We start from the raw sequence: 121,968 nt of genomic DNA, 5'->3' as shown, positions 1-121,968 counted from the left end.
AGCTCACTTTCGCTGTAAGGGGGGACCCTGCAGACTCTGATGTAAGGGAGAACTCTGGGGACTCTAACATAATTCCCACATCCTCTGGGGACCCTGATTTTAGGGGAAACACTGGCTTCTGTTGTAGGGGAAGGGGAACTCTGATGTAAGGAGTGCTCTGAAAACCCTGATTTGACTTAGTGTACTCACTCAGAGGCAGGAGAGAGAAGAGGGGAGACTTCAGTCACAGACAGGGATGGATGGTGAGCTCACTCACCCCTTGGCAGTCAGCATCTCTAATCCAGATGTATCTGAGGCTGCTGGATTCAAATTTCTGGACCAAACTTTCCTTTTCTGAGGCGCAGCGCCAGGGATTGTGGGCAGATACAGAGGGGTAGGGGTGGGGGGAAGAGGTGCAGGTCGAGCCCTCTCTCCTCTCCCATCTGTGTGTGTGTTTGGGGGGGGGGGGGGTTGTAAGTGTTGGCTTTGGGCAGTGTGAAAGAGTGTAACAGACACTCTTAGCTTAGACAACTGCAGCCAGCAACCCTGCTGGGAAGCCATAGTCCAGTCTATATAATGTGTCTGGGTTTCAGGCGGTCTGAACCCCGAACAAATGATTCCAACCTCGAACTGTCCGGGTGAATCCTGGACAGGTGCCAACCTTATCCGGGTCTCGCTGCTCCGGCGCTGTGATTCACCAGAGCCGTGATGACATCACTCCTGCGCATGCGCAGGGAGCAGACACGAGCGGCATATCGCCGTGATCTGCGGCCTGCTCAGTGCGCCTGTGCGCCGCTGTCTTTTTGTAAATATCTCCTAAACCGTATAGGTTTAGGAGATATTTCTTGGACCTACAAGTAAGCCTTAATCTAGGCTTACCTGTAGGTCAAAGTGGTTTGTAAGGGTTTACAACCACTTTAAATGTAGAATAGTGTTGTTCTGCTAGAAACTCAATTTAAATGTATATTCACTAATAAACTTCAGCAAATAAATACAGTACATGAAAAAAAATAAACACTAACACCATACAGCGCTATGATAAAAAAATGTGCAAATAAAAAGAAATATATCAAAAAAGGTCACTCTCAATAGTGAAACTAATGAATATAAAAAGGTATAGCATGAATAAATCAACTTCATGTAAACACTCGCCAACCCACAAGACACATATGAGGTGAAACAAATATTCAGCAAATAATATAATGCATCAAATTGAAAATCAATCAATCAATAATGATGACACTTGTGTAATCGATTCCATGAGCATGTACCATTTGGAGTGAGCTTTTAAATCTGGTACCTGTGGGGAAGTGGAGTGTTAGGGTTAATGCTTTGATGCTGATGCTGTTGAGAGCATGTCGACCTGTTATATGGACCAGAGGATAAGGTGAGCATGCCTGATGGTGGTGGTGGAACACGGTGGTGCCTATTACTGTAAATTCACTGGCATTTCTGAATGAGGATCTGCTTGGTGAAGTGGGACTAGTTCACATTATTGTACTCTGAATTAGTGGAGTGGACTTATTTTTTTATATGTGTTTGCCCCTCTGCTTCCATATATTTAAATGTGTTAGCTGGGTGGCGGGTATTTTATTTTTTACATTTTTTATTTTTTGCACGCTTCATCATTATAGATTGATTTATCGTGCATATGATGCATTATATTATTTGCTGAATATTTGTTTCATTTTATATGTGTGTCTTGTGGGTGTGCACTGGTCCAAATCATTTGGTGGAGGGGGGATTATGGTGTTGGGTTGTTTTTCAGGGGTTGTGCTTGGCCCCTTAGTTCCAGTGAAGGGAACTCTTAAAGCGGAGGTCCATCCTAAAGTGGACCTTCTGCTCATTGGAACACTCCCCCCCTCCGGCGCTACAATTGCCACCTTTCAGGGGGGAGGGGGGTGCAGGTACCTGCACAGTACAGGTATCTGCACCCACTTCCGGCGTAGATTCTGCAGAAGCCACGCCCCTTTCCGCAGAATCTACGCCCCTTTCCGAAGGTCCCCCGCTGCCTGCTGGGAAACACACGGATCCCAGAGACAGTGGGGACCATCCTTATTGCGCAGCGCGACTCGCGCATGCGCAGTAGGGAACCGGGAAATGAAGCCGAAAGGCTCCACTTCCTGATTCCCATACCCAAGATGGCGGCGGCAGCACCCGAGAGACGATCGAGAGATCGGCTTCGGGTGTCGACATCGCGGGCGCACTGGGCGGGTAAGTGTCATTATTTTAAAAGTCAGCAGCTGCAGTATTTGTAGCTGCTGGCTTTTTAAAAAAAAAAAAACGGCGGACTCCCGCTTTAAGGTGTTATCATACTGAGATATTTTGGACACTTTCATTCTCCCAACTAAGGATGAGCTCAGGCGTGTTTGCATGGTCCACGTGTAGAGCCCGCCAGGAAGTCGGCTCAACGCTGCGCTAATCACAGGCAGTGAGACATTTCCAGATGTGCGACTGCAGAGATCAGGTAATGTCTTACTGCCTGTGATTAGCACAGCGCTGCGCCGACTTCCTGGCCGGCTCTGCATGTGGACCGTGTGAACATGCCTGAGCTCACCTCTACTCCCAACTTTGTGGGAACAGTTTGGGGATGGCCCCTTCCTGTTTCAACCTGACTGCGCACCAGTGCAAAAAGCAAGGTCAATAAAGATGTGAGTGAGGGAGTTTGGGGTGGAGGAACTTGACTGGCCATCACAGAGTCCTGTCCTAAACCAAACAGAACACCTTTGGGATGAATTGGAGCGGAGACCATGAGCCAGGGCTTCTCATCCAACATTAGTGCCTGACCTCACAAATGCGATTCTGGAAGAATGGTCAAACATTTCCACAGACACTCCTAAAACTTTGTGGACAGACTTCCCAGAAGAGTTGAAGCTGTTATAACTGCAAAGGGTGGACCAACTCAATATTGAACCCTATGGACTAAGACTGGGATTCCATTAAAGTTCATGTGTGTGTAAAGGCAGGTAGGTGCCCCAATACTTTTCACAATATAGTGTAGTTTACAATGGACACAGGTCCATCCAGTTCGACCTATGTGTATGATTTTTGTATTTTATACCAATCCATACAGCCCTGTATATTCTGCTTCCTGAGGAAGATATCTAAAGTTCTTTGAAGCTGTCAACACTTTCAGAAAGTACCACATCCTGGGGGAAGGAGCTCTACATTTATACTGCTCTAACAGCAAAGAACTCTTCCCACAATCTAAGGTTAAAGTGTTACTAAATCCAGTAATATGAAAATAGTTCATCTGCCACCCCCACGTCTCCCCTGTCCTGGAAATTTTGGCCGTATGCAGAGCACACAGCCAAATCTCCCGTTTCCCATAATAATAACATTTCCATCTTAATGATATAATACTTTAGCTTACCTTCCAACCCACTCATCCAAGTATTCAGACATCACCCGCATTCCTACATCCTCATCTCAGCCTGGCTGGCTGCTTCTCCACTAGGCCCCTCTGGTTCCCCATTAAAGAGACATCACCAGCATTCTTACATTCTCCAATCGGCCAGCATGTGTGACCACTCTGAGCTGAACAAATCTTTTATTTACATTTCAACAGGAAGCCACGCCCTGGAGGGTTTGCCTCCGACAGCTAAACACCTCCTACAAAGCTTGTGACCTCACAGCAGCAACATAGGATGTGAACGACCATATAAGGACAATACAAAGCAATACAATACAGAAGAAAGTGGTGTCTTCACAGACAGTCAATAGAATCAATCACAGACATGTATACATTCAAATAGTCAGTGACGCAAACTGACTAAATGCTTTCAATGATGCGAACCATACAAAACCAATGAACGATGACTACAATTCCGTTGATAGAAATTCTTAATATACATTGTTCCAGAGAACAATGTATACCTGGATTATTCTACACCTCCTTGTGGATGGAAGGTTATCCACAGATGCACGCTGCGATCTCCACATGTGGTGATCAGACACTGCAGAGACAATGAGCGCTCATCCGCCTACAACCAATCCTTGCAGAGCAAGCATATGCCCCTAGACGATCCTCTGTATAATGTACAGGGGCCCTTTCGCTGGCAGACATACCCCCACTCCGAAAACACCTCTTTCCAATCCCAGGAAGTTGTGTACAAATCAAAAAGAGGGGGAAAACACTGCGCTCCCTATATAAGTGACAAAAAATTTGGATATAACACAAAACAGCAGCTAACATACAAACAAACTAAGTCAAAATAACGAATGATAACAAACAATGTAGCGCTATAATGTAAAAAAATGTAAAAAACCTAGACATAAATCGCTAAATGATCTGGTAGTGAAATCAAACTTAAAAGGTCAGCACACATATCACATGTTGTGCAGTCTAGTAAGGAATACAGAAAATGTGCTACAGTGAACTAACAATATGAGCATAAAAAAGTCCAACTATGACAAAATAATGTGAAACGTGAGTCCAGATATTTCGTTGGTATGAACTATGTATAGCCTTCCGTTCACAGCCAGAAAATATTATAGAAAACGGTGAATACCCTTACCAAAAATGGTGGACACAAACTACTATATAGTTTGATTTCACTACCAGATCATTTAGTGATTTATGTCTAGGTTTTTTAATTTTTTTTACATTATAGCGCTACATTGTTTGTTATCATTCGTTAATCCCAGGAAGTTATCCACTACCTAACGGATCTCAACCAGTGTCAGTCTGCCCCAGTCAGCTCTTTTAGAGTGGGTTGGGGGAGAATGAACACAGGGGGGCTCTTATGACAATACATATAAAAATACATATAAAATTTTCCACAACACCCCTCAGTGCCCACGGCTTATAAATCTTTTTAGAATAAAATGTTGTCACTATACCTTTTTGTTTGTTCTGTGTGCCATGGTTACATCATAAACTGCACAGTTTTTTGAGAGTTCAGGTGGGTGAAGATTTTCCCTGCAGCCCGTAGACACGCCCACATGTGTGATGCCCATTTCATGTGACCTGGCTAACTCTGAGAGCAAGAAACTGTTCTCTCCAGCATAAAAGCCACAACTGAACATGTGCAGGTTGGCTATTCCCTATGTGTTAGTTAGCTTTCCCCAGATAGACATTGCAGGGGGGGGAGGATCTGTGCATACAGGAGAAAACAGCCTTTTTGCTATAATAAATATCCCCCAAAAATATATTAAAAAAATGTATTTCTTATTTTAGTATGTATTCTTCTACATATTTTTGGTAAAAAAATTGCAATAAGTGTTTATTGATTGGTTTGCGCAAAAGTTATAGTGTCTACAAAATAGGGGATAGTTTTATGGCATTTTTATAAATATTTTTATATTTTTTTACCAGTAATGGTGGCGATCAGCGATTTTATTAATTCTTTTTTTTTTTATTGTGAATGAGACATTATTGCAGACACAGACAATTTTGACACATTTTTGGGACCATTGGTATTAATACAGCGATCAATACTATAAAACTGCATTGGTTACTTTAAAAATGTCACTGGCAGTGAAGGGGTTAACCACTAGGGGGCGCAGAGGGGTTAAGTGTGTCCTGGGGCGTTTTTCTAACTGTCTGGGGGATGAGCTGTGTGTGACACGACACTGATCGCTGCTCGCGATGACAAGGAGCAGACGATCAGTGTCCTGTCACTAGGTAGAACGGGGTGAAGCTGTTTACATCGGCATCTTCCCGTTCTGCAGCTCAGTGACCCCCTGGCACGGTTGCAGAGCTCGCGCCAGGTGCGCGTGCGCATGCACGGAGGGAAATTCAAAGTAACGTACGGGTACATTACTTTGCCCAGCCGTGCCATTCAGCCGACGTATATATGCTGACAACAGTCAGCAAGTGGTTAATATTGTTGAGAACCAACCATCAGAAATTCATAGGTTAAAACAGTGCTTGAAAGTGATAGGAAAAACACAAAATTGTGGTAAGGTGTGAAGAGCGAGTCAAAACAGGCACGAAAAACAAAATTTTATAATTCCTATAGTGTTCGGATGGGATCTGGTCAGAAGAGATGACAGGCCTTCACCGCACCACGTGACACCGTTCCCCTCAAATGAAACGCTCACCAAATGGATCTAATAACACAGCTTTGTATGTAAAGATGGATGGTGGGCAAGCAGCAACCACACTTCCTTTAATCCCTATCTGTACTCATAAAGGGTTAGTGCATCACTCCCGACATATAGGATTTCCACTTAATGGCTCATCGCTGGAAAAATGGCTTGTGACATAAGGAAACAAAAACAATCCTCATAGCGTGAACCTGTTTTAAAATTTTATTTCCAGCCAACAGAACCCCCCTGTTTAAGAATTATGGCCCATACACACGATTGGATTTTCCAACAACAAATGTTGGATGTGAGCTTGTTGGTGGAAAGTCCGACCGTCTTTATGATCCATCGTACGTTTGTTGTCAGACAACAAATGTTGGCTAGCAGGTTCTCAAATTTTCCGCCAACAAATTTTTGTTGTCGGACTTTCCAATCGTGTATACACAAGTCCGTCACACAAAAGTCCACACCTGCTCGGAACCAAGTAGGAGCCAGAAGCCCTCGGTCTTGTAAAACTGTCATTTGTAATGGAGATATCATGTACGTCACTACGTTCGTAATTGTTGGCCAACATTCGTGTGACCGTGTGTATGCAAGACAAGTTGGAGCCAACAACCTTTGAACAAAAATTCACGGTTTTGTTGTCGGAAAGTCTGATCATGTGTACGGGGCATAAGACTTGCAAAATGTCAAAAATAAACAAGCATTTCATGGTATAACCAACTGGTCTGTACAGCAAAGACCAATACTCTCTCACCGTTCCAGAAATATTATGTCTACAGTGATTCCTGGTTTGAGATCGTATCTGGGGATATGCTGGATGGTTCCTCAGTAAAATCTTGCAGGGAGACATTTTAAGACAGGAAGGATATACTACACTCCATAGATGGGGAAACAGAGAGAGAACTCATAGTGAAATAATGTTTGGCATCAATTATCAAGCGCATTCAGTGCACAACTTACAGGATTTTGGGCAAAAACAGGTATCAGTAAAAAATCATCTGAGTTCGCCGCTGAATGCCGTGTGTTCCACCGAGACGGAAATTTGCGTCATCCTTGCGTACCCTTCCTGTCTTAAAACGTCTACCTGGAAGATTTTACTGAGGAACCATCCAGCATATCCCCAGATCATTGGATCAATGCCTTTTTGATCCCAGACTGCGAAGTTGAGGATCCAATCATTTTGGTGAGCGGGGACACCAAAGGGGGAGCCGCTTCGCTGATTCAAAAGTTTTGGAGCATCGTTACACTTTTCACGGAAGCACCTGAGCACTTTCAGATTTTATGTTTTTATTAGGATGTATTGTATATTGCTTGATAAAGGCTGCTAGTGATGTTTTCTTTTTTTTTATTCATATTTCACTATTTGAGTTAACTCTCCAGAATGAGTTTTTGAATTGGATATATTGGTTTGTGCTCTGGCATACATTATTAACTGTGGGACCTTATATAGACAGGTGTGTGCTTTCCAAATCATGTCCATTCAATTGAATTTACCACAGGTGGACTCCAATCAAGTTGTAGAAACATCTCAAGGATGATCAGTGTGTGTGTGTTTTTTTTTTTTCTTTTTTCTTTCCAAACTTCTTGTTTAGTAATGCTAAAGGATTGATTATTTTAATTATCTGTGTCCACCAAACAGCCCGTTTGCCGAACAATTTGGGGTGTTCGCGGCAAATTCAAAAAGCCACGGAACACCCTGTAAAAGTCTATGGGAGAAATCTAACGTGCTAATTTAAAAGGCTTATATGCAAGTTATTGTCATAAAAAGTGTCCAGGGACCTGGTTCCTGCCTCAGGGGACATGTATCAATGAAAAAAAAAGTTTTGAAAACTGACGTTTTTTCAGGAGAAGTGATTTTAATAATGCTTAAAGTGAAACAATAAAAGTGTAATATTCCTTTAAATTTCGTACCTGTGCGGTGTGTATAGTATGCCTGTAAAGGAGCGTATGTTTCCCGTGGAACTGTCCCTGCACAAAGTTTTATTTCTTCAGGAAAAAAAGTTTAAAAGCACTCACGGCTATAATGAATTGTCGGGTCCCCGTAATACAGAGAAGAGTCATTAAAAGTCATTGATATAAAAAATTTAAAAAAAGACCCTTCAGGTCTGGTATGGATTTTAAGGGGAACTCTATGGAAAATTTTAAAAAAATGGCATGGAGTTCCCCCCAAAAATCCATACCAGACCCAGGGGGGATGAGAGAGCGCCCCCCTGAACAGTACCAGGCCACATGCCCTCAACATTGGGAGGATGCTTTGGGGGTCTGTGACCCCTCAAAGCACCCTGTCCCCATGTTGATGGGGACAAGGGCCTCATCCCCACAACCCTGGCCGGTGGTTGTGGGGGTCTGCGAGTGGGGGGCTTATCAGAATCTGGAAGCTCCCTTTAACAAGGGGACCCCCAGATCCCGCCCTCCCCTGTTTGAAATGGTAATGGGTACATTGTACCCCTACCTTTTCACAAAGAAAGTGTAAAAAATTGTTAAACACACACACACCATTGGGATAAGTCCTTTATTAAAAAAAAAAAAAAAATCCAGCAGTGGTAATCCACTCTTGGTATCCTGCGATGGCTGATCTCTTCTCCGGGGTCCAGCGATGGGAGATCTCTCCCCGATGATGTCCAGCGCAGCACATCCTATCTCCACCGGAGACACTGCGGGAATCCCAGCAGCCTGACAGGTCTTAGCTGAGGAAGACGGGGCCACCCGTCACCTGACCCCGCCCCCCTCTGTCCCAAGGTGAAACCCAGACTTCCCCAGTGATGTGCAGGTGACCCCGCCCCCCTCTGATGTAATGCAGGTTTCCGTTACATCAGAGGGGGCGGGATCACCCACACGTCACTGGGGAAGCCCGGGTTTTCCCTTGCGTCAGACCCCCAAAGCATCCTCCCAATGTTGAGGGCATGTGGCCTGGTACGGTTCAGGAGAGGGGGCGCTCTCTCGTTTCCCCCCACCCCTTTCTTTTCCTGCAGCCTGCCAGGTTGCATGCTCGGATAAAGGGTCTGGTATGGATTTTTGGGGGAACCCTACGCATTTTTTTTTTATCCATGACCTTCAATGACTGTTCTCTATATTCATTATAGCCGCGAGTGATTTTAAATGAATTTTTTTCCTGCAGAAAATACACTTTGCACAGGGACAGTTCTAAGCACAGGAAACATGCACCCCTTTACAGGCATACTATACACACCCCCCCCCAGGTACGAAATTTAAAGGAATATTACACTTTTATTGTTTCACTTTAAGCATTATTAAAATCACTGTTCCTGAAAAAAAATGACTGTTTTTAAAAAAAAATTTTTTGCATTGATACATGTCCCCTGGGGCAGGACCCAGGTCCCCAAACACTTTTTAGGACATTAACTTGCATATTAGCCTTTAAAATTAGCACTTTTGATTTTGAACGTTCGAGTCCCATAGACTTTAATAGACTTTAATAGGGTTCTAAAGTCCACTCAAATTTTAGGTCTGTTTGCAGGTTCTGGTGCGAACTGAACCGAGGGGGGGGGGGGGGGGGTGTTTGGCTCATCCTTAATCTCTTGACATTTTCCACATTTTGTCATGTTACAACCAAAAACATAAATGTGTTTTATTAGGATTTTATATGATAGACCAACACAAGTGGCACATAATTGTGAAGTAAAAGAAAAATGATAAATGGCCTTCAACATTTTGTACAAATATGTGAAAAGTGTGGTGTGCATTTGTATTCAGCCCCCCTCAGTCAATACTTTGTAGAACATCCTTTCAATGCAATTACAGCTGCAAATCTTTTTGGGGATGTCTCTACCAGCTTTGCACATCTAGAGAGTGAAATGTTTGCCCATTCTTCTGTGCAAAATATCTCAAGCTCTGTCAGATTGGATGGAGAGCGTCTGTGAACAGCAATTTTCAAGTCTTGCCACAGATTCTCAATTGGATTTAGGTCTGGCTCTGGACTTTGACTGGGCCATTCTAACACATGAAAATGCTTTGATCTAAACCATTTCAGTGTAGCGTTGGCTGTACGTTTAGGGTCGTTGTCCTGCTGGAAGGTGAACCCCCACCCCAGTCTCAATTCTTTTGCAGACTTATAACTGTTTTTCTTCTAAGATTGCCCTGTAATTGGCTCCATCCCGTTTCCATGTCCCTGCTGAAGAAAAGCATCCCCACAACATGATGCTGCCACCACTATGTTTCCCGTGGGGATGGTGTGATGTGCAGTTTGGGATATTGTTTGCCGCCACACATAGCGTTTTGCTTTTAGCCCAAAAAAGTTCAATTTTGGTCTCATTTGACCAGAGCACCTTCTTCCACGTGTTTGGCATCTTACAAATTGCAAACGGGACTTCTTATGGCTTTCTTCCAACAATGATATTCTTCTGCCGCGTACACGCGATCGGACATTCCGACAACAAAATCCATGGGATTTTTTCCGATGGATGTTGGCTCAAACTTGTCTTGCATACACATGGTCACATAATGTTGTCGGAAATTCCGAACATCAAGAACGCGGTGTCGTACGACAAGCCGAGAAAATTTAAGTTCAATAGCCAATGGGGCCCTTCTGCTTGATTCCGAGCATGCGTAGAACTTTGTGCGTCGTAATTGTGTACACACGATCGGAATTTCAGACAACGGATTTTGTTGGAAAAATTTGAGATCCAGATCTCAAATTTTGTACGTTGGAAATTCTGATAGAGACAACACATGGTCAAAATTTACGACAAAAAGCTCCCATCGAACATTTTCCGTCAAAAAACCGACCGTGTGTATGGTCACACTGGGGCACTGGGTGCACTGGCGGTAAATCGCCGTTATTTTTAGCGGTGCTTTACAGTCAATTTTGTGGCCCTATTCGGGCGCTATGGGGGCCGAATAGTGCCACGATTGGAATTCTATTCTATTCTGAATAAGCACGAATTGTTCATATGAAATGTGTCAGTGTGTTCCTGTCTTTTGTCTGGCACGGTGACAATACAGAATTTTAAAGGCTCTAATTCTGTTGTGGTGTGCGGCCATCCCTTTCCCTTTACTTGTAGATACATAAGTGTGTGTGTGTGTGTGTGTGTGTGTGTTGGTTTTTTTTTTGTTTTTTTTTGTTTTTTTTTAACTTTGCAAAGATTTCAAACAAACTTATTTCACATTGGCATTATGGGGTATTGTTTGTATAATTTTGAGGAAAATAATGATACAGTTTGGAATAAGGCTGTAACAGCAAAATGTGGAAAAATGGAAGCGCTGTGAATATTTTCTGGATGCAGTGTACTATAGTTTGTAGACTATAACTTTCACACAGCCTAAATAATATACACTGATTTGATAAATTGATTTGGGTTATTTTTACCAAAGAAATGTAGCAGATAACATTTTTGGGCGAAATTTGATGAACGATTATATGTTTGTAGTGTTATAACAGAAACAAAAAAAAAACAAAAAAACTTTTTTCAGTATTTTTTTTTTTTTCATTTATATAGCAAACAAAAAACCCAGTAGTGATTAAATACCACCAAAAGGAATCTCTATTTGTGTGAAAAAAAAGCAAACATTTTTATTTGTATAGTGATGAATGACTGCGCAGTTGCCAGTTAAAGTACACAGTGCTGAATTGCAAAAAAATTGCATAAAAATGCCCTGGTCATGAAGGTGGTAAAACCTTCCAGTGGTCAAGTGATTAATTAGGTTGCATTTTTAATGAATTATTTGTAAATTTCAGCAGATCCAAGTAGACGTTTTGCCTTTAGCACAGTGCATTAGGATGAATACATTTAATTGTACAATAAATCTAAAACTGCGTACACACGATCGGAATTTTGGCCGGAAAAAGTTCCGATGGTTTCCTCAACGGCATTCCGACGGGATTTCGCTCAAGCTGTCTTGCATACACATGGTCACACCAAATTCCGGCCATCAAGAATGTGGTGGCGTACGACGGGACTAGAAAATAAGTTCAATAGCTTCCGTCTCGTAGTTAAATCTGAGAATGCATGAGTTTTTGCGTGTTGGAAGTGCATACACACAAACGCATTTTCGAATAGGAACTTTTTCCGACCGAAAAATTGAGAACATGCTCTCAATCTTTTGCTGGCTGAAATTCGACCAGCAGAAGTCCAATGGAGCATACACATGATCACATTTTCCGACCAAAAGCTCTCATCGGTCTTTTGCTGGCCAAATTTCCGATCATGTGTACACGGCATAATACAGACATTTACAGGACCATAAAATCTTTTTAAATTGGTTCATTTAGGTCATGGGTGAAACTTATGGACTAGTTCTATAAAACAGGACAAGGGGCAAAGTGCTAAGTCCAATAGTCATAATAACTAACTTTAATCCCTGTCGTTCTTTTCTGGCTTCAGTAAACTGCAGTATAATTACTGTGGATTCACTGTATCACTGAGGAAGCCTATGTCCCATTAATGCTGTCTGATAACAGATATCTTTTTTTTTCATGTGATTTGAGGATAGTACAACCGATGCCATCAGTTTAACAGCCGTCCAATTCTTTGTTTATGGAAATAAAGGTAAAGCATTCAACTCAAATGATTACTTGTACGACCTTAACCTTTGTATTACATAATCATTTTTCCTGACTCATCTGTAGATTACTTTATGTTAGGTTATAGAATGCATAAAAACACAGCAAAAAGTTTACAAAAGTATACAGCTGGTGGAAAGAATTTTCTAAGGATGTAAATGTGAAGGTGGAACAATAAATATTGTCACTATGAATAATGCAAAATCCAACAAATCGGTCTGATCCACCTCTGCAATAGTAAGGGCTCCGATGACACAATAGCGAACGTGGTCTAATATCATGGAGGTGAGCTATGAGTTATCCCGTCGGAATAAACTCTGAAGGTTTTTCCGACTGAGTTCCGATGGAATTTCACTGAAACTGTCTTGTGTACACATGATCACACCAAATTCCAACCGTCAAGAACGCGGTGACGTACAACGGGACTAGAAAAAGTAAGTTCAATAGCCAGTAGCCAATATCTTCCGTCTCGTACTTGCTTCGGAGCATGTGTCGTTTTTAGTTAGTCGGAACAGCATACTGACGAGCGGTTTTCCCGTTGGGAATTGGTTCCGTCAGAAATATTTAGAACATGTTCCATTTCTAGGTCCGTCAGAATTTCCGTCAAACTCCGATGAGGCATATGCACGATCGGAAAATATACGATGAAAAGCTCCCGTCTGACCTTTTCTGTCGGACATTCCGCTCGTGTGTACATGGCATAACAAAATCATCAATTATTATGTTTTAAATCAGTGGGTATAAAAACAGAGATAACCTCCTTGGCGCTGAGCGAATGCAAATATGTGACCTCTCGGTGGCTGGGCCTCGGCGCATATTTGTGTGCAATAACATCAATAGAGCTGTGCCAGGAGTGCGCGCCCTGTACGCTCCCAGCACAGTAACCGGCAGCTAACTGAAAGCTCCTGTTTGCTTCTTGCGAGTGAGAGCTTTCCAATCACGTGATGGCTTTAAGGGATTAAATGTGACAGAGGCAGCATCCAAAAAATTTTTTTGATAACCCAAATTTCGGTATCAATGATCTTCCACTATTTATCACCCTGATCAAGATGTGCTGAGTGAACCTCTTGTCAACCAGCCGTCGTCATTATACTTCGGCAGGTCGGCTCTCCTCTGCAAACTGTCGTAGGTATATGTCGGTCTGTGCAGGGAGGCTAGCGCGCGTGCACGCGAGTCCCGTGGACATGTCCGCGAGTGACCCGCGATCGTGGTGTACAGAGGGAGAACTGGGGAAAAAAATGCAATTCCCTGTTCTGCCTAGTGACATGTCAAATCTTCTGTTCTCAGTGATTGGGAACAGCGATCTCTGTCATGTCCCAGTGAGCCCACCCCCCCTACAATTAAAGCACATCCAGAGAACAGTTAACCCCTGGATCGCCCCTAGTGTTAACTTCTTCCCTGCCAGTGACATTTATACAGGAATCAGTAGCTATTTTTAGCACTGAACACTGTATAAATGTCAATGGTCCCAAAAAAGTGTCCAATCTGTCTGCCACAATGTCGCAGTCCCACTATTGATGATTGATTGGTGCTCACCTCCATTACTAGTAAAAAAATAAATAAATAAAAGTGCCATATATCTAGTCCCTATTTTGTAGACGTTACACTTTTTTCGCAAACCAACCAATATACGCTTATTGCATTTTTTATTTTATTTTTTATTTACTTTTTTTTTTTAATTGGGGTATTTATTATAGTAAAAAATTTTAAAAAATTGACGGTCATTTTTTGTTTATAGCGCAAAAAATAAAAAAATCACAGATGTGATCAAATACTACCAAAATAAAGCTCTTTGTGGGGAAAAAAAGGACCTCAATTTTGTTTGGGTACAGCGTCGCACGACAATTGTCAGTTAAAGCAACGCAGTGCAATATTGCAAAAAATGGCCTGGTCATTAAGGGGGCAAATCCTACAGGGTCTGAAGTGAAACTATAGGCAAAACTTTTATTTCCTTTTGGATAGAGTAAGGAAGGAGGTTTTTTTTTTGCCATCTGTGTACCATTGGAGGAATTTCCCTTCACTTCCTGTCCTACAGCCAAAAAGGAAATCCCTGTAAATTCAGGGAATTCCTTGGCGACCCCCAGGTTTATTTGATCTTTACCAATGCACAAGGTTATTTAAAAATAACAATTGTGTCCCTTTAGTCAGAAGATTTTGTTCACTGTATTTTGGGGTAAATGTCTGGAGACGTGGGACTTGTGGGAAGTTGCTTTGGGAAAAAAACTACAGGAAAACCTCTTCCTTCTTTTTTTTTTACTTTTTTCTATATGTATTACCAATTAAATCAAGGAAATAAAATGTATGTATCTTAAATACGTAATAAATGAAAACCATGTGTCCAAAAAGTTTTAAAAGTATAACATTAGTGTAGACTACAAAAGGTGAAATGTGTAAAGGTAAAAAATAAAGAAAGACATGCCCAAAACGAAAAAAGGAAGGTTGAGCATAGATTAATCCCACAGCACCACCCAGCGGCAGAACCACCGAAACACCTAATTATAAGAGAGATGGTTGTTGTACTTCTGTCTATATAAATAGCTTTTGCTTTATGTATGCTGAATTCTCATTTAACAAGGTGTAAATTTCTGGACCAGTGATTCTCAACTAGGGTTCTGTGGAACCCTAGGGATCCTCCAGAGGTTGCTAGGGGTTCCTTCAGCATTGGGCCATTTCTGCCTCTCAGATAGTGATGGACGAACTTCCGACGGGACGTTTCGCGAACGCGGACCGCGAACGAGGCCGACCGTTCGCGAAACCGAACGTTCGCGGCGGGCCCCATTGACTTCAATGGGAGGCGAACTTCGCAAACCTTTAGGTCAAATTTGCAGCCACAAGATAATTATTAGCTGGGCAAACATAGTCCCACCACATGGCCAATGACATAACACATGTATGAGGTGAATTTGGGATCGATAACTACAAGCATTCTTTTTTTATATGGGAAATTGTTCTGACAATTCAGGACTGTGGAGCGCATGAAGGCAATGGAGGAGAGGGAAGGTCAGGGACCAGGGTAGGCAAAGAAGAGGGTGCAGGAGATGATCACCAGCAGCATGACATACAGCAATGACACATGCACCGTGATAGAGGCATCTGACAACAGCACCGTGATAGAGGGCACTGACATCAGCAGCGTGACATAAAGCATTAACACCAGCACCGTGACATACAGCATTGACAGCAACACCGTGATAGAGAGCACTGACATCAGCAGCGTGACATAAATCACTCACATCAGCACCGTGATATACAGCACTGACAGCAGCACCGTGATAGCGAGCACTGACATCAGAAGCGTGACATACAGCAATGACACCTGCACCGTGAAAGAGTCATCTGACAACAGCACCGCGATAGAGGGCACTGACATCAGCAGCGTGACATAAAGCATTAACACCAGCACTGTGACATACAGCATTGACAGCAACACCGTGATAGAGAGCACTGACATCAGCAGCGTTAAATACAGCACTGACATCAGCACCGTGATATACAGCACTGACAGCAGCACCATGATAGAGAGCACTGACATCAGAAGCGTGACATACAGCACTGACATCAGCACTGTGATATACAGCACTGACAGCAGCACCGTGACAGAGAGCACTGACATCAGCAGCATGACATTAGGCACTCACACCAGCACCGTGATATACAGCACTGACAGCAGCACCGTAAGCAGCCCCAGGAGGAAGTCAGCACAGCACAGGGATGGTGTGATCCCCTCATAATAAGAACCCCCAGGAGGAAGTCAGCACAGCACAGGGATGGTGTGATCCCCTCATAATAAGCAGGCCCAGGAGAAACTCAGCACAGCACAGGGATGGTGTGATCCCCTCATAATAAGCAGGCCCAGGAGAAACTCAGCACAGGACAGGGATGGTGTGATCCCCTCATAATAAGAACCCCCAGGACGAAGTCAGCACAGCACAGGGATGGTGTGATCCCCTCATAATAAGCAGGCCCAGGAGTAAGTCAGCACAGCACAGGGATGGTGTGATCCCCTCATAATAAGCAGGCCCAGGAGAAACTCAGCAGGGCCCGCACAGCACAGGGATGGTGTGATCCCCTCATAATAAGAACCCCCAGGAGGAAGTCAGCACAGCACAGGGATGGTGTGATCCCCTCATAATAAGCAGGCTCAGGAGAAACTCAGCACAGCACAGGCATGGTGTGATCCCCTCATAATAAGAACCCCCAGGAGGAAGTCAGCACAGCACAGGGATGGTGTGATCCCCTCATAATAAGCAGGCCCAGGAGTAAGTCAGCACAGCACAGGGATGGTGTGATCCCCTCATAATAAGCAGGCCCAGGAGAAACTCAGCACAGCACAGGGATGGTGTGATCCCCTCATAATAAGAACCCCCAGGAGGAAGTCAGCACAGCACAGGGATGGTGTGATCCCCTCATAATAAGCAGGCCCAGGAGTAAGTCAGCACAGCACAGGGATGGTGTGATCCCCTCATAATAAGCAGGCCCAGGAGAAACTCAGCACAGCACAGGGATGGTGTGATCCCCTCATAATAAGAACCCCCAGGAGGAAGTCAGCACAGCACAGGGATGGTGTGATCCCCTCATAATAAGAACCCCCAGGAGGAAGTCAGCACAGCACAGGGATGGTGTGATCCCCTCATAATAAGCAGGCCCAGGAGAAACTAAGCACAGCACAGGGATGGTGTGATTCCCCTCATAATAAGAACCCCAAGGAGGAAGTCAGCACAGCACAGGGATGGTGTGATCCCCTCATAAGCAGCCCCAGTAGAAATATGACACCGCTCAACCTCTTCAAAGAGGAGGGTAGGGGCATATAGTACGGTGTGCTTTTTTGGGACAAGGAAGTGAGCCAAATGAAGAAAGAAGGTCTGTGTGCTTGATTAAAAAAATAGTTTATAGACATATACATGGTCTACTGGTCACATGTGTTGAATTCCTCCGAGATCCATGCCTCATTCATTTTTAGAAATGTGAGGTAGTTAACACTGTCGTGAGCTAGGCTAGGCGAGTACGCTTATCGGTCACGATCCCCCCTGCTGCGCTGAACGTCCTTTCGGACAGGACACTGGATGAGGGGCAAGCCAACAGTTCGATTGCAAATTGGGCAAGCTCTGGCCAGAGGTCAAGCCTGCCCACCCAGTAGTCCAGGGGTTCATCACTCCTCAGAGCGTCCACATCGGCCGTTAACCCAATGTAGTCGGACACCTGATGGTCTAGGCGTTCCCTGATGCTGGATCCGGATGACACCTGTCGATGGGTCGGCTGAAAGAATGACCTCATATCCAAAGTCACCAACACATCTTCAAACCGGCCTCTTCTTGCAGGCGCTGTTGGATTGGTACCCGCAAATCCTTCTCTGGGAGTGGGAATTGCTCCTCTGCCAGCGCACGCAAAAGCAGAATGCAGCATTTCTCGAAGCAAGGCCTAGAAGTGCTGCATTCTGACAGCCCTCTGCGACGGCGGTAACATTTCCGCCATTTTGTGTTTGTACCGGGGGTCTAAGTACGTTGCCACCCAGTACTGGTCCTTGACCCTTATGCTTTTTATACGGGGGTCCCTATTAAAACACTGGAGCATGAAGGCCCCCATTTGCGCTAAAGTGGAAGCGGTGTGGTGGCCTGGCTCCTGCTCATCATCCAGGATAATGTCGTCCTCTTCATTCTCCTCTCCCCATCCACGCACAACAGGGATCCCAGAAAGGTTTAAAGCATGCTCTTCTTGCTCCTCCTCATCCACCCCGGCACCATCCTCCTCTGACTCCTCATCAGACTCCTGTTGTTGACTTGATAGAGTAGCCCCCCCTGAGAATTCATCCAGCATTGCGACTTCCTCATCTTCCCGCTCCTGCTCCTCCACAGCTTGATCAATGACACGACGCAATGCACGCTCCATAAAGAAGGCATAAGGTACCATGTCACTGATGGCGCCATGGCTGCGACTGACCAGTTTGGTGATCTCCTCAAATGGCCGCAGAAGTCTGCATGCGTCGCGCATGAGCAGCCACTGGCGCGGTGAAAAAAACCCCAGCTCCCCAGAACCGTTTCTTTCGCAGAGTTCATACAGGTAGATGTTAACTGCACGTTTCTGTTGGAGCAGCCTATCAAGCATATAGAAGGTTGAGTTCCATCGCGTCGGGCAATCGCAAATAAGACGCCTGACCGGCAGATGGTGTTGCCGCTGAATGTCAGCAAGGCGAGCCATGGCCGTGTAAGATCTTCTGAAATGGGCCGAGATTTTCCTTGCCTGCCGCAAGATGTCCTGGACCCCAGGGTATTTGACAAGGAATCGCTGCACGACCAAGTTTAAGACGTGTGCCATGCATGGCACGTGCGTGATTTTGCCCTGTTTCAATGCGCTAAGCAGATTGGCACCGTTGTCACACACCACTTTACCAACTGTCAAATTGAGCGGTGTTAGCCACTGATCTGCCTGTGAACGCAAAGCTGAAAGGAGTGCCGGGCCAGTGTGGCTCTTGGCTTCCAGGCACAACAGACGCAGCACGGCATGGCAACGTCTCACCTGGCATGTGGAAAAGGTTCTGGGGAGCTTGGGCGGTGCAGCGGAAGAGACGCTAGCAGCGGAAAAGGAGGAGGCAGCTGAGGAGGAGAGGGAGGAGGATGGAGTAGGAGGAGAAGAAGAGTCAGGCCTGCATGCAATCCGTGGCGGTAAAACCAAATCTACACGGGTGCCACGGGTTACATGCTTGACGGCCGTCAGAAGGTTCACCCAGTGGGCAGTAAAAGTGATATACCTTCCCTGCCCGTGTTTGCTAGACCACGTGTCTGTGGTCAGATGTATCTTGGCACCGACACTGTGTGCCAGAGATACATTCACTTGCCGCTGAACATGGCCATATAGCTCTGGGATGCCCTTCTCTGAGAAATACTTCCTTCCTGGGACCTTCCATTGTGGAGTTCCAATGGCCACAAATTTGCGAAAGGCCTCCGAGTCCACCAGTTTATATGGCAGTAGTTGGCGGGCTATGAGTTCTGACAAGCCAGCCGTCAATCGTTGGGCAAGAGGGTTATCCGGCGTCATCATTTTTTTTACGCTCGAACATTAGGCCCACGGAAGCCTGCCTTTTTGCAGGAAAATGTGAGCTTGGCGTGATGGAAGGTGGAGTGGAGGACAATTGTGAGGAGAGAGGAGAAGAAGAAGTAGAAGACGAGGCTGGACGGTGAGAGCCTGCAGTGTGGCTTTGTGTGTTCCGTTGCTCCCACTCGGCTCGGTGATGGCTGCCCATGTGCCTTCTTAAGGCGGTCGTCCCTAGGTGAGTGTTGGGCTTACCGCGACTAATGCGTTGACTGCAAAGATTGCAGATGGCAACGCTATTGTCAGCAGCGGACACGTTAAAAAAAGCCCACACTGCGGAGCCATGTGCCGGTGTCCTGGGAGCGCGAGATGTGACCGTACATGGTCGATGACTCGCTCCTGATACATTTGCAGTCTGCTTTGTCCCTCCTTTGCAATGTAAGTTAGTCCTGCTTCTCCTCCCTATCTGCTGGTCCATATCTCCCTCTGAACTCCCCTCCTCTTCCTCTCTTGTGGGCACCCACGTGACATCACTAGACACGTCATCATTAACGTCACCTTCCCCACCGCTATAAGTAGAGATCTCGGAGTAGGCAGCAACACCAGGGACCAACCTCCTCCTTGGGCTGATCTGGGTACTGTCGTCAGACTGCTGAGTAGCGGTTGTTGCTACCTCCTCTTCCTGATCCAATACCAAGAGTGGCTGCGCATCAGAAATGTCCTCTTGATATGGATCGGAAAATAATTCCTGTGACTCAAGCGTAAGGTATGTGGTGGTGGTGGTGGGGGTGTTGTTGGTGGTAGTGTCTTTGGGGGTGCACATAGCAGAGAGTGAAGAAGAGGGTGCAGATCGAGAGGATGAGGAGGGTGCAGAAGAGTAAGGCTGAGTGAGCCACTCAACGAAGTCTGGTGCGTCCTTTAAAGTAATTGAACGCACCTTCTGCAACTTCCCACTTTGGCTCAAGGCTGGTGCTCCTGCCCTACCCCTACCACCCCTGCGGAAGGGCCTGCCTCTTCCTCTGCCTGTCATTTTTTAAATCACCCTGTGACAAAACTCTTAGTCCCTATAGCGATGAAGGACTGCTGCAGTATAGGGCAGCGGTCAGCAGTGGTGCACCTCAACCCTATGTATTGTGGACCGATAGCGGTCCTTACAGAACAGCAGACTGTACCGCACTCAACCCTATGTACTGTAGCACCCTACACCAAGTTACCAGTCCTTATAAGGACCTTTGTGGACCAAGTAGGTTGTGTGTGACTGATTAGCAGACTGTACGTCAGTCCCTATACTGCTGAAGGACTGCTGCAGTATAGGGCAGCGGTCAGCAGTGGTGCACCTCAACCCTATGTATTGTGGACCGATAGCGGTCCTTACAGAACAGCAGACTGTACCGCACTCAACCCTATGTACTGTAGCACCCTACACCAAGTTACCAGTCCTTATAAGGACCTTTGTGGACCAAGTAGGTTGTGTGTGACTGATTAGCAGACTGTACGTCAGTCCCTATACTGCTGAAGGACTGCGGCAGTATGGGGCAGCGGTCAGCAGTGGTGCACCTCAACCCTATGTATTGTGGACCGATAGCGGTCCTTACAGAACAGCAGACTGTACCGCACTCAACCCTATGTACTGTAGCACCCTACACCAAGTTACCAGTCCTTATAAGGACCTTTGTGGACCAAGTAGGTTGTGTGTGACTGATTAGCAGACTGTACGTCAGTCCCTATACTGCTGAAGGACTGGTGCAGTATAGGGCAGCGGTCAGCAGTGATGCACCTCAACCCTATGTATTGTGGACAGATAGCGGTCCTTACAGAACAGCAGACTGTACCGCACTCAACCCTATGTACTGTAGCACCCTACACCAAGTTACCAGTCCTTATAAGGACCTTTGTGGACCAAGTAGGTTGTGTGTGACTGATTAGCAGATTGTACGTCAGTCCCTATACTGCTGAAGGACTGCTGCAGTATAGGGCAGCGGTCAGCAGTGGTGCACCTCAACCCTATGTATTGTGAACCGATAGCGGTCCTTACAGAACAGCAGACTGTACCGCACTCAACCCTATGTACTGTAGCACCCTACACAGACCAAGTTACCAGTCCTGATAAAGAGCTTTGTGGAACAAGTGAGTTGTGAATGATTAGCAGACTGCAGCAGAAGGGCAGCAGTCAAGTATAATATTCTTTCTATATTTGGAAGAAAGAATATTATACGTGTACAAGCCTATTACCGTACCACTGATACCAGTCCTGAAAAGAACCTTTGTGGAACTAATAGTAACAGCAACTCTTTAAACTGACCCTCACTGCCTGACACACTGCTTCCTTCCTGTCCCTATACAAACTGGCAAAACAGAGGAGACTGGAACAATTACTGGTCACTCGAATAGCTCTTTTGTGGACCTGATAGTAACAGCTAATGATGATGATGATGACTAATCTGGCTGTCCCTAAAATAGCAGCAGACACAGCGCTCTGTCCCTTTCTCTAAACTGACAAAAGACACTCAGGCTGCTGCAAGAATCAGTAGCACAGCAAACCTATATACACCTAACACCTATACCTGTCCTGAAAATAACTTTTGTGTACCAAATAGCTAGCGTTTTATCTGTCCCTGCTCCAAACAGCAACCTTTCCCTATAGTGACAGAAGAAAGAATGTAAAATGGCCGCCGGATCGGGTGTATTTATAAGTTAGGGGGAATGTCCAAGTGTCCATGTGCTGTCATGTCTCAATTGGCTGTCCTGTACCCCATGATGGATGTGTCATCATAGGTCAAAGTTCTTTTACACATTAAACACGTAAGTCCGCCGGGGCGAACGACGCCAATAGTCGAGCGAACGAGCGGACCGAGAACGGCCAAAATTCGCCGCGAAACGACCGCCGGGCGAACCGTTCGGCCATCACTACTCTCAGATAAGTTCCCACTGACTCCATTGATCTTTTTAGCCATCTGTAAGGAGGTAATTCTTCCCAATGACCACAAGTGTAAGGAGCATTCTTCCCAATGAACATCACACTAATGTATCATGAGTTGTAGATTTCTAAAAAAATTTTCGCAGGGGTTCCCCGAGACTGGAGAACAATTTCAAGGGTTCCTCTGTGCTGAAATGGTTGAGAAAGGCTGTTCTGGACCCTAAAACAAAATCTTCGTGCCACAAAACTGTTTAAGTCTTAATATGCAAAGCAAACTCCTCAATCCATCTATGTCTCTATGCTTTATTTTGTTGTCACTTTGAAAAGCAACCCCTAACATATCTAGCTGCGGCCATCTTCAGGTTCATTCACACCAACCACTGCATTGCAACGTCATCAGCTGATAGAAGACGCATGGACCTTTGAGGAGGAGAGCTCAACCTAAAGCCTAGGGGATGGGACTAGACATGTGGAGGCATACGCATACCTCCCAACTTTTTGAGAGGGACACCTGCTAGCAAAAGTATTTAGGCATAGGACACCCCCCCCCCCCCCACCACAGCTCCTTAAAGGAGAATTAACCCTCCCCCCAAAAAATATATATATATTACCACTACTATTCCTTTTTTATTGACTTTTGAAATTTACAAATGCAGCCATTTAGAATTTGGATGAAAGGTTTAACGCTGGCAATCACCTTTTGAAAGATAAATAGTGCATTGTATATACAACTATATAGATCAGACCAAAATGCGGAACAAATGAGGGGGAAAGAGGGACGTTTCTCCAAATCGGGGACAGTACTTCGAAATCAGGGACAGTACCTTTAAATTGGGGACAGTTGGGAACTATGCATATGGCCTGGACAGAATAATATAAAGGGAAATAATAAGTAGCACCATAGCACCCCTCCTGTTAGATAGTGGGACATTACAATGTGACTACCAGGACTTGGAGAAGTATAAACGATATTCTAATGCCAGTATTTTGGGAAGTTGTGGATGTTGTATACACTGAAGAGAATGACAAAATGTGGGCTGTTGTACTTTGAAAAAATTTTCAAGTTAAAAACAAAGATACTTCCTGTCTCATTATTGTCTCAGCTGGGTGAACAGCATTTAAAGTACTATTAAACCCCCATTGAAAACCATCCATGAAAATCTCCAATTACATGCTATATAACAGAGTGTTCATACTCCCAAAGCCACTAAATATTTTTTATGTGTAGAGTGAAAAATACCTGCCTTCAGGTGTCCCTCTAGAGGTGCCACCTCATCCCTTTAAACCCGAACACACATGAATTACACGGGTTCCGAGGCTAATTTATTGCAGATAAGGCACCAAGTGAGTTTAGTTACCACTTTAATCAGCCACAGAACTTGTATAATTAATATGTGTTTGGTTTTAAAGGGATGAGGTGGCAACTCTGTCCCTTCTATCTTCCCTATGTTCCTACTGCAGCCTGCGACTGTGTACACCAGCTAGTGTCCTCTACGGACCATGCTCCAGTTTCAGTTCTAAGCTCTTCATTTCTTCCTGTTTCTTAGCTGTGCAGCCCACATGCTATTCACTAAGAAAATCACAAAAATGCTTAGTTTTAATATAAATCAGTATTAAATATATCAAATGTAATTGCTAATACCTGCAAAGTAAAAAAAAAAAAAAAAAAAGAGCCTTGGATGCCATCTGAACAAAATGTGTCAATAATCTCTGACTTGGCCTACACCAGGGGTGCCCAACTTGGTAACCAGTTGCGGGCCACAATGAGTGTAACGGGCAGATGGCAGGTCTGTGTCCACCTGCATATGTAGAGCAGACACAGATGCAGCCCGCTCTACCCTAAGGGCCCTCTGATCTGCCCAGACCGAAGGGGACAGATCCTCTTCTTTTTTTTTAAACAGATCGGATTGCAGATAGGCAGGTGTAAGCAGACATGAGTCTGTTTACATCTGCCGCTTTATAGAGATGAATGGAGGGTACGTTTGGGTCCTCCTGAAAAACAGACAGGCAGAGCCGATCGGGCCGATCGTGTGAAAGGGGCCTAAGGCTGCTTTCACACTGATGCACATCTCAACTGACCTTGATCTGATTGCTGCTGTCCCCCAGGTGGTTATAACTGGTGGCTACTGCTAGCTGGTACTGCTGGTGGTGGCTACTGGTACTGATGGATGGTACTGGTACTGCTGGCTCTGGCACTGCTGGCTGCTGTCTAAGATCACGGGTTCCCGTGCATTAGTGTGACAGAAGCATGCAGCTGCCGTAGAGAGCAAAACCGATGCTTCCTGTCATAGGCGGAGTGCATTTGGTATCGCTCCCCCTGTGAAGGAGCCGACACTATACAGGAAGCATCGGGTCTGCTTCCTCTAGCAGAGGCTCAGTTCTTCACTCTGATGCTCAGAGATGGCGGGTCGGGAACCCATGATCTGGGCTTGCTGACCCGCCATCTCAGAGCAAGACACGGCGAGCCACATCGGAGGGCGCCGCAGGCCACATGTGGCCTGTGGGTCAGCGGTTGGACACCCCTGGCCTACATCACCCCAGATGGCAAGTAATTTTGCTGCGAGTTTGAAAATGACTTGCTAAGCTCTTGCTAGACTTGTCAAGCTTCACAAGTTTGGTGCACAATTGCAGCAAGTCCGCATTGCATGACTCCAGATCAACTTTCTTTGCAAACATTCTGCAAGTCTGCTGCAAGTTCTAGTTCAGTTATGTTGTGGAAGTCATCCCACCACAGGGGGTCACTGTGACTGAATTGTCATCATTGTTCCCTGCTGTGTGTAAGGTTTTTCTTTAATTGGTCCTGGGGTAGCCATAGAATCACTTAGGGCGAGAGGTGAGTGGTATCCATGAGATCTATGCTAGCAGCTCATCTTAAACAAAGACCACAACAGGTCTAATGGCACTTTTAGGAGAGTGGAGTGGAATGTCCTTTTCCATAGAGGGAGAGGAGAGGAGTTGTGACCTTTATTTAAGGTGAGCTGGTAGGGCACACTCCTGGTGGTTGCCTGGATTAGGGATGAGCCGAACACCCCCCCGGTTCGGTTCGCACCAGAACTTTCGAACGGACCGCAAATTCGTGCGAACTTTAGAACCCCATTGAAGTCTATGGGACTCGAACGTTCGAAATAAAAAGTGCTAATTTTAATGGCTAATATGCAAGATGTTGTCCTAAAAAGGGTTTGGGGACCTGGCTCCTGCCCCAGGGGACATGGGTCAATGCCTAAAATGTTTTTAAAAACTGCAGTTTTTTCGGAAGCACTGATTTTAATGACTATTAAAGTGAAAAAAAAAGTGAAATATTCCTTTAAATATCGTGCCTGGGGGGTGTCTATAGTATGCTTGTGAAGTGCCACATGTTTCCTGTGTTTAGAACAGTCCCTGCACAAAATGACATCTAACGGAAAAAAAGTCATTCAAAACTGCTTGCGGTTTTAATGTAATATCTGGTTCTGGCAATATGGATGAAAATCATTGAGAAAAATGGCATGGGTAGCCCCCCCTGCCCATTACCAGCCCCTTTGGGTCTTGTACGGATATTAAGGGGAACCCTGTACCCATATTAAAAAAAGGAAAGGCATGGTGCCCGCAGGCCCTATATACTCAGAACAGCAGTATACAGGCGGTGCAAACAAGACAGGGACTGTGTAGGTTTGTTGTGTTAAGTAGAATCTGTTTGTAATTTTGATGGTGCTGGTGCCACGACACTGCAACCTCTCCCATATACTCTAGTTGTGGTGCAGGAATGAGCCCTGCTGCAAAGCATTGCTTCAAAAATTGTAATTAAATGACTCTGTTAAACAGGGGCTGAAAAATTGGGCCTTAGGCACTGGTGCTGGTGCCACGACACTGCAACCTCTCCCATATACTCTAGTTGCAGTGCAGGAATGAGCCCTGCTGCAAAGCATTGCATCAAAAAATATAATTAAACGCCCCTGTTAAACAGGGGCAGAAAAATTGGGCTGGTGGCATCACCCAGAACCAAAAATGTTCTTCCAAGATATCAGCGGAGGAGGAAGAGGATAGACAATCAACATAACAGGACAGTCACTCAGCATCAGCATAGGCAGTCTTGAAGGGATGTGATATTTCAAAAAAAATTATTCGGTTATCAGCTTCAGGTGCTTGGTAGCTGTGGGTGATCCAAGACTGATTCATCTTTATGAAGGTCAGAGCTATGATTGCCTGTGGCCAATCATGGCTCTCCTCGCTGTCGGCGCTGTGATTGGCCAAGCATGCGGGTTACAGTGCATGCTTGGGCAATCATGAGCCAGCAATGCACTGCGATGGTGCAGTGCATTGTGGGCCGCGAGCGCCACGCGAATTTGGCGCGAACGGCCCACAGGCTTCGCCGAATGGGCAAACATGCGTTCGACTCAAACACCAAGCTCATCCCTAGCCTGGATGGTGGGAACAATTGTGTTCACAACTTTCAAGAACTGTTTTTTGTGATCTTCACATCTCATTACTTGAATTAGTGCACGTTTTGTTTTGTGGGTTTTTTTTTGTATCATTTTTATTTTTGAGAATTGTTCTTTTTTGTTTTGTTAAATGTTCACCCTAATAAAAAATTTAACTAAGATGTAATCCAATGTTATGTATTGAATTTTTTTTCACATATTTTAACCACTTTCAGACCAGACCACTTTTTGCGATTCAGCACTTCATCGCTTTAACTGACAATTGCGCGGTCGTGCGACGTGGCTCCCAAACAAAATTAGCGTCCTTCTTTTCCCACAAATAGAGCTTTCTTTTGGTGGTATTTGATCACCCCTGTGGTTTCTATTTTTTGCGCTATAAACAAAAAAAGAGCGTCAATTTTGAAAAAAACGCATTATTTTTGACTTTTTGCTACAATAAATATCCCCCCAAAAAAGTATATAAAAAAAAAACATTTTTTCCTCAGTTTAGACTGATACGTATTCTTCTACATATTTTTCGTAAAATATGATTGAGCTTTCTTATGAATCTTCAATCTGTACCAAAATACAGGAAACTAATTATAAGATATTTACAAAATGGTGTATGACACCTAGTCAACTGCATACTATCTTTCCAGATGTGTCAGAGCATTGTTGGCGATGTGGTACAGATAAAGGGATGATTTTGCATATATTTTGGACGTGTCCTAAGTTGACTTCTTTCTGGGCAATGGTTCAAACGATTGCCCAGAAATTGACTAATCTTCAAATCCCGAATGACTCAGAATTTTTTTTATTACATATTAACACTATTCTAACGAAAACATATAAAAAATCTGTCCTATGTCATTTACTAAACGCAGCTAAATCCTGTATACATTTGATGTGGAAACAGCAGAATCCACCGACCACAGCATTATGGCTGAGGAAGGTGGAAGAGATTAGAAAGATGGAGGACCTGATATTGACAGCAACTGACCTCTTGTAATTTGTTTATTAATTCAGAAAAGGGTAGTTCCCTCCTAGGGCTGAAACACGGATATGAGTTTGAGTTATGAGATATGATGGATGTGCGATCAAAGAGACATCAGATGCACCAAGCGCCATTTTTGGAATCCTTCCCTTATTTACTTTATTTATTTTTCCTTTTTTGTTATCACTTCTTGTCCTCTATTTAGATTTGTTTTTTTAAGTTAAAGTATATGGAATGAAGCAGAGGTGCTTTGTCACATATAGTGATAAGAAGCAGGAACTTAGATTACTGTAGCAGTGAGATAGGGAGATACTTAGATTTTTGAGTTCTTGTATGTATAAATCTAATATGTTAAGTCTCTTTTGTAATATATGCTTATTATTTTATTTTATGATCTCCCATTCTGTAAACACTGTTACAGTATGTATATGCAATTCATTCCGTAAAATTTTTTTATAAAATCATATTTGAAAAAAAAAAGTGGTGTGCTGACACAAAGTGCTTAGTGCAAGAAAATATTATTCATTAGTAAAGTGTATGCATCAAAAATTCATGTGTTCAAAATGTTTGAAGTCCATTTTGCAATCCCAGGAAAAGTCCAAGAAAGAGATGATGATGATGATAATCTTGGATTTTTCCTGGGATTGCAAAGTCAGACTGCAAATGTTTTGAACACATATGAATTTTCGATGCATGCACTTTGCCAGTCAGTGCTGCCTTTCAGTGCCTCCCATCAGTGCCCATCAGGTCTGCCTATCCGTGCCATCTATCAGTGCCTCCTCGTAAGTGCCACCTCATCAGTGCTGACTCATCAGCGCACATTAGTGAAGGAGAAAAATTATTTACAAAATTTACTGACAGAAACTAAGAAAAACTTTCGTTTTTTTCAATAATTTTCAGTATTTTTTCTTTATTTTTTTTACAAAAAACAACAACCCAGCAGTGACGAAATACCACCAAAAGAAGGCTCTATTTTTGTGAAGAAAATGATTAAAACTTAATTTGGGTACAGTGTTGCATGACCGCGCAATTGTCATTCAAAATGTGACAGTGCTGAAAGCTGAAAAATGGCCTGGGCAGGAAGGGTGTGAAAGTGCCCTGTATTGAAATAGTTAATGGATGCTCTCGGTTAAGTTAGAGGATCTTCAGGGTATTTGCAAATATTCTGGCTGCTGACTTTTAATAAAAAAAACACATGTTCAATATGTTGTAAATACTGTATATGGACAATGATTAATAATTGATATAATTACTAGTGTTACTTTGGAAACAGGTGTACACCATTTCAACGCAAAACTTCTCCAATCCAACTGAATTTTCCCACAGCAACTTGGTTCATCCAGAGAGCAGCATTTACTGTTTTCCAGAACAGATGACACACCGAGTACTTGCACATAAGATCAGAAGCCTTCAGAGTCCCATTTAAAATACCCAGTCCTTTTTGTCATAGCAGGCATGGAGGCACTCCACCCATCCAGCATATACTGTATGCCCAATCTATAATATGCATCTAGGTAGTTTCCATGTGCTGCTGGCATAAAGTTCCTTGAGCAAAGACTAATGCCCCGTACACACGGTCGGAATTTCCGACAGAAGAAGTCAGACGGGAGCTTTTCATCGTATATTCCAACCGTGTGTATGCCCCATCGGTCTTTTTACGTCAAATTTTGACGGACCTAGAAAGCGAACATGTTCTATATTTTTCCGACAGAACAAATTATTTTCGGGAAAACCGCTCGTCTGTATGCTGTTCTGATGTACCAAAAACAATGCATACTCTGAAGCAAGTACAATACGGAAGCTATTGGCTACTGGCTATGGAACTTCCTTTTTCTAGTCCCATCGTACATGTTGTACGTCACCGCGTTCTTGACAGTCGGAATTTGGTGTGATTGTGTGTGTGTACGCAAGACAGCTTCATCAGAATTCCATCTGAAAAATCTTATTCTGATGGGAAAACTGGTCGTGTGTACAGGGCATAACTTTTTTCATCAACTTCTGTGGGACACTAAGTCCCAGCATGTCCACACATTAAACCTCCACCATTTTTTTTATTTGCTTTTTATCTATATTGCCGGTATCGGCAATACATTACAGCTGAAAGCAGTTTGAAATGACATTTTTTCCTTTAGAAATGTCATTTTGCTGCTCTAATTCACTACATTGTATACGACTGCTCTGTAAGCAGCCTTACATAGTGTGGGACTTGGACTTAGCCCCCTGAGCCATGATTTTCCAAAGGCACCCTGCCATGGTGGATAGACATGCCCAAGTGGATTGGGAGGATGCAGTCTGAGATAGATTTAGAGCCAGTAAGGACTGTGGTGTTATGGGCAGTGGAAGTAGGCATCTGCAGCCAGGAGGGCTGTTAGTGTCTGCAGAGAACTGACTGGGATCAGCAGTCCACCAAGGAGGGTAGCTAGCTAGGGATGAGCCGAACACCCCCCGGTTCGGTTCGCACCAGAACTTTCGAACGGACCCCAAATTCGAACGAACTTTAGAACCCCATTGACGTCTATGGGACTCGAACGTTCGAAATTAAAAGTGCTAATTTTAACGGCTAATATGCAAGATACTGTCCTAAAAAGGGTTTGGGGACCTGGCTCTTGCCCCAGGGGACATGGGTCAATGCCTAAAATGTTTTTAAAAATGGCCGTTTTGACGGGAGCACTGATTTTAATGATGATTAAAGTGAAAAAAAAAAAAAGTGAAATATTCCTTTAAATATGGTGCCTGGGGGGTGTCTGTAGTATGCCTGTGAAGTGCCACGTGTTTCCCGTGTTTAGAACAGTCCCTGCACAAAATGACATTAAACAGAAATAACATCATTGAAAACTGCTTGCGGTTTTAATGTTATATCTGGTTCCTGCAATATGGTTGAAAACCATTGAGAAAAATGGCATGGGTAGCCCTCCCTGCCCATTACCAGCCCCTTTGGGTCTTGTACCCATATTAAAAAAAGGAAATGCGTGTGGCCCCCAGGCCCTATATACTCAGAACAGCAGTATACAGGCGGTGCAAACAAGACAGGGACTGTGTAGGTTTGTTGTGTTACGTTGAATCTGTTTGTAATTTTCAACTGGTACATTTTTAAAGTGTAGCTCCAGTCAAAAAAACTATTTTTAAGCTTTTTGGAAAACATAGGGAAGGGTTATCACCCCTGTATAATTTGTTTTGTCGTCCATCTTTTTTCATCTCACTTGCTGTTGTCTCCTTCCGTTTGCAAGTAGGAGATGTTTGTAAGTTGGATGTTTGAAAGTAGAGGCCTGCCCTATATGCTCTGCAGAAATGGCGGAACAAGGTGTTGGTTTTGCCACAACATTGTAAGCCCTCAAAGTGACTCTTGGTGGGCGCTGGAGCGCCCTGCTGTGAACGATTATATCAAGAATTGTAATTACATGCCATTGTTGAACAGTGGTAGAAAAATTGACCTTTGGTGGTTGTGGTGCTGGTGCCACAACACTATAAGTCCTCACAGTTACTCTGGGTGGGCACAGGAACGGGCCCTCCTGTGAAATATTATATCAAGAATTGTAATTACATGTCCCTGTTAAACAGGGGCAGAAAAATTGGGCCTTAGGCACTGGTGCTGGTGCCACGACACTGCAACCTCTCCCATATACTCTAGTTTTATTGCAGGAATTAGCCCTGCTGCAAAGCATTGCATCAAAAATTGTACTTAAACGCCCCTGTTAAACAGGGGCAGAAAAATTGGGCCTTAGGCACTGGTGCTGGTGCCACGACACTGCAACCTCTCCCATATACTCTAGTTTTATTGCAGGAATTAGCCCTGCTGCAAAGAATTGCATCAAAAATTGTACTTAAACGCCCCTGTTAAACAGGGGCAGAAAAATTGGGCCTTAGGAACTGGTGCTGGTGCCACCACACAGCAACCTCTCCCATATACTCTAGTTTTATTGCAGGAATTAGCCCTGCTGCAAAGCATTGCATCAAAAATTGTACTTAAACGCCCCTGTTAAACAGGGGCAGAAAAATTGGGCCTTAGGCACTGGTGCTGGTGCCACGACACTGCAACCTCTCCCATATACTCTAGTTTTATTGCAGGAATTAGCCCTGCTGCAAAGAATTACATCAAAAATTGTACTTAAACGCCCCTGTTAAACAGGGGCAGAAAAATTGGGCCTTAGGAACTGGTGCTGGTGCCACCACACAGCAACCTCTCCCATATACTCTAGTTTTATTGCAGGAATTAGCCCTGCTGCAAAGCATTGCATCAAAAATTGTACTTAAACGCCCCTGTTAAACAGGGGCAGAAAAATTGGGCTAATGGCATCACCCAGAACCAGAAATGTTCTTCCAACATATCAGCGGAGGAGGAAGAGGATAGACAATCAACATAACAGGACAGTCACTCAGCATCAGCATAGGCAGTCTTGAAGGGATGTGATATTTCAAAAAAAATTATTCGGTTACATCAGCTTCAGGTGCTTGGTAGCTGTGGGTGATCCAAGACTGATTCATCTTGATGAAGGTCAGTCGATCAACTGATTCGGTGGACAGGTGCACCCTGTGATCGGTAACAAAGCCACCAGCAGCACTGAAGGTGCGTTCCGAAAGAACGCTGGATGCAGGACAGGCCAGTAGCTCAATTGCATACTGTGCAAGCTCTGGCCAGTGATCCATCCTCAAGACCCAGTAAGCCAGAGGATTTTCGGTGGGAAAGGTGTCCAAGTCTGACCTTGCCCCTAGGTATTCCTGCACCATGTAAATCAGACGCTGGCGATGGTTGCTGGAACCGATCATACCTTGGGGCTGCGGACTAAAAAATTGTCTGAAAGCATCAGTCAGACGGCCACCTTCTCCACCGCTCCTTCTGACCGAGGCCTCAGCAACACGTTGTCCAGGACCAGGAGTTTGTAACCTCCCAGTCTCTGGGAACGCGTTGCACAGACCTTTCTGCAAGGCCTCCCGGAGATGTCTCATCCTCTGCTCCCTCTGCGATGGCAAGATAAGGTCGGCAACCTTACCCTTGTACCGTGGATCAAGGAGAGTGGCCAGCCAGTAATGGTCCCTCTCCTTGATCCGAAGAATACGAGGATCCTTCCGCAGGCTTTGCAGGATCAGGGAGGCCATGCAGCGTAGGTTAGCTGAGGCATTCGGTCCGGAGTCCTCTGGGTCACTAAGGGCAACATGATCCACAGCTACCTCCTCCCAGCCACGTACAAGTCCACGTGTTTCTTGGGACTGTAAATCATCCCTACAAGACTGCTGTTGCTGCTGATGCTGAGTGCCAACCTCCACCTCCATGCTGACATAATCATCCTCCTCCTCCTCTTCCTCCTCCTCATCCTCTTCCTGTGGGATGGGTGGCACAGCAGGAACACTGTCTGGATAAAGGGGGCCTTGAGAGGCAAGGAAGTCCTCCTCTTCCTGCCTCTGTTCTGCCTCAAGTGCCCTGTCCATTATTCTATGCAGCGTATGCTCCAAGAGGTGGGCAAGAGGTACAGTGTCACTGATGCATGCACTGTCACTGCTCACCATCCTTGTGGCCTCCTCAAACGGTGACAGGACAGTGCATGCATCCCTGATCATGCCCCACTTTCGTGGTGAGAAAAACCCGAGCTCCCCTGACCCTGTCCTGGTGCCGTAGTCGCACAGGTACTCATTGATGGCCCTCTGCTGCGCGTGCAGCCGCTGCAGCATGGCCAACGTTGAGTTCCACCTGGTGGGCATGTCACATATAAGGCGGTTCTTGGGCAGGTTCAACTCCTTTTGGAGCTCAGCCAGCCGAGCACAGGCATTAAATGATCGGCGGAAATGCACACAGACTTTCCTGGCCTGCTTCAGTACATCCTGTAAGCCGGGGTACCTTCCCAAGAACCACTGCACCACCAGGTTAAGGACGTGAGCTACACAGGGCACATGGGTCAGTTGTCCCTGTCGGAGGGCGGAGAGGAGGTTGGTGCCATTGTCACAAACCACCATTCCTGGCTTAAGCTGGCGTGGCGTCAACCACCTCTCGGCCTGCCCCTGCAGAGCTGACAATACATCCGCCCCAGTGTGGCTCCTGTCCCCCAAACAAACCAGCGCAAGCACGGCATGGCATCGTTTTGCCTGCGTACTTGCGTAGCCCCTGGAATGCCTACGGAGCACCGCTGGTTCTGAGGACAGAGCACTGGAAGAGGCCATGTAGGAAGAAGAAGAGGAGGGGGGGGGAGGAGAGAGGTGTGTCACAACCAATAGTAGCATTTTGGAGGCGTGGTGGCAGAACAACCTCCAACACTACTGCACCTTGTCCTGCATCCTTCCCAGCTGCCAGAAGAGTGACCCAATGGGCCGTGAAAGACAGGTAACGTCCCTGTCCATGCCTGCTGGATCATGAGTCAGCGGTAATATGCACCTTACCGCTGACCGCCCTGTCCAGCAAGGCAAGGACATTGCCTTCCACATGCCGGTAGAGAGCCGGAATCGCCTTCCCTGAGGCGTTTGGGGACCTGCCACTGAGGAACCGCACATTGTACAAACTCACGGAAGGAGGCCGAGTCTACCAACTGAAAAGGCAGCAGTTGAAGTGCTAGCAATTTAGCCAAGCTAGCATTCAACCGCTGGGCATGTGGATGGCTGGGAGTGAACTTCTTTCGCCGGTCCAGCAGCTGGGGCAGGGACATTTGCCTGCTATAATCGGACGTGGGTGTACCGCTAGCAGAGTTCCCGGAAGCACTTGGCTGTGACACACCTAATTCTACACCTTCATTCCTCTCAGAGCAGGTTTCAGAGAGGACTGAAGGTCTAGTGGGGTTGGAAATGCCAGCTGATGAGGAGCAAGGAGAGGTCCGCTTTGTTCTTTGGTGTGGGTCTTTGAGGTACGCTTGCCAACAAGCTGCATGGCAGGTCAACATACAGTGGTGTGAAAAAGTGTTTGCCCCCTTCCTCATTTCCTGTTCCTTTGCATGTTTGTCACACTTAAGTGTTTCGGAACATCAAACCAATTTAAACAATAGTCAAGGACAACACAAGTAAACACAAAATGCAATTTGTAAATGAAGGTGTTTATTATTAAAGGTGAAAAAAAATCCAAACCATCATGGCCCTGTGTGAAAAAGTGATTGCCCCCCTTGTTAAAACATACTATAACTGTGGTTGTCCACATCTGAGTTCAATTTCTCTAGCCACACCCAGGCCTGATTATTGCCACACCTGTTCACAATCAAGGCATCACTTAAATAGGAGCTGCTTGACACAGTAAGGTCCACCAGAAGATCCTTAAAAGCTACACATCATGCCGAGACCCAAAGAAATTCAGGAACAATTGAGAAAGAAAGTAATTGAGATCTATCAGTCTGGAAAGGGTTATAAAGCCATTTCCAAAGCTTTGGGAATCCAGCGAACCACAGTGAGAGCCATTATCCACAAATGGCGAAGACATGGAACAGTGGTGAACCTTCCCAGGAGTGGCCGGCCGCCCAAAATTACCCCAAGAGCGCAGCGACGACTCATCCAAGAGGTCACAAAAGACCCCACAACAACGTCCAAGGAACTGCAGGCCTCACTTGCCTCAGTTAAGGTCAGCGTTCATGCCTCCACCATCAGGAAAAGACTGGGAAAAAATGGCCTGCATGGCAGAGTTCCAAGGAGAAAACCACTGCTGAGCAAAAAGAACATCAAAGCTCGTCTCAATTTCTCCACAACACATCTTGATGATCCCCAAGACTTTTGGGACAACATTCTGTGGACCGATGAGACAAAAGTGGAACTCTTTGGAAGGTGTGTGTCCAAGTATATCTGGCGTAGAAGGAACACTGCATTTCATAAAAAGAACATTATACCAACAGTAAAATATGGTGGTGGTAGTGTGATGGTCTGGGGCTGTTTTGCTGCTTCAGGACCTGGAAGACTTGCCGTGATAAAAGGAACTATGAATTCTGCTGTCTACCAAGAGATCCTGAAGGAGAATGTCCGACCATCTGTTCGTGTACTCAAGCTGAAACGAACTTGGGTTCTGCAGCAGGACAATGATCCTAAACACACCAGCAAGTCCACCACCGAATGGCTGAAGAAAAACAAAATTAAGACTTTGGAGTGGCCTAGCCAAAGTCCTGACCTGAATCCTATTGAGATGTTGTGGTATGACCTTAAAAAGGCCGTTCATGCTCGAAAACCCTCTAATGTAACTGAATTAGGACAATTCTGCAAAGATGAGTGGGCCAAAATTCCTCCAGGACGCTGTAAAAGCCTCATTGCACGTTATCGCAAACGCTTGGTTGCAGTTGTTGCTGCTAAGGGTGGCCCAACCAGTTATTAGGTTTAGGGGGCAATCACTTTTTCACATAGGGCCATGATGGTTTGGATTTTTTTTCACCTTTAATAATAAACACCTTCATTTACAAATTGCATTTTGTGTTTACTTGTGTTGTCCTTGACTATTGTTTAACCACTTCCCGACCGCCGCACGACGATGTACGTCGACAGAATGGCACGGGCAGGCATAAGGGCTTACATGTACGTCCTTGCCTTCCCGCCCGGTGCCTGCGGCGGTCGGTATTCGTTCGGGAGCGATCCCGGATGAGGGGACGGCCATTCATTCATGGCCACCCCCTCGCGATCGCTCCCGACGAATGAAAATCCTCCGTGACATCACTTCCTCTCCTGTAATGTAAACACAGGAGAGGAAGTGATGTAATCTCTCCTCCGTGTCGGTATTTTTCGTTCCGACACCGAGGAGAGAGGATCGGTGAGTTGCACCAACACGACACTACACAGTAGAACATGCCAGGCACACTCACACCCCCCCGATCACCCCCCCCCCCCAATTACCCCTGCCCCCCAGTCACAGTGACACCAATGTCATTTTTTTTTTTTTTGCATTGGTGTCATTTGTGACTGTAATAACTGTTAGGGCAGTTAGGGTTAGCCCCCTTTAGTTCTAATGTACCCCCCTAACCCCCCCAATAAAGGTTTAACCCCGTGATCACCCCCGTCGCCAGTGTCACTAAGGCTGGGTTCACATTGCAGCGGTTTATGAGAACGAATGTGATTCGCACCGCACTGCAGTGCAAATCACATCCGATCTCTGTGCGATTCGAGTTCAGCCATACAGATAGTATGGCTGAATTCGCATCGCACCCGCCACAAATTCGCACGGGACCCTTTTTTTGGCCCGCAGCAGAATCGGATCGCATGGGTGTTCACACCATGCGATCCGAGTTTGCAGATCGCACTGCGATATGCGAACTGATCTGGGGGTGTCATTAACATTTCACTGACACTCCCAGCAGTTCGCATAGGGCAGTGTGAACTGCCGCCGGGAGGCATGCGATGCGGGAACCCGTCGCGGATTCGTGGCGTTCCCGCATCGCTCCAGTGTGAACCCAGCCTAATAAGCGATCGTTTTTCTGATCGCTGTATTAGTGTCACAGGTGACGCTAGTTAGGCAGGTAGGTATTTAGGTTCGCCGCAGCTTTTTATAGCGCCAGGGACCCCCATATACTACCGCATAAAGCCCCCTGATTGCCCCCTAGTTAACCCTTTCACCAGTGATCACCATATAACTGTTACAGGTGACGCTGGTTGGTTAGTTATTTTTTATAGTTTCAGGGCACCCACCATTTATTACCTAATAAAGGTTTAACCCCCTGATCACCAGGCGGGTGTCATTTGTAACTGTAATAACTGTTAGGGCAGTTAGGGTTAGCCCCCTTTAGTTCTAAGGTACCCCTCTAACCCCCCCAATAAAGGTTTAACCCCGTGATCACCCCCCATCGCCAGTGTCACTAAGGCTGGGTTCACATTGCAGCGGTTTATGAGAACGGATGTGATTCGCACCGCACTGCAGTGCAAATCACATCCGATCTCTGTGCGATTCGAGTTCAGCCATACAGATAGTATGGCTGAATTCGCATCGCACCCGCCACAAATTCGCACGGGACCCTTTTTTTGGCCCGCAGCAGAATCGGATCGCATGGGTGTTCACACCATGCGATCCGAGTTTGCAGATCGCACTGCGATATGCGAACTGATCTGGGGGTGTCATTAACATTTCACTGACACTCCCAGCAGTTCGCATAGGGCAGTGTGAACTGCCGCCGGGAGGCATGCGATGCGGGAACCCGTCGCGGATTCGTGGCGTTCCCGCATCGCTCCAGTGTGAACCCAGCCTAATAAGCGATCGTTTTTCTGATCGCTGTATTAGTGTCACAGGTGACGCTAGTTAGGCAGGTAGGTATTTAGGTTCGCCGCAGCTTTTTATAGCGCCAGGGACCCCCATATACTACCGCATAAAGCCCCCTGATTGCCCCCTAGTTAACCCTTTCACCAGTGATCACCATATAACTGTTACAGGTGACGCTGGTTGGTTAGTTATTTTTTATAGTTTCAGGGCACCCACCATTTATTACCTAATAAAGGTTTAACCCCCTGATCACCAGGCGGGTGTCATTTGTAACTGTAATAACTGTTAGGGCAGTTAGGGTTAGCCCCCTTTAGTTCTAAGGTACCCCTCTAACCCCCCCAATAAAGGTTTAACCCCGTGATCACCCCCCGTCGCCAGTGTCACTAAGGCTGGGTTCACATTGCAGCGGTTTATGAGAACGGATGTGATTCGCACCGCACTGCAGTGCAAATCACATCCGATCTCTGTGCGATTCGAGTTCAGCCATACAGATAGTATGGCTGAATTCGTGTCGCACCCGCCGCAAACTCGCACGGGACCCTTTTTTTGGTCCGCAGCAGAATCGGATCGCATGGGTGTTCACACCATGCGATCCGAGTTTGCAGATCGCACTGCGATATGCGAACTGATCTTGGGGTGTCATTAACATTTCACGGACACTCCCAGCAGTTCGCATAGGGCAGTGTGAACTGCCGCCGGGAGGCATGTGATGCGGGAACCCGCCGCGGATTCGTGGCGTTCCTGCATCGCTCCAGTGTGAACCCAGCCTAATAAGCGATCGTTTTTCTGATCGCTGTATTAGTGTCACAGGTGACGCTAGTTAGGCAGGTAGGTATTTAGGTTCGCCGCAGCTTTTTATAGCGCCAGGGACCCCCATATACTACCGCATAAAGCCCCCTGATTGCCCCCTAGTTAACCCTTTCACCAGTGATCACCATATAACTGTTACAGGTGACGCTGGTTGGTTAGTTATTTTTTTATAGTTTCAGGGCACCCGCCATTTATTACCTAGTCTCACTAGTGTACCCCTAAATTTAGGGGTGTCTACTTTCCAAAATGGGGTCATTTGGGGGGGGTTTGTGCCATCTTGGCATTTTATGGCCTTCAAAACTGTAACGCCCTTAGAAAGCCTGAAGGCGGTGCTTGGTTTTCGGGCCCCGTACGCGGCTAGGCTCCCAAAAAGTCCCACATATGTGGTATCCCCGTACTCAGGAGAAGCAGCAGAATTTATTTTGGGGTGTCATTTCACATATGCCCATGGCATGCGTGAGCAATATATCATTTAGTGACAACTTTGTGAAAAAAAAAAAAAAAGTTTGTAATTTTCCCGCAACTTGTGGCAAAATATAAAATATTCCATGGACTCAACATGCCTCTCAGCAAATAGCTTGGGGTGTCTACTTTCTAAAATGGGGTCATTTGTGGGGGTTTTGTGCCATCTTGGCATTTTATGGCCTTCAAAACTGTAATAGGTAGTGAGGAGTGAAGTCAAATATTTACGCCCTTAGAAAACCTGAAGGCGGTTCTTGGTTTTCAGGGCCCCGTACGCGGCTAGGCTCCCAAAAAGTCCCACATATGTGGTATCCCCGTACTCAGGAGAAGCAGCAGAATTTATTTTGGGGTGTTATTTCACATATGCCCATAGCATGTGTGAGCAATATATCATTTAGTGACAACTTTGTGAAAAAAAAAATAAAAAAAAATTAAAGTTTGTAATTTTCCCGCAACTTGTGGCAAAATATAAAATATTCCATGGACTCAAAATGCCTCTCAGCAAATAGCTTGGGGTGTCTACTTTCTAAAATGGGGTCATTTGTGGGGGTTTTGTGCCATCTTGGCATTTTATGGCCTTCAAAACTGTAATAGGTAGTGAGAAGTGAAATCAAAAATTTACGCCCTTAGAAAGCCTGAAGGCGGTGCTTGGTTTTCGGGGCCCCGTACGCGGCTAGGCTCCCAAAAAGTCCCACATATGTGGTATCCCCGTACGCAGGAGAAGCAGCAGAATTTATTTTGGGGTGTCATTTCACATATGCCCATAGCATGTGTGAGCAATATATCATTTAGTGACAACTTTGTGTAAAAAAAAAAAAAAATTTTTTTTTTTGTCATTATTCAATCGCTTGAGGCAAAAAAATAAAATATTCAATGGGCTCAACATGCCACTTATCAATTTCCTTAGGGGGTCTACTTTCCAAAATGGGGTCATTTGGGGGGGTTTTGTACTGCCCTGCCATTTTAGCACCTCAAGAAATGAGATAGGCAGTCGTAAACTAAAAGCTGCGTAAATTCCAGAAAACTTACCTTAGTTTGTAGATGTGACAACTTTTGCGCAAACCAATAAATATACAATTATTGACTTTTTTTTTACCAAAGACATGTGGCTGAATACATTTTGGCCTAAATGTATGACTAAAATTGAGTTTATTGGATTTTTCTAATAACAAAAAGTAGAAAATATCATTTTTTTTCAAAATTTGCGGTCTTTTTACGTTTATATCGCAAAAAATAAAAATCGCAGAGGCAATCAAATACCATCAAAAGAAAGCTCTATTTGTGGGAAGAAAAGGACGCAAATTTTGTTTGGGTACAACATTGCATGACCGCGCAATTACCAGTTAAAGCAGCGCAGTGCCAAATTGTAAAAAGACCTCTGGTCATTTACCAGCAAAATGGTCCGGTCTGAAAGTGGTTAAATTGGTTTGATGTTCCGAAACACTTAAGTGTGACAAACATGCAAAGGAACAGGAAATGAGGAACTTTTTCACACCACTGTATGTCTGGTCCAACATGTGGTGCCCAAGCGGCTGATGTTTTGGCCACGCGAGATACGCTTGAGACATATGTTGCAAATAGCAGCGGTGCGATCTGATGCACTCGTCTCAAAAAAGGCCCACACCAAAGAACTTTTAGAATAACGCGCAGAGGCAGCGCCCTGCACAGGCGGAGCTCTGCGGTGTGATTCAGTCGGTGTGCTGCCCCTAAGCTGGCCCCCGGAGGGCATCCTGCCTCGTTGGACATGTGCCTCCTCCTCCTCCTCCTCCTCTCTCCTACCAGGCACCCACGTGGAGTCAGTGCCCTCATCATCCCCTCCCTCTTCATCGCTGGAGCAAACCTGGCAGTATGCTGCAGCTTGTGGAACATGACTGCCAGATTGCTGTCCTTCTTGAGCATCCACTCTCTCTGCACTCACGCTACTGCCTTCCTCTAGCTGAGTGTCATCATCAGAGCCCACAAAACACTGGGCATCCTCCTGGAGCATGTACCCAACACTGTGCTCAAAGAGTTCAGGAGACTCCTCAGGAGGACGTGGTGGGTCTAGGGAAGGAGTCACTGATGATGACATTGAGAGGAGGGAAGACGATGCGTTGGCAGCTGCTTTGCTAGTACCCTGAGACTGGGTGAGAGAGGATGAGGAGGATGAAGAGGGCTTGGTCATCCACTCTACCAAGTCGTTGGCATGTTGCGTTTCAACATGTCCAGCTGCTGAAAAGAAGGACAAGTGTGTCCCATGGCCACGTGCTGATGACAATGCACCGCGTCCACAACCAGCACTGTTGTCTCTAGACACAGAGCCTGCTTGCCCTCTTTTATCGGCTCGCGCCTGTCTGCCTCTCCTTGCTGGCCTTCCAGACATGGTAATGGCTTGAAGGGAGTTTGGTAAAACAGCAGTGTAATGGAGTCACACAACACCCACTAAGCCCTGCAGATGGCTCTATTAGAGAACAGCAATAAACGGTAGATACAGGTGTATATTGTGCTGGAGTCACACAACACCCACTAACTCCTGCAGATGCCTTTATTATAGAACACCAGAGATAAAGGGGTATACTGTAATTGAGTCACACAACACCCACTAAGCCCTGCAGATGGCTCTATTAGAGAACAGCAATAAAGGGTAGATACAGGTGTATATTGTGCTGGGGGCACAAAAAACCCACTAACTCCTGCAGATGCCTTTTTTATAGAACACCAGAGATAAAGGGGTATATACAGATGTATACTGTGCTGTGCTGGAGGCACACACAACTTCCAATAACTCCTGCAGATGGCAAGTGGGCTCAAATAGAGAAGATCTATGTAGGTGGATATAGCGGTGTGTACTGGGTACAGAGCACGCAGACAGCACGCACAAGCTCCTAACACTACTGACTGCAAGCTCTATTATAAAAGATAGATCACTAGCTGTTATACCTGAAGGGTTCCACATGTACTGCCACTTTAAGGCTGGCTCCACCCAGGAGTGATGCCAAGGGTCAAGGGGTATGGTAGCCATCTTGGACACATGTAAGAGCCTAATAAGATGTACTGTCCTGAGATGCATGTTGCAGTGTACAGTGAGTACTGGAAATAAACTTCCATTGTTCCAGACCAGAGTCTTGTGTCTCTCACAACACAGAGGATATAACACTAGCTATATAGGTGAGGTGAATATAGCGGTGTATACTGCGGTCAGGGCACACAGACAACAACCACTACACAACAGCAAGATCGAAAATCGTCCGAAAACGATCGGTGTGTACTGTGTTGAAGGTACACAGAACACCCACTAACTGCTTCAGACGCCAACACACTACACTAGGCCACCGCGCTGGCGGCCTTATATAGTGTGGGGCGTGTACTACACAGCCTGAGCTATGATTGGCCACAGGCATCCTGCCTGTGGCCAATCATGGCTCTCCTCGCTGCTGGCGCTGTGATTGGCCAAGCATGCGGGGTCACAGTGCATGCTTGGCCAATCATGAGCCAGCAATGCACTGCGATGACGCAGTGCATTGTGGGCCGTGAGCGCCACACGAATTTGGCGCGAACGGCCCACAACGTTCGGAATTCGCCGAACGGGCGAACAGCCGATGTTCGAGTCGAACGTATGTTTGACTCGAACACGAAGCTCATCCCTATAGCTAGCACCAGAACTTTATTTTTCTACACCATAGGGGCCCACGGTCCCTGCCTTAATAAGGCACTTTGCTAAGGCCTGGCTAAAACCAGTGCTAGGCCTAACTATGTGCTAGCTGCTCCTGAACAATTGTGCAGGAGGGAGCAGGAAAGAGTCTGCAGCAAGCATTGTGCAAGAGGAGAGTATCTAGTCCCAAGCCATATAATGGCGCGTACATACAACCAGACTTTCCGGCAGACTAGGTCAGACGGTCTTCTCGACTGACTTTCAGCAGAGTTCCGACGGACTTCTGAACAGACTTGCCCACACACAAACAGACTAGGTCCGTTCGAAAATCCGTTCATTTTGAAAGTGATGACGTACGACGGGACTAAAAAAGGAAGTTCAATAGCCAGTAGCCAATAGCTGCCCTTGCGTCGTATTTTTTCCATCAGACCAGCATACAGACGAACTGTTTTCCCGATAGGAATTGAGTCATCAGACAGATTTGAAACATGTTCTATTTCTAGGTCCGTCTGATTTTTTTAAAATGAAAAACGATTGGATTAGCCCACACACGATCGGAATGTCCAATGGACTGATTCCATCGGACCTAGTCTGCCGGAAAGTCCGGTTGTGTGTACGCAGCAAAAAAATTTTTTTATGGGCATCCCATGAATCCCTTACCCCATCCAAGTTTAATCCCTCAAAACACAAAAACAAAGTTGATGGACTTTTCATTGACTGGAGTGTCTGAAAGTGAATGCCGGGCAGGGTGAGAGGTAGGTGCAAAATATACCTCACACATGTGGGGAAAACATTTTGGGTTTGCAGCGCACCTAAAGGGAAAGAAGGATTAGTTTTGAGTGCCGGTACAATTATAGTTTTTTTAGGGTGAGAGGTAGGCCACATCGCTCAGCAGCCCCTAGGGGGGCACCGCTACATTAGAGTCTGCAGGCCACAATGAAGGTTCCTTGGATGTTTTTTGCTCCATTTGTGAAAATGGAGTAGGAGATTTGGTCTGGATCAATGGTGCCCTCAATGCTGAGAAATCCATGCAGATACTTATCTATCATGCCATACCATCAGGGAGATGTGTGATTGGCCCCAAATTTGTTATGCAGCAGGACAATGAGCCCAAACATACAGCCAATGTCATGAAGAACTATCTTTCAGCATAAAGAACCCTGGAGTCCTGGAGGTGATGGTTTGGCCCCCACAGAGCCCTGATCTCAAAATCATGGCATCTGTCTGGCATTACATGAAGAGACAGCCTACATCCACAGAAGATCTGTGGTTAATTCTCCAAGATGTTTGGAACAACCTCCCAGATAGCAAGGATAACTTGCCACAAATTTGTGGCAGTGTTGAAATGTAAGTCTTGTTAACTTGCTGCACATTTTCATTGGCAAGTTGTACACTTGCAGAGCACTTGTAGCACAAGTTCTAGTTGATGCTTTTCCAATTTGTAGCAAATTTGAGTGACAAGTCTCTAGCAAGAGCAAAGTTGCAGTGGTGAGTCTACAGCAAGAGCGCTGCAAGTCTACAGCATGCAAATTCAGCCACAGTGACCCCCTGTGGTGGGAGGACTATTGCACAACGTAACTGAACCAGAACTTGCTGCAGACTTGCAAAATGTTTACAAAGAAAGTTGATCTGGAGTCATGCAATGCAGACTTGCTGAAATTGTGCAACAAAGTTGTGATGCCTGGCAAGTCTAGCAATAGCTTAGCAAGTCATTTTCAAACTTGCAGCACAATTGCTTGCTATCTGGGATCCAACCACGACCATCTCTATCCAAATTCTCCAAAAACGACATCCCCTAGACTGGTCATTGAAGAAAGGAGCGGAAGTGTTGTGTGCACCTGTCTGTAGAAAATACTGTGTGCCTGGCTGAGGGTCTGAAGTTTGGGAAGACCTGGGCAAATAATTCCTGCAGTTTCTACGGGAGTAGCGCTACATGTATAATGTACTATGATGTGGAAGTAATGTTTACCTATGTTTAAAGCACCCTGTATATGTAGATTTTATTTTAGAATAAGGGAATTTCCCATGAAATAGCACGTATTGTATATGAGAGGTTTTGTTTTTTTCTTGGCTGTGATCAGAAATGACTCTCTTCAATCCTCTTTATTTACCCTGCAGCTATTCTTCCGTCAGAATATAAAGCTCTGATTGTTTCCCAGCCCCTCTCATTCATGGCCAGCCTTCTGCTCACAATGATAGGCTGAGGCCACCTTTGGCAGCAGCTGCGTTCCTTATTATACATAACCAGTAGGGAGTGGTAAGATCAGTCTGTTTACTATCCTGACCATGGCTTTGTCTGCTCTGCTTTCCTCTCTCTTGTCACTTAGTGTAACAAATCTGTATCAATGGGCAGGCTGGCTATTTGTGCTCTATGTGCTGTATAGAATTACAAGGATTTATATGGGATGGAGGGAGCTGGTCACTGCATTCCAACCTTTCCCGGGTCCTCCGTGTCACTGGCTCTATGGAAATGCACAGGAGGTAAGGTGTACTTTAAACCCTTTCAGATCTGATAATTCTATTATTGCATTTGGAACTGCACAGCATTTGAAAGTAAATACTCCTGTCCTTCCAATATACCGAACTGTCTCTCTTTCTGGTCTGATTCATAGATTTGTATAAATTAATGTAGAATTCAACTAGCAAAAGTCTTTATATTGTACTAAATCTTTTATCCAAACTTTAAAATATTACTGTTATATAAGCTATCCATAGACGGATTGCAGATCAGTCAGAATATCAAGGGAGGGTTACATAGTAAGTAAGGTTGAATAAAGACACCAGTCCATCCAGTTCAACCTGAGTGAGTGTCTACAATTCTCCCTTTCCCTGTACATTGTTTCTCATTAAGATGCTCATCTATTATATTATTATTTATTTAACCTCCCTGGCGGTATGATTATTTCAGATATAAATCATTATACCAAATAATAATATAATAATAATAAAAATGATTCAATAATGTAATCAAATCAAAAACACAGAAATTTGCTCAGTTGCAGAATTGTCACTGTCGTTACTTTCAGTGTTTGATGACGGATCTCCCCACAAATCACTATCCCTCAATTCTGCGAGTGATTCTAATTTATTATCACTGTTTTCTAGCTGGTCTAAAACCTCTTTTGATGTAAAGAGACAGTTTTGGTTGCTATGGACAATCTCGTGTTTCCAGGCAGAAAGAACAGTATATATAATATAAAACTGCATGCAGGGCACTGGACAAACCACTAGGGACAAAAGGGATGTGAAATAATTTCATACAGCAATGTAATCTGTAAGCCCTTGTACACACGGTCAGAGATTCCGACAACCAAATCCGTCAGAGTCATTCCGACGGATTAATTCCGGAAGAGGTCTGGAAGTGATGTTGCATACACACGGTCGGACTAAGTTGTCGGAAAATCCGATTGTACATAACGTGATGATGTTATTTCGTTACGACGGGACTTCGTTCAGGCTAGTAACCAGTAGCTTTGGTCTAGGAATTTGATCTGAGCATGCGTGGTACTTTGTCTGTCAGAGTAGGCTACACATGATCGGAGTATGTCCGATTGGAGCATTTTGTCGGAAAATTTTACCGGCAAGTTGGAAAACTTGGTCCGTCGGATATTCAGATGGAAACAGTCCGATGCAGACCACACACAGTCGGAATATCTGACAAAACGGTCCGATAGGACACATTCCGTCTGAATCTCCAACGGTGTGTACAAGGGCTAAGGTAGTGTATGTATTGTGTGTTTTACTTTTAGAATTTGGCACCATTCTCCGTCCCCGTGCGTCGCAACGCTCACAGGGAACGGAGTCCGCCACTGTGATAGATCGAGCGGAGGACGAGTCGCTCACACTGTGGGGAGACATCGCAGGATCCAGGGGACAAGGTAAGTAAGCTCTTCCTGGATCCTGTGATGCGATCCCGAGTCTGGCTCGGGGTTACCACTTTTGGTTCTGAAATTCCACCCGAGCCACACTTGGGAATACTGCCAAGGTACCCATATAGCTCCATCAATTTACACAGCGCTCCACACATACATCGCACACTCACATCGGTCCCTACCCTCAAGCTGAGTCCCGCTGACAAAATACAGTGTCATACACCTCAACCGTGTAGATGAGGAATCCACTTGTTTTGTTTTTGTTTTTTCCTTAAAATTAATGTAAAGGTTCTTTTTTTTTTTTTGTTCTTTTTGTTTTGTTTGTTTTTTTAAGCACTTCGTATCCAGGCCCATTCTGACACTTCGCTCCTATATGCACCAAACATTATATACCGTATATACTCGAGTATAAGCCGAGATTTTCAGCCTCTTTTTTGAGGCTGAAAGTGCCCCCCTCGGCTTATACTCGAGTCATCGCTGTCTGCCCGCTCGATCAGCGTGTCGAGCAGACAGACAGCGGCCATTCTATAATTCAAAAGCCGCGCCTCCGGCTCCGCCTTCGCCTGTGATAGGCGGAACACTGAATTTCCCAGCAGCCTGTGTTCCGCCTATCACGGACATCGTATCATCCTCGTACTACGGACGAGGATGATACGATGTACGTGATAGGCGGAACACAGGCTGCTGGGAAATTCAGTGTTCCGCCTATCACAGGCGAAGGCGGCGGCGCAGCTTTTGAATTTTACAATGGCCGCCGAGGCGCCGACGAAGAGGGCACGGGACGGAGGCAAGGCAAGGCACGGCACGGCACGGGACGGGACGGGACGGAGGCAAGGCACGGCGGCGAGGCACAGAGGCAAGGAGGCAAGGCACGGGACGGAGGCTCGGGACAAAGGCTCGGGACACAGGTAGGCTGGACACACACACACACACACACACACACACACACACACACACATACACACACACACAGGGATGGATGGATGGACACACACACACACAGGGATGGACGGACACACAGGGATGGACGGACACACACACAGGGATGGACAGGCATGTCTTACCCTCGGCTTATACACGAGTCAATAAGTTTGCCAGTTTTTTTGGGGGTAAATTGGGGGCCTCGGCTTATATTCGGGTCGGCCTATACTCGAGTATATACGGTATGTTTTTTTAGCAGACACCCTAGAGAATACAATGGCTGTCATTGCAACTTTTTATCTCACATGGTATTTGCGCAGTCGTTTTTCAAACGTGTTTTAAAAAAAAAATGCTTTAAAAAAAAAAACGATAAAGTTAGCCAAATTTTTTTGCATAATGATGAAGTTACGCCACGTAAATAGATACCTAACATGTCACGCTTCAAAATTGCACACGCTTGTGGAATGGCGCCAAACTTCGGTACTTGACCACTACAATACTGGGCACTTTCGCCCCCTTCCTTCCCAGACCAATTTTCAGCTTTCAGCCCTCTCGCACTTTCAAAGACAATTGCGCAGTCATGCTACGCTATACCCAAATTAAATTTTTATCATTTTGTTCGCACAAATAGAGCTTTATTTTGGTGGTATTTATTCATGACTCAGTTTTTCATTTTTTGCAATGTAAGCGAAAAAAAAGTGGAAATTTGGAAAAAAAACTATATTTTCTTTCTATTTTAAAAGAAATCCAATAAAATCGAATTTTGTCATAAATTTAAGCCAAAATGTATTCTGCTACATGTTTTTGGTAAAAAAAATTCAGTCAAGTGTATAATAATTGGTTTGTGTGATCAGGGACATATGTACGCAAATGATCATGTACAGATGTGTGCAGGTGATCACGGACATGTGTGCAGATAATCAGGGGGACATGTGGTTTTATTATTTGGGGACATGTGTGTGTTGGGGACGTGTGTTTACACTGCGTGGGGACATGTGTGTTTTACACTAGACTGGTGATCAGTGAGTAAAAAGCTGTAAAAAACAGCTCATACTCAGTGATCACCAGCCAGCTGCAGCGATCCGCTCTCCTCTCCTCAGCGATGACTTCCGTGTGAGGAGAGGAGAGCCGATTGCCTAGCAACTGGCTGTTTCTCTACATTACATGTGATTGGACACGGGCGTCACGTGATCAGGAGGGCCAATCACAGAGCCCTCCTTCCGATCTGAGATGCGCAGTGTCCAGGTGACACAAGCGCATCGGGATCCCCCTCCTTCTGAAGGAAGTTCCTGAATAGTGATGGACGAACTTCCGACGGGACGTTTCGCGAACGCGGACCGGGAACGCGGCCGATAGTTCGCGAAACAGAAAGTTCGCGGCGGGCCCCATTGACTTCAATGGGAGGCGAACTTCGCAAACCTTTAGGTCAAATTTGCAGCCACAAAATAATTATTAGCTGGGCAAACATAGTCCCACCACATGGCCAATGACATAATACATGTATGAGGTGAATTTGGGATCGATAACTACAAGCATTCTTTTTTTATATGGGAAATTGTTCTGACAATTCAGGACTGTGGAGCGCATGAAGGCAATGGAGGAGACGGAAGGTCAGGGACCAGAGTAGGCAAAGAAGAGGGTGCAGGAGATGATCACCAGCAGCGTGACATACAGCAATGACACCTGCACCGTGATAGAGTCATCTGACAACAGCACCGTGATAGAGGGCACTGACATCAGCAGCGTGACATAAAGCATTAACACCAGCACCGTGACATACAGCATTGACAGCAACACCGTGATAGAGAGCACTGACATCAGAAGCGTGACATTAAGCACTGACATCAGCACCGTGATATACAGCACTGACAGCAGCACCGTGATAGAGAGTACTGACATCAAAAGCGTGACATTAAGCACTGACATCAGAAGCGTGATATACAGCACTGACAGCAGCAGCGTGATAGAGAGCACTGACATCAGAAGCGTGACATTAAGCACTGACATCAGCACCGTGATATACAGCACTGACAGCAGCACCGTGATAGAGCGCACTGACATCAGAAGCGTGACATTAAGCACTGACATCAGCACCGTGATATACAGCACTGACAGCAGCAGCGTGATAGAGAGCACTGACATCAGAAGCGTGACATTAAGCACTGACATCAGCACCGTGATATACAGCACTGACAGCAGCAGCGTGATAGAGAGCACTGACATCAGAAGCGTGACATTAAGCACTGACATCAGCACCGTGATATACAGCACTGACAGCAGCAGCGTGATAGAGAGCACTGACATCAGAAGCGTGACATTAAGCACTGACATCAGCACCGTGATATACAGCACTGACAGCAGCACCGTGATAGAGAGCACTGATATCAGAAGCGTGACATTAAGCACTGACATCAGCACCGTGATATACAGCACTGACAGCAGCACCGTGATAGAGAGCACTGACATCAGCACCGTGATATACAGCACTGACAGCAGCAGCGTGATAGAGAGCACTGACATCAGAAGCGTGACATTAAGCACTGACATCAGAAGCGTGACATTAAGCACTGACATCAGCACCGTGACATTAAGCACTCACACCAGCACCGTGATATACAGCACTGACAGCAGCACCGTAAGCAGCCCCAGGAGTAAGTCAGCACAGCACAGGGATGGTGTGATCCCCTCATAATAAGCAGCCCCAGGAGTAAGTCAGCACAGCACAGGGATAGTGTGATCCCCTCATAATAAGCAGGCCCAGGAGAAACTCAGCACAGCACAGGGATGGTGTGATCCCCTCATAATAAGAACCCCCAGGAGGAAGTCAGCACAGCACAGGGATGGTGTGATCCCCTCATAATAAGAACCCCCAGGAGGAAGTCAGCACAGCACAGGGATGGTGTGATCCCCTCATAATAAGAACCCCCAGGAGGAAGTCAGCACAGCACAGGGATGGTGTGATCCCCTCATAATAAGCAGGCCCAGGAGAAACTCAGCACAGCACAGGGATGGTGTGATCCCCTCATAATAAGAACCCCCAGGAGTAAGTCAGCACAGCACAGGGATGGTGTGATCCCCTCATAATAAGCAGGCCCAGGAGAAACTCAGCACAGCACAGGGATGGTGTGATCCCCTCATAATAAGAACCCCCAGGAGTAAGTCAGCACAGCACAGGGATGGTGTGATCCCCTCATAATAAGCAGGCCCAGGAGAAACTCAGCACAGCACAGGGATGGTGTGATCCCCTCATAATAAGAACCCCCAGGAGTAAGTCAGCACAGCACAGGGATGGTGTGATCCCCTCATAATAAGCAGGCCCAGGAGAAACTCAGCACAGAACAGGGATGGTGTGATCCCCTCATAATAAGAACCCCCAGGAGGAAGTCAGCACAGCACAGGGATGGTGTGATCCCCTCATAATAAGAACCCCCAGGAGGAAGTCAGCACAGCACAGGGATGGTGTGATCCCCTCATAATAAGCAGGCCCAGGAGAAACTCAGCACAGCACAGGGATGGTGTGATCCCCTCATAATAAGAACCCCCAGGAGGAAGTCAGCACAGCACAGGGATGGTGTGATCCCCTCATAATAAGAACCCCCAGGAGGAAGTCAGCACAGCACAGGGATGGTGTGATCCCCTCATAATAAGCAGGCCCAGGAGAAACTCAGCACAGGGATGGTGTGATCCCCTCATAATAAGAACCCCCAGGAGGAAGTCAGCACAGCACAGGGATGGTGTGATCCCCTCATAATAAGAACCCCCAGGAGGAAGTCAGCACAGCACAGGGATGGTGTGATCCCCTCATAATAAGCAGGCCCAGGAGAAACTCAGCACAGCACAGGGATGGTGTGATCCCCTCATAATAAGAACCCCCAGGAGTAAGTCAGCACAGCACAGGGATGGTGTGATCCCCTCATAATAAGCAGGCCCAGGAGAAACTCAGCACAGCACAGGGATGGTGTGATCCCCTCATAATAAGAACCCCCAGGAGGAAGTCAGCACAGCACAGGGATGGTGTGATCCCCTCATAATAAGCAGGCCCAGGAGAAACTCAGCACAGCACAGGGATGGTGTGATCCCCTCATAATAAGAACCCCCAGGAGGAAGTCAGCACAGCACAGGGATGGTGTGATCCCCTCATAATAAGAACCCCCAGGAGGAAGTCAGCACAGCACAGGGATGGTGTGATCCCCTCATAATAAGCAGGCCCAGGAGAAACTCAGCACAGCACAGGGATGGTGTGATCCCCTCATAAGAACCCCCAGGAGTAAGTCAGCACAGCACAGGGATGGTGTGATCCCCTCATAATAAGCAGGCCCAGGAGAAACTCAGCACAGAACAGGGATGGTGTGATCCCCTCATAATAAGAACCCCCAGGAGGAAGTCAGCACAGCACAGGGATGGTGTGATCCCCTCATAATAAGAACCCCCAGGAGGAAGTCAGCACAGCACAGGGATGGTGTGATCCCCTCATAATAAGCAGGCCCAGGAGAAACTCAGCACAGCACAGGGATGGTGTGATCCCCTCATAATAAGAACCCCCAGGAGGAAGTCAGCACAGCACAGGGATGGTGTGATCCCCTCATAATAAGAACCCCCAGGAGGAAGTCAGCACAGCACAGGGATGGTGTGATCCCCTCATAATAAGCAGGCCCAGGAGAAACTCAGCACAGGGATGGTGTGATCCCCTCATAATAAGAACCCCCAGGAGGAAGTCAGCACAGCACAGGGATGGTGTGATCCCCTCATAATAAGCAGGCCCAGGAGAAACTCAGCACAGCACAGGGATGGTGTGATCCCCTCATAATAAGAACCCCCAGGAGTAAGTCAGCACAGCACAGGGATGGTGTGATCCCCTCATAATAAGCAGGCCCAGGAGAAACTCAGCACAGCACAGGGATGGTGTGATCCCCTCATAATAAGAACCCCCAGGAGGAAGTCAGCACAGCACAGGGATGGTGTGATCCCCTCATAATAAGCAGGCCCAGGAGAAACTCAGCACAGCACAGGGATGGTGTGATCCCCTCATAATAAGAACCCCCAGGAGGAAGTCAGCACAGCACAGGGATGGTGTGATCCCCTCATAATAAGAACCCCCAGGAGGAAGTCAGCACAGCACAGGGATTGTGTGATCCCCTCATAAGCAGCCCCAGTAGAAATATGACACCGCTCAACCTCTTCAAAGAGGAGGGTAGGGGCATATAGTACGGTGTGCTTTTTTGGGACAAGGAAGTGAGCCAAATGAAGAAAGAAGGTCTGTGTGCTTGATTAAAAAAATAGTTTATAGACATATACATGGTCTACTGGTCACATGTGTTGAATTCCTCCGAGATCCATGCCTCATTCATTTTTAGAAATCAACCCTATCTATTGTGGACCGATAGCGGTCCTTACAGAACAGCAGACTGTACCTCACTCAACCCTATGTACTGTAGCACCCTTCACCAAGTTACCAGTCCTTATAAGGACCTTTGTGGACCAAGTAGGTTGTGTGTGACTGATTAACAGACTGTACGTCAGTCTCTATACTGCTGAAGGACTGCTGCAGTATAGGGCAGCGGTCAGCAGTGGTGCACCTCAACCCTATCTATTGTGGACCGATAGCGGTCCTTATAGAATAGCAGACTGTACCTCACTCAACGCTATGTACTGTAGCACCCTATATACCTTACCAGTCCTTACAAGGACTTTTGTGGACCAAGTAGGTTGTGTGTGAGTGATTAGCAGACTTTACATCAGTCCCTATACCGATGAAGGACTGCTGCAGTATAGGGCAGCAGTCAGCAGTAATGCACCTCAACCCTATGTATTGTGGACCGATAACAGTCCTTATAGAATAGCAGACTGTACCTCACTCAACCCTATGTACTGTAGCACCCTAGACCAAGTTACCAGTCCTTATAAGAACTTTTGTGGACCAAGCAGGCTGTGTGTTAGTGATTAGCAGACTGTACGTCAGTCCCTATACCAATGAAGGACTGCTGCAGTATAGGGCAGCGGTCAGCAGTGGTGCACCTCAACCCTATCTATTGTGGACCGATAGCGGTCCTTACAGAACAGCAGACTGTACCTCACTCAACCCTATGTACTGTAGCACCCTTCACCAAGTTACCAGTCCTTATAAGGACCTTTGTGGACCAAGTAGGTTGTGTGTGACTGATTAGCAGACTGTACGTCAGTCCCTATACCAATGAAGGACTGCTGCAGTATAGGGCAGCGGTTAGCAGTGGTGCATCTCAACCCTATCTATTGTGGACCGATAGCGGTCCTTACAGAACAGCAGACTGTACCTCACTCAACCCTATGTACTGTAGCACCCTACACAGACCAAGTTACCAGTCCTGATAAAGAGCTTTGTGGAACAAGTGAGTTGTGAATGATTAGCAGACTGCAGCAGAAGGGCAGCAGTCAAGTATAATATTCTTTCTATATTTGGAAGAAAGAATATTATACGTGTACAAGCCTATTACCATACCACTGATACCAGTCCTGAAAAGAACCTTTGTGGAACTAATAGTAACAGCAACTCTTTAAACTGACCCTCACTGGCTGACACACTGCTTCCTTCCTGTCCCTATACAAACTGGCAAAAAAGAGGAGACTGGAACAATTACTGGTTACTGGAATAGCTCTTTTGTGGACCTGATAGTAACAGCTAATGATGATGATGATGATGACTAATCTGGCTGTCCCTAAAATAGCAGCAGACACAGCGCTCTGTCCCTTTCTCTAAACTGACAAAAGACACTCAGGCTGCTGCAACAATCAGTAGCACAGCAAACCTATATACACCTAACACCTATACCAGTCCTGAAAAGAACTTTTGTGTACCAAATAGCTAGCGATTTATCTCTCCCTACTCCACACAGCAACCTTTCCCTATAGTGACAGAAGAAACAATGTAAAATGGCTGCCGGATCGGGTGTATTTATAGGTTAGGGGGAATGTCCCAGTGACCTTGTGCTGTAATGTCTCGATTGGCTGTCCTGTACCCCATGATGAATGTGTCATCAGGTCAAAGTTCCTTTACACAGTAAAAACACGGAAGTGTCCGCCGGGCGAACAACGCCAATAGTCCGCCGAACTGGCGGACCGCAAACACCCGAAATTCGCCGCGAAACGACCGCCGGGCGAACTGTTCGGCCATCACTATTCCTGAACATCCAGTCAGAAGGAGAGAACACCCAGCCAGCCATATATGTACATTAGCCGGGTGGGAAGTAGTTAAAAATCCCCATTTTTCTACTGGTTACATGATTTGAGTTACAGAGGAAGTCTAGGGTTAGAATTATTGCTCTCGCTCTAAGGTTCACAGCAACACCTCACATGTGTGGTTTGAATATTGTTTTCATATGTGGGTGGGACTTGCGTATGCGTTCCCTTCTACGTGCGAGCACACGGGGACAGGGGAGCTTTAAAAAACACTTTTATCTAAAAAAATATTTTTTGATCACTTTTATTCCTATTACAAGGAATGTAAACATCACTTGTAATAGGAATATGACATGACAGGACCTCTTTACAGTGAGATATGGGATCAATAAGACCTCACATCTCACCTCTTGGCTGGGAAGCCTAACATTTTAAAAAATGATCTAGGCATCCCAGCCGAGGCGACGACGTTTTTTTTTAATGCAGAGGCCGGGCGTGACGTCATAACATCGCGCCCGGCCTCCGGTGATCATAGAGACTCCGGCGACCGTCTGGTCCACCAGAAATCTCTATGGTGGACATCCGGGGCCAGCGGATCCATCCTCGGACTCACGATTGGTGCGTTAAGTCTGTAGAAGCAGATGAGGGCAGCGGAGGGGGGGGGGACATCTGAATGTCTGAATGATGCCTGAGGCTATACCACCACAAAGTCGGGGTTAATTACCGTAAGTAATACAAATAATTATTATATTGTTTTTAAGGTAATTTACTATATTTTCAAAAACTGTACTCAAGCAGTTATAACTTCAAATCACTAATTTCACAGTAAATAATAATTTATTATTTATCTATCTTATAACATATAGCATAATAATATATGATTTAGCTTGTACCTTTTCAGCAGCAGCAGCAGATTCTCATTCTCCCTCTTAACTGTGTGAAAAAAACATGGGATTATGGGTAAATCTTATACACATAAACACATGCTTTTTTTCCTTGTAGTTAAGAGGGCTGGGCTGGAAAGGAGCATGTGTCTTTTAGACACGCCCACTTCTGTGATATTGCAGTGAGAGGCGTGCCTCCACTGCAGCGTTTTTATTGGACAGCTTGGGCTAATGGTACTTTACCATTGGTCCAATACTCCAACCTGTCCATTGAGCTCAGTGCCTCTGAAAATAGGTGAAAGGCACTGTGAACTCATCCTCTCAGTCTAATGCAAAGAGTCTGCCAGCTTGTATTTAACTACTGCCCGACCGCTGGCTGTCAAATGACGGGCAGGCGGCGCACCTATTATGGCGGGAGGGCGTCATATGACGTCCTCCCTTTTAAACAGGAAATGCGCGCGATCGTGCGTGCGCATCCCTGTTTCTTCGGTGGTGGCGTGTCACGGAGACACCGCTCTCCACCGAATGGGGGGAACAGCCATTGGGTGACTTCATCACGGCCAATCACAGATGGTCACACCCCCACTGTGCACAGCGTGTGCGTGCGATCGCGAGCGCACTGCGCGTGCACTTAGGTGGCGGCGTGTTCCCGGGAACACTGCTCGTCACCGACGCTGGTAAACAGCCATTGGCCAGCTGTTTACCCACATGATCGTCTGTGATCGTTTCACAGCCGATCACTAAAATGTAAACAAACTGCGGTAACGAGATGTTACCGGGTTCTCCTCCTCACACACTGATCGTGTGTGAGGAGGGGATTGCGGTAACATCTCAGTACCACTTACAGTGTACACCAACACACACTGATTGCCCCCCCTCCAATAAAGAGGACCTGTCACCACCCATCATAGTACCTGTCACTCACAGTCCATCAGAGTACCTGTCCCAGTCCATCAGAGTACCCGAGTACCTGTCCCAGTCCATCAGAGTACCCGAGTACCTGTCCCAGTCCATCAGAGTACCCGAGTACCTGTCCCAGTCCATCAGAGTACCCGAGTACCTGTCACAGTCCATCAGAGTACCTGTCACGGTCCATCAGAGTACCCGAGTACCCGTCACGGTCCATCCGAGTACCCGAGTACCTGTCATGGCCCATCTGAGTACCTGTCACAGCCCATCAGAGTACCCAAGTACCTGTCGCGGCCCATCAGAGTACCTGAGTACCTGTCACAGCCCATCAGAGTACCCGAGTACCTGTCAGCCCAACTGGGTACCCGAGTACCTGTCCCAGTCCATCAGAGTACCCGAGTACCTGTCACAGTCCATCAGAGTACCTGTCACGGTCCATCAGAGTACCCGAGTACCCGTCACGGTCCATCCGAGTACCCGAGTACCTGTCATGGCCCATCTGAGTACCTGTCACAGCCCATCAGAGTACCCAAGTACCTGTCGCGGCCCATCAGAGTACCTGAGTACCTGTCACAGCCCATCAGAGTACCCGAGTACCTGTCAGCCCAACTGGGTACCCGAGTACCTGTCCCAGTCCATCTGAGTACCCGAGTACCTGTCCCAGTCCATCTGAGTACCCGAGTACCTGTCCCAGTCCATCTGAGTACCCGAGTACCTGTCACAGTTCATCTGAGTACCTGAGTACCTGCCACAGTTCATCTGAGTACCTGCCACAGTTCATCTGAGTACCTGCCACAGTTCATCTGAGTACCTGCCACAGATCATCTCAGTACCTGCCACAGTTCATCTGAGTACCTGAGTACCTGCCACAGTTCATCTGAGTACCTGCCACAGATCATCTCAGTACCTGCCACAGTTCATCTGAGTACCTGAGTACCTGTCACAGTCCATCTGAGTACCTGTCACCAGGCCATCAGAGCACCCGAGTACCTGTCACCAGGCCATCAGAGCACCCGAGTACCTGTCACCAGGCCATCAGAGCACCCGAGTACCTGTCACCAGGCCATCAGAGTACCCGAGTACCTGTCACCAGGCCATCAGAGTACTTGAGTACCTATCTGCAGCCCATCAGAGTACCCGAGTACCTATTTGCCACCCATGCCTCATAGAATATATACGTTGGGGTGTTTTCTTTCCAAAATGGGGTCATTTTGTGGGTAATTGCACTGTCCTGGTGCTCCAGGACCTTCAAAAGTGTGATAGGTAGGAATGAAATGAGACGTGTCATTTATGCTCCTAGAACGCCTGAAGTTACTACTTCAATGTTCGGCCTCTCTATGTGACCAGGCTGTGTAAAAGTCCTACACATGTGGTATCGCCATACTCAGGAGGAGTAGCAGAATGTGTTTTGGGGTGTAACTTTTGCTATATAGATGCTATGTGTTATAAATATCTTATAAATTGACAACTTTGTGTAAATAAAAAAAATGCTTTTTCATTTTTTTCCACATTTTCCAAAAACTTCTGGGAAAAAAATGAACCGTTCAAAAGACTCATTATGCCTCACAGATTATACGTTGGGGTGTTTGCTTTCCAAAATGGGGTTATTTTATGTGAAATTCCATTGTCCTGGTACTCCAGGGCCTTCAAAAGTGTAATAGGTGGTTGAGAAATGCGATGTGTCCTTTTTGCTCGTAGAACGTCTGAAGGTACTACATCAATGTTGGTGCTCTGTATTTGGCCAGGCTGTGTAAAAGTCTCACACATGTGGTATCGCTGTACTCGGGAAGAGTAGCAGAATATATTTTGGGGTGTAATTTGTTGTATGCATATGCTGTGTGTGAGAAATAACCTGATAATATGACAATTAAAAAAAAAAAAAAAAAATAATAATAAATAAAAATCTTCATTTTGCAAAGAATTGTGGGAAAAAATGACAATTTAAAAAAACTGACCATGCTACTTACTTAATACCTTGGAATGTCTACTTTCTAAAAAGGGGTCATTTGGGGGGTATTTGTACTTTCCTGACTTGTTATGCCGCGTACACACGGGCGGACTGTATGGCGTACTTAGTCCGTCGAAACACATTTCAGCGGACAGTCCGCTCGTGTGCGGGCTTCAGCGGACTTTTTCAGCGTGCAGTCCGGCGTACTAAGAATTTCGGATTTTTCGAAATTCTGTCCGTCATACTTTGGTTTCAGCGGACAATCCGCTCGTCAGTATGCTAGTCGGACGGACTAAGAATGGCGCATGCCCAGAAAGGATTTACACGGCGGAAGAGTGCTTTGCTGTGTATTGGACTTCCTATTTCTAGTCCCGTCGTACGTGCTGTACACGTCATCGCGCAAGCTTTCGTCGGACTGTTTGGGTATCCGTGTGTGGTCAAGTCCGTTCAGTGGAAAGTATGACGGACTGTCCGTCGGATTGTATGACGGACTAAGTACGCCATACAGTCCGCTCGTGTGTACGCGGCATTAGTGTCTCAAGAAATGAGATACACCTGATATACTGAAGGCCTGATCAGATGTGATCAATTTTCAGTGATTGGCACTATAGTTTGTAGACTCTATAACATTCACAAAGACCAAATAATATACACTAATGTGGGTTATTTTTTACCAAAGATATGTAGCAGTATAAATATTGGCCAAAATTTATGAAGAAAAATTACTAATTAGCAAAAATTGATGACAGAAACAAAGAAAAAGGCATTTTTTTCATAAAATTTACGGTTTATTTTATTTATAGCACAAACAAAAAACCCACTAGTGATTAAATACCACTAAAAGAAAGCTCTATTTGTGTGTAAAAAAGGATGCAAGTTTCATATGGGTACAGTGTTGCATGACTGAGTAATTGTCATTCAAACTGTGATAGCGCTGAAAGCTGAAAATTGGTCTGGTCAGGAAGGGGGTGTAAGTGCACTGTATTGAGGTGGTTAAACTGGCTGCTCTGTATGTAGTTTCTGACAGGCTACGCAAGGAGCCCTGTATCTCTGGTACCATAGATGATAGCAGCCCCAAATTTTGACCAGTGGTGGGGTAGTACTACAGCTACCTATCCCCGGTTGCCGAGCTACGACACTCAAAGTCTATCTTTTTTTTCTTTATGTTCATGGCAGGTGAGGCTCTGCCTCAACTGCCTCCCTTGGCTCCTCCTCTTCATCGGGTGCCCCCAGAGAGACACTTTCCATGGGGGCACCCGTGTGTGTGCGCGCTCATGAGTCCCACTGCTGCATCCATTAATACAGACAGCAGAACTCAGCCCCGCCCCCGGCTCTTGTTTTACTGGATTTGATTAACAGCATCCCAAGCCAATGGCCACTGCTGCTATCATTCTATCCAATAAGGACCTGAGGCAGTGGCTGGAGCTGCTGCACTCGTGCATGTGCTGTAACGATCGGGTTCAGGCAAGAAAAAAGGGGGGGGGGGGTCTGGGGGATGCTGCAGCACAGAAGGTTTTTCACCCTAATGCATAGAAAGTGCACAGTCTGTTTTGCTTTTAGTAAATCAACCCCAATGTTTCTGATTGGACAAGATCCCACAATGTCATCAGCCTCATGATGTCATCAGTCTTGTATTCAATACAAGATTTCCTCTAAATGGTGGAAAATGCCAGGCAAGCGTCACCCCGTGTTCAGCATATAGACGGCAAGTCTCTTGAGCATTACCCGGAGCAGGGCCGTCTTTAATATTGATTGGACCCTGGGCAAATAATTTCTTGGGCCCCCCCCCCCCATGCAATTTTACTTTCCACCTGCTGTGAGACATACAATAAATAGCAGCTAGACTTAAAATCCGTTTACTGTATCAGATCAGGCAGCAATTGCGATTGGTTGCCAGCGGTTACAGCATATAATTATTGTTTACTGACTGGTTGCTTTAGGTTACAGCACACATTATGGCTCATTGATTAGTTGCTACAGGTTACAGCAAATGATTTCTGCTTGTTATTTGGTTGCTAGAGAGTACTGTAAAGGAATACTGCTCACTTATTGGTTGCTAGAGGATACAGTACATCATCTCCTCTGCAGGGGGCATTACATACATATGAATGCCACCTTTATTTACATATCAATGCCGCTGGCCAGAGCTATTTACTTATGAATGTCGCTGCTATTGACATATGAATGACGTTTATTTACATGTAAACACAGGGTCTGCAGGTGAGTCATCTGTACACAATAAGGCAGAGCTGGGCAGCATTAGTACCAGCACTTCGCATAGATATATGGACACAGCACAGGACTAAAAGTTCAAAGTACAAGGGAATTTAAAATGGGATAGTTGGCAAGTATGAGGCAGCTGCTTTGGGCCCCACAACAATGACAGGGCCCAGGGCAGCTGCCCCATTTGCCCTGCCTTAAAGACGGCCCAGACCCGGAGGAGAGAATGGGGTTGATTTACTAAAGGCAAATAGACTGTGCACTTTTCAAATTGCAGTTGCACTCTGCAAGAGCATTTGTTCCAAAGCTTAGTAAATGAGCAGAAGCTCTGCTGACTTTCATCATCCAATCATGTGCAAGCAAATCTGCTGTTTTTTAATTTTTTCTTGCATGTGATTGGGCATTCTTTTTAAAGTGAAACTTCCTTCATTTATAGTACTAAGTCATGGAGCAACTGCATTTTCTATTTGCATTTAGTAAATCAACCACTATGTGAGTAGTGAGAAATGCACACCAGCCACACTCCCACCACACCGTCACCTTAGCTTTTGCCATCTTTTTACATCAGCTGACTCTAGTACCCACCACCATGTCCCTTGTGTGCCTCAGTGCCATCCCTGCCTTCAAAACACATGAAGCTATTTGGATAACAGGAACATATGTAATTTAAAAGGTTGAGATTGTCTACTGCAAGTACCCTGTGTAAATTTGGTCTGCTTCAATTTCAGTTCCTTAAAGTCGGAAAGGACTTGGACTTTGCTCTGCATTGGGCTCAGACGTATCCGCATGGATTCCCACTGTGGGTCAGCAATTTCCGAGCATGGCTGGTAGTCACCCACCCTGATTATGCAAAGGCTATTTTGGCCAGGCAGGGTAAGAAATCAATGTCAGTGTTGTATTAGTGTTGAATTGTTGTTTAAGTGACTCTGTCCTTGGTTTAAAAGGTAAAGTGATAGAAAAAGGAATTTACTGTCGTTCTCCACTGTCTTTAAGCACTACACTGGCTTTAGCATTGAACCAAAAAGTCATCCACCTCATAGGTGTGGCATATCAAGATGTTGATTAGACAGCATGATTATTGCCACTCTAAAATGTGCAGTTTTATTGTATTGGGTAGTCGGGGGGGGGGGGGGGGGGGGATCTGAAAACCCCAGTCAGTATCTGGTATGACCACCATTTGCCTCACACAGTGCAGCACATCTCCTTCTCATAAAGTTGATCAAGTTGTTGATTGTGGCCTGTGGAATGTTGGTCCGTTTCTCTTCAATGGATGTGCCAAGTTGCTGAATATTGTCAGGAACTGGAACACGCTGTAGTATACGCTGATCCAGAGCATCCCAAACATGTTCAATGGGTGACATGTCCAGTGAGCATGCTGGCCATGCAAGAACTGGGATGTTTTCAGATTCCAGGAATTGTGTACAGATCTTTGCATCATGGGGCCGTGCATTATCATGCTGCAACATAAGGTGATGGTTGTGGATGAATGCGCACAACAATGGGCCTCAGGATCTCATCTCGGTATCTCTGAGCATTCAAAATGCCATCAATAAAACACGCCTGTGTTTGTTGTCCTTAGCATACACCTGCCCATACCATAACCCCACCGCCACCATGGACCACTCAATCCACAACGTTGACATCAGCAAACCACTCACCCACACGATGCCATACATAATGTCTGCCATCTGCCCTGTACAGTGAAATCCGGGATTCATCCATGCAGAGAATACCTCTCAAGTGCAAGATGCCATGAAATGTGAGCATTTGCCCATTCAAGTCGGTTAAGACGACTAACTAGTCAGGTCGAGACCCCAATGAGGACGACAAGCATGCAGATAAGCTTCCCTGAGATGGTTTTTGACAGCTTGTGCAGAAATTCTTTGGCTATGCAAACCAATTGTTGCAGCAGCTGTCCGGGTGGCTGGTCTGAGGCGATCTTTTTTGTTTCTGGAGCCTATAAAGCAGTGCACCAACCATCAGCAGACCACTGGTACCATGCAGGTCTCCTGCAGACCTGTCAGTATATTTATGTGCCCATACAGGCAAGCAGATACAATCTGACAGGAACACTCAATGAATTACCACAGCGCTCCAAGTTGACAAGCGCAAACGGACTTGCTGTAACAAGTAAAAAGGCGCAAATGCCACAGTACCTTAATATTTACATAGTTCCTTAATAGTCCAATATGGTATAGGAAACAATATGGTATGGGAAACAATATCTGTGTGACCCGTACACATATGGTGATCAGTCAGGGCTGCCGTAAACAGGACCAGAAGCCAAGTCCAGAAGGAGCTGAGAACAAAAACAGGAAAAACAGGCACCTCTGAGTATATATCAATTAACAATTTATTAAAAACAAATATCCACTCACATGAAGGATTGCAGTGAAGCATTCAGGAAGAAGAACTACTAGTCCCAACCAGTCTCATGTATGGTAAATGGCTTTGTATCCAATCCTGGATGATAGCAACTGCGGGATAGTAAAGAAAAACTTCTCAAAGTAGGCTGCATAAAAAGTACTTCATCAGCGGGATCCACAAAGTGAGTTATTTGTGACCGGCTGCGGGTTCAGGGAGAAGGGGGCTGACGCTCTTCCTTGTAGCCAATGCACTTCCTCGTAGTTCAAACAGCGCTCATTCAGTCTTGACCGCGGTGCGCTCCACGGTGCGTTCCAAGCCTCTTCCACCATCTCCCATTCACGGCCGCATTACATCTGTCTACAGAGACTGAATGAGCACTCCCTAATCTATCCAATCAGGCAGCCCTTACAATACATACATGTTGGTAGATCTAAAGGAGATTGTACAATCAGAATGTATCCCAGCGATCCCTTAACTATAAACCAAGCTCCACAAACACAGTGGGCAGCCCCATCCCTATGTGCCAAAATGACTGGCTCCCGCACATGCACAGGAGTGACATCATCCTGCACCAGCCGATAAAGATGGCTAAGGCCGCGTACACACGGGCGGATTGTCTGCCCAACTTAGTCCGCTGAACCGTGTTTCAGCGGACAATCCGCTCGTGTGTGGGCTTCAGCAGACTTTTTCAGCGGACAGTCTGACGGACTTAGGCCGCGTACACACGGGCGGACTGTTCGCCCAACCTTGTTCGTCAAACAGTTTCGGCAAACAGTCCGCTCAAAATTTGCATGAGCGGACTTGCCCACACACGAGCGGACTGTTTGACGAACAAGGTTGGGCAAACAGTTCGCTCAACTTTTGAAATGAACGGACTCGCCCACGTAAGGAGGAGGCAAATCCGCCCATTTCGAGCGCGTGTACAGGTAGGCGGGGCCCGCGAAGGAGACGTCGCGGGCTCCGCCGCCTGGAATGGGCTTAAAGGGGAACCCCAACGCCGAAAAAAATCGGCGTGGGGGTTCCCCCCAAGTCCACACCAGACCCTTGTCCGAGCACTACCCGGCCGGCCAGGAAAGGGGGGCGAGCGAGCGCGCCCCCCCTCCTGAGCCGTACCAGGCCGCGTGCCCTCAACATGGGGGGTGCCTTGGGGAAGGGGGGGCCGCGCGGCCCCCCCACCCCAAAGCACCTTGTCCCCATGTTGATGAGGACAAGGGCCTCTTCCCGACAACCCTGGCCGTTGGTTGTCGGGGTCTGCGGGCGGGGGGCTTATCGGAATCCGGGAGCCCCCTTTAAGAAGGGGGCCCCCGGATACCGGCCCCCCACCCTATGTGAATGAGTATGGGGTACAATGTACCCCTACCCATTCACCTGTGAAATAAAGTACAAAAAAAAACACAACACATGGAAAAAGTATTTTATTGCACAGCTCCGGGGGTCTTCCGTCTTCGGGGGTCTTCTCGCCAGACTCCTCCGCTATGTGTGTGTAGCTCTTTTACTAGCGGAGGAGTCCGGCTTTCTTCCTCCCCGCCGCCGGCCTCTTCTCCCGACTTCGGGGGTCTTGTCCCCCTCTTCGGTTCTTCTGCCGGGCCACCGCGCCTGGTCCGGTGGCCCGGTCTTCTGTCGCCGTCTTCCGTTCTTCTGTCGCCGCCTTCGGTTCTTCTGCCGGGCCACCGCGCCTTCTTGTAGCTCTTTTACAGGCGGTGGCCCGGTCTTCTGTCGCCGCTGTCGTCGTCGTCGTCGCCGCCGCCGCCGCCGCCGCCTTCCGTTCTTGTTCTTCTTCTTCTTCTTCTCCTGGAGATGTTGACTCGACGAGCTCTCCGGCCGGAATGCCAGAGCCGCGCTGTGCGGTCACTTATATAGTGACAATGGGGCGGTGTCACATGGTATATGTCACATGGGTTGGTCACATGGTGACCCCGCCCCCTTACGATGTCATAGTCCCCATGTGACATCAACCCATGTGACCAACCCATGTGACATATACCATGTGACACCGCCCCATTGTCACTATATAAGTGGCAGCGGAGCGTGTCCCTGGCATTCCGGCCGGAGAGATCGTCGAGTCAACATCTCCAGGAGAAGAAGAAGAAGAACAAGAACGGAAGGCGGCGGCGGCCGCGACGACGACAGCGGCGACAGAAGACCGGGCCACCGCCTGTAAAAGAGCTACAAGAAGGCGCGGTGGCCCGGCAGAAGAACCGAAGGCGGCGACAGAAGAACGGAAGACGGCGACAGAAGACCGGGCCACCGGACCAGGCGCGGTGGCCCGGCAGAAGAACCGAAGAGGGGGACAAGACCCCCGAAGTCGGGAGAAGAGGCCGGCGGCGGGGAGGAAGAAAGCCGGACTCCTCCGCTAGTAAAAGAGCTACACACACATAGCGGAGGAGTCCGGCGAGAAGACCCCCGAAGACGGAAGACCCCCGGAGCTGTGCAATAAAATACTTTTTCCATGTGTTGTGTTTTTTTTTGTACTTTATTTCACAGGTGAATGGGTAGGGGTACATTGTACCCCATACTCATTCACATAGGGTGGGGGGCCGGTATCCGGGGGCCCCCTTCTTAAAGGGGGCTCCCGGATTCCGATAAGCCCCCCGCCCGCAGACCCCGACAACCAACGGCCAGGGTTGTCGGGAAGAGGCCCTTGTCCTCATCAACATGGGGACAAGGTGCTTTGGGGTGGGGGGGCCGCGCGGCCCCCCCTTCCCCAAGGCACCCCCCATGTTGAGGGCACGCGGCCTGGTACGGCTCAGGAGGGGGGGCGCGCTCGCTCGCCCCCCTTTCCTGGCCGGCCGGGTAGCGTGCTCGGACAAGGGTCTGGTGTGGACTTGGGGGGAACCCCCACGCCGATTTTTTTCGGCGTTGGGGTTCCCCTTTAAGCCCATTCCAGGCGGCGGAGCCCGCGACGTCTCCTTCGCGGGCCCCGCCTACCTGTACACGCGCTCGAAATGGGCGGACTTTCCGAGCGGGAACAGTCCGCTCATTTCGAAAGTACAGCGGACAAGCCCACACACGGGCGGACTGTTCGCTCAAACACAGTTTCAGCGGACAGTTTTTCGGAATTTCCGAAAGACTTTGTCCGTCCAACTGTCCGCTGAAACTGTCCGCTGAAAGCCCACACACGAGCGGACTGTCCGCCCAAACACTGTTCAGCAGACAAGGTTGGGCGAACAGTCCGCCCGTGTGTACGCGGCCTTAGTCTTTCAGGAATTTCCGTAATTTTGTCCGTCCAAACTTGGTTTTGTCCGTCCAAACTTGGTTTCAGCGGACAGTCCGCTCGTGTGTAGGCAAGTTGGACGGACTAAGTATGGCGCATGCTCAGAAAGGATTTACACGGCCGAAGGTTGCATTGCAGTGTATTGGACGTCGTTTTTCTAGTCCCGTCGTACGTGCTGTACACGTCATCGCGCAAGTTTTCAGCGGACTGTCTGTTCATCGTGTGTGGTCAAGTCCGTTCATTCAAAAGTTGAACGGACTGTCTGTCGGATTGTCTGACGGACTTAGTTGGGCAGACAATCCGCCCGTGTGTACGCGGCCTCAGAGGTGTAATAAATATTAATAATATTTTCATGGTCTTAGTCTTTAATTGGGACTTGCCAGTAATCACTTGCCAATTCAAGGGTGGAGAAATACTTGGCTTAGCCCAGCACCATGAGCGACTCCTCCACTCGGGGTAATGGGTAGGCATACTGCGGGTATAGGCATTTACCTTGTAGTAGTCCACACAGAATCACAGATTTCCATCTTTCTTCTGCACCAAGACCATGGGGGAAAGCCATGGACTACAGCTTTCCTGAATTACCCCCTTTGTAGCACTTTGCGTATCAAGTCCTTGAACTCCTGCAACAGGGTTAGGGGAGTCTGGCGGTACTGCTCGCTAATAGGTTGAGGTTCCCCCATATAAATTGGGTGGTCGATGGCCTCTGTGCAATCGTAATCCTCTGGGCTGGTGGCAAACACCAATAGGTGTATCTCCAGACTGTCTGTCGGATTGTCTGACGAACTTAGTTGGGCAGACAATCCGCCCGTGTGTACGCGGCCTAAGACCGGGCACATGAGAAGTTGCTGGCACCAGTGAGGGAGCGTTGGGAAGAGGAGTCTCCTCCCTTTAGTTACGCCATTTAACCCCTTCCTGACCAGCCACCTGCACAAGGCAATCAGGCAAGATTGGTCACGTTGCTTAATATGACCCATTTAAGCGAATGGGGTTGCATCACAACCACATGCAAAGCAGGATGTGGTGGCACGGTGGCCTGGCATCTTGAGGGTTAAAGCAGACATCATATGGACACCTCATCACCTATCAAATGCTTTTGAAATGCGATCCACCCCTGTTTTTTTAAAGAAAAACTAATTAATCCTCAATTACCAACAGACAATTGCCTTTCTTCCCAACCATCACTGGGTGAAGTATGACGGCCGACAATGTCCTAGTGGAAGAGGGGGATAGCACCCCTCCCATCTCCCGGTGGGACCTCTGCCCACCTGTGGCGCTCACATATATTGCTACAGCAGCTGAGGGTCCCTGGGAATGAATGGGAGGGTCAGTCATATACACACTGGTTGAGATAGTAGCCATATCAAATACATCAAAGACATTATGCCTACAGGCTCCAGTGGTGGAAATCTGTCCCTATTTGTATTAAAAATGTACAGACTGTAATGCTAAACTTTTCATTCTGTCTTATTTTGCATTTTTATTTCAGATCCTAAAGATGATGCAGCCTATAGATTTATTGTCCCATGGATTGGTACGTAAATTAAAGTTTATCTAAACCTAAAACTTTTTTTTTATTCATTTTGAAATAGTATGCAGGTAGGTTGGACCCCTGTTAGAAAGATGTATTGTTTCTATTTGTCCTGTTTTGTCAAAAAATATCTGCCAAACAATTAAAATGTGAATGAACAGCTACAAGTCTGCTTATGTATTGCTCTTCTAGCTATACAGTCTGGCTCATAAGTTTACATACCCTGCCATAATTTATGATTTCTTGGACATTTTTCAGAGAATATGAATGATAACACAAAAACATTTCTTTCACTCATGGTCAGTGTTTGGCTGAAGCCATTTATTATCAAACTTTGTTTACTCTTTTTAAATCATAATGACAATAGAAACTACCCAAATTACCCTGATCAAACGTTTACATACCCTGGTGATTTTGGCCTGATAACATGCACACAAGTTGACACAAAGGGGTTTGAATGGGTATTAAAGGTAACTATCCTCACCTGTGATCTGTTTGTTTGTAATTAGTGTGTGTGTATAACAGGTCAGTTTCTGGACTCCTGACAGACCCTTGCATCTTTCATCCAGTCCTGCACTGACGTTTCTAGAGTCATAGGGAATGAAAGGAATTCCGGTTCTGGAATGACCACCCTTGGTTAACTTCAACAATAAATTAATTTTAGGGAAGAGGGAAAAGGATGCAAGTATGTCCAATAAAAAAGGGTTACTTTTATTCAACCCCTATTGAATCCTTAGTTAAAGTATTGATGCCGTAACCAAATAGCATATGGAAAGAAAGGGGGAAGCGCAGTTCGATTAACACGGACTGCAGAAGGAGTTACTTTGGGCACCAAAAAGTATTTCAAAATGAGGTTAATTCATACAAAAATTATATTTCATTTTTATATTAAATTTCATTATTAACCACAATTAAGTTACTAAAAAACCAAGGGCAATTCATAAAGAATACCCATATACAAAATAGACAGTACATGTATCGTGAAAGACAGACTACCAACAGGACATAAATAACACACCCGACAAACACAGAAAATGACGCTGGTCCGGACCAATTGCTGCTAGTTGCCGTAAATGATTATAGTATATTAGTTAGACCTGGAGAAATGCTCACAATGTCTTTAAACATTTAGCAGGCAGTCAACAGCAAGCTAAGGGGAGAAACTTATATTGAACTACAGCTATTACTATCAGCCTGGTTACTAGCTGGATTTATAACAGAGTGTTCATTTGCTAATTATAAATATAAAATTCATTCTCCAATGTTAGTATAAATAAGTTCCATTTAATGGATTTTCGGCTTAGGTCAAGCTACTTTGTTTCAAGAAAGTTTTTTTCAAAAACAAATATCTGTTCTGAAAAGCCACAAAAGGCTAGTATATTGCAAACCGACTGGGTTTTTCAGACCCGGAGGATATTCTTTTTAATTGTATCAATGGACGCTGCGGTATCCCAATGATTCAACAAGTGATTTTAAGTATCCATGTATATATCGCATACGTTACCACAGCCCTCCTGGGCACTGTTATTCGATTCTCTGTAAAGATAAAACAGTCCAGTCTTTCAGAACTTGCTCAGCGGGCATGTCATTGGCTCTACCAAGCCGTATTTTGCAAAATCCATAGAGTGTGCACCACTCACTGGCCGACCGCACGCCGGTCGTTATCTCTTCAAATGTGGATTAGTTTCGGCGGCACAAAAATACCTCAGCTGTTGGTAGTTCAACGCACATAGCCCGCACATAGCCCACATGAGCAGACCAAAGCTTACAGGGGCACATAGTCCTCAATTATTTCACATAGTCCAGTGAGTGCAGCACTCATACTCTCTATTTCTAGATCATGGAGTTCTAACTGTTTTCTGATAGCCCTTATCTCTAGGTTTAGTTTTGAAATGTTATCAGAATTCTTGTCTAATATCTTGTCTAATATTTTAGAGTAGTTGTTCAGCCTTTTCATTATATCAATTCCCCATCCTGTCCCTGAGGAGAACCATGCCCAGGCCATGTCTTTCTCTAAGAATAAATCTCTCTTGTGGCAGTGCTTGAGAGGGTACCTGGGGTGTATGCTAGCCTTCAACAGGTATCCTCCCTTATTGTTCCCCAATATACCCATTATTGGGATCAGTGATGCAACACCATCCCTGAGGGTCCATGAGAATCCATGGGTGACATATTTTCCCACAACAGATGTATGTACTGTTTCCCAAGGCTAATGGCTGAGTATGGAGGATTTGTTGTGTATCATTAGAGAGACCTGCAAGAGCTGGGAGTGAAAGCAACTTTCTCATCTCAGTGTCAGCATTAGTATTGCTCATAAAGGTGTAAAGGGTGTCATTCAAATTAGTCTGTGGTGGTAAAAGGTGTGGAGAAGTCTGGGGAAATGGAAAAGTTAATTTGAGTATGGCTACAGATCTCTCCACCCCGCAACCTTTCCCAACCTAAAACCCCAATCAGGGAAGTGACTTCTGCCATGGCTGGAAAGGTGATGGTATTGTTTGATGGGGGTGATATTCAAGGGTATAGCCATAAGAGGGATACGTGCTGTGCTAAGATGTAGTTTACTACATATCCAACATTCTTTTCATATCCTGATTTCTGGGCATAGCTATATTTAAGTAACAAAATTTTTTTTTTTTGTGAAACTATCAGTTTTAGTTCCCTCATAACCTGAATACACATCCCTTTTATGTCTAATAAGTGTATTATTAGTGGTGTTATTGGGTATGCCATCTATGCCTTTAAGGGCCCCCAAGTCTTCAGGATGACAAATAGAGTGAGTTATGATCCATGTTGGTAAGAACACCATCAAAGTCATCAAGAACAGGAGGCCCAAGACCTTCCAGAAGTCTGTGGTAAAATAAGCAAGGTAATCTTTTTAAGAGTCTTGACCACCTGCTTCACTCACCGTTCGAGGATTTGTATAACCTACTTAACCTCTCTGTGCTTTATCTTGCTTCTTAGGTGTTTGCTTCACCTTCTTCATACGACTGGCATGGATTCAAGCCTGTTGTCCCTCTACCAGAATGAACGTTCACTGTAGTCGGTGGTCCAAATGGGTACTTTTGCTTCTTGGTACACTTCTTGTGCTGGACCACTACGATGTCTCCCACCTGGAAAGGGTGAGTAGGTTCCTGTGAAGAAAAAGCAGAGGTGTGAGCGACACGTTTTTCAACTCTATCCAAAGTTTCAATCAATATCTTAACATACTCCTCCTGTATGAGATCAAATCCCCTCTAACATTAGTGGCTGTTTGGCCCATGGGGTGGAGAAGGGTCTGCCCATCAAGACCTCAAAATGTGAGTAACCTGTGGTCTTCGAGGGTGTCATTCTTACCTCTGCAAGGACTGCAGGAAGTACCTTTTTCCATCCATTGAAAGTTCCCCCCTGTGGCCTCCCTGATTTTATCTTTGAGTATCCTATTCATTCTTTCTACTATCCCTGAACTCTGGGGGTGGTATGGGATGCGAAACTTCCAGTCAATCTTCAGCGTTTTCATTACATTTTGACACTTTGGCTAGGAAGTCAGGACCATTGTCTGACTTCATTTGAAGTGGACAGCCTCATCTTGGAATTATTTTGTGTGTAATGATTCTGACTACTGTTTGCGCATCTTCCTTTCTGGTGATGGACACTTCTGTCCATTGTTAGAAAGTATCTACTATTACAAGTAAATTTTCTTGTCTCTTGTCCCTAGTTTGGGCATGTGTGTAAAATCAATCTGAAGATGAGTGAATAGTGTGGACAGGTAAACAAGGTGTTCGTGTTTTGCCCTGTGTGGATTTCTTGGATTGTTCCTGAGGCATGTAATGCATCTTGCAACATATGATTTTACTAATGAGGGAAGACCGGGGATGAAAAAAAAAAACTTTATGCAATAACCCAGATGTAACCTGCCAGCCTCTGTGTCCTACCCCGTGATATTGTGAGATAAATAGGGGTGCACTAGCTATGGGTATGCATGGTCTCCCGTCTTGGCAGATGAGCCCTGATTCAGGGCTTTTCTGCATTCCTTCTTGTTCCATTTCCTAATGTCCTCGGGGGCTGGCATGGACCTGGAAGTCAGATGAGGTTTGGTCCAAAAGGGGCATTTCTGGAGCTAGGAAGGGCATCTGTATTGTGGCCTCTTGCCTGTTAGCTTCTTCTTTTGCTATTCTATCTGCTAGCGCGCTTCCCTTAGCAGTGTCATCCTGTTGTCCTGTGTGTGTTTTGCAATGGAGGATGGCTATTCATCTTAGAAGTTGTATTGCTTCTAATAGACTCATAACCAAAGTGGAATGTGAGATGGATTTACCATCGGCCGATATGCAATCCCATCTTTGCCAATGGACTTCGAAATTGTGTGCGACCCCGAATGCATATTTGGAATCAGTGTATATGTTCACGTCTCGTCACTCAAAGAGCTGACAGCTCTTGTTAGTGCTATCAGTTCTGCTGCTTGAGCTGACTCAAAAGGAACTGGGTTTGCTTCTAGTATTACATTGGCTAGTTGAACTACAGCATACCCTATGGGATATGTATTATCAGCCTTGAACAAGAGCCATCTACAAATACATTTTGTGCATCTGGGAGATCGGCTGAAAACATGTCCAGACCTGGGAGATATGTCTTGGTGTATGAGATCCATGTACTCATGTTGATGCACTACCTCATCTTTCTCACCCTTCAAGCCTAGCAGGATAGGAGCGAGGCCAGAGGTGGGCAATGTATATTTTATCTCAATTTTTTGGTTGGAAGACAAGATCACCTCATAGCTGCTAAACCTTTGAGCCGACATGTGTTGAGTATGGTTGTTTTATAACAGGATGAACACATTGTGAGTAGTATGCAGTGTGGTTGCATGACCCAGGGTGAATGAAGTAGCCATCTCCACAACCATCGCACAGGATGCTAAAGCTCTGAGACATGCTGGCATGCCCTGTAGTGGCATAGGCACAACCCTTGAAAAAATGCAATAGGACAGAGTTTGCCCCATGCTCCTGTTCTAGGACTCCCGCCATGGTTTTACAGTTGTCCCTGGCAAATAAATGAAACATCTTGCCATATTCGAGAAATCCAAGACCAGGAGCTGTGACCATTGCAGTTTTAAAATACACAAAAGCATTATACATTTCATTATTCCATTTTACACAATCTGGCATGTTGATATTTGTGGCTTGTCTCAATAGGTTTTCTTAGTAGGAACAATCGGGTATCCATTGGTGGCAGTAACCAATCATACCAAGAAAAGACAGCAAATGTTTCTAGGTAAGTGGGCAGGGAAAACCCACAAGAGCCGCAGCTCTCTTGTGACTGATTTTCCTCTCTCCTGTAGAAAGCACAAAACCAAGGTATTCAACAGTTTCCTAACACCATTGTAGCTTTTTCCTAGAAACCTTGTGACCGTTATCTGCTAACCAATGTAACAGACCTAAACCATACTCTTTGCATGCAACCTGGCTTGGACTACACAACAATAAATCATCGACATATTGGAGTAGGGCGGAACCACTGGAGGATCACTGGGTAGACTACAGGGGAATCCACATAACCCTGGGACATTCTACACCATGTCTTCTGGCGATTTCTAAAACAAAATGCAAGTATTGGCTGTGTCTCTTCATCCACAGGTTTAGAAAAAATGTGTTAGTTAAATAAATCACAGAGAAATATTCAGCATCAGATGGAATGGAGGTGAGGAGTGATGGCACATCAGGCACTATGGGTGCGATGGGTACAACTAAGTTGTTTATGGCCCTTAGGTCCTGCAAAAACCTATAACTGCCATCTGGCTTTTTAACTGGATTTATAGCTGTGTTGAAGGGTGAAACTGTCTCTTTTAAAATTCCCTGTTTAAGAAAGTGCTCCACCATCGGAGCAATTCCCTCCTCTTTCTCTTTGGACAAGGGATATTTTTTGTGTATGGTGGAGGGTTGAATGGGAAGGGAGGAGCAGTTTGGTCTGGTCTCTTATCTGTCTCATCCTTATGTTTCTTATCAGTATCCTCTCTATTTAGGTCTTTAGAGGGTTTCTTTTGTTTCTTACTATTTCTCTGAAACCGATAAGGGGCATATTTTAACCAGTTCTCCCCCCTTTTCTCATGTACTCCATTCCCACTGAGGGTCACTGGAATACCATGGGAATGCTTTCTTGTCTCCAAGACATAAGCCCTTCACCATATCCATGTGAAATTCATCAGTATCTCCTTCTCAAGGGAATGGGTCACTACTGTGCCTACTTTCTGTCCACCCAGCTATGTTAGATACCCCGGGGGTTTATAAACTCATGATCAGTTCCACATACTCTGCTACATAATCTTTACAATTTCCCCCAGTGTTTGGAGGAGGTGGGAGATCCTTTCTCTGTGACTGACCCATTATTACAGTGAAAGACTGCCTTGCCTTGCAGTTTCAGCTCACACAACAAATTATCTTATACTTCTATGCGATAGATAAGTAAAGCAAGACAGAGATGTGGGCCCCAGTGGAAATTGCCTTATTAACACTTTTACCTCCTTCCCAAAAGGAGCGTAGTACTACTTATTTAAACTTTAAAAAGTCCTTCCTGAGGACAGGTCTACCCAAGACCGCTTTATCACTTATAAGGCGTGGTCTGTCTCCTTTCAAAGTAATTTAAGGGACTAAAGCTTTATCAGAGCCGAGGCAAGAAAACAATTCATCAAAATAAGACAAAATTTACTTACCAGGGATGATTGCTTTATCCTGGCCGAGCCCCCATTTGAAAGGAATTCTGGTTTTGAATGACCACCCTTGGTTAACTTCAGCAGACCACCATGACCCCCAGTACTGTGAGACACCCAATGAAACACATGAAACAAGAAAGATGTGAATGGAAAAGATGTCTGTCTTTAATGACCATGAATGCAGCTTATATTTAGTATAGAACAAAGCAGGGAGAGTGGTAAGTTTAAGGCATATGTGTCTAGGGTTAATCAAGTGTGTATCTATAAACAGTTAGGACATCTGGTCATTAGTCACATATCTTAGCTGATTGGCTAGGGCTAAATAGGATATACATTCCGAGAACAGGCTTGACCACACAGAAAAGATAAGGGGGGGGGGGGGTGTACAAACATACAAACACAAGTTTGAACTTACACAATAAGGGACTTACAAAATGGCAGGTTTATACAAAATTAAGTCATAATGGTTTATACATATTACAGGGAAAGCAAAAGAATTGTCAAAGGATCTGCGGGAAAAGGTAGTTAAACTGTATAAAACAGGAAATGGATATAAAAAGATATCCAAGAAATTGAAAATGCCAATCAGCAGTGTTCAAACTCTAATCAAGAAGTAGAAAATGAGAGGTTCTGTTGTGACCACACAACGGTCAGGTAGACCAACAAAAATTTCAGTCACAACTTCCAGGAAAATTGTTTGGGATGCAAATGAAAACCCACAAATAACTTCAGGTAAAGTACAGGACTCTCTCAAAAGATGTGGTGTGGCTGTTTCAAGATGCACAATAAGGAGGCACTTGAAGAACGATGGGCTGCATGGTCGAGTCACCAGAAGAAAGCCATTACTACACAAATGCCACAAAGCATCCCACTTGCAATACGCCAAACAGCACAGAGACAAGCCTCAAACCTTCTGGCACAAAGTCATTTAGAGTGATGAGACCAAAATTCTGCTTTTTGGCCACAACCATAAATGCTACATTTGGAGAGCGGTCAACAAGGTCTATGATGAAATGTACACTATTCTTACTGTAAAACACAGAGGTGGATCGCTGATGTTTTGAGGATGTGTGAGCTACAAAGGCACAGGAAATTTGGTCAAAATTGATGGCAAGATGAATGCAGTATGTTATCAAAAAATACTGGAGGAACATTTGCATTCATCAGCCAGGAAACTGTACATGAGACGTACTTGGACATTCCAACATGACAATGATCCAAAACACATGGTCAAGTCGACCTGTCATTGGCTACAGCAGAATAAAGTGAAGGTCCTGGAGTGGCCATCTCAATCCCTGACCTCAATATCATTGAGCCACTCTGGGGAGATCTCAAACGGGCAGTATATGCAAGACAGCCCAAGAATTTACAGGAACTGGAGGCTGTTTGCCAAGAGGAATGGGCAGCTTTACCATCTGAGAAGATAAAGAGCCTCATCCACCAATACCACAAAAGACTTCAACCTGTCATTGATGTTAAAGGTATGTCAACTTTTGATAAGGGTAATTTTGGTAGTTTGTTTTTTATTATGATTTAAAAAGAGTAAACACGGTTGATTGATAATAAAGGGCTTCAACCAAACACTACCCATGAATTAAAGAAAAGTTTTTGTGTTATCATTCATATTCTCTGAATAATAGCCAGGGTATGTAAACTTATGAGCACAACTGTATATTAGTTGACCGATGTTCATTGGCATGACTTTCCAGGTGCCCCATGGGATGAGGTCTCCACTTCTTTCATGCCATGGCCTGCAGAGGCCCCAGTGTCTTCAGCAAAGGGGTTTGTGCTATCTGCTGAAGTGATTCTCCACCTGCATCTTCATCAGCTCTAGAAGAACCGTGACAGTCCTGTTTACAAGTCCCGTTTGCTTTGCTTCAAAAATTATACCCCATGTGTCTTTAGTGGCGCTTCCACGCATCTTCAAAGCCTCCATAGAAGTCTATGGCAAAGCTCGCTTGAAGCACCTACAGCTTTTAAGATGCTTTAATTCAGGTTTAGCTTTGCTTTTTTTTTTGGTAAATTGCAGGAATGAGATATCAACACATATACAGGGCATCTGTTAAGCTTCATTAAAGCTTTAAAAAAGTATCACTGAAGCACCGCCAAAGCATGAAAACACACATCAAAAAAGCATGTTGAAGCGGTAGGCGCTTTAATGTGTGTCAAAGCAAGTGTAAATGAGACCTAACTGTCTTCCCTTACAGGAGATACAGGTAGACAGCTATACTGAGAGTCTGCAGGAGCCGGACATTGCACTCACAATCTGCTGATCACGGGTCCAATGCTGTACAGGCTGCACTATAAAAAAATCAAAAATAAATGCATAAACTTGTATTTACCTGAAACATTATGTGCATTTCTTATTTTTCTTTTTTTTTTGCAAAAGGAGAACATAGTATTTAAAGTGGTTGTAAACCCTTACAAACCACTTTGACCTACAGGTAAGCCTAGATTAAGGCTTACCTGTAGGTCTAAGAAATATCTCCTAAACCTATATTGTTTAGGAGATATTTGCCCGAAAACAGGCACCGCTGTCTACGGCGCATGCGCCGTAGACAGCGGCGCGCAGGCGCACTGAGCGCGGCATTCTCAACGACGGAGCTGCCGCGCGTGTCGGCTCCCCGTGCGCATGCGCGGGAGTGACGTCATCGCGGCTTCGCCGAATGACAGCGGCGGAGCTGCGAGACCCCACCAAGAAGATGGATGCGGCGGACTACAGGGGACAGCGGCGACTTCGCTGGCTCCTGTGTCAGGTAAGTGACACATAATGGACTACTTTGCAGGGAATGAAAGAGGAAGTAAACTCATCAGGGTTTACTTCCTCTTTAACTCTCTTGGGGAAACTGCGAGTCAGTTTTCCCCTTTTACTGGACCACCCTGGAACCCCTCACCCAGAATAGGTGAAAAAGCATACTCGTCATCCCCTTAAGGGGACCACAACCAAAACAAAGGGGACACAGACCTCCAATCCAGAACCCATCCATCTCTGGCATTCTGTACACAGGCCTGAATTTAAACTCTCTGCCCTTTTGCTTCCGGTTTTCTCCCATGCACGAATGGAACTCACGCCAGCTCTGGACATGAGCCCAGCGGTGAGCAGCTTTCATATCGTAATTTTGGCTGGCTATCCTCAGTGCCAGGCTAAGGCACGTTCTGATGTAAGCAAGCATCCCTCTTTGTATGTATTATTTTAAATAAAACTACAGTATTGCGCTACGGATTGTCCCTTTGTTTCCTTGTGAGATAACGTGGAGGAGAGGAAGACACAGTACAGAGGTTTTATCCAGTAACCAGGGGTATCCAAATAAGATTTCCCTACTGCGTAATAGACCTTCTTTTTAAGTAAAGAGGTCATATCCATCTGGTGAGCAGTTTTTATATCTGAGCACTTGTGTGTTTCTTATGCAAACGGTGAAGGAATTCTTCTCTGCTATCGATCAAATCTTATATGTTATGGCCTCTACCATCCTTATACCAATCAATCATTCATAACACCTTATTTATATCACAATTGGTCAATTATTGGTGCACTTTATGTAAACACTTCAATTCATGTTATTTAGCACTATTCTAGGTATTTATTAACATTATTGCACTTTTTGCACTTGTCACTTTATTCCATTTTATATGGTCTTAAATCAAGCTGAATATTAGAATCACCCAACCGTCCCTATTACCTGTTTGTTCTATTCCTATGTATTGGCTTTTGGAATTTACAATTGGAGCAATTTAGAAATTGGATGAAAGGTTTAGCACTGGGAAACACTTTTTGATAGATAAGTACATTTTATATACAATTATATAGATCAGATCAAAATGAGGGACAAATAAGGAGGAAAGAAGAACAGAGAGACTTTGCTCTGAATGAGGAACAATCCCTTGAAATCAGGGACAGTTGGGAGCTATGCTCAATATTCTATTAAATAAACGTATAAAGCGTGGAAAGACCATTTGCAGTTCACTGGCAGTCAGGGCAGTACTCTAGAACAGTTTATTAAGATGTAAAATGTTACTGAAAGATCCACAACCTATGTTAGGTATTTGACTTACCTGTCTGGTCTGGCAGCTTTCTAAAAATACTATTATTTGAACTAGGGGAGGGATTATTGGTGTTATCCGGACCAAAGTGGTTCCAGCATCGCAAGCTTCTGACTCCTGGCTTTCACTATGATGTCCTAAAGCCCTACGTTCGATTAATGGCTGACTGCACTAAGATCATGCTGGTAATGAGTTTTTCCTTTTAAAGCTCAAATAATATTTAGATGTTTAGCGTTCACATACAGACTACATTCAGATGATTTAAATGTATTTTTATTCAAAGGTAATATGCATTACGCTTTGTTCATTTGGGGTTTACTTAAGCTGTTCTATGCATCCATTTGATAGCTAGGAATGTCTGCTGCACTCTAAATGTTCCCATTAAAGTGGTTCTGCACCTTTAAAAAATATATTAAAAGCCAGCAGCTACAAATATTGCAGCTGCTGACTATTAATAAATTCACACTTACCTGTCCCAGGGTCCATCGATTTCGGCAGCAGATCACGAGCGATCGCTCGTCTCTCTGCTGCCCTCGCCGCCATCCTCTGTCAGGGAATCGGGAAGTGAAGCGTTGCGGTTCCCTACTGCGCATGCGCGAGTCGCGCTGCACGTCTCTGCTGGTCCCCGCTGTGTCCTGGGAACTGTGTGTTTCCCAGAACACAACGGGGGGGCGGGGCATCTGCAGCGTTTTGCGGGGGGCTGTGGGGGTCTTGTCCCGGAAGTGGGTGCAGATACCTGGATTATCCAGGTAACTGCACCCCCCTCCCCCCTGAAAGGTGCCGATTGTGGCACCGGAGGGGGGGGTCAGATGAGCGGAACTTCCACTTCAGGGTGGAGAACCACTTTAAACATTTAACCGCTTCGCGCCCGCCCTATAGCCGAAAGATGGCTACAGATCGGACGCTAACTGCCGGGAGGCCATCCCTGGACGTCCTCCCTCGGACACAGCCAGTCACAGATCGCTGTAAACGGCCAATCACAGCAGACGCTTACAGCGCGATCAGCCTATCCAATGAGAGATGATCTCATGTGTAAACATATGAAATCATCTCTCATCGCCGCTCTCTCTCCTCACACAGACAGCGTGTGAGAAGGGACAGATGAATGGCCGCAGCGGCCGTAAGTAAATAAAAAAAAAAGTAAAACAAAGTGCCATCCTCCTCCAGTGCCATCCTCCCCAGTGCCATCCTCCCCAGTGCTACCTGCCCCCAGTGCCACCTGTTAGTGCTATCTCTCCCCAGTGCCACCTGTTGTCAGTGCTATTTGTCCCCAGTGCCATCTGTCATCAGTGCCACGTATAAGTGTCATCTGTCATCAGTGCCACATGTCATCAGTGCCACATAGCGCCATCTGTCATCAGTGCCACATATTAGTGCCATCTGTCATCAGTGCCACGTATCAGTGCCATTTGTCATCAGTGCCACCTGTCAGTGTCACGTGCCATCTGTTGTCAGTGTCACGTGTCATCAATGCCACTTATCAGTGACATCTGTCATCAGTGTCACGCGTCATCAATGCCACGTATTAGTGCCATCTGTCATCGGTGCCACGTATTAGTGCCATCTGTCATCAGTAGCACATATTAGTGCCATCTGTCATCAGTGCCACGTATTAGTGCCACGTTTAATCAGTGCCACGTATAAGTGCATCTGTCATCAGTGCCACGTATACGTGCCGTCTGTCATCAGTGCCACATATTAGTGCCATCTGTCATCAGTGCCACGTATCAGTGCCATCTGTCATCAGTGTCACGTGTCATTGTCCTGGTGCTCCAGGGCCTTCAAAAGTGTAATAGGTAGTCAACTTAGGCCGCGTACACACGAGAGGATTGTCCGTCCAACTAAGTCCGTCAGACAATCCAACAGACAGTCCGTCCTACTTTTGAATGAACGGACTTGACCACACACGATGAACAGACAGTCCGCTGAAAGCTTGCGCGATGACGTGTACAGCACTTACGACGGGACTAGAAATACGACGTCCAATACACTGCAATGCAACCTTCGGCCGTGTAAATCCTTTCTGAGCATGCGCCATACTTAGTCCGTCCAACTTGCCTACTCACGAGCGGACTGTCCGCTGAAACCAAAGTTGGACGGACAATATTACGGAAATTCCGAAAGACTTAGTCCGCCAGACTGTCCGCTGAAAAAGTCCGCTGAAGCCCATACACGAGCGGACTGTCCGCTGAAACACGTTTCAGCGGACCAAGTCCGTCAGACAGTCCGCCCCGTGTGTACGCGGCCTTAGATGTGTAATTTATGCTCCTAGAACACATGATGGCGCTCCCTGCATGTTGGGCCTCTCTATGTGGCCAGGCTGTGAAAAAGTCCCACACATGTGGTATTGTAATGCTCAGGAGGAGTAGCAGAATTTTTTTGGGGGTGTCATTTGTGGTATACACATGCCATGTGAGAGAAATAACCCATTATAATGACAATTTTGTGGAAAAAAATAAAAAAAATAAAAAATCTTAATTTTGCAAAGAATTGTGGGAAAAAAATGACAACATCAAAATGCTCACTATGACTCTTACTAAATACATCGTAATGTCTACTTTCCAAAAAGGGGTCATTTGGGGGGTATTTATACTTTCCTGACTTGTTCGGGTCGCAAGAAATTAGATAGGCCACCAGTACATCAGATGTGATCAATTTTGTATGATTCTCACCACAGCTTGTAGACTCTCTAACTTTCACAAAGACCAAATAATATCCACTAATTTGGGTTATTTTTACCAAAGACATGTAGCAGTATAAATTGTGGCCAAAATTTATGAAGAAAAAGTAATAATTTGCATAATTTTGTCACAGAAACAAAGAAATATGCATTTTTTTTTCAAAATTTTCGGTCTTTTTTCATTTATAGCGCAAAAAATAAAAACCACAGAGGTGATCAAACACCACCAAAAGAAAGCTCTGTTTGTGGGAAAAAAAGGACAAAAAATTTATTTGGGTACAGTGTTGTATGACTGAGTAATTGTCATTCAAAGTGTAAAAGCACCGAAAGCTGAAAATTGGTCTGGGCAGGAAGGGTGTTTAAGTGCCCAGTAAGCAAGTGGTTAAACAAAATCAACGTCCTTTTTTCCCATAAATAGAGCTTTCTTTTGGTGATCGTCCCTGCGTTTTTTATTTTTTGCGCTATAAACAAAAAAAGAGCAACAACTTTGAAAAAAATGCATTATTTTTTACATTTTGCTATATTAAATATCCCCCAAAAATATATATAAAAACATTTTTTTTTCCTCAGTTTAGGCCGATACATATTCTTCTACATATTTTTGGTAAAAAAAATTTGCAATAAGCAATTATTGATTGGTTTGCGCAAAAGTTATAGCGTTTACAAAATAGGGGATAGTTTTATGCCATTTTTATTAATACTTTTTTTTTACTAATAATGGCGGCGATCAACGATTTTTATTGTGACTGCGACATTATGGCGGAGACATCGGACATTTTTAACACATTTTTGGGACCATTGTCATTTATACAGCAATCAGTGCTATACAAAAGCACTGATTCCTGTGTAAATGACACTGGCAGTGAAGGGGTTAACCACTAGGTGTCAGTGTAGGGGTTAAGTGAGCCCTGGGGAGTGTTTCTAACTGTTGGAAGCATGGCTGTGTATGACACGTCACTGATCTCTGCTCTGATCACAGGGAGCAGAGATCAATTGACACTGTCACTAGGCAGAACAGGGTGATCCTTGTTTACATTAGCATCTCCCCATTCTTCCTCCCCGTGAGACGATTGTGGGTATCCCTGCCATGATCAAGTCCGGGGGACCCGCGATCGGACTCACGGAGGTCCCGACCGGCGCGCACATGATGGCACGGCAGCAAATTTAAAGGGACTTACCTGTACGCCCATTTGCCTGTCCGTGCCATTCTGCCGAAGTACATCGGCGTGCGCCGGTCGGCAAGTGGTTAATATGATGTTAACCTGATCCTGCTAAAATTGGCCAGATTACAAAATGATGATCCAATTTTTATGGCTAATTGAATAGATACATTTTTTTTAAAGAACACAACCCCTCTAAGATTGTTTTATCTGATTATGTGATTTCAGGATAAATGGGAGCAGCTTGTCCAAGATAAGCCAGTGGAACTCTTCGAACATGTCAGCCTCATGACTCTGGACACCATCATGAAATGTGCCTTCAGTTATCAGAGCAACTGCCAGATAGACAGGTAGAACAAAACTTTGAAGACTTTAAACTCTCACCTGTAATATTCAAATACATTTTCATTAACGGTGTTCTAAAAAAAGTGTTACATTATTTAAAGAAAAAATTAAATGTCAAGTGATTTCAATAATAGTAGAGAAGCCAGGAATGGAGTTTTGTGGACTCAATGGGGTTGGTCATGTTAGAGTATAATGCCATGATTTTTTAATAATTTCTAGGGCTGGGAAAATTAAAGATTAATTCCTTGATTAACCGTTCATTTTTTGAGTGATCATAATTCTTTAGGGAGTTACATCGGAGATCCGGTGATGTCACGGACATCGACATTACTGGACTCCTCCCCCCTTCCCCAAGTGCCTCCGTCTGCTAACGAAGGCAAGGGGAAGGAGTCCGGTGAGGTCGATGTCCATGACGTCACCGGACAGTGATGGTAAATAAGGATATGTTAACTGGGATCATTCAGTGAGCTAAGTGTAGGCAAATTTGATAACCTCAGTTTTTAACATTGTAAAAAAAACTAAAAAATGTAAACACTGTGAAGCCTACTTGCCTCACAGTGATGCCTACTTGCCTACTATAAAGTGACAGTCAATATACTAGATACGTTTTTATAATTAAAGTTAAACTAACGTTCTATGTTTTTCTTAAAGTTTAATTTAAAAAAATGACTTACGTCAGTGCTACAGTTTGAATTTAAAACGTATTTGTGTGAACTGTGAAGTTAAGTCATGGATTGTGGAAACTAACTAGTGTCGGGTGATTGTATATAGTGTATACCACATTTACCACTGACTAATGCAGAGTTGCAATGCAAGGAGATCAGCTAAAAGTAGTTGGATCTGTATGTGCGTTATAATTAATCAATTTAAAAAAATCGATTAATCGAACACAAAAATGTATTCAGTAACAGCCCTATTATTTCGCAACACTCACCTGAGGATGCTGGGACTGTGACATCATAATGGATGGGGACATCATCCGGCGATGTCCCTATATAAGTCACCGCACGCCATGGCCATTGTGGCCAGAGACAGCGACGACGCAACAGCTCAAGAAGAGAAGAACAGAAGAACAAAAGGCGGCGACAGAAGACCGGGCCACTGCTTGTAAAAGAGCTAGAAGAAGGCCCGGAGGCCCGGCAAGAAGAACCGAAGAGGGGGACAAAACCCCCGAAGTCAGAAGAAGACCCCCGGGCGGTGGCGACGACGAAGAAGAAAGCCGGGCTCCTCCACTAGTAAAAGAGCTAGAAAAAAAGCAGAAGATAGCGGAGGAGTCCGGCAAGAAGACCCCCGAAGACGGAAGACCCCCAGAGATGTGCAATAAACTATTTTAACCCTTGTGTGTTGTTTTTTTTTCACAGGTGAATGGGTAGGGGTACATTGTACCCCATACTCATTTACATAGGGTGGGGGGCCGGGATCCGGGGGCCTCCTTATTAAAGGGGGCTCACGGATTCCGATAAGCCACCCGCCCGCAGACCCCGACAACCAACGGCCAGGGTTGTCGGGAAGAGGACCTTGTCCTCATCAACATGGGGACAAGGTGCTTTGAGGTGGGGGAGCCGCGCGGCCCCCCTTCCCCAAAGCACCCCCCCATGTTGAGGGCACGCGGCCTGGTACGGTTCAGGAGGGGTGCTCGCTCGTCCCCACCCCCTTTCCTGACCGGCCGGGTTGCACGCTTGGATAAGGGTCTGATATGGACCTGGGGGGACCCCCACGCCGTTTTTTTGGTGTAGGGCTTCCCCTTTAACTCCATACCAGGTGACGGGGCCAGCAACGCTTCCTTCGCTGGTCCCGACTACCTGAAGCCGCTCTCAAAATGAACAGACTTTCCTCCGTTTGTGGGCAAGTCCGTTCATTTCAAAAGTACGGCGGATAATCTGGCGGACTAAGTCCGCCGGACCTAGTCCGCCGGAAAAGTCACGTGTGTGGGCAGGTCCGCTCGTTGGGACAGTCCAGCGGACTTTACGGCGGTTTGTCCACCAGACTAAGTCCGCCGGATAGTCTGATCGTGTGTACGTGACATAAGTGCCCCATTTGTCCACCACAAGTCGTTGATTGCTGCCATTACTAGCAAAAAAAATAAAAAATATGTCCCCAGATTTCATTTTAAAGATCTGGTCACCTTACCTTACTCTATCCATAATGAAAAAAACCCCAGAAAACTGTATGCTACTTACAGTAATGTTTTTGGTCTTTTCCTGGTGCCTATCCATGGTAGCATACAATCCCACCCTCAGTATGCTATATTACATAGAATGCTGGGAGTACACTAATCCTTTTCTTTTAGAAGATTCACTGGTCCTGAGTGAGGAGCCAAGGCGGAGCTTGTCACAGGTATGCTGCCATGGAGGCCCCAGGAAAAACAAACCTCCTATAGTATCCTGCAGCATAAATTTCTCCCAATCCCGGTGAGAATTTGCTTTAGCGTTCCATTGAACCGCTCGCTCGGGGTGGTAGAGAAATCTGTGTATAGGCTAAATTCCACAGAGCTTCCACAACTGCTGGGTTGGGTCTGCAGTAAACTGAGTCCCTTGGTCTGAGCATGGATGTTTGTCAGAGGAACTGCATAGCATAATCCACCACCGTTAAGATATATCTCTTCCCAGAGGGACTGGGTCGGGGGAATTGTCCTACCAGGTCAACGACTATCCGGCTAAAGGGCTCAGCTCAGGTACGGCAATACTGTCTAATATCTCCAGTTATCCTTGGCCGGAAGAATAGCTGAATTAAACGTGAACAATTTTAGTCACTCCAAAGTGACCAGCTAGGGGAATGTCATGTCTGATCCTAAGCAGGTCGAGCCGATATTTCTGTGGAATGACTAGCTGTCGCTTGGGCACTGGATGACAGTCCATCCCTGCCCTCTCCTGGTAACTAGCTAACATCGAGTCAGATAGTAGTTCCCGGTTAAAGTCAGTCAGGGAAGGCTTCTGGGGATAAATCTACACGGAAAGATGAAGAAAGATCTCCCAAATTATTTACAAGTACAACACCTGTGGGGATATCTCTCATAACTACAACTTCCACGTCTCTGTATCTCGAGCCCCAATCCATATGCACTTGGGCTGTAGGGATGTGTAAAACTTTGCCTCCAGCCACTCGCACAGCTATGGACCTCCCAGTTTTCCCAGTCATTGTAACCATCCTGGATTGCACCAAAGTAATAGTAGCTCCACTGTCCCTGAGTCTTTGCGCAGGTCACCCATTTGCCCATACGGCCTGTCGGCAATGCCTGCGATTGTCATCGGGAGCAGCTTGTATCAATTTTACCTCATGGAGTAGCCCAAATTCCTCTTCATTACAAGCCAGTTAAGGTAGATGGTGGGGCGGCTTCCAGGTAATGAGCGGCCGCTCAGGCTGGGCCAGGGGCTACACGGTTCCATAAGACATTTTTCGAGGACAGTTAGCTCGTTGGTCTCCCATTTGATTACACCCATACCATCGAGGCCCGAACTTCTTGATGGGTATAGCTGGTCGATCCATTGGAGGGAGGGCGACTGACTTCTGGGCAGGTGCTGGCGGTGGTCTGGAGATGCTGCAAGGCTTCGGTTGGTGGGATCTTATACTGGTCGGCTAGTTTTGCTGCTTTGTCTAACATCAAGGGCTTTTGGTCTTGGACCCACTGGCAAACTTCACTAGGGGATTGGTTGTAAAACTGTTCCAGTAGGATCACTTGGGCAGCACCTGCTAAGGTAGTTGCCTGACAGCCGGAGAACCATGCATCTACCGATTGGGACATCTGATGAGCCCATTCTGTATAGGGCTGGCCCTCTTTGCAGACCTATGAGCTTCAGAGGTGATTGCGTATCTTGCCAGCAGTTACTCCTTGACTCGCTCGTAGTCTTTTGTCCTCCCCAGGTATGGCTTCAAAAGCATCCAGTGCTCGACCAGACAGCTTGATGATGAGGATGGTGAACCAGTCAGCTTCCTCAATTTCCTGGAGATTGCACTGGGTCTCGAAGACATTAGGGTACCAGCAGAGGCGTAACTAGAAACCTCAGGGCCCCGGTGCAAGAAATCAGTTAGGGCCCCCCCCCGAAAGGCATGATTTTGATACTATATTTTTTCCACTGTACAACAAAGTAAAACATTTCTATGCAGCCTGTGTCCCCAGTGAAACCTGTGTCACCAGTGCAGCCTGTGTCCCCAGTGAAACCTGTGTCACCAGTGCAGCCTGTGTCACCAGTGAAACCTGTGTCACCAGTGCAGTGGTGGTACTGGAGAGGGGTGGTGGTGGTACTGGAGGGGGGTGGCGGTCCTGGAGGTGGGTGGCGGTGGTGGTACTGGAAGGGGGTGGCGGTGGTACTGGAGGTGGATGGTGGTGGTGGTACTGGAGGGGGGCTGGTGGTACTGGAGGGGGATGGTGGTCCTGAAGAGGGGTGGCCGTGGTACTGGAGGTGGGTGGTGGTGGTACTGGAGGTGGGTGGTGGTGGTGGTGGTACTGGAGGGGGATAGTGGTCCTGGAGAGGGGTGGCGGTGGTACTGGAGGGGGCTGGTGGTCCTGGAGAGGGGTGGTGGTGGTACTGGAGGTGGGTGGTGGTGGTACTGGAGGTGGGTGGCGGTGGTGGTACTGAAGGGGGGGTGGTAGTACTGGAGAGGGGTGGCGGTGGTACTGGAGGGGGATGGTGGTCCTGGAGAGGGGTGGCGGTGGTACTGGAGGGGGATGGTGGTACTGGAGGTGGGTGGTGGTACTGGAGGAGGGTGGCGGTGGTACTGGAGAGGGATGGTGGTCCTGGAGAGGGGTGGCGGTGGTACTGGAGGTGGGTGGCATGGTGGTGGTACTGGAGAGGGGGTGGCGGTGGTACTGGAGGTGGGTGGTGGCGGTGGTACTGGAGGGGGGCTGGTGGTGGTACTGGAGGGGGATGGTGGTCCTGGAGGTGGGTAGTGGTGGTACTGAAGGTGGGTGGCACGGTGGTGGTACTGGAGGAGGGGTGGCGGAGGTACTGGAGGGGGGTGGTGGTGGTGGTACTGGACATCAGGGTTCACAGAGGGCCCCCTTGCTTCAGGATCCCCAGAGAGCTCCCCTTATTTCAGGGTCCCCAGATACCCCCCCTTACTTTAGGGTCCCCAGAGAGCCCCCCTTACATCAGGGTCCCCAGAGAGCCCCCCTTACTTTAGGGTCCCTAGACAGTCACCCCCCCCCCCCCCTTCCAAAGGTTTCTCTGTACCTTGCTGGACTCCGCTGTGCACCTTGGCCCCCAGCAGATCTCTGTACCCCCCCCCCCCCCCGCACCTGGGGGGAGGCAGCGATCAGCAGCTCTATGATGTTGATGGGCGGAGGGATCTTCCTGAGTCTATACACACACTGGAGAGGGGTCAGCACGGCTGTGAGTGGAGAGAGTGTCTCTCATGTAACAGCAGTACATAGACACCGGATTGAAGTTTAATCTCCCCCTCGTCCTCTCTCGCATGGGACACAAAACACACAGCTGATCTGCTCCCCCTTCGCCCCCCCCCTCCCCTCCTCTCCTGTGTTCTCTGCAGGAAATGTGAGCTTGTTAGCTTCACACCTGAATGCCCGTGGAGAACACAGGAGAGGAGGGGGGGGGCCGAAGGGGGAGCAGATCAGCTGTGTGTTTTGTGTTCCGTGCGAGAGAGGACGAGGGGAGATTAAACTTCAAAATAAACCCCACAAAAAATAAAAATAAAAAAAAAACACGTCAACAACCATCAACTCAAGTGTTGGTTGCCTCTGGTTTTTGTCTAGTATCCATGTATATCATTAATAATTTATTGCTTGTTCTCTTAGATTTTAACTGGGTCTTTATCTACTTTCTATGGCTGTGCATGGTCTCCTTCACACTATTCCTGGCTGGGGGTCTCTTTACACCTACACGCCCACCCTCTTTTTGAGAGGGTCCCCCCATTCTGTCCATTCTCTGGTTCGGGACTGGCCGAGGTAGGTATTGTGTGTTTTTTGAAGCCATGACAAATGTTTTTTGTGTTTTTTTTTTTTTTTTTTTTTTTTTAAATTCTCATATTTCTGTATGTTCACTATTCGTATAATCGACTGATATTTTGTTTTGTATTTTGTGTTGGGCTGGGTTATATGTGGTGGTCCTAAACAAATCCCTGAGGAAGCCATCACTGGCGAAACATGTTGGGATACAACATCTACCTATGACCACCTTCTATTGGGACACCAGCAACCTGCTATATGCAATTTGTATATGCTCTATAACCATTTCTAATTTAACCCTTTGTTCATTCCTCTGTATTAAAGCGGGAGTCCGCCGTTTTTTTTTTTTTAAAGCCAGCAGCTACAATACAGTAGGTATTGTGTGTTTTTTGAAGCCATGACAAATGTTGTTTTGTGTTTTTTTTTTTTTTTTTTAATTCTCATATTTCTGTATGTTCACTATTCGTATAATCGACTGATATTTTGTTTTGTATTTTGAGTTGGGCTGGGTTATATGTGGTGGTCCTAAACAAATCCCTGAGGAAGCCATCACTGGCGAAACATGTTGGGATACAACATCTACCTATGACCACCTTCTATTGGGACACCAGCAACCTGCTATATGCAATTTGTATATGCTCTATAACCATTTCTAATTTAACCCTTTGTTCATTTCTCTGTATTAAAGCGGGAGTCCGCCGTTTTTTTTTTTTTAAAGCCAGCAGCTACAAATACTGCAGCTGCTGACTTTTAAAATAGTGACACGTACCCGCCCAGCGCGCCTGCGATGTCGGCACCAGAAGCGGATCTCTCGATCGTCTCTCGGGTGCTTCCGCCGCCATCTTGGGTATGGGAATCAGGAAGTGGAGCCTTTCAGCTTAATTTCCCGGTTCCCTACTGCGCATGCGCGAGTCGTGCTGCGCAATAAGGATGGTCCTCGCTGTCTCTGGGATCCTTGTGTTTCCCAGCAGGCAGCGGGGGACTTTCGGAAAGGGGCGTAGATTCTGCGGAAAGGGGCGTACCTTTCTGCAGAATCTACGCCAGAAGTGGGTGCAGATACCTGTACTGTACAGGTACCTGCACCCCCCTCCCCCCTGAAAGGTGCCAATTGTGGCGCCGGAGGGGGGGAGGGTTCCAATGAGCGGAAGGTCCACTTTAGGGTGGACCTCCGCTTTAATAAAGAAACTCTTTTATAAAACTTTTATATGTAACAATTATTTCAAGCACTGCAACAATCCCAATCCTCCTCTGTTATTATCTTTATTAATCGGGATGAGGTGCATGATATTTTAGAGCCACTCAGATCACCTCCAGTTGTCTGCGTCAACTCAAGTGTGTTTAGTAAACACACTAAATGAAATTTAAGTGATGTTAACCTCCCTGGTGGTATGATTATGCCTGATTTTTGAATGTCAAAGCGGTACATTGTTTTTCATTAAAATTTGGCGTTTTATATTGTCTGTAATTCTTAGGAATAACTCACTTAAATCTGTCCAAACAAGAGTCTAGTAGACATCTTGGGTGGAGGGTGGAGCGGAGAGGGAGTCCTGGCAGCAGTGGAGAGCGAGTCCTGGCAGCAGCGGAAGGTAAGCTGGCCGGGGCAGGGGTGTGGGTCGCAGCCGCATGTGCCGCCTGTCAGAATCGCTGACCCGGGCTGTCAGAATAATTAAAGTTACGGCCCATGTCTCTGTCAGAGATTTAACACTGCGACGCTCATCATGATACATCCTGCATTCGGCCTCAGTAAGCTTGCAGTCACAAGGTGGCAGCGAACATCTTGTTACACCCAGCCCATATATAGTTCATAGTTATATAGGCTGGGTGTAACCAGATGTCCCCTGCTGCCTTCTGACTACGCTTACTGAAGTCGAGTGCAGGGTGTACCAAGATGGGCGTCGCAGGCTCTTGTATACTCTTTATCTTTATACATAATACATTTCATGCCAGGCTGCCAGCAATTGCCAATGCAATCAGTGCTGCATTTCAGTGCCACTGCCTGCCCATCAGTTCCACCTATCAGTGCCCATAAGTACCACCCACCAGTGCCCATAAGTTCCCCCTATCAGTGCCAGCCATTAGTGCCGCATATCCATGCCCATTCAAAATTATAAAGAAGCTATTGTTAGTCTGTATTGTGCTTTTGAAAACTGTCACATTAAAAAAAAAAAGTATCTGTATCGGAGAGTACTTGAAAATAAAAATATTGGTACTCGTACTAACGATCTTCAAAAAGTGGTATCGGTGCAACCCTACATCCCGGGTATGATAATGTTTGAAACACAAAATCATAATAATACTATAATAATAATAATACATTTTACTCAATAATGTAATCAAAAACACAGAAATTTGCTCAGTTGCAGAATTGTCGCTGTCATCACTTTCAGTGTCTGATGACGAATTTCCCCACGAATCACTATCGCTCAATTCTGCAGGTGATTCTAACTTACTATCGCTGTTTTCTAACTGGTCTAAAACCACTTTTGACGTAAAGGGACACTTGTTGGATTATATGGACGTTCTCAACTTTCCAGGCAGAAAGAACAGTATATATAATATAAAAGAGCAGGCAGGGCACTGGACAAAGCACTAGTGACAAAACTGAAATGATTTGATACAGTAATGTCATCTACAGATTACAGTGTATTTTGTGTGTTATGTGTTTTGAACTTTTTTGAAATTGCCGCCGGGCTCTGCCCCTATGCATTGCGATGCTCGCAGGGAACGGAGCCCGGAACAGTAATACATTGGGCGGAGGATGCGGCGGCGGACACAGCGGGAGGACATGGTAGGATCTTTGGGACAAGGTAAGTAACCTGTACCAGGAGTTTGGCTCAGGGTTTACGCTTTTGGTATTGAAAAACTAACCCCAAGCCACACTCGGGAATACCGCTAGGAAGGTTAATCCAGCCTTAATGTTACACAATGTTAGTATTTTTTCTTTTTCCCTTTTTTTCAAGTGACAATGACTACATTAAGGCAGTTTATCAGCTGGCCTACCAGGTCGATCACAGGTTCCGCAACTTCCTCTATCATAGTGACACCATTTACTACCTCAGCCCCCAGGGATTCCGCTTTCGAAAGGCACAAAGGATAGCACATCATCATACAGGTAAGATTTTGGATTTACTGTACGTGTTTTTCTATAGGTGTGTGTGTTTATGTAGCGCTACCCCCATAGGAGCCACTGGTATTTACTGGTTCTTCCCCAAACAGTGCAGAGACAAGCAATCACACAGGCAACAATCCATTCACTCTGGTTCGATTACAAAGTCTAGGGCATGTCCTTTTTTTTTTATCTATTGCTTTCAGAACAGGAGAGGGGTACGAGGCATATGGGACACTCCAAATGCTTAAGAACAGTTGACAAATAACTCTCTACTCTCAATAAAGACAGTGCAATCTAGCTAGCTCTTATAACTAGGGATCATGAGTCTGCAGAACAGTTAAAGCCTCATAGCTGGCAACCATGAGGTAGCTCCAGGATAGTTAAAATCCGACAGCAGGGAATCATGGGAATAATTGCATAACAGTTGAGGTCTCTACTCACAAATCCCAGAAGAGACATGTTCTCTGGTGTGATCCACTAATGGTGACGCTCAGCAGCAGTCAGTCCAGGAATGACTCAGGGCAAGTGGCCCCCTGAAGCTCACAGATTCATCCATCCCTAATGGGGAAAAGGAGCATGCTTCAGGCTATTTAACTCTTCCCTGTTCACCTTCTGGGTGCAATTTCCCAGAAATTGGCCAGGGCATAGTAAATATTCAGGCTAGTCATTTGCATTTCCCGCCCTATGCTCTGGAAGCTTCTCCCAGAGGCAACGGGAAACAATCCACCTCCTAGACTGTGAGATCATGATCAGACCAAGGTAAATGATCACTGTGCCTCAGATTACAGGACAAGTATGTAGTGCTGGCTCCTGACGAGCAGGCGCTATTGTTTTTGTAAAATTTATTTGCCTGAAGCCACACTTGGGCTTTGGCATTATTTCTCTAAATTTCTGGTTTCAGCACCAGTCCAGCTGGGTTGCACTGGGTTCTCCTTGACAGCAGGTGTCGCTGTCACCGCTGGCAAGGGTAGAAACGCAGTCTAGCTGGATGCATTGAATGCCACTTATCTCTCGGAACCAGCCCCGTGGGAGTGTTCTCCGGCTGTGCATTCTGGGAGGTGATTGTCTTTTGGTTCAGGAGGTCCTCCTGACCTAGCCCCCATGGCTCTCCTGGCCTGGGGCGCAGAACCATGCATCCTGAGTCTCGGGGCTAGCTGGCCCGAGGCGACGCAACTGAAGGGATGGGCGCCTGCTGATCCAGGGATGGTCCGGTGCCATCTCATCAGAAAGGAGAGGCCCAGCAACTGAAGAACCCCAGGGGAGGACTCTTTCAGGAGAAGGCCCTGCACAAGGCTGGCTTCTCTGAAGGAGCCTGGAGACTTAGTTGAAGGACACAACCTGGATCAACATTCATATGGTATCGCCGGATCGGCCGAGAGAACCTGGTACCGTATGTTGGTTCGTTAAATTTATCCGCATCCCTCAGTAACGCTCAAGTGTATCTAACAAGTCTGTGGCAGAGACTTTACAGAGAGGTCTATCCAGGGGTTGTTGAATCCAGTGTGGAACTGTTTTAAACTCTCAGGATCCTTTCAATATCTTTACCCTGCAATTTAAGTGCCTGAACTCACCCCTAACCCTCTACCCTCCATTAAGAGACTGTGTCTTTCTAAATAAATAACCCAAAAGAGGATTTGTGTAATTTTCAACATTCTTTGGGCCATTTACCACGGGATCCCCAAGACGGAAAAGCAAGCAGGTGAGGCAACGGTAAGCCCAAATAAAACCAGCAGCTCCTTTGTGGGTTAGTGCTACAAGTAAAAAACTAAATTTAGCCAGCATCCTATACTAGGAGGCTGCTACATTTAGATTAAACATGATGTATCTGAGGAGGCCTGTGTTGGAGTAAAGGTAAAAAATACTGCCTGCACAGTTGCATGGGTCATAAAGCACTACAGGGGTGTTTGGGGGTGAATGGGTGGCTTTGTAGACAAAATGAGATTTGTAGAAGGATCGTTCCTTTAAAAAAACATGTATAGCAGTTTAAGACAAGGCATGGGATTGGTTTTATTGGTGCTGGTAACATAAAATTGATTAAATAAGATGTGGTAGGGAACAGAGATAAACACTTGCATGTTTATCTATCCATCTATAGATTAGTGAAACTAACCTTTTTCTTTGCATTCTAGATAAAGTAATCAAAAAAAGAAAAGAATTGCTAAAATGTGAGAAGGAGTTGGACAAAATCAGCCAAAAAAGACATCTTGATTTTCTTGATATTCTACTGTGTGCAAAGGTCAGATGTTAGGAATAGTGTGAATGTTAGATATATCCTATTCATGTTGCATTCTGGATCAAGGCCAGTAGACAGCTAGATTAACAGTTAAAAGACATGTGTAATCTGCTTTGTCTGGCTACGATCAGGTCCACCTGTCAGTTTTTCAGATCTGGATCTTGCAGTCTCCCATATGGAGCGGCGGATGTCAGCAGGCACATGTCCGCTGACATCTGCCGATATCTGATCTGGTCCTGCCCGTAAAATCCAGACGGAGGGTGGTCCTATTTTCCACCTGTCTGACAGATCGGATAGGATCAAATGAAAATGCATAGGTGGTCCGTTTCCACACAATTTCCCCATAGAGGAAAGCAGGACTGTGTCTGCTCTGCATAGCGGAGAGGCCAGTACCTGTCATCTGCCTGCTCAGCAGGGATAAGCTGAGCGATCCCCCCTGCTGAGCAGGTGGAATGCCTTTCCACAGAGGCACCCCTGTGAAAGTGGTCTTAGGCCAGCCATACATCAAGTGAATTTCTTTCCTGCAACCAAGGGTTGCAGGCACGCAAATCACACGATTTCCCCATCAACACAGTTGGTGTTCATGTGGGAATCCCGCCTGCCAGGCCATTGACAGTGATTATCCCTAAACGCTAAAGCAGCTGCTAGCGATAATTGCAAAAATAATTTGGCAGGCTGGTTGTACCCAAGTTGATTGATCGATGTACATTTTGATGGTACATTTTGCCCGCCCATTAACGGTTTGAATCCTGTCTGGTTCCTGCTGAACTGGCTGAGATTCGAACTATGTATGGCCGGCCTTAGAAAAACTGTCTTCAATTCTGATTGGATCTTGAAGAAGCAACAGTATTTCTTGTGCTTTACCCTCTTGTTTACAAGCTCCCTGGGTTAGATTGCCAGCACTGGGCAGTTGCTCTCATTGGTTTAAATGGCTGCCCCTTCTTCTGTTTAATGTTCAATAAAATAAATGTAGTGTTTATAAATGGTATTTTTTCATTGTTAACAACTTTATACTTCTGCGTGCACCACATTGTCGAGTCTTGTGCTAAGAAACAAGTACATTTATTATAGGCCTTCATTTTTCCTGGAAAGGCACATTAATGGATAGAAACAGACGTAAATGCATATACAATAAAGTAAAAAAAAATGTGTTTAGATACAGTTTTTAGACATCTTTCAATGTGCTTCTTCATGCTAAGTAAGAGTTAGAAGCTCAAATGTAAATAAATTATGAATTTGCTGTGTGTTTTTAGGATGAGAACGGTCAGGGTTTGTCTGATAAGGACCTGCGTGCAGAGGTGGACACCTTCATGTTTGAAGGACACGATACAACGGCCAGTGGGCTCTCCTGGATATTCTATTGCATGGCCAAATATCTAGAACACCAGGAAAAATGTCGGGAGGAGATCAGTGAGGTGCTGGGAGATCGGGACACCATGGAATGGTAAATGTTTTTTCTTACTATGAACTGATGGACTACAGATATATTTAGGGAAACTGATTATAAGAGAAACATGGAGGCCACCATTACTGACCACTGACCATAATTGTTTCCACATTTTGTTATGTTACAGCTTTGTTCCACAATGGATTCAATTTATTATTTTGCTCAGAATACAAATATCCCATAATCACAATGTGAAAGAAGTTTGTTTGAAATCTTTGCAAATTTATTAAAAATAAAAACGAAAAAAAATCACATGTACATAAGTATTCACAGCTTTTGCAATGCCACTTAAAATTGAGCTCATGTGCATCCGACTTTCACTGATCATCCTTGAGATGTTTCTACAACTTCATTGCAGTCCATCTCTGGTAAATTCAGTTGATTGGACATGATTTGGAAAGGCACACACCTTCCTATATAAGGTCCCACAAGTTAACAGTGCATGTCAGAGCACAGACCAAGCCATGAAGTCCACGAATTGTCTAAATTGTCTAAATTTCTGATCAAAAGCTCACATTCGACTTTTGCTGGCAGAATTTCTAAACATGTGTATGGGGCATAAGTCTTTTGACTAAAATGCCATTTTAATTTTAGTCGTATTTTAGTCATCTCAATTGTTTTAGTTTTAGTCAACTAAAATAGTATTAATTTAGTAGACTAAAATGTTTTAGTCATTTTAGTCGACGAAATTAACACTGACACATACATATGTATTAGTTTAAGAAACATTTTCCATCCCACTCTTTGGAATTTTCTTGTCAATGTGGTCAATAACAAACATCGATTTCATCCCACTAATGAAATTAGAAAAAACTATTGAACTTTCTTAGAATCATCTTCTTCACTAAGAATTTTTGCTTGAAATTCTACCCATCTATGGCCAGCTTAAAGTGTTACTAAACCCACAACAGTAAAATCAGTCTGTATATGCAGTAAAGTATCCTTGTTATACTCACTGTAGAACCTAAGGGGTTAATCCTCTGCCTTGTGTAAAAAAAAAAAATACAAAGGATAGTGGCGCAGGTTACAGTATATAGCATGAGATTAGAGTCCACACAACAGTCTATGCAGATAGGGCAGCCTTGCAAGGGGAGCCGAAGCAGACTCCAAACATTGTGTAAAAAGGCTGTTTGAGCCTGTCTTCTCTGATCCTCTCCTTCTTACACAGTCCCCAAACCATCTCCTGATAGAACAGACCCTTGGGGGCAAGCTGCACATGCTCAATTTGGTGTGTATTGCTGGCGAGTTTTTTTTTTTTTCTTGGGAGGGTGCATGTGTTCCACACAGAACCAATCAGCACTGTCCAGACAGAGGGTCAGGGGTCCTGCAGCCTCATAGGACAGTCACAGAATAAAAACTCCTCCTACAAGCTTTTACCAGTGCTCTGTTGGACACTGATAGAAGTCACAAGACTGCTTTAGGTGCTGATGAGAAAAGTTGTTTAGCTGTTTATATTTAATAAAACTATTGCATTTCCATGTTCTGTGTACCGTGAGAGATCAGATATAATGAATGCAAGCTCCTGAGTTTAATAACACTTTAACTGTTACATTTCTGTCAAGTCAGCATATTATCCTCTATAGCCAAAAGACAACTACAGCATGGTACTATAGTTCTGGGAGGGTGCCCATACCGCTCTGCACCCCCTGGGCTGCACATCGTGTATGCTCGGTGACTACTGTCTCCTGTGCTGTGGTCAGGGAAAAGGGCCAATCACAGTGGCCCTTTATTATGCAATCGGCTGTGTCCAATCACAACTGATCACATGTAAACAGACTTGCTGGTTATTGGCTATTCCTTTCCTCATGCGCTGTGGCTGTGTAAGAAAAGGAGTGCCGATAACCGTCAAAACTGTCAGCACACTGTTTACACTGATAATCAGTGCCCTGATCGTTAGTGCAGCCCCAATCAGTGCCCATCAGTGCCTCCTCATCATTGCCCATTAGTGCTGCTATTCCATTACCCATCCTTACAGCCTCATCAGTGCCCATCAACGCCAATCACAGTAGCCCTTTACCATGTGATCGGTTGTGTCCATTGATGGACATAACACAGGGACTGGGCGTGACTGTGAGCCAAGCCGAGTACATTTGGCTACTCTCGGGACTGAGAGCCACCGAGAGGACCCCGAGAGCCGCAGAGATACACAGGACTCTGTATCTCGGCGGCACCATTTTTAAACTTCAAGACTGCAATGACAAGGCTGCAAATGACACTGGGGCAAGGCTGCAAATGACACTGGGGCAAGGCTGCAAATGACAAGGCTACACTGACAAGGCTGCAATGACACTGGACAAGGCTGCAGATGGATGGGCAAGGCTGCAGATGGACACTGATAAGTCTGCATTGATGGGCATTTAAATGTAAGTTTTTTTTTCCTTAAAATTCCCTCCTAAACTTGGGGTGCGTGTTATACGCTGGCGTGTGTTATACGCTGGTAAATACAGTAATTTATAGAAGGTAGGGCCAGAAAGTGACTCAAGCCCAGGGGCCCCCACCACCGTAAGTCCTGCCCTGGCTGTGCCTGTGTGAGCAAAGCAGTGCGGATAACTGACAAAACTGGTAGCACACAGTTTACACCGATAATCAGTGCCCTGATTATTAGTGCAGCCCCACCAGTGCCAATTGGTGCCTATCAGTGCCCCCTCATCAGAGCTGCCTCATCAGTGCCCATCACTGCAGTCTCATCAGCACAGAATAAAAATTACTTATTTGTTAAGTTTTATAACAGAAACTAAGAAAAACACTTTTTTAAAAAAAACATTTTTATTCATTTTGTATAGCAAAAAATAGACCCAGCGGTGATTAAATACCAACAAAAGAAAGCTCTACCTGTTTCCAAAAAAATTATAAAAATGTAATTTGGGTACAGTGTTGCATGACTGTGCATTACCATTCAAAGTGTGAAAGCGCTGAAAGATGGAAATTGGCCTGGGCAGGAAGGGGGTGAAAGTGTCTAGTATTGAAGCTGTTAAATGATCCATTTTTACATAAACTTATACAGTATGTGTTTTTAGAAAGGTGTTAGTAAAGCATAAAGAAAAATTGATGCCTAACCTGTGTGGTTGTTTCTAGAGATTGAGGAGTTGTTGAACTCCATGGCTGCTTATGGTGTGGTTTCCTTTGAATCTCTTTTCTTTCAGGGAATTTGTTGCACATTAAAAATTATTGATCTACATTTTCTTGGTTCATTTTGTACTAGGGACGACCTTGGAAAGATACCTTACACAACTATGTGCATTAAGGAATGTTTGCGTCTTTATCCTCCTGTCCCTGGGGTTGCAAGGAAGCTGAACAAACCAATCACTTTCTGTGATGGGCGGAGCCTTCCAGAAGGTAAGTTTATAATTTTTTGCATCCTCAGGCTAGAATTATACCCAAAATGTAGAAGTACAAACAGAGGAGTAACTACTGTATATGTGAAACAGCCCTACAGCACAGTTTTTAGCACATGCACCACTGGGATCATGGGTTCAACTCCAACTAGCTAGGAGTTTGTATGTTCTTCCACTATTTGTATAAGGTTTTTTGGGTGGCTTGGTTTCCTGTCCATAATCCAAATGCATACTAGCAGGTTAGGCCACCCAAACTGGCCCCAGTTCTTGTTTGTGTGTAGAAATATTAGATTGTAAGTTCCTTAGGAACACAGATTGGTATTAATGCCAATAATTGATATTAATGCTTGATGTTCCCTGTAAAGCCTCCAGAAAATGTCTGTAGAAAATAACTATAATATGCATGTAAGGCAGGTTGGAAGTTTTAGCCAGTAAGCTTGGCGTTGCCCCAGCTGGGAGGGTGGAACTTAAAGCGGGATTCCACCCTAAAGTGGAACCTCCGCTGATCGGATCCCTCCCCCCCTCCGGTGTCACAATTGACACCTTTCAGGGGGGAGGGGGGGTGGAGATACCTGTCAAAGACAGGTATTTTCACCCACTTCCGGGCATAGACTGCCGTGGGAGTCTACGCCATTTCCTGCCCTGCCGCGCTGTCTGCTGGGACACACACGGGTCCCAGTGACAGCGCGGAGATTTCCTATTGCGCGGCGCGGCTCGCGCATGCGCAGTAGGGAACCGGGAAGTGAAGCCGATTCGCTTCACTTCCTGATTCCCTCACCTAGAATGGTGACTGCAGCAGCCGAGAGCCGAGCGATCGATCTGCCTTAGCTGCTGGCATCGCTGGAACCCGGGACAGGTGAGTGTCTATTTATTAAAAGTCAGCAGCTGTAGTATTTATAGCTGCTGGCTTTTAATATTTTTTTTTTTGGTGGAATCCCTCTTTAAGACCTTTCCCAGTTTTTGCTTTTTGGTGGGTCATTTTGTTGGGTCAAACCCACTGGTCCTGTGACATATAAAAAGGGACCATGGCCTAGAGCCCAGGATTCATCAGTGCGTGTGGAAGGTCTCCACAGAACCAGAAGGATGCTGTTTACCACTATAGGAATGCTAAGCTATCGGAAACTTGGAGACACTAATGCTGGAATGTGCCCCATAAGGATTTACACCTGTGTGAGAGCCTTAGAAGGACTTGAACTCTGAAAAGCACCATGCAATTTTATAAAGTAAAGCATTTGAAACTCTGTCCCTGCCTGGTCTGAAGTTACTGAAAGGAGTGTATTGTAAGTAACCAGCACACATGGTTCACCGAGTGGGTCTTAAACACATTGGGGTATGAAGACATTCATGTGGAGTGGAGTAGTGTGAAGATACAACTGGTTACCCAGGGTAACAGAAGTTTTACAGCAGCCTGTCAATAGTGTACTTGTCACAGGTCGCTCGCAGGGAGGGAGATATTGTTGGCACTCCTGCTGCTTGCGGTCTGTCACCCATAGCTACGGGAGCAGATTTCACCACAGAGGTTTCCCATCCTGTACAGGTCCAGAGCCATTGTACATCCTCTGGAGTGACACAGTCTCTAAAGACTTATGCCGCGTACACATGATCGGACTTTCCGGCAGACTTGGTCCAGCGGACTGGAATCCGTCTGACAATTCGATCGTGTGTGGGCTCCGTCTGACTTTTTCTTCCCAAAAGTCAGACGGACCTAGAAATAGTACATGTTTTAAATCTTGGTCCACCAGACCAAGTTCCTATCCGGAAGCCCGTTCATCTGTATGCTGGTCTGACGGACCAAATACGATGCACGCCCAGTTACAGCACCTGCCCGTGAGAATGTTTCTCGGCTGCAGGATACTGTACATCTTGTGCATATTTTACTATTGCAGCGAGCGAGAGAGATAGGCGGCAATGTTCCTTGGGTCTGGTATGGATTTTAAGGGGAACTCCTTAAATCACGGGTCAGGTAGAGGGCCCCTTAGCAGAATTTAGCTTAGGGCCCCAGGGAGGTCAGGATCGGCACTGCTTGAACCGTTGGCTCTTATCCAGGCTGTGGACTGGATCTGCACCACGAGGCTGAGGGAAGCAATCATTCCCATCTGGAGCGGCACAGCTCTGTCTTTGTATCAGTTGTGCAGATTGCCTGTTTGATGTGTCATCGTTATCCTATATACCGGTAGTTACATATCAAGTCCAACTCCATTCAGTTCAGCCAACAGAGAAAAAAAAACACAAATAGAAAACCTCCATAAACGCTATCCTATACCGACTGTTGACCCAGAGGAAGGCAAAAAAAAACCCCAGTAAAGCATGAACCAATTTGTGCCAGTGGGGGGAAAAAAATCTATCCTGATCCACCAAGAAACAATTGGAGATTCCCTGGATCAACTTTACCTATAAATATTAGTTTCCTGAAAGACTCCATGGCAGCCTACGTGTGGGTTAACCCCACCTCCTCTCCAATGCTATAGGACCCCATTCCCATAAATGAGCACTCACCACTAGATATTGTGTTCTCTTTTTATCCTCCTCCAAATGGACCTACACATGCTGTTCGCATCCGGATGGATCTAGGATTCTTTTGGCATACCTTTTGTGGTGCAGCTCAGAGCCCAGCCATGGGCGGGCGAGTAGCTTTTAGAGCTGTGTAGACCCCTATGGTGTATTCCCAAAGGATGGTCGACGGATGCATCAACGGCTGGCAAGGTCTGCGTTTTTTGGTTTTTCTCTACCTCCATGGCAGTCTTCCATTTGTCTGTTTTGTCTATTTCCCCTTAGTAACATTTGTATGGTAGTGCGTGGCAAGGAGTCAATTAACAAATACAGCACCTCATCCCCAATTGTATGAAAAAAAGGAGCGCAACAGGGGAGAAAATGGGATTATTGCGGTGCAAAAAAACACAAAAATAAATAGAAAAAACCCAAAATTTTATTATCAAATTTTTAATAAATATCACACAAGGTATTTAAAAGAATGACAATACAAAGTATACTATGAATCAAACATAGACATTGATATAGTTACATACTAGAACATACAACATATATATTTAATCCAATTATCAGACAGTGTAGAGCTCCACACTTTTGGCTGTCTGAAAAAGGCTAATTGGGCCCAATTTGGACATTTTCACTTAGGGGTGTACTCACTTTTGTTGCCAATGGTTTAGACGTTAATGGCTGTGTTTTGAGTTATTTTGAGGGGACAGAAAAAAAAACACTGTTATACAAGCTGTACACTCACTACTTTACATTGTAGCAAAGTGCCATTTCTTCAGTGTTGTCACATGAAAAGATACAATAAAATATTTACAAAAATGTGAGGGGTGTACCCAGTTTTGTGAGATACTGTATATCTGAAGAGCCATAAGGAAACTCGGCATTCAAGCAATTATTGACCTTTTCTGTTAAAGAGGTCATGGCAGTCTGGTGAGTGATATTCCATCAGAACAGATTGGGTGTGAATGGAATCAAGAATCAAGATTATTTGTCCAGAGGGGCACAATGAACTTTGTTTGAAGCACTTTAAATATATAATGCACTCTATGATTTTGCATGTTACTATTTTTAGCATCACAGGTATTATCATGTGACTGTATCATTCACTTGTGTATAGTGGCTCCTCACTTTATCGTTATTATTCTATTCCACATTTTCAGTTCTTACTATGAAGAAAAAGTAAAAATAGTGTAGCGCTTCAATGGTAATAGGTGTAGTCAACATAAATTAAAAGGATAATCATGTAACAGAGATCATATAGATGATATAGATGGCTAGAGAAAAAAGTCCAAAATTGGGCACAAATTTCACAATGTAGCTGGCACGGGGGTGACCGAACCGTCACAAAGGAGGAAGAGATCACACTAAGCGGATGTATTCATGTGAATCTGCTTGACTGTAAACATCAAGGAAGGTAGATAAATACTTCTTACCAACTCTGTTGGACTCACACAGTCGTATGACAGTTGAGTCTGAAAGGCTTGAGGTCACAATCTGGGACCAAGGAGTATGTGGAGGGAGGTCCGTTGAACTGGTGGAGGAACTCCAAACGGCTGTATGCCCGATGATGTATTTCACAGATGGAACATCAAGGTTGTTTGTAGTCCAGCTCAGATGCGGCCCGTTACACTGATACTCCAATCTCCCCCGAGTGGGGAGGAAGATATTTGGGGGTTTAGACCAAAAAGAAGGGAAAAAAGAAAAAAGGGCTCCACATGGTGCGGGTCAAACGGTATAAAATGGTAATTTATTAAAGTCCAAAAGGTTATTAATGACTTGGTGATCACAAAAAATAGAGTAAAATGAAATTAAAAGCAATGTAGGGTGCCAACAGCTAGCCCCTATTTGGGCTAGCTGTTGGCACCCTACATTGCTTTTAATTTCATTTTACTCTATTTTTTGTGATCACCAAGTCATTAATAACCTTTTGACTTTAATAAATTACCATTTTATACCGTTTGACCCGCACCATGTGGAGCCCTTTTTTCTTTTTTCCCTTCTTTTTGGTCTAAACCCCCAAATATCTTCCTCCCCACTCGGGGGAGATTGGAGTATCGGTGTAACGGGCCGCATCTGAGCTGGACTACAAACAACCTTGATGTTCCACCTGTGAAATACATCATCGGGCATACAGCCGTTTGGAGTTCCTCCACCAGTTCAACGGACCTCCCTCCACATACTCCTTGGTCCCAGATTGTGACCTCAAGCCTTTCAGACTCAACTGTCATACGACTGTGTGAGTCCAACAGAGTTGGTAAGAAGTATTTATCTACCTTCCTTGATGTTTACAGTCAAGCAGATTCACATGAATACATCCGCTTAGTGTGATCTCTTCCTCCTTTGTGACGGTTCGGTCACCCCCGTGCCAGCTACATTGTGAAATTTGTGCCCAATTTTGGACTTTTTTCTCTAGCCATCTAGATCTATATGATCTCTGTTACATGATTATCCTTTTAATTTATGTTGACTACACCTATTACCATTGAAGCGCTACACTATTTTTACTTTTTGTTTGTTGAACTTTGTTTGTTTTTGGTGTTGGCTGCTGTTTTGGCTGTTGAGGCCTTTCCTTTATATATATTTAACTATAGCGCAGTGTTTTCCCCCTAATTGTACTTACTATGAAGAAGCCTTTCTCTAGTTGGAGATTAAAACTTTTTCTCTAGACGTAAAGAGTGTCCACTTGTCCTCTGTGATGACCTTAACCACTTAAAGACCAGAAGGATTTTTCCCTTAATGACCAGGCCATTTTTTGCAACACGCCACTGCGTCACTTTAACTGACAATTGCGTGGTTGTGCGACGCTGTACCCAAACAAAATATATTTATTTCCCCACAAATAGAGCTTTCTTTTGGTGGTATTGTAATGCTTTGCATCCATCAAGTTCTTGTGGTAAAACCAAGGAAGCTAATGCCGCGTACACACGAGCGGACTGTATGGCGTACTTAGTCCGTCATACAATCCGATGGACAGTCCGTCATACTTTCGACTGAACGGACTTGACCACACACGGATACCCAAACAGTCCGTCGAAAGCTTGCGCGATGACGTGTACAGCACATACGACGGGACTAGAAATAGGAAGTCCAATACACAGCAAAGCACCCTTCCGCCGTGTAAATCCTTTCTGGGCATGCGCCATTCTTAGTCCGTCGAAATAGCCTACTGACGAGCGGATTGTCCGCTGAAACCAAAGTACGACAGACAGAATTTCGAAAAATCCGAAATGCTTAGTACGCCAGACTGCACGCTGAAAAAGTCCGCTGAAGCCCACACACGAGCGGACTGTCCGCTGAAATGTGTTTCGACGGACTAAGTACACCATACAGTCCGCCCGTGTGTACGCGGCATTAGACTTCTGAAGTGTATCAATGCTTTACTAAACGGAAAAATCTGCACATACAAAATGTAGAATGGACAATACAACACAACTTATAGCTTACAAAATATATGCCTACACATATAAGCATGTACAATTTGTACACATTAAGTAAACTAAACAATTACTCAACTTGGGGGTCAAGATGTCCTCCATGGTCCTTTGCTCAGTCCAACTCACAAAGTTCTCCAGCTTCTGGCAGCCATGTCTCCTCTTTGTCCTCCCAACCATCATCTGTTGTCCAAACACACGTTTCTTTCAGACTCTCTCCATGCCCCTCCCACCCATTTCCTGCATACACCAACTTCCTCTGCTCAGCTCCAAAACCTATCCATCTGGTTTATTTACATATCAATGGAGGGAGAAGGGCCTCTGTAAACATATGCTCTTACCAAACCTAACTATATTATTGCTATCAAGACAATATACAAAATTAGCCATAGCAACACAGGTATTTGATCACCTCTGCGTTTTTTATTTTTTGTGCTATAAACAAAAAAAGAGTGACAATTAAAAAAAAAAAAAAAAAACTTTTATTTTTTTAAATTGTCTTTACTGGTAATGGCAGCGACCTGTGATTTTTAGCGGGATTGTGGTAGACAAATCTCACTCCAAATTACACTTTTTGGGGACCAGTGACAATATTACATTGATCAGTGCTATAAAAATGCACTGATCAATGTTAAAAAATTACACTGGCAGAGAATGGGTTAACAGTAGGGGGCGATCAAGGGGTTAAATGTGTTCCCTGGGTGTGTTCTAACTGTAGGGGGGATGGGCTGCCATGACATGACAGAGATCACCATTCCCAAATACTGGGAACAGTAGATCTCTGACATGTCCCCTGTCAGAACAGGGATCTGCCTTGTTTACACAGGCAGATCCCTATTTTGCCTCTGTGCAAGGTGATCACGAGTCACTGGCAGACATCGAGCCGCATGCGCAAGCCACCGTACAGCTATGGCAGTTTGCGCAGGAGAGCCAACCTGCCACAGTAAAATGATGGTGGCTGGTCGGCAAGTGGTTACAGTGAATAACTCAACACCAAGTTCACTATATGGACTCCTTATGTATTTAAACATGTTGATCATATCCCCCTTAAGCCCCATACACACTATCAGATTTTCTGCTGATTTTTGTCTTCAGATTTACCAAAACCATGTATTGCAAGGGTCTGCCTGATTGCATACACATTGGAACTCCTAAGGTTTGACCTCATATTATATGGTTTTGGTAAATCTGAAGACACAAATCTTATCATGTTATGGGGGTTTAATCTCCTCTTTTCAAGAGAGAATAAATTCAGTTCCTCTAATCTTTCCTCATAGCTGAGCTCCTCCATGCCTCTTATCAGTTTGATTGCCCTTCTCTGCACTTTCTCCAGTTCCCCCATATCCATCTTGAGAATTGCAACTGCGTATTCCAGATGAGGTCTTACTAACGATTTGAACAGGGGCAAAATGATATCTCTCTCTGGAGTCCATACCTCTCCTAATACAAGAAGGACTTTGCTCGATTTTGAAACTGCAGCTTGTCATTGCATGCTATTAAGCTTATGATCTATCAAAACTCAGATCCTTCTTCACTATGGATTACTCCATTTGTTCTCCCCCTAGTATGTATGATGCATGCATATTTTTAACCCCCAAGTGCATAACTTTACATTTATCAACATGAAACCTCATTTGCCACGTAGTTGCCACTTAGTGCATTGAGGTCGCTTTGTATGTTGGAGACATCCTGTAAGGACGTTATTCCCCTGCATAGCTTGGTGTCATCTGCAAAGACTGATATGGTACTTTTAATCCCAGACCCTGTATCATTTATAAAGATGTTAAAAAGTAAGGGTCCCAACACTGAACCTGTACCCATACCACTAATAACCTTAGGCCATTCAAATACCTCCCAACTTTTTGAGATGACAATGAGGGACACCAATTAGCAAAGGTATGTAGGTATGGGACACACCCCCTGTCACACCCCCTTAAAGGAGATTTATATTTAAAAAATTGATTAGTTAAATCCACAAGTGCTTTTTTACCACACTATTCCTTTATATTGGCTTTTGAAATGTAAAGATACAGCAATTTAGAAACTGGATAAAAGGTTTAGCACTGGGAAACACTTTTTGAAATATAAAAAGTGCTTTTTATATACAACTATATAGATCAGATCAAAATAAGGGACAAATGAGGAGGAAAGAGGGACAGAGAGACATTGTTCCAAACCAGGGACAGTCCCTCAAATTCAGGGACAGTTCGGAGCTATGCCATTCAGAGTAAGAATCATTAACCACTACTCTCCGAATTCGGTCTTTTAGCCATTTTGTTCTATTTATTTACAGACTGATCTTTCCAGGCCCTTTCCATTACACATTAGCCAGGTGTGGGGAACTGTGACTAGCGCTTGCAAAATCTGAGTATACTACGTCCACAGCCACACCTTCGTCTAAGGTTTTGCTGACCTCCTCGTAAAAAGTTATCAGATTTGTATGACAACTTCTGTCTTTCATGAATCCATGCTGGCTAAGTGGCTATTGCTTGAAATGTTTTTTTCTAGCAAGAACTCGTCTATGTGGTCTTTTATTAAACTCTCCAGTATCAGGTCTATAGTTACTTGGTTAAGACTTTGGTCATTTTTTAAATATAGGTACCACATTGGCCATACGCCAATCCAGTGGTACTATTTCAGTCATTAACGAGTCCCTAAAAATTAGAAACCATGACTTTGAAATGAGAGAGCTCAATTCTTTTAGGATCTGTAGGTGTATGCCATCTGGACCTGGTGCTTTATTCATCTTTATTCTGTCCAAAATGTTCTAGACCATGTCACTTTTGAGCCATAGTGGATCATTTGGGGCTGTGCCAATACCAACCCCATTATAGACGTGAGCTCCCCCATGCTCCTTTGTATACATAAAGCTAAAGAAGATATTTAACCACATGCCAACCAGCGCGCGATGATGTAAGTTGGCACAATGGCATGGCTGGGCAAATGGGCGTACTTCTCCTTTAAATCGCGGCACTGTGGGTGCCCGCTGTGTACTTGGTGACCACGCCCGCAGGTCCTGCGAACTCTATGTCCACCAAAGGTCCGCGATCGTGTCACGACCTTTGTCAGCGGCAGAACAGGGAGATGCCTATGTAAACAAGGCGTTTCCCTGTTCTGCCTAGTGACATGACAGGGACCTACTGCTCCCTCATTGGGAGCAGTGATCGCTGTCATGTCAGTGGTAGGCCATCCCCCCACAGTTAGAATCACTCCCTAGGACACATTTAACCCCTTGATCGCCCCATAATGTTAACCCCTTCTCTGCCAGTGTCATTTACACAGGAATCAGTGCATTTTTATAGCACTGATCGCTGTATAAATGACAATGGTCCCAATATAGTGTCAAAAGTGTCCGATGTGTCCGCCATCATGTCGCAGAAATTGCAGATCGCCACCATTACTAATAAAAATAAATTCATAATAAAAATGCCATAAATCTATCCCCTATTTTGTAGATGCTATAACTTTTGTGCAAACCAATCAATATAAGCTTATTGCATTTTTTTTTTTTTTTTTTTTCTTTTTCTCGTATAACATTTTATTGAAATTTTTGAAAATACATAACAGAGAAAGATCAATAGTAGCAAATACATCCAATTGTTATAAGACATAGTTAAAAGATATATTAAACAATATATAATGTTGAAATGAGCACAGTATGTCTGGTTATGTTACTTTCATAAACTATATAAGTATCTGTGGATGCAAAAATCATATAGCTAAAAAAAAAAAAGTAGTTTAAGTAATCAAATTATAGAATACTAAAAGGATAAGGGAAAATGAAGGTCAATTAAAATGCATCTGTATATTATCAAGATATCATAGTGAGTATTCATGTGAGGATCCTAGTATATGTCGCTGTTGTACGGAACTGTAACCAGCAGGTCCATGTTTGCGTAAATTTAGTATTGCATTTTTTTTTTTTTTTTTTTTACCAAAAATGTGTAGAAGAATACATATCGGCCTAAACTGAAAAAGAAATGTGTTTTTTTTTATATATATTTTTTGGGGATATTTATTATAGCAAAAAGTTTCAAAATTTACGCACTTTTTTTGTTTATAGTGCAAAAAATAAAACCCCAGAGGTGATCAAATACCACCAAAAGAAAGCTCTATTTGTAGGGAAAAAGAACTTGACCCAATTTTGTTTGGGTACAACGTCGTGCATCCGCAATTGTCAGTTAAAGTGACGCAGTACCGGATCACAAAAAAGTGCTCTGGTCAGGAAGTGGGTAAAGCCTTCTGGGGCTGAAGTGGTTAATAAATTTGCCTTCTCTTTGTCCCCAGTCACCCACTCTAGATTATTTTGTAGAGGGCCTACATGTTCAAACCTGACCTTTTTACTATAAATATATTTTAAGAATTTTTGGGGGGTTTGTCCTAATATCTTTTGCAATCTGTTGTTCGTTATGAATCATACATACATACATACATACAGTATACTACATTACTATACATAGTTTATATATTGTTTTATTTACCCCAAAAAATAAAAAATAAACCTTTGCTTAGGTTTATATAATGCTGTCATTGAAATGTTGGTGTTTTTAGATCAGAGTAATAAAAAAAAAAAATTTGTTCTGTCCTATACAGGTTCACTGATTATCCTGAGCATTTACTGTATAAACAGATCAACCATTTTCTGGAAAGACCCTGAGGTGATGTAATGAGCATTAATATTACATTTTAACACATTCCCCTTCATCTTCCAGCGCAGTAGGTTCACCAAAAGACTTATGCCCCATACACACGGTCGGAAATCCCGACGGAAAAAGTATGATCGGATTATGTTGTCGGAAAATCCGATCATGTGTGGGCTGTATCGGACTTTTTTCATCGGAATTTCCAACGGAAAAAGTTTGAGAGCTGGATCTAAAAATTTTCCGACAACAAAATCCTTTCGGATTTTTTAGGATCGTGTGTAGAGAATTCCGACGCAAAAAGTGCCACGTATGCTCAGAAAAATTTGGAGACTAAAGCTATTGGCTACTGGCCTCTACGTAGTTCCGTCGTACGTTTATACGTCACCTCGTTCTGAACGATCGGATTTTACAACAACTTTGTGCGACCGTGTGTATGCAACACAAGTTTTGGACAAAATCAGTCAGAAAAAATCTGATGAATTTTGTGGTCGGAATGTCCAACCGTGTGTATGGGGCATTACAAGTAAAGGTTACATTCAGATATTTTGAAATCGTGAGTCACTTGAAAAAGAGTCAGACAGAAGTTTAACTTTGGCAAAAATTGAACTATTAATTTTAAAGTAAAAAATGAAAAAATTGCACTAATAAATAACCTCATAAATAAAAAGCAAGTAAGCAGCAAAACCTTCTGTGAGAGATATACACACTACACAAACATGAAAATAAATAGGATCGCGTTAAAAAAAATGTGATAAATTAATAATAAACAATCCACAAGTGTTGTGATAATATGTTCCTGTTGTCGATCTCCACCATCCACCACCTTGTAGTGATCTAAACATCAGTGCCTCCACCAACAGCAGAAAAACTCACTTACCAGCTCCTGTGGACCTCTCATTACAAGGGGTCCTATGTACTTGTGGCTTTAGTCCAGCCAAGGCCTTTGTCCAAATCTGGTTACTCTCCTGCACAGGATCACCACTTGGCACCGTCTTACATAGAAGGATTTCTGCAAAAGTCTGCAAAGGCTTGAAAGTTGAGTTTCTTGATTTTCTTTTCACTCATCCAATACCTGACTCGCTTCCCTTTCAGGAACATCTGCATTGTTTTGTACGTTTCTGCGATGTGCCACCAGAGGTCGCGTCAGTTTAAACGACCTTCAATGAACACAGCCCATGCGGTTCACTCCGATAGTAAATGCAGACTAGTGGAAGAAGACCGCTCCAGTTTTCCCTCTTGTTGGCGATCTGTCTCTTCTGGACTGTCTCCCTTCCTTCCCCCTCTCTCAGAGCTCCATTTCCTCATCTGGGTCCTTCCCTGCTCTCTTCATGCAGGCTGGGGAGGACAGGCAATGCACTGGGGCTTCTCAGGTAGGGTAACACATCCTGTGCTGTGACTCCAGGTCCTCTTGTGGGGCTCTGAGCTTCATCCGTGGAAGGGGGGAACAGCAGCAAGCGTGGAAGTTGGAGGCACAGCCAGCAGCACACAGAGCACTGCCTGCTTCCTCCATGCTTCCTGCTCCAAGTACTGTGTGTCCTGCTGGCTGTGCCTCCAACTTTCATGCTTGCTGCTGTACCTCCTTCCACGGATGAAGCTCAGAGCCCTACAAGAGGACCTAGAGCCACAGCACAAGATGTCCCCCTGCCTGAGAAGCCCCGATGCATTGTCTGTCCTCCCCAGCCTGCAAGAAGAGAGCAGGAAATGGAGTTCTGAGAGAGGGAGAAGGAAAAGAGAGGGAGGGAGGCAGTCCAGAAGAGATGATAGGTGACCAACAAGAGAGAGATCTGTCTCCTTCCACTAGGCTGCATCTGCTATCCAGGTGAACCGCGTGGGCTGTGTTCACTGAAGGTGGTTTAAACTGACCCAACCTCTGGTGGCACATCACAGAAATGTACAAATAAATGCAGATGTTCCTGAAAGGGAAGCGGGCCAGGTATTGGATGAACGAAAAGAAGATCAAGAAACTCAACTTTCAAGCCTTTGCAGACTTGTGCAGAAATCCTTCTATGTAAGACGGTGCCAAGTGGTGATCCTGTGCAGGAGAGTAACCGGATTTGGAGAAAGGCCTTGGCTGGACTAAAGCCACAAGTACAAAAGTCCCCTTCTAATGAGAGGTCCACAGGAGCTGGTAAGCACGTTTTTCAGCTATTGGCGGAGGCACTGATCTTTAAGATCAAGGTGGTGGATGGTGGAGATTGACACAAAAATATTATCACAACACTTGTGGACTGCTTATTATTATTTTATCACATTTGTTTTATTAGCCCCATCCTATTTATTTTCATATACATTTTAAAGGGTTATAACACAAATATTGTATAATAATAACTATTTGCAGCTAATATATATAATAATTCAGTATACTCATGTCAGTGACAAGGATTGGGCTAAATCATAACCTGGCTTCTATCAGGTTTCTAATACTGTTTGTGTCCCTATTGGGTAGATTTCCTCTCTCACTTATTGTCATGGTGGCCATGCAGTTTATGAAGGGAAACCTATCCAACAGACACATTGACAATGACAAAAACCTGACTGAGATATTAACACTTCCCCGTGATATCCAAAACAAGCAACGTTTGGGCTGAGTTCCACCTTAGGTTTTGCCTTATCTTATGAAGTTAAGAATTCCAATGTTCATTTAAGATATTATCAAGGTGCTTTACACATTCCTGCAAGATGATCTCTGAATATTTTGTGTCAATTAGGTGTTTGACCCACTACGGTTTTCTCCGGAGAATACATCAGATAGAAACCCACATGCCTTCCTTCCATTCTCTGCCGGCCCACGGTAAGGAAATATCATCTCAGTTATCTAACATCCGACTACTGTATGCTGTCATGAGATTCAGCCACCAGTGAAACTGTACTCTATAAAATGCTAGTCAGGTACAAAATAGGCTCCCTCAGTTGCACACAGATGCGTAAACTTTAGGGAGACGGGAGGTTTTATTTTTTTTCCCTGCCTGCAAACTTAGTTTCTGCCTTTCGCTGACTTTTTTTTTTTTTTTCTTTTTTTTAATTACAAAGTAAAAACAATTTTACAGTACAAACAAATGCGAAACACATTTTGTGACCAGATCTGTATTATGGCCATATGTCATTTACCAATTTGGTACCAAATTCAGTACAACATAGTCTAATAGCTTCAGCCCTCGAGGGTTACTTCGAAGCGGTGGTCTGTTTTTTCTATCAACGGCCAGGGTTGTCGGGAAGAGGCCCTTGTCCTCATCAACATGGGGACAAGGTGCTTTGGGGTGTGGGGGCCGCAGGGCCCCCCTTCCCCAAAGCACCCCCCTGTTGAGGGCACAAGGCCTGGTACGGCTCAGGAGGGGGGGGGGGCGCTCGCTGGTCCCCACCCCCTTTCCTGACCAGCCGGGCTGCATGCTCGGATAAGGGTCTGCTAAGGACTTTGGGGGGACCCCCACGCCATTTTTCCAGCGTAAGGCTTCCCCTTTAAGTCCATACCAGTTGACAGGGCTCGCGATGTGTCAATCTCGCAGATGGAGGCAGCAATATTGACTTCCTGCGCTAGTCCCGTCTACCTGGAGCCACGTTCAAAATGAACGGACTTTTCTCCGTGTGTGGACAGGGATAGTCCGCCGGATAGTCCGATCATGTGTACGCAGCATTAGTGAGCAAGATGAATATTGATAGCCCACAGGCAGACAAAAAATTTAGAGTAGACCAATGAGAAAAAAATGAATTCCACGTTCACTAGACTTCATGGACTCAATATGTACAATTAAAGGGGAACTGAAGTCTAATAGCTGTGTCCTAAAACAAGGACAAGTCACCAGCAATACCTGTGTTAGCTTATCTTTCCCCATAAAAAAAAAACTGGCCACTGCCCACACCCATAACTGGCCTTCACAATAAGGAGCAGATGGAGGGGCATATACACGTGAGACAAAAACAATTCCATAGCTCAACTCACCAACCAGTCTGCTGACCAACCAAATTAGTCTGTCTAACCGCCTGTTAAAAGCAGGGGTTTAGTTAGCACACATTTGCAAACGCATTTGTGAAAGCTGCAAGGCCTCGTCAAGGCACCCTGTGTTGCTTGCAGTCCTAACACTACAAATGTATAAGTGTCTCCACAGTGGAAGCACATGCATTCCTCATCACTGACTTACCATTACTTATTTTACAGTGTCTCAGTGCGGAGCTTGCAATCTTGGTGGAGGCAAAACTGTGCTTCCTTATGTCAGAATGTCCAACAGAGAGCAGCACAATGATGATATAACCAAATCTCACTCTACATCTCCTAGGAGTAACAGTCAGAGGCAGCAGTGCCTTGGATTTTATACTGCAGGTATACAGCTATGAGGCTGTAAGCCCAGGAGTGCATAGGCACCCCCTAACATACCAGCAAGTGCACTACTATTTTTCGGAACATGTTAAAGACAAAAGGTACATTTTTCAGAGTACTACTCAGGCAGCAAAATTTCTTTATTGTCCACTGAGGGACAGAGGAAATCTTTCAGAATATACTGATGCCTACAGGGGGATGTGGACACTGGCAAATAAACAACCATAATCTAGCCCCTCTCACTACCAAAATACCTTAACTTACATTTTTTCTAGCAACTTTTTCCACTTCAATCCATATTCATCTTCATGTAGCTGTAGGAGGAATCGTCACTCTCTCACAGCTACCTGGCACAGTTGCCCTCAGTCTCAGTTTTTGGTCTTACTTTGAACCTGACCCCACTAGTTCTGACTCACGTGGACCAAATAATTTTGGCTTTGATTGTTAGCTTTGATGGTTTGCTGGAAGCTTCCCACTTATTGTCTCGTATTGGACGTCTGTCAGTGTACTTGCGTAGGACTCTGTGGCTAGAAGGATTTATTGCAAATAGCCTTCGAATAACCCATCTCAGCATAGGATGCTATCATCAAGGATTCTGCCAGGGGTAAGAGTACCAGCCTTTCATACCCGAAGGAGTTTGAGAAGATGTCTTGCAAGTTCCCAATCCCTTCTCAGAAGCATTTTTTTTTAGCTTTTTTGTGCCCTTGACTTTCACGTCAAGACTGCCCCAAGACAAGAAAAAATAGGATTTTTATATTTACTTTTTTTTAGTTTTTTTTTTACATATAGGCTATCTTAGTTCTGTGCAGTAAACCCAGAAGTGCTCTGGTTTACAGCTGACAGATGACAGAATGCAGTGCCAGGTAAAACAGCAGAATACTTTCTGTACTCGTTCTGTTGAGGCAAAGAACAGGGGAGAGATCAATGGTCTAATAGACTCCTGATGTCTCCATTAAAGGGACATGTCACCTGCACAATGCTATTATAAAGGGAAATGTTGGCATTGTGAAATTCTATTGCTGTCTCAGTCTCCATTGGGAAGATTCATATCAACTTTCCGTCTTTTTATGGGGGTACCAACTATGCTGAAATTATAGTTAGATCTCGACATTCAGCAAAGCTCACACTTCCTATTGAAGAGTTGTACCTCTGACTTTACAGGGGACATGTCTGATCTCTGCAGTGAGACCATTACTTCCACACAGGAAGCATTCTCTGTACCATGCTGGCAGGGAACAGGCTTTTCTACTTAGGGTGTGGCTGCTTCTAAAGAAAAACTGTAAGCCCTTGTACACACAGTCGGAGAATCCGTCGGAATGTGTCCTATCGGACCGTGTTGTCGGATAATCTGACTGTGTGTGGTATGCATCGGACTGATTCCGTCGGAATATCCGTCGGACCCAATTTACCAACTTGTTGGAAATATTTTCCGACCAACTGGTTCGATCGGACATACTCCGATCATGTGTAGAGAATTTTGATCAGACCAAGTGCCACGCATGCTCAGATCAAATTCCTACATCAAAGCTATTGGCTACTAGCCTGAATGTAGTACCATCGTAACGAAATAACGTCATCACGTTCTGAATGATCGGATTTCTCGACAACTTTGTCCGACCGTGTGTATGCAACAGTTTCGGACAAAATCCGATGGACAAAATCCGACGGATTTGGTTGTCGAAATCTCCGACCGTGTGTACAGGGGCTAAGACGTTGCATTTCTTAAAATACAAAAAAATATATAAAAAAGATACAAAAATATAAAATAAATAAATGCAAATGTAAAAATATATGTAAAAAAAAAAAACACCTAAAAATGGAGACTTTATGTTGATGCACCTGGAATGTAATCAGCAGATTTTAGGTAAACATTAGGCTGGACATTGAATTATAGAAATTAAACTGCAAATATATATTTTGTTTTTTTAGGAACTGCATTGGACAAACTTTTGCAATGAATGAATTAAAAGTAGCTTTGGCTTTGACATTGCAGAGGTTTCAGCTGCTTCCAGATCCAGAAAATGAGCCAGTTAAAATCTCTCAAGTAGTTCTTCGTTCTTTAAATGGGATTCATATAAATCTGAAGAAGATTAAAAAGAACTGAATGGACAATACATCAGTCAATGGTAGTAGATAGGTTGAATGTTCATGATTACCTGCAAAGCTAATATTGATAAATCTAAGTCTTGCAATCTACACTATGTACCATGACCTTCATTCCTGTCATTCTAAATGGCTTCTTACTTTGCTGATCAACTGTGATTCTAATAGGAAGTTTTGTACAGAAGCCATTTTCTAACCAGCTGAAAATTATACCTCTAACCACGCTAGTGATGGTAAAACCAGGATATAGCTGTTCCGCTCAGTACAGACAATGGATGTTGTTATAAATGACATAGAATAATGTCTGTCATTTATTTTTGGAGAAACTAACAGTTAATAAAGTAATTTTATCAATGTCTATATAAATTATTTATACAGTGTTACAGATTTAAATATTTTTGATAAAGTATATTTAAAGCCATAAGTTTTTTTTTTTCCCATTTCGAGTAGGGAATGGTTCCCACTGGGAGGTTTCACCTCACTTCCTATGGGATGCTAGACAATTTTAGTTTTTAGTTCCTTCTGTAGTCAAGTGATTGTTTGTTTGTTCTTGTCTTTTCAGGGTTTAAGAGTCTGGGAGTTTAAGTGCTTCCACCCGCCCCTGGAAATAGCTTCCAGAACATAGGGAGGGAGATTCAAATGCCTAAATAATTATCATGGCTTGGCCAATCCATGGAGAGAAGGGTCCAAAAGGTGGCTGGGAGGAAATAAATACAGTAGTTTGAAGCCTTGGTGAGATTGTTCCTTCTCCCCAGGAGGGTTTCAAAGCCTCAGGGGCTGCTGCCCCAAAACAGCCGATAGACTGTATTTGTTCTTGAAGTCTCAGCATTGTCAGGGTTGAGGGCCTGGATTGATCTCCGGAGAAGCTGGAGAAGTCAGGAGAAGCATTGTCTCCATCAGTGGACCATGTCTGGAGGAAGCTGGAAGGTGTCCAGCTGCCCTGGGACTTGTTAGAAAATACCCTTAAATTGTTCCTGGTGACTGTTTGTTATTGGGATATAAGCGAAAGAGGCAGTTATGGACTGACACAGCTCTCAGAGTTTTAGAGAAATGGCTGTTCCCCTGTCCTCAGCAGAATCTGGAGTGTAAGCCTAGAAGGAAGTGTCCCCTGTTACTGTGCAGCATTCTGGAAATTGCACTGGTTGCCAATAGTTGTGTAGTAGCACAAGGTGACCAGATGCCAAAGAGATTTGCATTATGGTCTACAGCTGTTAGACAGTTCAAAGCCCCTAAATACCTCTAGAGAGATAGGGGAGAAAACCAAGAAGAAGATTGGCTTCTCTTTGCTATTGCTGATTGTTCTTTGGAGTATCCCATGTCCTAACCCTTCTCCTGTTCAAAGTTCTTTAAAGTGGATGTAAACCCGCTCTCATCCTTTCTAAACTACTGCAATATTGGTTATCTAGAAGGATATACATGCCTCCTGCATGTATACTTATCTGTCAAATGTCTCCCCTCTGTCTGTTATGAGACCCGAAAAACTGCAGATTTTGTGGGTGGGTCTGTTGTCTGGAGCTGAGTGGGTGGAGTCGTTATGTCAGTAGACTCCCCACCCACCTCTACACTCCCCTTGTCAATATGCATTTTCTCCTGTATATTTCTTACACTGAACTCCTGCTATGATCTCTAACATCCAGTGAAAAGACAGGAAAGTAACCACATGACTTCAGCATACCCAATTATGCTGAGGTGTGGAACATCCAATCCTTGCAGAGCAGCAGAAGAAAGGAGTGGGATGTAATTAAAAAATAATGCATGTCTCTTAGCCTAGTGCAGGAGATATGTAAATCACCTGTCACTCACAGCAAGGGGGGGGATTTTACAACGTTTTTCTCTGTTTGTCAAGATTTATCTCACAGAACAATAAAAGATGATTGCTCAGAGCTGGATTAACTCTATGTGGCAAGACTGGGCTCAAATGATAGGAAATCTTATACTCTACATTATGACCTCAAAAAAAAAAAAATTTCGGGTTTACATCCACTTTAAGCAAAAAACATCAAAAAGACATCTTCTAGACTAAGTTATTGAGTCAGAGTGTATGGACTGGCACTTGCAGTGGTCGGTAACCTCTGTACTATTTGGCAAGAATCAGCTAGGGAATAACTAGAGAAATCCTAACATGCATTGCCATCTTTAGTGAGGGGAAAATCCACAACTAAGTCATCAGAACAATAAAAAAGGAAAAACCTTTGTTTCAGTAACAACTGTCAAAGCTTAATCCCCTCACCTTAGAAAGATTTCCTCTCACTTTTCATTCTGTGTGTAGCGCTACCTACCCTATGGGGGTAGGTAAATAATATTTATATGTATTTTATCTGTGTATTTAGCTGTTATAAGAAGATATTAACAAGAAGGATAATTCGGCAGAACACTTAGCATATGCTATAAGAACATTTAATTTGTTTATCTAATTGTTAGTGGGGTCAAACAATATTTGTTTGTTTTGTTTGTTTTTTTGTTTTGTTTTAACCACTTGCCGCCCGCCCTATAGGCAATTGACGGCGGCAAAGTGGTTTCATAATCCTGACCGGACGTCATATGACGTGATCAGGATTATAAGCTCTATTTGTGGGAAAAAAATGATAAAAATTTCATTTGGGTACAGTGTAGCATGACCGCGCAATTGTCATTCAAAGTGCGACAGCGCTGAAAGCTCAAAATTGGTCTGGGCAGGAAGGTGTTTAAGTGCCCTGTATTGAAGTGGTTAAAAACAAACCAGATCTTGAACTAATTCCTAATGACATTCAAATATACTAAGAATTTTTATACAAATTTTCATTCAAAATTCTATTCGTGTATACCTAGCTTTATACCAGACATTGCTGTGATGTATACCAAGAAGCAGCAAATGGGAAATAAATGATAGTGATCGGTGATGAGATACATTGTAGATCTACTACCACTTTATTTTTATTAGTATTAATACAAGCATTAGTTTACAATTTACATAATGTACATTCACATCAGTCCCTGCCCTCAATGTAAAGTTTCTATCTCACAAGCAAATACATACTAGGCCAATTTGGACAGGAGACAATTACCGTACCAGCATTTCTTTGCAGTCTCGGAGGAAACCAGAATACCCAGGGGAAACCCATGATAAGCAAAGGGAGAACATGCAAACTCCAGGCAGATAGTATCTTGGCCACAAACCACTAAGCCACTGTGCTCTCCATCATACTGAGAGGAGTTTGTTTGGATGAAGTTGTTTGACTGATCTTGACTCCTGTAGCGAAGAGTAGCTGGAGCGAGGAGCAGCAGCCCTACCATGGATCCATGTCATCTGCCTCCTAAGGTAAGGAGGCCTCTGATCACCGCCTTCCTGTCTGTTTCCCCCAAAGTATTGAGCACCAGCCCTCACTGTCCTCAACAGGGGATAATTTAAGGTTGTTTAACCAAGAGAAGTCCCTGAGGCAAATCCAGAACATACTGAACGGTAGGAATGAGCCTGCGGTTCGAATCATCAGACGTCAATGCACTGCAAATTCGCAGTGCATTAAGGGGCATTCCGCAGCACTCTAATTTCCTGCAAATTCCCCATATGTTAAGTTTGTTTATGAGCAAACACCCGAGTTTGAGTTGTAAGTGTAAGTGAGCTGCTTAATTGGGTGCAAAACCTATACACTTAGTTGGGTGTAATTGGTTCAACCATTTATTTATTTATTTTATTATTTGCATTGATCTTGCATCACTGAGATAGACCACTTATATTTAGGTATAAGTGTGTGTGTGTGTGTGTGTGTGTGTGTGTGTGTGTGTGTGTGTGTGTGTGTGTGTGTGTGTGTGTGTGTGTGTGTGTGTGTGTGTGTGTGTGTGTGTGTGTGTATGTGTATGTATGTATATTTTGTAACCTGGGGGACAGGTAACAGGTACAAACCTCCCTGGGATGAGCAGTTTCTCAGGCACAGATACCAAATCCAGTGATGAAGTGACAAACAGTGCTGTGTTTATTTTGGTGTTATATACAAGTCCACACACAGGTGCTGTACAGTGTTCCAGAACACAAACAAATGAAAAAAAATAGCAAACACAAATCCTAGCCGTGTCTCAGCTCTAACTATACAATATGCAGGCCCTCACTACCAGGCTGAACAAGCCTACCGCTTGTCAGTCTCTACATAAGCTGCTTAACAGCTTTTACTAACCTTTTCCTCTTCACAAACCAACATGGTCTGTGTGTCCCAGGCAGAGAGCAAAGGTTGTCTGCACAGGTGAGCTTAAATTAGCCTGGGGAAGAGGACCAAGACCCGAACTGGACCATGGATCAGAGATTTCGGAATGTGTACGAGAGGAGCCTGGGAGACGTATAAACCCCGAAAAGGACTTTTCCTGTCTCTCTCTGGGACGCTCTGCTACAATATATATATACATACATACTTTTTTTTTTTACTTGGATTCTACCTACCTATATATATATAGCCGCTCACTTTCACTCATTAGTTTTACATGGAGCCATGAGGGTTTGGTGGTTGGTTGCCCATCTCCCCTCCTTTTTTGATTTTTTAATTTTTCTCACTTTTACTCTTTATCCCCTTTTTATTATATATGTTTTGCACAAATGTTTATGTATGTACTATACATACATCTTGCATCCTTTTACACATTATTTTCCTTTCCTGTCAACATCTAAGTGGTAGTTTTATGTCATGTATACTAACATTTGTATACAAGACATTTTTAACCACCTCAATACAGTGCAGTTACACCCCCTTCCTGACCAGACCAATTTTCAGCTTTCAGCGCTCTCACAGTTTGAATGACAATTACTCAGTCATCCAACACTGTATCCATATGAAACATGCGTCCTTTTTTCCACACAAATAGAGCTTTCTTTTAGTGGTATTTAATCACTAGTGGGTTTTTTATTTTTTGTGCTATAAATAAAATAAAACGTAAATTTTGTGAAAAAAATGCCTTTTTCTTAGTTTCTGTCATAAATTATTGCTAATTAGTAATTTTTCTTCATAAATTTTGGCCAAAATTTATACTGCTACATATCTTTGGTAAAAATAACCCACATTAGTATATATTATTTGGTCTTTGTGAAAGTTATAGAGTCTACAAACTATGGTGCCAATCACTGAAAATTGATTACATCTAATCAGGCCTTCAGTACATCAGGTGTATCTCATTTCTTGAGACACTAACAAGTCAGGAAAGTACAAATACCCCCCAAATGACCCCTTTTTACAAAGTAGACACCCCAAGGTATTAAGTAAGTAGCATGGTGAGTTTTTTTAAGTTGTCATTTTTTCCCACAATTCTTTGCAAAATGAAGATTTTTTTTTACTAAATTGTCATATTATCAGGTTATTTCTCACACACAGCATATGCATACAACAAATTACACCCCAAAATACATTCCGCTACTCTTCCCGAGTACGGCGATACCACATGTGTGAGACTTTTACACAGCCTGGCCACATACAGAGCACTAACATTGATGTAGTACCTTCAGACGTTCTATGAGCAAAAATGACGCATCTCATTTCTCAACCACCTATTACACTTTTGAAGTCCCTGGAGTACCAGGACAATGGAATTTCCCATAAAATGACCCCATTTTGGAAAGCAAACACCCCAACGTATAATCTGTGAGGCATAATTAGTCTTTTGAATGGTTAATTTTTTTCCAGAAGTTTTTGGAATATGTGGAAAAAAATTAAAACGCATTTTTTTTTACACAAAATTGTCAATTTAAAGGATATTTCTAACACATAGCATGTATATAGCAAAAATTACATCCCAAAATACATTCTGCTACTCTTCCCGAGTACGGCAATACCACATGTGTGAGACTTTTACACAGCCTGGCCACATACAGAGCACTAACATTGATGTAGTACCTTCAGACGTTCTACGAGCAAAAATTACGCATCTCGTTTCTCAACCACCTATTACACTTTTGAAGGCCCTGGAGTACCAAGACAATGGAATTTCCCATAAAATGACCCCATTTTGGAAAGCAAACACCCCAACGTATAATCTGTGAGGCATAATGAGTCTTTTGAATGGTTATTTATTTTCCAGAAGTTTTTGGAATATGTGGAAAAAAATTAAAATGCATTTTTTTTTTACACAAAATTGTCAATTTATAAGATATTTCTAACACATAGCATGTATATAGCAAAAA

The 121,968-nt window shown here is 44.9% G+C and overlaps 1 protein-coding gene across 2 annotated transcripts; it reads left to right on the top strand.

The window, feature by feature from the left end:
* The first annotated feature begins 12,491 nt into the window (after positions 1-12,491).
* Positions 12,492-116,188, top strand: LOC143926508 (cytochrome P450 4B1-like). 2 transcript variants are annotated; one of them, XM_077450300.1, is made up of 12 exons: positions 12,492-12,518; positions 61,533-61,677; positions 67,875-67,919; positions 78,694-78,821; positions 82,705-82,826; positions 91,684-91,835; positions 93,962-94,068; positions 95,319-95,509; positions 98,715-98,848; positions 109,368-109,432; positions 112,126-112,208; positions 115,659-116,188. In XM_077450300.1, exons 1-12 carry the CDS (start codon positions 12,507-12,509, stop codon positions 115,831-115,833), a joined length of 1,359 nt encoding a protein of 452 aa, XP_077306426.1. In that variant the 5' UTR covers positions 12,492-12,506; the 3' UTR covers positions 115,834-116,188. The 2 variants fall into 2 exon arrangements, with proteins under 2 accessions (XP_077306426.1, XP_077306425.1); XM_077450299.1 differs by lacking the exon at positions 12,492-12,518 and adding an exon at positions 45,162-45,379.
* The last annotated feature ends 5,780 nt before the right edge of the window (positions 116,189-121,968 follow it).

The sequence above is a fragment of the Lithobates pipiens genome, unplaced genomic scaffold (assembly GCF_037356315.1).
Source record: "Lithobates pipiens isolate NorthernLeopardFrog02 unplaced genomic scaffold, aLitPip1_a1.2 Scaffold_23, whole genome shotgun sequence".
NCBI classification, from domain to species: Eukaryota; Metazoa; Chordata; class Amphibia; order Anura; family Ranidae; genus Lithobates; species Lithobates pipiens.
This window is presented reverse-complemented; position numbering and strand designations above follow the sequence as displayed.

Bases quoted from the DNA above. Each gene is read 5' to 3' on its own strand.
- LOC143926508 (XM_077450299.1), top strand. From the start codon at position 45,185: ATGGCTTTGTCTGCTCTGCTTTCCTCTCTCTTGTCACTTAGTGTAACA. The intron at 45,380-61,532 runs GTAAGGTGTACT...CTTCAATTTCAG, and splicing joins TCTATGGAAATGCACAGGAG to TTCCTTAAAGTCGGAAAGGA. The intron at 112,209-115,658 runs GTAAGGAAATAT...TTGTTTTTTTAG, and splicing joins CCATTCTCTGCCGGCCCACG to GAACTGCATTGGACAAACTT.